Source organism: Entelurus aequoreus, linkage group LG22 (assembly GCF_033978785.1).
Source record: "Entelurus aequoreus isolate RoL-2023_Sb linkage group LG22, RoL_Eaeq_v1.1, whole genome shotgun sequence".
In the NCBI taxonomy this organism is placed as follows: Eukaryota; Metazoa; Chordata; class Actinopteri; order Syngnathiformes; family Syngnathidae; genus Entelurus; species Entelurus aequoreus.
This window is the reverse complement of record NC_084752.1, coordinates 14,160,203-14,283,613: the sequence shown is the minus strand read 5'-3', so window position 1 is coordinate 14,283,613 and position 123,411 is coordinate 14,160,203. Positions and strand designations below refer to the sequence as shown.

At 38.0% G+C, this 123,411-nt stretch overlaps 3 protein-coding genes across 7 annotated transcripts in view; 1 reads left to right on the top strand and 2 right to left on the bottom strand.

Moving 5' to 3' along the window:
- Positions 1-4,652: 4,652 nt before the first annotated feature.
- On the bottom strand, positions 4,653-55,678 carry galnt7 (UDP-N-acetyl-alpha-D-galactosamine: polypeptide N-acetylgalactosaminyltransferase 7). 3 transcript variants are annotated; one of them, XM_062033010.1, is made up of 16 exons: positions 55,397-55,678; positions 45,971-46,079; positions 43,123-43,435; positions 40,325-40,491; positions 38,196-38,326; positions 38,039-38,118; positions 27,554-27,736; positions 27,189-27,371; positions 22,455-22,572; positions 22,266-22,388; positions 17,312-17,427; positions 15,120-15,222; positions 14,951-15,049; positions 13,085-13,213; positions 9,552-9,582; positions 4,653-6,501 (listed from the first exon to the last, which is right to left on the bottom strand). In XM_062033010.1, the coding sequence occupies exons 1-16, from the start codon at positions 55,517-55,519 to the stop codon at positions 6,395-6,397; spliced, it is 2,115 nt and encodes a 704-aa protein (XP_061888994.1). In that variant the 5' UTR covers positions 55,520-55,678; the 3' UTR covers positions 4,653-6,394. The 3 variants fall into 3 exon arrangements, with proteins under 3 accessions (XP_061888994.1, XP_061888993.1, XP_061888992.1); XM_062033009.1 differs by lacking the exon at positions 27,189-27,371; XM_062033008.1 differs by lacking the exon at positions 27,554-27,736 and having other exon boundaries at positions 55,397-55,675.
- A 1,527-nt stretch (positions 55,679-57,205) lies between these two features.
- stx3a (syntaxin 3a) lies at positions 57,206-87,166 on the top strand. Its single transcript, XM_062033012.1, has 10 exons — positions 57,206-57,515; positions 62,553-62,627; positions 62,741-62,840; positions 64,232-64,306; positions 66,609-66,679; positions 68,539-68,647; positions 69,005-69,078; positions 73,645-73,779; positions 84,505-84,615; positions 86,222-87,166. The coding sequence occupies exons 1-10, from the start codon at positions 57,486-57,488 to the stop codon at positions 86,297-86,299; spliced, it is 858 nt and encodes a 285-aa protein (XP_061888996.1). The 5' UTR covers positions 57,206-57,485; the 3' UTR covers positions 86,300-87,166.
- Positions 87,167-101,298: 14,132 nt separating this feature from the next.
- Positions 101,299-123,411, bottom strand: part of gpm6ab (glycoprotein M6Ab) — a 50,949-nt gene continuing 28,836 nt past the window's right edge. For 2 of the 3 annotated variants that reach the window (XM_062032983.1, XM_062032981.1), the window contains 6 exons: positions 119,768-119,960; positions 116,437-116,593; positions 113,336-113,489; positions 110,592-110,671; positions 110,423-110,488; positions 101,299-103,782 (listed from right to left, as the gene is read on the bottom strand). In XM_062032983.1, the coding sequence (XP_061888967.1) occupies positions 103,630-103,782; positions 110,423-110,488; positions 110,592-110,671; positions 113,336-113,489; positions 116,437-116,593; positions 119,768-119,960 (803 nt within the window). In that variant the 3' untranslated portion in view covers positions 101,299-103,629. The remainder of the gene's footprint in view (positions 103,783-110,422; positions 110,489-110,591; positions 110,672-113,335; positions 113,490-116,436; positions 116,594-119,767; positions 119,961-123,411) is intronic. The other variant, XM_062032982.1, reaches the window with a different exon arrangement.

Here is a 123,411-nt window from a genome sequence, read left to right as displayed (position 1 = left end):
CATACCACTAATGCGAGTGTGAATGTTGTCAGTGTGTCTATCTATCTGTGTTGGCCCTGTGATGAGGTGGCGACTTGTCCAGGGTGTACCCCGCCTTCCGCCCGAATGCAGCTGAGATAGGCTCCAGCACCCCCCGCGACCCCAAAAGGGACAAGCGGTAGGAAATGGATGGACATACCACTAACAGCAAGTATAAAAGTGCTGACTCACTTTATCATTCGTCAATGGTCATCAGCTGTGAAAATGTGGCTTTTTAATGCATGAATCAACACGTGTGTTGAGATTTACTGTCCATTTACGTGTCAATTAAAGAGGTCATTTTAGGGTTTTTTTCTTTACATTTAAAACACTTCCTTGTGGTCTACATAACATGTAATGGTGGTTCTTTGGTCAAAATGTTGCATGGATTATGTTTTACAGATCATCTTCAAGCCGCTTTCTGACAGTCGCTTCAGGATGACATTTTAATTTTAATTTGAATGACATTCAGACTTTACTTCAATCAATAACGGAGCAGCATCTTCTCATCCGTGGCTCACTAGTGCAACAACAACGCCGGAAATGTGTCCCGTGAAAAACCGTCCGACCGGAACTCTCTAATAACAAAAGTTCCTTGGGTGAATAATGTAAACTCACTACACCGGTATGTTTTAGCACTTTCATGGCGAGTTTACTGGACAGATATACGTAAGAACTTTACACTACTTTATATTAGAAATGGAGGATGAATGTCCCATAACAAGAAATTAGAGAAAAAGAAGAAGCTTATCGACTACGGCGGACTACATAGGCGGACGCACGCAAATTTTCAGGACTTATGCAGATCCCAAATGAAGATCAGCAGGTACCAAAAGGTAAGAAAAGTTGCTTTTGCATAATATTGCGAAACAAAACGGCAGATAATATGTCTTACCTTATACACACACCATAATAATACTCGTATGTTGAAGCACAGTACAATACATCAAGCGGGGCGGCTTCATAGCTTACCAAAGTCGTACTAAAACATTTTGATAGATTTTTGAGAACCGCGTGTAATGTTCTATATTTTCAATGGAACAGAATGTTGGTATTGTTTACTTGAGTCATATTGCAGTCTACACGTGTATTTTATGTTTGACTGCCATCCACTGGTCACACTTATCATTACACCATGTACCAAATAAAATAGCTTCAAGATCGGTAACCACAACCAAACGTATTCCGTACATTAGGCGCACCGGACTATAAGGCGCACTGCACTGTTGAGAAAAGGAAAAGGATTTTAAGTGCGCCTTATAGTCGCAAAAATACGGTACTGTACTTCACCCACCAATAAGCCATCGGTACTCTGGGTACAGATACAACAATGAGATCGGGCATTATGACCTTAAATTGCAAACTGATTTCATACTTTCTATAAAGAAGTCTATCATTAAAGATAAACAAGCTATCCCACCCGCCTCACGAGACTTGGATCACAGACTCGTTAAAGGCAAGACGAAAATACATTTACTAGAAAGAGAAAATAAGTCAGTCAGGAAAAAGACTAAAAAGAGAAAACCTACAAAGCACAAAGACAACAATCCGAGAGAAACTAGCAGAAGAGAAAGACAATATCAAGGCAACGACCACTGGAGGAACATCAAGAAATGTGTACTGTACATACAAGAAAACACAATTGAACTGACTGTTGTGGAAAAGGTGAAGTGAATAATGAACTCATATTATGTTCAACATATGGTGAATGTTTATATTCAACTTGGAGAAAGCGAACCACCAGGTTCAAGTAAATAATGGTTGAGCCTATAAGAAATTAAGGAGCCTTAGTTGGACATTCGCATGTGGACTGGGTTAACTCTTTCACGAGAAGAGGCTATAAATTCAGACTTCGGAATGCAAAAGTGATAGCTCTACCCTGGAGGAGAGACTCCTTGTCTATCTTTTAAGTTACAACATATAGAGGTTGTTTTCCAGTCATTTACAAATGAACATCTCCTTACATGGTCAGGTTGTACTCTCCTGAATTAACACACCCAGACAGATAAAGAAGGAATATAAGACTTGTGGTCCGGCTCCTCCAAGTTAGGAGTGCCCTATTTTTTTGACTTGACCTCCTCCAGTTACTGCAGTCCTGTATAATGACGCTCGCTTGTAATAAAGCAACTTTTTGTTCAGCAAAGCGTCTCCGACGTCTCTTTTGATCCAGCCGCACTGCCGTGTTGCTCTTCTACCCGGGAGGGGGTGACAAGACCAGAAATACATTTCATGACCATAGTAGTTAAAGTGCACAGGGCAGATGGTGAAGTGCTTACTTGTTGCATACAATATATTAATTGTGCTGAATGAATAAAATACACATCTCCTTTGGCCTAGTAAGTTAAAGTGCTGGTGTTATTGCACATAGTCCTATTACACAAGTAGTTACAATAACAGATGTATTTACGCATTGAAAATTGGACCAAAAAAAGCTAACATTATCGATGTATGAAATATTGCAAAAATTATGAATACATAACTTTTAGAATGGAAATAGAAATCCACAGAAATCTATTGGAACTAATGGCAAGTACAAAACCCAAAACCAGTGAAGTTGGCACGTTGTGTAAATGGTAAATAAAAACAGAATACAATGATTTGCAAATCCTTTTAAACTTATATTCAATTGAATAGACTGCAAAGAAAAGATATTTAATGTTTGAACTGGAAAACTTTGTTATTTTTTGCAATTACTAGCTAATTTGGAATTTGATGCCTGCAACATGTTTTTTCAAAAAAGCTGGCACAAGTGACAAAAAAGACTGAGAAAGTTGAGGAATGCTCATCAAACACTTATTTGGAACATCCCACAGGTGAACAGGCTAATTGGGAACAGGTGGGTGCTATGATTGGGTATAAAAGCAGCTTCCATGAAATGCTCAGTCGTTCACAAACAAGGATGGGCCTAGGGTCACCACTTTGTGAACAAATGCGTGAGCAAATTCTCCAACAGTTTTAGAACAACAATCTATTGCAAGGAATTTAGGGATTTCACCATCTACGGTCCGTAATATCATCAAAAGCTTCAGAGAATCTGGAGAAATCACTGCACGTAAGCGATGATATTACGAGACCTTCGATCCCTCACGCGGTACTGCATCAAAAAGCGACATCAGTGTGTAAAGGATATCACCACATGGGCTCAGGAACACTTCAGAAAACCACGGTCAGTAACTACAGTTCGTCGCTACAAGTTAAAACTCTACTATGCAAAGCGAAAGCCATTCATCAACAACACCCAGAAACGCCGCCGGCTTTGCTGGGACCCGAGCTCATCTAAGATGGACTGATGCAAAGTGGAAAAGTGTTCTGTGGTCTGACGAGTCCACATTTCAATTTGTTTTTGGAAACGTTGTGTTCTCCAGAACAAAGAGGAAAAGAACCATCCGGATTGTTATAGGCGCATGCAAAGTGGGAAAGTGTTCTGTGGTCTGACGAGTCCACATTTCAGCATTAATGGTGCCTTCACAGATGTGTAAGTTACCCATGCCTTGGGCACTAATACACCCCCATACCATCACAATCCGGATGGTTCTTTTACTCTTTGGTCAGGAGGACACAACGTCCACAGTTTCCAAAAACAATTTGAAAAGTGGACTCGTCAGACCACAGAACACTTTTCCACTTAGCATCAGTCCATCTTAGATGAGCTCGGGCCCAGCGAAGCTGGCGGCATTTCTGGGTGTTGTTGATAAATGGCTTTCGCTTTACATAGTAGAGTTTTAACTTGCACTTACAGATGTAGCGATGAACTGTAGTTACTGACAGTGGTTTTCTGAAGTGTTTCTGAGCCCATGTGGTGATATCCTTTACACATGAATGTCGTGTTTTTGATGCAATACCGCCTGAGAGATCCAAGGTCACGGGCATTCAATGTTACGTGCAGTGATTTCTCCAGATTCTCTGAACCTTTTTGATGATATTATGGACCGTAGATGGTGAAATCCCTAAATTCCTTGCAATAGCTCGTTGAGAAATGTTGTTCTTAAACTGTTCGACAATTTGCTCACGCATTTGTTCACAAAGTGGTGACCCTCGCCCCATCCTTGTTTGTGAATGACTGAGCATTTCATGGACGCTGCTTTTATACCCAATCATGGCACCCACCTGTTCCCAATTAGCCTGTTCACCTGTGGGATGTTCCAAATAAGTGTTTGATGAGCATTCCTCAACTTTCCCAGTCTTTTTTGCCACTTGTGCCAGCTTTTTTGAAACATGTTTTTGAAACATCAAATTCCAAATGAGCTAATATTTGCAAAAAATAAAGTTTTCCAGTTCGAACGTTAAATATCTTGTCTTTGCAGTCTATTCAATTGAATATAAGTTGAAAAGGATTTGCAAATCATTGTATTCTGTTTTTATTTACCATTTACACACGTGCTAACTTCACTGGTTTTGGGGTTGGTACAAAACACGTACAATTTGGAAACAACTCAAAAAACACTTGCAATGATGCACACAATTGTAGGGTTTGTGAATGCACCTCGTTGCAGCAAACATGACTGCTGCATAGAAGTGCTGTGTATTATTGTTATTGCCCGCGCTAGCCCACGTGTACACTGTAGCACATAAGGACTATTTTTTTGGAGCAACACTACTAGTTGGACAGGACAGGTTGCAAAAAAACAAACAAACCAGGTACAAGTCTTTAATTTCATTTGCTGTTATAAATTAGATATTTACAATACAATTCAAGGATTTTAAATACAATGCATTTGCAATATTGTTAGAAAGTCATTATCCTACACCCCAAAATAACTAACACTCAAAACACACCCGCACACAAGCAATTGTTGTCCTTTATTGATTTCGGATTTTTCTACTTAGTATCATTTGCCAGCCCCCTTGAAATATGTACCCTTTGTCATTTGCACATACAGTATGCACAACATGGTCAAATACATTAAATCATAATATTGTATCATATATGAATAATATTGTATTAAAATGACTGTTTTTACATTCATTGGTACGATGGAGTGCTGATGTTTGCTAGAAAGTTATTTATCTCAACGTCAATTCTTTAGCATTACACGCGACATTTTGTAAATAACTACTTCGTATTTGATGTCACCATTGTTAACATACAGTAGGACCAGTACAGGAGGACTATCACTGAAAATCGGATGACTATTTTTTGGCATTTGCCACGCAAACAACAAAAAAACTCTGAAAACTATACACCAATCAAGTTGCATCGATTTACTCTTTTGACCCGAACATAAGACGCATTTCCCGCATTACAAAACAGTCTGCATGCATACAGTGTGGAGTAAAAAATATATTCTAACCTTTTGGACCCTATTTGCCCACTGGAGGAGAAAATATAAATTATGTACAATGTTTCTATTATTTTGAGCATATTTAAAGAAGATACTCTGGTACCTCCAAACAGCATTTCAAGTGTACTTTATCAAAACTAGTAATCTTTTAATTCGTAAACTTGTGACGTCATTTCAAAATCACAACGCCACGAAACTAGAATTGAATGTATGTGCCATCTCTCACGTCAGCTACCACTTTAAAGCTGAGAATATCATTATGTATCATATTCAGTGATAACTTGTTGTTCGTAAGATATCCTCCAAAAGTTTTGCACGTATACTATCTCGGTTATCGTATCGCTAAACAGTGTACGCAACAAACCATTTACCCGCTTGTCATTCTGCAGAACTAAGTGCTCAAACAAAGAATCCTACGTGTCGGTGATTCAGTGCAACTCACTGTAAAAACAAGCCACCATGGGCCAAAGAAAGTTGTGAGTGTCAACACTTTGATAGAGAAGGTGAGAACCACCAGTGATTTCAAGAAACAAGTATAAAGGTGGCTCTCGCTTCCTCTCTGGCCATTGCTGGCTTTGCAAGAGTCTTTAATAAATGTAAAATTGAATAATTGAATTGATTTATGCATTTTTGTATCGTTTTCTGTGTGTCAAAATATAATTACTCTTTAAAATGTTGTTCTACTACTAATATTTTTGGATTATTTCTCTTCAGTTTTCATTCGGTTCGGTTTTTAATCGGACCTTCTGGATTCCAAACATTGGGATACCACAGTTTGATCAATATTCCACTTAATCAGTAAGCAAAACCCCGAACTTCCTTTTTCATGTTCAAATATTTCATCAAATTCAAGGCTTATTTTATTCTTATGAACTATTATCGTTTCCTTACACTGTTAGCTTTACGCCTATCCACATGACCTCGTTATTTCTCTCTGCACCCTGACCAGCTTGTAGCCATTTTCGATTAACGCTGCCGGTCCCAAAAGTAAAAAAAATAATCATTCTTGTTCGTTCACGTGAATTTGATGAGTTATACCAGCCAAATATTTCAAGTCGGTTATTGTCAAGTAGGAGGAGAACGCTCACCAGTCTTCATACAGCCACTATGTTGTTCATTTCCCACCTCTGAGTGGTTTTACTGTTGTCACAGACAGATATGAACACCTTGTGAAGGAGGTCTGAGCGGTCCAAACATTTGCCTGCACAAAACAAAAAATACAAAAATTTAGGATGAATTATTAACAATGAAGCAGCACTGCTTTTTCTAAGGAAAAAACAGCACACATATGATGTAAGTTTTGTCATATTATGGTCATTCATAGGGGGTATAAAGCTATGCCATAATTAAAGCTCGGTTTTAAGGTCACGGTTTGGCCTAAAATCTAGATTGCGAATTGTATTGCAGCCTGCAGCGATAACGATGTACAGTCGTGGTCAAAAGTTGACATACACTTGTAAAGAACATAATGTCATGGCTGTCTTGAGTTTCCAATCATTTCTACAACTCTTATTTGTTTGTGATATAGTGATTGGAGCATTGGTTCTTTTATGAATTTATTATGGGTCTACTGAAAATGTGAGCAAATCTGCTGGGTCAAAAGTATACATACAGCAATGTTAATATTTGGTTACATGTCCCTTGGCAAGTTTCACTGCAATAAGGCGCTTTTGGTAGCCATCCACAAGCTTCTGGTTGAATTTTTGACCACTCCTCTTGACAACATTGGTGCAGTTCAGCTAAATTTGTTGGTTTTCTGACATGGACTTGTTTCTTCAGCATTGTCCACACGTTTAATCTCTAAAGCAGGGGTCCCCAAACTACGGCCCGCATCTGGCCCGCCAGCATCCAAAATCAGGCCCGCGGGAAGTCCCAAGTATTAAAAAAAACTTAAAAAAACTTAAAAAAAATTATTTGTTTCTGTCTTTTCTTATCCACTTTGTACCGCTTGCTACTCACGTTGTCTCCTAGCTGCTCAGGCAAATCACATTGTCTAAAAATGCATGTTCTCATCGATAACATGACATCATCGCGCGCGCGGAAAGTGTGCTATATATATATATATATATATATATATATATATATATATATATATATATATATATATATATATATATATATATATATATATATAAAATATATATATATATATATATATATATATATATATATATAAAATATATATATATATATATATATATATATATATATATATATATATATATCTATTAGGGCTGCAACTAACGATTAATTTGAAAATCGATTAATCTGTCGATTATTACTTCGATTAATCGATTAATAATCGGATAAAAGAGAAAAACTAAATGTCTATCCTTTCCAGTATTTTATTGGAAAAAAAACAGCATACTGGCACCATACTTATTTTGATTATTGTTTCTCAGCTGTTTGTACATGTTGCAGTTTATAATGTTTATAAAAAAAATTTAAAAATAAAAAGTTGCCTCTGCGTATGCGCATAGCATAGATCCAACAGATCGATGACTAAATTAATCGCCAACTATTTTTATAATCGATTTTAATCGATTTAATCAATTAGTTGTTGCAGCCCTAAAATCTATCTATCAAATATATATATATATATATATCTCAAATATATATCTCAAATATATATATATATATATATATATATATATATATATATATATATATATATATATATATATATATATATATATATGTATGTATGTATGTATGTATGTATGTATGTATGTATGTATGTATATATATATATATATATATATATATATATATATATATATATATATATATATATATATATATATATATATATATATATATATATATATATATACATACACACAGCTTGGGCCTTAAGAGGTTAAGTCAGGACTTTGGGAAGGCCATTATAAAACCTTAATTCTAGCCTGTATTAGCCATTCCTTTACCACTTTTGACTAATTAGGGGTCATTGTCCCGTTGGAACACCCAACTGTGCCCAAGACCCAACCTCCGGGCTGATGATTTTAGGTTGTCCTAATTTACTCTCTGTAAGGCACCAGTTCCATTGGCAGCAAATCAGGCCCAGAGCATAATACTACCACCACCATGCTTGACGGTAGGTATGGTGTTCCTGGGATTAAAGGCCTCACCTTTTCTCCTCCAAACATATTGCTGGGTATTGTGGCCAAACAGCTCATATTTTGTTTCATCTGACATCACATGGACAAAGATAAGACCTTCTGGGGGAAAGTTCTGTGGTCAGATGAAACAAAAATTGAGCTGTTTGGCCACAATACACAAACAATTGTGTACAAAAAAAAAAAAAAGAGTTGTAGAAATGATTGGAAACTCCAGACAGCCATAACATTATGTTCTTTACAAGTGTAACTTTTGACTACGACTCTATGTAATATTTACATATTATATATACAGTAATATATTATATAATATAAACGATATATAACAAAACCCAATTACCATGTACAATTTTACTGTATATGCAACAGCTGCAGCAAAACATAAAAACAGATAATAGAGAAGGGGAAACATTTGATTTTGTAGATGCATCGCAATTCAGACATGTATGACAATAATATTGATGAGTAAACGTCAATAATCGACTTATTTATTGTGAACCATGTAATGCAGACAGTTCTAAAATTTGTGGATCCCACCAGCTTTTATTTTAGGGCACTTTTGTTTTGCACACATTTCCATCCATTTAATAAATGCAATAGGAATTAGTTTAACTGTTTCTTATTAAAAATGCACTGTTTTAAAAAGTTGCAAATGATAAATGTTTCGTAATTGAGTGGCGCCCAAAGATGACCACCTCTTGCTGATAGGTTGATTTCATGTCTAAATAAGCACTTACAAGCTCACGCCCAAATGCATGAACCCTATAATTTCACGCTTTAGCATTGTTTCAGAGTATCTAACATTGACAATAAAGCCTTCTATTATGAATGTTCTGTACCGAAAAAATGTGATTACAATACATATATACATACACAATACTTCTACAATACATATATACATAATATACATACACAATACTTCTCCAATACATGTAAAAGTACACTAGTACACCCCCTGTAGTCATACATCCAACATGGAAACAGATGAGTCAAACCCACAGCATGCTTCCTCACCTGCAACTACTTTTGCTCTATATTTTGTTAATTTTGTCAGAAAATAAGTCATACATACAGTACAAGGCATCAGTTAGCATTGATCATGTTGCTTGATTAAACCCAGACAATAATTTACCTGTAGGTATGTGCATGAAGCGATGGAGATCCTGCATGGGTGGTAGAAGAAAGAAAAACAAAGAAAGTAGTTCAAGTTAAAAAACATGCTTAAAAGTTTTTACACAAGTCTTAAAGCGGGGAACTGCACTTTTTTTTAAATTTTTTTTTTTTTAATAATCGTTCACAATCATGAGAGATAAGAAGACAATGTTTTTTTTCCCCCCATTCTAACATGTAAAAACTGTTAAATCACTATAAAAATGCACTCAAAAACCGCCAACAATACTTAATTTACGTTCCATAACCTGTATAACAACCAAACTGTAGCAAGATAGTTATAGTAAAAGCAAACACAGAGGAACTATTTTTCTATCGTAGTAACACATCGGCGTGCTTCGGTATTAGCCGTAAAAGCTAACTACGGCAAGAGATAAGCTAGCTTCTACGTCAGCATGAAACGCGTTTAGAGTTTGTAATGCACAACACTATGTGATAAGACACCAATCAGTACTGACTGTAAAACATGATTAATCAAAGAAGACAAGGTTTTTTTCCCCATTTAACATGTAAAAATCGGTTTGTTCTACATAGCAAGCATTTAGCTAATGGGAGCAATCAATTCTACTGCTAAATCACTAAAACCGCCAACAATACTTAATTTACGTTCCATAACCTGTATAATAACCAAACTGTAGCAATATAGTTATAGCAAGAGCAAACACTGAGGAACTATTATTTCTAACGTAGTAACACATCGACGTGCTTCGGTATTAGTTTTAAAAGCTAACTACGGCAAGAGATAAGCTAGCTTCTACGTCAGCACGAAACGTGTTTGAGTTTGTAATGCACAACACAATGTGATAAGACACCAATCTGTACTGACTGTAAAACATGATTAATCAAAGAAGACAAGTTTTTTTCCCCCCATTTAACATGTAAAAATCGTCTTGTTCTAATTTTCTAGCAATGTAGCTAATGGGAGCAACCAATTCTACTGTTAAATCACTAAAAATGCCAACAATACTTAATTTACGTTTCGTAACCTGTATAACAACCAAACTGTAGCAATATAGTCATAGTAAGAGCGAACACAGAGGAACTATTTTTCTAACGTAGTAACAAATCGACGTGCTTCTGTATTAGCCGTAAAAGCTAACTACGGCAATAGATAAGCTCGCTTCTACGTCAGCACAAAACGCTTTTGAGTTTGTAATGCACAACACACTGCAATAAGACATAAATATGTTCGGACTGTAAAACATGATCAATCAAAGAAGACAATGTTTTTTTTTCCCCATTCTAACATGTAAAAATCGGCTTGTTCTAGTTAGCTAGCAATGTAGCTAATGGGAGCAACCAATTATACTTTTAAATCACTATAAAAATGCACTCAAAAACCGCCAACAATACTTGATTTACATTCCATAACCTGTATAACAACCGAACTGTAGCAATATAGTTATAGTAAGAGCGAACACAGAGGAACTATTTTTCTAAAGTAGTAACACATCGGTATTAGCCGTAAAAGCTAACTACGGCAAGAGATAAGCTAGCTTCTACGTCAGCACGAAATGCGTTTGAGTTTTTAATGCACCATATAATGCGATAAGACACCAATCCGTACTGACTGTAAAACATGATCAATCATATTACAATATCTGTTAAGTGTTAGCCCGCATTTCATGTTTTGTTTGTAAACAGCTAGCCAGGGAGCGTATGCTGTCTGTCACGATACACGCAATATTTGTATCATGATCGATACAAAGTGTGACTCAAATTCATAAACTTTTTTTTTTTTTTTTACAAATAATAATTAACTTAGAATTTCATGGCTGCAACACGTACGTGTCGTTACAGGATCATAAACTGGTCATATTCAAAGTCCTCATGTGTCCAGGAAAATATTTCCTGAGTTTATAAACATAATATAAATTTAAAAAAATGAAAGAAGATGTTGTGATCCCAAAACATATCGACGTAATCATAGTAGTATCGACTAGATACGTTCCTGTACTTGCTATCATTACAGTGGATGTCAGGTGTAGATCCACCAATAGCGTTTGTTTACATTGTGACGCCGGTGAGCTACGGTGTGTAGTGAAGCATGTTTAGCTATTCCTCGTCCTGCAGGGATGATACTTGTAAGAAACTTACTTTATTTGTCGCCATGGAGGCGAGGATTAGTGATTTAGAAGTAGCTACAACACTGCAGACTGGGGATGGACTTTAGCCGCTAGCTCGCTAGCCACGTATTAAAGCACCTCTTCCCGAGGGCGTTTCAGAGTTATAACTTCACCTTTATCTTTAGTTTTTAAGCCAAAATGCGTCCGTTCTCCCTTTTCTGTCTACACACTGTGTCTGCTTGTAAGTACTCTGTGATTGTGCGCTGCCGTACATGCTCCTCTGCTCGTAAAACCAGCAATGACATGATGTGACGACGACGGGGTGCGCAGAGGTGGGGGACCGGTACTTTTTAGAGGCGGTGTAGTACTGTATATGATTCATTAGTATTGCGGTATTATACTAATACCGGTATACCGTACAACCCTATATGTATTACACGTATGATATGGAACTAACTATGACGTACTCAATAAACAATAACATCTCAATAAAATCTCATACCAACTTTAGCATGTTAATTATTTTTTTGAGCCAATTTTGCATTTGTCTCAGTCCGGAGGTTCACAACACAGATAGCAGGTTCATCAAAATTACCCTAGAAATGTTCTAGTTTGGTCTTTTTGTTGTATTGTTTGAATGTGCTTTTGGTGCAGGACAAAAGGAGAGGGATTCGCTTGCAAAGCAAACCATTTTTATGTCTCATTTCCTGCTTTTCCCTCATAAGGGGTCGCCACAGTTTATAGCAACAATGGTTGTGGCTGACACATTTTCTGGCTGGGAATTGAACCCGTGACCTCTGCCATGGAAAAAATAACCACCTTCCTGTTGGTAGAAAAAAAGCTCAACATCAAGCGGCCAAAGCATTACAGGCCATTTGGTTGTTGGAGGAGAGGGGGAAGAGTAACACTGCCCCCAATTGGACAAATGATGTGGGGAAACATGTCCTGCAACAGGCCTGGTTCTTCCCTTTGGCTACCCTCAAAGTTGATTGATATTATAACATCTATATTGAGGCTGGTTTGGGACATTTAAGTGTTGAAAAGACAGACAAAAGAGGTTGGTCAATGAGAATAAACCTAAAGGTATAATACAGGGTAGAAATGCACCTAATTGCAGGAAATCTGGTCTTGATTTCCAAAATTGTCTTCCGGGGCTTTCGTGGCAATATAAATGTTCCCCTTTTTTTTGTAGCAAAAAAGAAAGCCAACCATGGCAACATAAGGTACACCCAAAGCATTAAATCCTCCCCTGGACTAAGAGTTTTAATATATAATTGAAGGGTTAGCAACCGAGAAGGCCCTCTCGGAGCTAAATCATATATTGACTTTAGTTGAACTTGTGACTGTCTTCATTTTTTATGGAACAGTGTATAGACTTTTGACGTTAGGTTATATACTGATGCAAATGACTGCGTGTTTGTGTTTTTACCTTGAAGTACTTCCACTCACAGAACTGCTTCTGGTCACAATGTGTGATGATGACAGCCGAGTTGTCACTTCCTTGGGTCAGACACTGGTCATACTGCATCAGTTGGTTGGCCTCGTTGATACGAAACAACTGAAAACACACACAAACGCATTATACACATGTGCATATTATACACCTGGCAACGCAAGTACAACTACCTGACTTGCGCAAGGTCAGATATCATTGAAATTAAATGGTCTTGTTCCCACTGTACAATAACTTTTGGGATTTTTAAGAACATCTCCAATAAGTGGAGTTCCGTTGGTTCTTTAGCAGTCTGCTTGTATTTATATACTGTAGGGCAATAAAACTTAAAAAATATTAATTTAAAATGTTATACATATTATCTTGTTCTAGCACAGGGGGTGCGAAAGTGCCGCCCTAGTGGCTCTCTGGAGCTTTTTCAAAAATGTATGAAAAATTGAAAAAGATGAGGGGAAAAAAATATATTTTTTGTTTTAATATGGTTTCTGTAGGAGGACAAACATGACACAAACCTCCCTAATTGTTATAAAGCACACTGTTTATATTAAACATGCTTCACTGATTCGAGTATTTGGCGAGCACCGTTTTGTCGTACGAATTTTGGCGGTCCTTGAACTCACCGTAGTTTGTTTACATGTATAACTTTCTCCAACTTTCTAGGACGTGTTTTATGCCACTTCTTTTTCTGTCTCATTTTGTCCACCAAACTTTTAACGTTGTGCATGAATGCACAAAGGCCTCCCACACATCAACCCCCCCCCCCCCCCTCCGTGCGTCGGTTGAGGTGGGCGGGGTTTGGTGGTAGCGGGGGTGTATAATGTAGCCCGGAAGAGTTAGGGATGCATGGGATTCTGGGTATTTGTTCTGTTGTGTTTATATTGTGTTACAGTGCGGATGTTTTCCCGAAATGTGTTTGTCATTCTTGTTTGGTGTGGGTTCACAGTGTGGCGCATATTAGTAAGAGTGTTAAAGTTGTTTACTGTATATCGCCACCGTCAGTGTAACCTGTATGGCTGTGGAACAAGTATGCCTTGCTGTCACATACGTGTGCAAGCAGAAGCTGCATACAACATGTACCTGAACTGGCACGTTGATACTGCTGGCTGTAGAGGGCGCTAAATGATCATCTCAGTATCCCCTTATTATAGTTGACGGGTGAAAATCGGAGAATAATTGCCACAGGAGATTACAGGGAGACGCACTGAAATCCGGAAGTCTCCCGGGTAAATCGGGAGGGTCGGCAAGTATGCAGTTGAGCCGCATCAGAGTGGTCAAAGAGCCGCGGGTTGCCGTACCCTAGTCTAGTATATCAAAATAAATATTACAATAACAGAGGTGTAATGCCACCAAGTCAGCTGTGGCTACTCTTCCAGGGTGATTGGATAAAATGTACATGACGCATGTATGTGTTTTTGTGTAGAGATGGACAGTTTTGAAACTACACTTGTCTGGATGGAGATCGTTTTAATCCCAAATATGCGTTTTAGAAATTAACCATGTCATCCTGCTCAGTGTGAAAAATTACAATTGGATAAAAATATAGTCTTGCACTCTATTTTGTATGTCATCAATTATATTTGACTGATTAGCATATATTGACCGACACTGCATTAGTTTTAGTGTGTTTTGCAAACATAAATGTGAAGAATATTCTATATTTTTGTTTGTATGTGGCCCTTGGTCAACAAATTTAGACACGGCTGAATTAAGGGTGGTAAAAGACACTCCTGGTAATTTGTCTCTTGTTGCTTTTAATATGAATGCATCTCAAGAGTGTGAGGTTTTGTCCAATAGCAAATGTTGAAGTTATGGGCTTAGTAAGAAAAACACAATAGTCTTTACCTGATTGCCACCCATTCTGTGACATGGTCCTGTTTCCACATTGCCTCCATTTGTGTGTCCCATACTGTCAATACAGTAGCTCGACTCAAAGCCCCGAATCTTCACACAAACACACGGATTACACATCATGATCACTTAGCAGATTTGTGTGTTATCTACACGTGCATACCTCTCCCCATTCCACATTTTTTGGAGGCATGGGATAGTGTTGTGGGATGTCGTAAGCTATTTCCTCCATGAACCATTTGAAGCTCTTGCATCGATGTTCTTCCCTAAGAATACAAGATGGTCTGTTAAGTGTTGTAATGATGTAGTTGGTAATACATATGTTAATATGTATTCATTAGCAAACTTACTGTGTTAAATAGCATTCTTTATGTACTAGTAGAATGAAAAAACATATTGAAGCTACAAAACCCAAAACCAGTGAAGTTGGCACGTTGTGTAAATGGTAAATAAAAACAGAATAAAATGATTTGCAAATATTTTTCAACTTATATTCAATTGAATAGACTGCAAAGACAAGATACTTAACGTTGGAACTGGAAAACTTTGTTATTTTTTTGAAAATATTAGCTCATTTGGAATTTGATGCCTGCAACATGATTCAAAAAAGCTGGCACAAGTGGAAAAAAAGACAGAGAAAGTTGAAGAATGCTCATCAAACACTTATTTGGAACATCCCACAGGTGAACAGGCTAATTGGGAACAGGTGGGTGCCATGATTGGGTACAAAAGCAGCTTCCATGATATTCACAAACAAGGATGGGGTGAGGGTCACCACTTTGTGAACAAATGCGAGAGCAAATTGTTTAAGAACAACATTTCTCAACCAGCTATCGCAAGGAATTTAGGGATTTCACCATCTACGGTCCGTAATATCAAATGGTTCAGAGAATCTGGATAAATCACTGCACGTAAGCGATGATATTATGGACCTTCGATCCCTCAGGCGGTACTGCATCAAAAACCGACATCAGTGTGTAAAGGATATCACCACATGGGCTCAGGAACACTTCAGAAAACCACTGTCAGTAACTACAGTTGGTTGCTACATCTGTAAGGGCAAGTTAAAACTCTACTATGCAAAGCGAAAGCCATTTATCAACAACACCCAGAAACGCCGCCGGCTTCGCTGGGCCCAAGCTCATCTAAGATGGACTGATGCAAAGTGTAAAAGTGTTCTGTGGTCTGACGAGTCCACATTTCAAATTGTTTTTGGAAACTGTGGACGTCGTGTCCTTTGGAACAAAGAGGAAAAGAACCATTTGGACTTTTATCGGCGCAAAGTTCAAAAGCCAGCATCTGTGATGGTATGGGGGTGTATTAGTGCCCAAGGCATGGGTAACTTACTTATCTGTGAAGGCACCATTAATGCTGAAAGTTACATACAGGTTTTGGATCAACATGTTGCCATCCAAACAATGTTATCATGGACGCCCCTGCTTATTTCAGCAAGACAATGCCAAGCCACGTGTTACAACAGCATGGCTTCATAGTAAAAGAGTGCGGGTACTAGACTGGCCTTCCTGTAGTCCAGACCTGTCTCCCATTGAAAATGTGTGGCGCAATATGAAGTAGTATAGTTTGCGCGCTGCTTCCTGTACAACAGCCTCCTTAGCTTGGTTGACTACCGCTGGTTTTCACTTCCGGGAAGAAGTCACGTGTTGGAATACAAGCGATTGGTAGCTGTTGCTAGCAAAACTGAAACACATCTTCCTCGGAGCAAAGCTGTAGTGTCTCTCCGGCCATCTCTTGTTGGCACAACGTTGAACAAGGTTATAATGCATGAAAAAGTACTTAATAACCGTAAATTCTGGACTGTTAGGCTGCTAATTTTTTCCTACACTTATAAAACGGTGCGGCTAATTTATGGATTTTTCTTCGCAGGCGGCCATAATACAAGTAGTTAAAAAGAATGAAAAACAAAGCAAATACACTGAAAAGGTGTTTTAATGTTTGTGCTATGTCGCCATCTTTTGGACTAGTTCACTCACTGCAGGTGCTGCAGTGTCTGTCCTTTTCCGCAGCAAGTGTGTTCATGCCGATGATCCGTTTTACTGCCGTGTTCCAGGCACCGTTTTGAAACAATTAAGGTACGTAAATAAACATTTACAGAATTTTTCTGTGTAAACAACTCATTTTGTAACGTATACATCTGTGGCTTATAGTTCAATATACCGATGTGCTATGTAGTCCAGAAAATACGGTAGGTTTCTCTTTACTAAAACACATATTAAAGCCTTTATTCTTATGACTGCTAACACGTCATTAAATTGAGACATATGTAGATACAGTAAGTACTCCAAGAAACAATGAAGTATTTTTGTTAAGTTATGTGTGTTATGATAGCTTTAATACCTGAAGCGTTTCAGCTGGCTGATGTCTCCATAGGCTAGGGTTAGTGTTTCAGGGCGGCTGGCGTAGAAGTAGTCCCTGTATTCATCCCACCATACCTCCACCACACGAACATAATTCTGCACACATGCGTACACAATTAATATTTGGTTCAAGCAAATTGATGAAAACAGGAATAATTTAAAGAACAAGACTTGGGATGTTTACTGCAACTCTGTACTATCAAGCAGGGTCATAGCATCCAATTTTGGCCCCCTTATGCACAAGACTCCTAAAAGGGCTGCTAGCTCATCCCAAACCCAATGTCGCCGCCGTCATACACACACATTTGGTTTGTTTACATGCACTAAAAACAAACTATTGCATGAATTTGGCTGAAACCAGCTTTGTAAATCAAATGTAAACCTTAATTACATTTTTGACTTTAAAAGATGGGGTTAACATATCTAGACTAGAAAATATATATGTAACACCCTGAAATAATTTGCTTATAATGCTATTTACGCTAAAATGCTCAGACCCATCAGACACCTGCAACAGGTGTGCAAGTAACATCATTTTATTAACTTAATTTTTCTTAATTGACACACAACACTTGCACATAAAATTAACTAATGTAGCCTCAATTGTGTGTCAACTATCAATTTCAGCTCCATCCATCCATCCATTTTCTACCGCTTGTCCCTTTTGGAGTCGCGGGGGGTGCTGGAGCCTATCTCAGCTGCATTAGGGCGGAAGGCGGTGTACACCCTGGACAAGTCGCCATCTCATCACAGGGCCAACACAGATAGACAGACAACATTCACACACTAGGGCCAATTTAGTGTTGCCAATCAACCTATCCCCAGGTGCATGTCTTTGGAGGTGGGAGGAAGCCGGAGTACCCGGAGGGAAGCCACGCAGTCACGGGGAGAACATGCAAACTCCACACAAAAAGACCCCGAGCTCGGGGATCAAACCCCGGACCTTCGTATTGTGAGGCACACGCACTAACCCCTGTTCCACAATATAGATCAATACAGTCAATTAGCATATCAGGTGGGTGTGCAGTAGAGTGTGTGTGTGTTTTGATGCCACGTAAACGCGGCGACTAAAGACCTGTCAGCAAATGCTATCTTACATTTGAGCAACTTTATGGATTATTAGACTACTTTAATAAAAATAAAAAAACAAGGCAGCTGTAATTTATTTTTTAGGCTTCTGAATGGACAAAATGAAAATTACAATTAGTGAACTTGGACATATATCTTTTTAAAACTCTATTTTTTTCCCCGAAAATACAGTTTTATCTTGGTTTTTGTTAGTAATCCGTTCCAAAAAGTCAGATGAAGACTGACTCCTACAAAAATGGAAGCAATTTTCCCCCACAAGAAATAAAGTAAATCAAATGAATATGTCCCAGTTCCCTAAAATATTAACACAAAACAGATTTTATTGAGCATGATTACAGTTTTACAGAAAACAACCTGAGTCCTAATTGTGTGCCGTACATGTGCAAATGTGTACGGGTATGAGTATGACACAAATAAAGCTCCTTGAAAACAAGAGACATTGAAGTCTTTCCCCATTCAGAAAAGACATGCAACTAAGCTATTCAATTGTGCACATTGAACCTACAAGCTGTGCTCTTTTAGCGTGAATGATCAAGGAATTCGAGACAGAGTAGAACGACACAACACCTGCCAGAAATAATAAATACAAATAATAGATCTTATATGTTATGCACTTTTCATTTAAATACATCTTAATGTGCTACAGTACAAAACCAATATTTAAAAACTAAAACACTGAAACAGATAAAATACTAAGACTAAAACACAACATAGACGCAAAAAAATGGGTTTCCGAAGAGTGTACAGTATTTATTCAAAAAAAATAACTTGGCAAAAATTTTTTTAGTGTGTGTATAAGTACTTTTTGACCACATTCAACACTACCGCGTATGCAATTTTCATATTGTTACATCCCTAGTGTGGACATGGCCTAAATATATATTTTAGAAACACTGACAACTGGAGAACACCTTGGAATTTTAGGTAAAGCAATACACATCCTGAACTTTAAAGCATTGCATGCTCTTTATTGTACTCGATTATTGTCATATTTTAACTACTGTGTGGAATTGATTGATTGATTGATTGATTGAGACTTTTATTAGTAGGTTTCACAGTGAAGTACATATTCCGCACAATTGACCACTAAATGGTAACACCCGAATAAGTTTTTCAACTTGTTTAAGTCGGGGTCCACTTAAATTGATTCATGATACAGATATATACTATCATATATACTATCATCATAATACAGTCATCACACAAGATAATCACAATGAATTATTTACAATCAGGGGTGTGGAGGGGGGGGGTATGGACATCAAGTAGTGGACATAGAGAGAGAGAGAGAGAGAGAGAGAGAGAGAGAGATCAGAAGGCATAAGAAAAAGAAAAAGTATCTGCATTTGATTGTTTACATTTGATTATTAGCAATCCGGGGAGGGTGTTAGTTTAGGGTTGTAGCTGCCTGGAGGTGAACTTTTATTGCGAGAGAGAGATCAGAAGGCATAAGAAAAAGTATCTGCATTTGATCTGGAAGTTTAGGGACATGATAAAAAAGCACCTTACAAAATGTTTGTACATTACATACAACACTAAGAATAAGACACAAACAGTGTATTCTTTATAAAGTCACAAATAAAATAAATGTATGGATCTGGTGAAATTAAAAAAAAAATGTTCAAAGAAAGAGATGGAAAATATAATTTGAGGAGCAAATTTAATTTAAAGCAGCCTTTTGTTGCCACAACTCTTAAATGTATGTGCCTATCAGTTTGTAGGATGACTGTGGATTCGATTGGATGAGGATATCAAACAAAGCAAAACATAATTCAATTTTCAAAAAAAAGTTTTAGATAGGTACAAGGAGCAGAAAAACTAAATGTCTTAATTTATATAAACAACATTTGATGAAATGATGAGTGGGTTTATAATTGTGAGTACTCCTGGATGTGATTATATATGGTATGCATCCTATAATAGTATACCAAATATTATTATGTCATCTGTGCATTGTCTAATATTTTTGATGAAGAAATATTATTATTATTATTATTATTATTATATCTGAGTGATGGGACAGGACATTAAAATATTTTGCTTCTTCCTGCTCCTTTTCGGACGCACACAATGTTTCGTTCTTTTTTAAATTTACTTTTCATATCAGTATTGCTTTTTTAAAATGATAATATTGTACTGGAGATGCAATTTTTTTTATATCATTGTATTTACAAAACCCAAAACCAGCGAAGTTGGCACGTTGTGTAGATCGTAAATAAAAACAGAGTACAATGATTTGCAAATCCTTTTCAATTCCTATTCAATTGAATAGACTGCAAAGACAAGATATTTAATGTTTGAACTCAGAACCCTATTTTTTTTTGCAAATAATCATTAACTTAGAATTTAATGGCAGCAAAACATTGCAAAAAAGTTAGCACAGGGGCATTTTTACCACTGTGTTACATGGCCTTTCCTTTTAACAACACCCAGTAAATGTTTGGAAACTGAAAAGAGCAATTTTTTAAGCTTTTCTGGTGGAATTCTTTCCCATTCTTGCTTGATGTACAGCTTAAGTTGTTCAACAGTCCGGGGTCTCCGTTGTGGCATTTTAGGCTTCATAATGCTCTACACATTTTCAATAGGAGACAGGCCTGGACTACAGGCAGGCCAGTCTAGTACCTGCACTCTTTTACTATGAAGCCACGCTGTTGTAACACGTGGCTTGGCATTGTCTTGCTGAAAAAAGCAGGGGCGTCCATGATAACATTGCTTGGATGGCAACATGTTGCTCCAAAACCTGTATGTACCTTTCAGCATTAATGGTGCCTTCACAGATAAGTAAGTTACCCATGCCTTGGGCACTAATACACCCCCATACCATCACAGATGCTGGCTTTTGAACTTTGCGCCTATAAAAGTCCAAATGGTTCTTTTCGTCTTTGTTCCAAAGGACACGATGTCCACAGTTTCCAAAAACAATTTGAAATGTGGACTCTTCAGACCACAGAACACTTTTCCACTTTGCATCAGTCCATCTTAGATGAGCTCGGACCCAGCGAAGCCGGCGGCGTGTCTGGGTGTTGTTGATAAATGGCTTTCGCTTTGCATAGTAGAGTTTTAACTCGCACTTACAGATGTAGCCACAAACTGTAGTTACTGACAGCGGTTTTCTGAAGTGTTTTTAAGCCCATGTGGTGATATCCTTTACACACTGATGTCGCTTTTTGATGCAGTACCGTCTGAGGGATTGAAGGTCTGTAATATCATTGCTCACGTGCAATGATTTCTCCTGATTCTCTGAACATTTTGATGATGTTACAGACCTTAAATGGTGAAATCGCTAAATTCCTTGCAACAGCTGGTAGAGAAAGGTTGTTCTTAAACTGTTGGACAATATGCTCACGCGTGTGTCACCCCATCCTTGTTTGTGAATGACTGAGCATTTCATGGAAGCTGCTTTTATACCCAATCATGGCACCCACCTGTTCCCAATGAGCCTGTTCACCTGTGGGATGTTCCAAATAAGTGTTTTATGACCATGACTCAACTTTCTCAGTTTTTTTGCCACTTGTGCCAGCTTTTTTGAAACATGTTGCAGGCATCAAATTCCAAATGAGCTAATATTTGCAAAAAATAACAAAGAAAAATAAATATCTTGTCTTTGCAGTCTTTTCAATTGAATATAGGTTGAAAAGGATTCGCAAATCATTGTATTCTGTTTTTATTTACCATTTACACAACGTGCCAACTTCACTGGTTTTGGGGTTTGTATAAACAATAATTATACAATTTTTTGTTTTGTTTGAAATGAATAAATTAATGAAAAAATAACATTCATTCTGGCAGCCACCTTAAGAATGTTGGCCACAATACAAGTCTTCTGAAAGTGTGTGCTCCATTACCTTCAGCGTAGGTGAGGAACCAACATGTGCAGGTGGGGGGTTTCCTTGCCATCCGTGAAGTCTGTATATGTGACCAACACGAGAGCACGGAACAAAGAGCAGTTTGCCACCACACTGCCAAATCTACAATGACAATAATATTTGATGATATGACCTACATAGCAAACTCCTCCAGTCACACCATCTTACCTTAAATGAGATTTCGAAATTTTCTCCTCCCCATATCTGCAATCCAGGATCATACAGGCCAAGCTCAAAGAAGAAGTCTCGCTCAATCGCAAAGAGACCCCCTGCCATTGCGGGAGACCTACGCATGGACAGGCACATTCTCATCAGTATTATTCTTAACCCCAGCCAACATTTTACACTCCTTTGGGAGACACATTCTGTTGGTTTCTTTTCAGATGCACAGAAATAGTTCAACAACAAACAATACATGTACAAATGACTGACAATGTAGTATGAATGGGAAGTGAATGTGGTGGTAGCGTGTTCCCTAATTCCATTACGGTGAAACCAAATTGTGGCAGGCTTTCTCCAGTCCCCACTTATGGATTTAGCCCTTGCGAGTTGTTTTATTTAATACACTCTCAGGGAATTGAACAGATCTTAACTGGACTGTTCAGGTTCGGGCACACAAATATTTTCTAAATGTTAAATACAAAAAATCTTAAAATAAACACTACTTTTTGTGAAATGTCTTACACAAAAGTTGAACGTCTACACTTCACACATCTTGAGTGTTTATTTATGTGTGTTTAAGAGCAAAATCCATAAATGCCTGTCATTAGCCACCATGTCATGTTTTGCAGCAGACACAAAGGGCCTATGGAAAGTTTCCAGAGTTGATTTTTTTCCACATGCTGTAAATTTACACCCTTATTCCAAAATGGAATGCATATTTTTTTTCTTCAAAAGTCTAAACCCAACACCCCATAAAATAACAATATTAGATAATGTTTCCAGATGTATTAAAAAAACTAACAAAAACAAAGACATCGCGTGTACATAAGTATTCACAGCCTGTGTTGATACAACGTTGGCAGCAAGTAAAGCCTTAAGTCTTTATAAATACGATGCCACGAGCTGTGCACACCTATTTGTGGACAGCTTTGACCATTCCTGTCAGCACCGGTCAAGCTGCATCGGGTCAATAATATACAGTCGCGATCAAAAGTTGACATACACTTGTAAAGAACATAATGTCATAGGTGTCTTGAGTTTCCAATAATTTCTACAACTGTTATTTTTTTGTGATAGAGTGATTGGAGCACATACTTGTTGGTCACAAAAAACATTCATGAAGTTTGGTTCTTTTATGAATTTATTATGGGTCTACTGAAAATGTGACCAAATCTTCTGGGTCAAAAGTATACATACAGCAATGTTAATATTTGCTTACATGTCCCTTGGCAAGTTTCACTGCAATAAGGCGCTTTTGGTAGCCATCCACAAGCTTCTGGTTGAATTCTCTTGACAAAATTGGTGCAGTTCAGCTAAATTTGAGTTTTTTTTTAACATGGACTTGTTTCTTCAGCATTGTCCACACGATTAAGTCAGGACTTTGGGAAGAACATTCTAAAACCTTAATTCTAGCCTGATTTTGCCATTCCTTTACCACTTTTGACGTGTGTTTGGGGTCATTGTCCTGTTGGAACACCCAACTGCGTCCAAGACTCAAACTCGGGGCTGATGATTTTAGGTTGTCCTGAAGAATTGGAGGTAATCCTTATTTTGCATTGTCCCATTTACTCTCTGTAAAGCACCAGTTTCATTGGCAGCAAAATAGGCCCATAATACTACCACCACCATGCTTGACGGTAGGCATGGTGTTCCTGGGATTAAAGGCCTCACCTTTTCTCCTCCAAACATATTGCTGGGTACTGTGGCCAAACAGCTACATTTTTGTTTCATCTGACCACAGAACTTTTCTCCAGAAGGTCTTATCTTTGTCCATGTGATGTCAGATGAAACAAAAATTGAGCCGTTTGGCCACAATACCCAGCAATATATTTGGAGGAGAAAAGGTGAGGCCATTAATCCCAGGAACACCATCCCTACCGTCAAGCATGGTGGTGGTAGTATTATGCTCCGACCTTTGAGACACTTGTGATTTAGGGCTATATAAGTAAACATTGATTGAGTAGACCCATAATAAATTCATAAAAGAACCAAACTTCATGAATGTTTTTTGTGACCAACAAGTATGTGCTCCAATCACTCTATCACAAAAGAATAAGAGTTGTAGAAATTATTGGAAACTCAAAATAGCCATGACATTATGTTATTTACAAGTGTATGTAAACTTTTGACCACGACTGTAATTCTACATTGATGCATCTAATTGTTCTTTTATCCTGACTAGTCTCCCACAGCATGAGGCTGCCACCTCCATGCTTCACTGTAGGGATGGTATTGGCCTGGTGACAAGCAGGGCCTGGTTTCCAATTATGACGCCTGTCAATTCACACCGAAGAGTTCAATCTTTGTCCCATCAGACAAGAACATTTTGCTTCTCATGGTCTGTCTTTCAGCGGCCAGGCAGGCTACCATGCGCCACTATAACACACAGGCCTGATTGGTGGATTGTTGCAGAGTCGGTTGTCCTTTCTGAAAGGTTCTCCTCCCTCCACAGAGAAACACTGGAGCTCTGTCACGTTTTCCTAAGGCCTTTCTTCTCTGATTGTTTAGTTTGACAGCCGTTCTGTTCCAAGTGTCCCTTGTGGTTTAAAACTTATTTTATTTAAGGAAGATGGAGACCACTGTGCTCATTGAAACCTTCAAAGCAGCAGACATGTCTCTGAACCCCTCCCCAGATTTGTGCCTAGAGACAATTCCTTTGACTTTGTGTTTGTTATTTTAGCTCAGACATGCATTGTCCACTGTGGAACCTTATATAGACAGGTGCGGGTCTTTCCAAATAATTCCCAATTAACTGAATTTACCACAGGTAAATCTTTTTACTCCAGAAAAGATGTAAAAATATCTCCACGATGATCAGTGGAAACATGATGGACCTGAAACCAGCTTTGAGTGCCATCGCAAAAGTTGTGAATACTTATGTTCATGATTATCTTCAATACATTTGCCAACATTTCTTGTATTTGCAGATTTTTAGGAATAAAATGAATTGAGTCCATTTTTTTAGAACGACTTAACACAACAAAATGTGGAAAAAGTGTATACAAGTGAATACTTTTTTCTAATAAGATTGAGGCTGACAAAACACTTTATAATAGACACTAAAAAGTGTTAAACTTGCACAAGCCAGTGTATATGGCGATGGAGTGAAAAGGAACATGCTAGCTCATACATGCTCCAGGATACATGCTGTGTTTGAGCTCAGGAGAATTGACAAACAATTCTTAACATGCTTGGTTTAACACAACTGATAACATCAACAACAATATTATGTATATATTCGTATATATGTTATGTTATATTTTATATCGCTATATTTAGTCTATTTATACCTGCATTGTCCTTTCCATCCTTACACTTTCCATCATTGTAACTGAGCTACTGTGTTGAACAATTTCCCTTGTGGATCATTAAAGTTTGTCTAAGTCTATAAAGTCTCGCAACATATTTCTAAACTATGTCAAATTTGTCATAGACAATGACGATATTTAATTTTGGAGAGTTTTGAGTAGTAGTAATTGAGTAGTCGAGTGACAAACACATATCAAAACTACAATCAATGTCTTTAACTCCATCCACTTTTTCGACTCTGACCTTAGTTGTATACCGCGTATAAAAAAATATATAACAAAAATAGGTTTTTATCATCTTAAGAATATAGCCAGAGTTCGCCCAATTCTCTCTCAGGGCAAAACAGTCGCTAATGCATGATTTTATTAAAAGTCGTAAAGATTATTGTAACGCCCTGCTTTTCTGGTCTTCCTAAAAAAAGTTATTGCACCTTTGTAATTACTCCAAAATTCAGCGGCACGTGTCCTGACGAAGACCAGAAGGCGGGCTCACATTACACCAGTTTTAAAATCTCTGCATTGGCTCCCTGTGTGTTTCAGGATAGATTTTAAGGTTCTTCTTATGATTTATTAATGTTTTTATGGTATCGGGCCTTCTTATCTTTCAGAATTGCTTTTACCCTACAAACCTTCCTGGGCCCTGAGATCCTCTGGCACTCATATCCTAATTATTCCAAAAGTCAGGACACAAAGTCACGGGATGGCATCTTTCCACCATTATGGCCCCCGTCTATGGAACAGCTTGCTGGAAGACTTCAGGGCAGCGGAGAACGTTCATGTTTTTAAGAGCAGGTTTAAGACCCACCTTTTTGATTTGGCTTTTACCAAATATTAATTTTATTGAAGTAATTCGTATTTTACTTTTTATCTTATTAGTTATGCAATATTTTTTTTAGTTCTATTTATTTATTATAGATTTACTGTGTATTCATTTTATTTGTATTTATTATTATTATTATGTATTTGTTTTTATCTTCATATGTCTTACTTGTATTTTATCCTTTATCTCTACTCATAGTTCTTACTATTTTACATGTTTTATTAGTTTTACTTTCCAACATTCCTCAGAGGGACTGTGGAGGCGCTTTGTGTCAGCGTCCTGGTGGCCATGGTCTGATGACCCCCTAGTGCAGATGGCTCCTGTGATAGTGTTTACTCACATGTCTCTTCTGTACTCAGCCATGCAATCATTCATTTGTTCATATAGTTGCATAAGTGTGTGTGTGTCTGTTTGTGTTTGTTACCTGTGTCCGTGCGTGTGTATGTGATAATGGGGGATCTTTGTCACCAGGGTATTGTTTTTAACTTTGTAAAGCACTTTGCGTTGCATTTCTTTTGTCAGAAAAGGGCTTTATAAATAAAGTTTGATTGAGTAAATGCCTTAATGATATATTAATTTCTAAAATGATTAAGTATTAAAATGATTCAGTACCTATATGGCTCAGTACGAGTTTTTCTTTGGCTTTTTTCTTTGTTGTTCAGAGGAACTCTTTTCCACAGCATGCTCCAATCCCAGGCTCCTCTAGCAAAGCCGTCTTCATCTCCTCCACCCTGAGGTTCAATGGTGTACTTCTCACCATGGATGGAGTCAATCAGTGGGACAGTGCACACCGTTCTTTTGCAGGTGTAGTGAGAGCAGAGGAACAGCCATGCATTCAAGACACACAAAAGGGATGTGGCAGGCATACACAGAGAAATGATCGAAGGTCAAAATAAAGGGAGTGGAAGGATGGAAGATGGAGACAAAAACAGACAAGAATGGATGTTAACATGCTGTCTGCAGTGCAGTGCGTGTACCTATAGGGTTCCGTGGTGTGTTGTCTTTCCGCCCTCTCTCTCTGGCTTAGTGGTATTCTCTTCCAGAGCAGACTCCAGTCCCATGCTCCTCTAGCCAGGCCGTCTTCATCGCCACCGTGTTGGGGCTCCATACTATACTCATTACCATCTATATAGTCTATGAGAGGTACTGTACATACCGTCCTACCAACACAGACACAAGCGCGTCGGAATGTTTCATCCTTGAATAGTACATATTCGAGTTGTGACCTAATTGAATGAATGAGTTAGCACATTCATTTGCATGTCATGTGGAAATAATACAGTTATCCGAATCTTTTTTAATCAGAATAGATAAAATATTGCATGTGGTGTTGCGTACGAAAATACAATAAAATATGGTGCAAATCTATAGGGCTGTCTTTAAATAGTTGACGATTCGGTTCAGAGCGGTATGATTCGACTATTAACCTTGCGGTCTTATATTCACAAAGTCGCAACTAAGATCTTTGTTTTGTTTACTTGAATTAAAGACTATTTCTTTCATAGATACCTTTAATTACCTTGTGCTAGAACACAGCCTTGTGATGTAAATGACACCAAGTGACTAGTCAGTATTAGTGTTGTCCCGATACCAATATTTTGTTACCGGTACCGGCACCAAAAATGTATTTCGGTACTTTTCTAAATAAAGGGGACCACAAAAAAATTCATTATTGGCTTTATTTTAACAACAAAATCTTAGGGTACATTAAACATATGTTTCTTATTGCAAGTTTGTCCTTAAATAAAATAGTGAACATACTAGACAACTTGTCTTGTAGTAGTAAGTAAACAAACAAAGGCTCCTAATTTAGCTGCTGACATATGCAGTAACATACTGCGTCATGTATCATTCTATTATTTTGTCAAAATTATTTAGGACAAGTGGTAGAAAATGAATTTTTAATCTACTTGTTCATTTACTGTTAATATCTTCTTATTTTCTCTTTTAACATGTTCTCTCTACACTTCTGTTAAAATGTAATAATCACTTATTCTTCTGTTGTTTGATACTTTACATTAGTTTTGGATGAGACCACAAATTTGGGAATCGTTCCGATACCAAGTAGTTACAGGATCATACATTGGTCATATTTAAAGTCCTCATGTGTCCAGGGACATATTTCCTGAGTTTATAAACATGATATAAAAAAATTTGGCCCGCCAAACATCACCCAAATAGGCTTGATGAATCTATTTAAACTAGGGTTGATCATATATACAGTATTCCTGCCACCCCGTAGGGGGCAACAGCAAAGCATATGTCTCCCAGTGAAGCAGCGGTGGGGTGAGTAGAAGAAAACTTATTCAATCCTGGAAAAAACTCTAAATAAATTGCAAAAATCTGACTTTTAACAAGGCCTTGACAACAAAGTATGAATGTTCTATCCCGAGCAAGTGCTGGAGTCATTGTTTTCTGGCGGACCTTTTAAGTGACGGACACATTGATCCAGACAAGCAGCAACAATGGTAGAAATCTCAACAAGTCTGCTCAGTGGCCTAGTGGTTAGAATGTCTGCCCTGAGATCGATAGGTCGTGAGTTCAAACCCCGACCGAGTCATACCAAAGACTATAAAAATGGGACTCAGCACCAAGGGTTGGAATTGGGGGTTAAATTACCAAAATGATTCCCAGAGCGCGGCCACCGGTGCTGCTCACTGCTCCCCTCCCCTCCGAAGGGGTGTAACAAGGAGATGGGTCAAATGCAGAGGGTAATTTCACCACACCGAGTGTGTGTACTTTAGTGAAACTAACTTTTAACTTTAACATGTAAGCTTCATCAACCATTTGTAAGTAGATGTAACTTGTGCATAAATATATTTAGTTGGTTTTGTATTACTTATTTGTATTGCTTACTTTGTGATGTCTTTTGTATTCATGGTCATGTTTTTTGTCTGAGATTAACGATCAAACCTCGTTTTAATATATGTAGTGCTAAATTTGACCAGTAGAGGGCGACAACGCCAATAGTGATGAATCACATACCGTGTTTGGTGTGTGGATGTTGTTTAATTTCTGTATGCGTAAACATTTGTAGTTTACTGTGTGAATATATTAACACTAAACCGATTTTATTTATGTAAAATACACAATGTACCGTATTTTCCGCACTATAAGGCGCACCTAAAAACCTCCAATTTTCTCAAAAGCTGACATTGCGCCTTATAATCCGGTGCGTCTTATATATGGACCAATATTGAGCCACAACAGGTCTCGCAACTACGGGATGCATAAAGTAACCCCAGCCTCTACTGTAGCGTCTATTCTATGTGCCTTATAATGCGGTGCGCCTTATATATGAACAAAGTTTTAAAATAGGCCATTCATTGAAGGTGCGCCTTATAATCCGGTGCGCCTTATAGTGCGGAAAATACGGTACATTACTTTTGTTATGCTTTTATTCTATGGTTATATTTTCAGTCTTACAAACCTAAATGAAAGGAAGAAGTGTAAAGAAATAAAACAAAGGAAGGAAAATAATTTAAAAGAAGAAACATCAATCCTCAACAAAAACTGGCGCTTCTTTTTTTTCATACTGTTAACTAGCTGCACACGGCGGAAACAAGTCAAGGGCAGAATATAATGAAGTTATTGACAGTGCAGTGTGGAAGCCAATGTGTTTATTTTGCAATTAAGTAAACACAGTCTCAAAGAAATATAACCTGCAGAGGCACTTTTTGACGAAAACTCCACATTTCGATGTCCAGCCCCTGAGCCGTTGAAACTGTGGCCCTCTTCAAGATCCAGTTGAATAGCCCTGGTCTAAGCCCCTCTTGGCTACTGTTTATTTACCCAAATCTGTGCAGATTTAGGCTTATTTTGAAAGGTTTAGAGGCAAATATAAAAGCGATCATGAACAAATATTTAAAATGGAATGGAGTGGATTTTTACACTTAAGAAAAATATTTTACATTTTTTTTAAACCGTTTATCATTACCAAGAGGCTACTGCTACCTCACTTCACTTGACACTTACGGTATTTAAGAAGAAAAGATTGGAGGCACATCATGTATTAACGTATTTAACATAACGAGTGCGGTGCTGCTGTGTTTGTGACGCTAATAAGAAAAAATATAAGTTTAAGTCCCTGCAACAAATATTAGTCTGTCATCTACAATTCATGTCTGCAGTTATTTTTATGATGTGAAGTTCATATTTTGTCTCATTATTTAGCTATAGATGTCCCTGTTGTTCAGCAATGTTTGCTAGCGATATCAAGATTCAGTATAGCTGTTGAGCCTACGAGAGATTTATTCATCTAATTTATTAATACTGTTCAGGATATTTACTTGATGCTAACAAATATCACCAAAGACACTATTATGTGGTAATCCATGTCGAATAAATCACTTTCCTGCACATAAACTAAGCTTTCAGTTTCCGTTATGAAAATTGACAACAAAAATACGGTGGATTGTACCAACGATCCGAATATTTATTACTAGGACTTAACATGATGTTAGTTTATTTGCACAACCAGGTCTTTGTAGTTATATTTCGGCATAGCAACCACAAAAGAACAAAAAACTAATGTGATCTATTGTCATTTCTTTACGTTTAGTTCTGTTATCAAACACTACTAATATAACTTGAATGCGTCACAGAAAGTTTCTCAAACAAATCAAATGTTCAAACTAACATTTTACAAAGTGATCACTGCAGACACGAGCATGGCTCCGATTGTATTACACAAGATGATGAAAGTGATATTTTTAACTTAGAATTTAATGGCAGCAACACATTGCAAAAAAGTTGGCACAGGGGCATTTTTACCACTGTGTTACATGGCCTTTCCTTTTAACAAGACTTGTTTGGGAACTGAGGAGACCAATTTTTGAAGCTTTTCAGGTGGAATACTTTCCCATTCTTGCTTGATGTACAGCTTAAGTTGTTCAACAGTCTTTGTTGTCGTATTTTAGGCTTCATAATGCACCACACATATTTAGTGGGAGACAGGTCTGGACTACAGGCAGGCCAGTCTAGTACCTGCACTCTTTTACTATGAAGCCACGCTGTTGTAACACGTGCAGAATGTGGCTTGGCATTGTCTTGCTGAAAAAGACGTTGCTTGGATGGCAACATATGTTGCTCCAAAACCTGTATGTACCTTTTTAGCATTAATGGTGCCTTCACAGATGTGTAAGTTACCCATGTCTTGGGCACTAATACACCCCCATACCATCACAAATGCTGGCTTTTGAACTTTGCGCCTATAACAGTCCGGATGGTTCTTTTCCTCTTTGGTCCGGAGGACACGACCGCCACACTTTCCAAAAACAACACAGAACACTTTTCCACTTTGCATCAGTCCATCTTAGATGAGCTCGGGCCCAGCGAAGCCGGCGGCGTTTCTGGGTGTTGTTGATGAATGGCTTTGGCTTTGCATAGTAGAGTTTTAACTTGCACTTACAGATGTAGCAATGAACTGTAGTTACTGACAGTGGTTTTCTGAAGTGTTCCTGAGCCCATGTGGTGATGTCCTTTACGCACTGATGTCGCTTTTTGATGCAGTACCGCCTGAGGGATCCAAGGTCTCGGGCGTTCAATGTTACGTGCAGCGATTTCTCCAGATTCTCTGAACCTTTTGATGATGTTACGGACCGTAGATGGTGAAATCCCTAAATTCCTTGCAACAGCTCGTTGAGAAATGTTGTTCTTACCTGTTCGACAATTTACTGACACATTTGTTCACAAAGTGGTGGGTGACCTTCGCATCATTCACCATTCATTGGAAGCTGCTTGTATACAAAGTCATGGCACCCCCCTGTTCCCAATTAGCCTGTTCACCTGTGGTATGTTTGAAATAAGTGTTTGATGAGCATTCCTCAACTTTCTCAGTCTTTTTTGCCACTTGTGCCTGCTTTTTTGAAACATGTTGCAGGCATCAAACTCCAAATGAGCTAATATTTGCAAAAAAAAAACAAATTTTACCAGTTTGAACGTTAAATATCTTGTCTTTGCAGTCTATTGAATTGAATATAAGTTGAAAAGGATTTGCAAATCATTGTATTCAGTTTTTATTTACCATTTCCACAACGTGCCAACTTCACTGGTTTTGGGTTTTGTATTAGTCTTATTTTGTATATTCCTGAAAACCAGCATCCTTTCAGTGGACATTTGATTTTGGTCTATTTATTTAGTCCAAGTCAAGAGTGCTCTGATGTCTTTAAGGACCTACTGCAAAAAAGGTAGTCAAAGAACATCTATATGACATTGCTCTTGTGTTTTTAAGAACCTGTTGCAAATAATGTCGTCTCTCCCAATTTGAACTGAACTCGCGGGCCGCCAGTTGAATAAGTGCCATAAACACTTTCTGTCCCCTCACCTGCACCATGTGTGTAATCGATAGTATGCCTTTGTGCCAAAACCATAAACCCTATTATCCCTACTGAAACCATTTCATATTTGTGTGCTTAGTTATCAATTCAGCACAGTATGTAGAGACCTGTTTGGATAAAATGTGAGCTGTATTTGTGATCATGAAAATTGTCTCCTGCTGTGTGTTCAATGACTTGATACAGTGGCTACATTAGGAGTCTAAAAAGTTGTCCTGTTTGTTTGTAGTATGGGACTAAATTAGGGGCCTGATCTATTAAGATCCCTAAGAAGTGCTAAATATTACATGCAAACATCACCATTGCACAAACTATTAGCGATCTACTAATACTGCTTGCAAAATTGATAAGTGCCAAAGCGCTCTATTTACATGTAAATGAGAATTGTACGTGTACTACTGGATCTCATCATTGAGACAGTCATTTACTTTCATGGCATCATGGTCCAACCTGTGGATTGTTTGGGTATGTTGTGGAACAGTAAGCACAACTATAATCGGCCCCAACCCTTTTCTTAACAATATAAAAGCGTTCTTCAGAACAATTTAGACAGTGGAACCAACTTTTTGGCACGCCGAAGGTGCGTTCTAGGAGACGCTGTCTAACAATAACTAGCAATAACTGTCCAGGTGGGCTGGAATAATCCAGACGCAAGGAAATGCGTTGTTGCAAGAACTTTTTCAAATATATTAATATATCTCCTATATGAAAAAAAAATGCCATGTAAAAAATACCAGCCGACACCAAAACTGCTGTCTAAGTAAGTCATTCAGCCGTTACAAAATTATAAAACGCATTACAGGATAGAAGATATGTCTATTATTTTCATATCTAAAACTTCAAGCCTCGCATATGGAGGCTTGTCCCTCTCTGTCGTCTGTCATTATGCCTCCTTCTTGCGCAGCCATTTGTGCACAACTGTGCCATTGGCACGTACCTTCCAAACAGCGGCCGCAAACAGTTTCAGGCTTGACACATCAAATTGCCAGCACTAAATTACTACATTTGCTTTTCCTACTCACAGTATTGTGAGCGTTCAACAAAACCCCAAAACCAGTGAAGTTGGCACGTTGTGTAAATGGTAAATAAAAACAAAATACAATGATTTGCAAATCCTTTTTCAACTTATATTCAATTGAATAGACTGCAAAGTTAAGACACTTAACGTTTGAACTAGTAAACTTAGTTATTTTTTGCAAATATTAGCTCATTTGGAATTTGATGCATGCAACAGGTTTCAAAAAAGCTGGCACAAGTGGCAAAAAGAATGAGAAAGTTGAGGAATGCTCATCAAACACTTATTTGGAACATCCCACAGGTGAACAGGCTAATTGAGAACAGGTGGGTGCCATTATTGGGTATAAAAGCAGCTTCCATGAAATGCTCAGTCATTCACAAACAAGGATGGGGCGAGGGTCACCACTTTGTGAGCAAATGCGTCAGCAAATTGTCCAACAGTTTAAAAACAACATTTCTCAACGAGCTATTGCAAGGAATTTAGGGATTTCACCGTCTACGGTCCGTAATATCATCAGAAGGTTCAGAGAAATCACTGCATGTAAGCGATGATATTACAGACCTTCGATCCCTCAGGCCGTACTGCATCAAAAAGCGACATTAGTGTGTAAAGGATATCACCACATGAGCTCAGGAACACTTCAGAAAACCACTGTCAGTAACTACAGTTTGTCGCTACATCTGTAAGTGCAAGTTAAAACTCTACTATACAAAGCGAAAGCCATTCATCAACAACACCCAGGAACGCCGCCGGCTTCGCTGGGCCCGAGCTCATCTAAGATGGACTGATGCAAAGTGGAAAAATGTTCTGTGGTCTGACGAGTCCACATTTCAATTTGTTTTTGGAAACTGTGGACGTCGTGTCCTCCGGAACAAAGAGGAAAAGAACCATCCGGATTGTTATAGCCGCAAATTCGAAAAGCCACTATCTGTGATGGTATGGGGGTGTATTAGTGCCCAAGGCATGGGTAACTTACACATCTGTGAAGGCACCATTAATGCTGAAAGGTACATACAGGTTTTGGAGCAACATATGTTGCCATCCAAGCAACGTTATCATGGACGCCCCTGCTTATTTCAGCAAGATAATGCCGAGCCACGTGTTACAACAGCGTGGCTTCATTGTAAAAGAGTGCGGGTACTAGACTGGCCTGCCTGTAGTCCAGACCTGTCTCCCATTGAAAATGTGTGGCGCATTATGAAGCATAAAATACCACAAAGGAGACCCCGGACTGTTGAACAACTTAAGCTGTACATCAAGCAAGAATGGGAAAGAATTCTCCTCAGTTCCCAAACGTTTACTGAGTGTCGTTAAAACGAAAGGCCATGTAACACAGTGGTAAAAATGCACCTGTGCCAACTTTTTTGCAATGTGTTGCAGCCATTACATTTTAAGTTCTTGATTATTTGCAAACAAAAATTTAGTTTCTCAGTTCAAACATTAAATATCTTGTCTTTCCAGTCTATTCAATTGAATATAAGTTGAAAAGGATATGCAAGTCATTGTATTCTATTTTTATTTACGATTTACACAACGTGCCAACTTCACTGGTTTTGAGTTTTGTAATAATCTGCATTATGCACTTGCTATTTAGCTCATTGAAAAGACGCAATCCACAGCACACAAACCTAGATCAAATTTGCATGTGCTATCAAGTTTAGTAGATCAAAAGTGTTTAATAGTAGGTCACTAATAATGCAACTATTCTGCACCAGTTTCCACACTTAGATGCTGCATTGATTCAGTTCTGGGTTCAGTAGTGTCGTCCGTCCTGCACAAGTACTGGTAATCTGGGACTTCTACTTGCCCCCTCGACCTCTCAACCACAGTTAAATCATTCAGTGTCATCCCGCCTCCAAACCGCTCCATTTTGTGCTGTGAGAAGATCAAACCGTGAATCAACAATACTCTCTCTCTTTCGTGTGCATCATCCATGATATAACATCATATGTTTGGTCAGGCTCTTGCGAAGCAAAGACAATACTGAGGAAGTATTATATGCTATAATCAATGCAGAGCTCACTTGTATGAACTGTGGCATTACAGCCTGCGGCTAAACATGGCTTACTGTAGGGTTGTACGGTATACCAGTACTAGTAAAGTACCGCGATACTAATGAATCATATTTGGTACTATACCGCCTCTAAAAAGTACCCGTTCCCACCATTTTTTTAACGGTCATGACAGCGCGTCATCGTCACATCATGACATTGCTGGTTTTACGAGCAGAGGAGCATGTTCGGCAGCGCACAATCACGGAGTACTTACAAGCAGACACAGTGTGTAGACAGAAAAGGGAGAACGGACGCATTTTGGCCTAAAAACTGACGATAAAGGTGAAGTTATAACACTGAAACGCCCTCAGGAAGAGGTGCTTTAAGACATGGCTAGCTAGTTAGCGGCTAACGTCCAGCCGCAGTCAGCAGTGTTGTAGCTACTTCTAAATCACTAATCCTCGCCTCCATGGCGACAAATAAAGTACGTTTCTTACAAGTATCATCCCTGCAGGACGAGGAATAGCTAAACATGCTTCACTACACACCGTAGCTCACCAGCGTCACAATGTAGACAAACGCTATTGGCGGATCTACACCTAACATCCACTGTAATGATACCAAGTACAGGAGCGTATCTAGTTGATACTACTATGATTACATCGAAATGTTTTGGCATCGCAAAATCTTTTTTTTGTTTTTTATTTATCTATATTATGTTTATAAACTCAGGAAATATGTACCTCGACACATGAGGACTTAAATTATGACCATTGTATGATCCTGTAACTGCTTGGTATCGGATCGATACCTAAATTTGTGGTATCATCCACAACAGAAGAATAAGTGATTATTAAATTTTAACAGAAGTGTAGATAGAACATGTTAAAACAGAAAATAACCAGATATTAACAGTAAATGAACAAGTGGATTAATAACACATTTTTACAGTTTGTTCATCATTATTTTGACAAAATAATAGAATGGAAAATGACACAATATGTTACTGCATATGTCAGCAAATAAATTAGGAGCCTTTGTTTGCTTACTTACGACTAAAAGAAAAGTGGTCTCGTATGTTCACTATTTTATTTAAGGACAAAGTTGCAATAAGAAACATATGTTTAATGTACCGTAAGATTTTTTGTTAAAATAAAGACAATAATGCCATTTTTTTGGGCTCCTTTATTTAGAAAAGTATCGAAAAGTATCAAAATACATTTTGGTACCTGTACCGAAATATTGGTATCGGGACAACCCTAGCTTACTGCGACTCATTCAAATACAGTTTACAGGTTGTGTACTGAGGATGGACATTGAGCAAGCCTTTTAACTAGAGATGTCCGGGAATATTGGACTGCCGATATTATCGGCCGATAAATGCTTTAAAATGTAATATCGGAAATTATCGGTTTCAAAAAGTAAAATGTATTTACAACCCTCTACCCCCCTACCTCAACCCCGGCCACACCCTACCTCAACCCCCCCCCCCCCCCCCACCCCCCAGCAGTCCAATAAATGCTTTAAAATGTAACATCGGAAATGATCGGTATCGGTTTCAAAATTATCGGTATCGGTTTCAAAAAGTAAAATGTATTTACTACCCCCTCCCGCCCCTACCTCAACCCCGCCCCGCCCCCCCCCTACCCCACCCACCTCAACCTCCTCATGCTCTCTCAGGGAGAGCATGTCCCAAATTCCAAGCTGCTGTTTTGAGGCATGTTAAAAAAAATAACGCACTTTGTGACTTCAATAATAAATATGGCAGTGCCATGTTGGCATTTTTGTCCCATAACTTGAGTTGATTTATTTTGAAAAACCTTGTTACATGGTTTAATGCATCCAGCGGGGCATCACAACAAAATTAGGCATAATAATGTGTTAATTCCACGACTGTATATATCGTTATCGGTTGATATCGGAATCGGTAATTAAGAGTTGGACAATATCGGAATATTGGATATCGGCAAAAAAGCCATTATCGGATATCTCTACTTTTAACCCATCAAGACTCATGAAAAACAATTCTTCATTAAAATGGTAACTTTTTAAAGATTATGAAAGATGTGGATCTTTGGCTCATTTTCACATTTGCTGCGTTATGAGCTTTCTTACCTGTCTAATGAAATAGGAGCAACCAGCGGAGGATACCAGTTGATTCCAACCTCACAATGAGCATCCAGGTAGATTAGCACCTGCAGCAATGAAATCAAGCATATTAGAGTCCCACAAAGTACCAGTTGATTTCATTAATGAATACTATGAATAATACCTGTCCCTTAGTGGCCTTTTTGGCGCCGATACTTCGTGCCTGGATAAGACCCTCTCTCTTCTCATTTCTGTACAGCTTGACAAGACCGTTCCACTGCTTGATGTACACCTCCAAACGTTCCTTCAAATCGACTTTACAAAGAGGGAATGTGCGGTAATTGTTATTGGACTGCAGTTAGAAACTCAGGAACAAGATCATAGACCTACACAAAACTGGAATTGACTACAAAACAGTTAACAAGAAGCACTTCCATCTTCCTACTTTCGGAAACAAACGACATGCTAACAGACAACAAAGACAACTATTTTTTGGACAAATGAGGATTCAAAACCTTATTTTTCTGAAGCTGAATATACAGAAGATGAACTACTGCTTATAGAAGCAAGCACAAAGAGGAGGTGAAACATTGGAGCAGACGGAAGCAGAGAGACTCAGGTCAGCGTGACTTGACACTGTAAATGTGGAACTTGGAGCCAAGCTATGCCGACATAAATGAAGTGTCTACCCAAAATAAACCGGAAAAAACTTCCCAAGCCAGCTGGACCAAACAGATGACTGTCCATCGAGTAAATCACTAAGCAACACCTACATACACTGTCGAGCTAGCGGTGTAACAACAAAGCATGACATGTGGGCTAATACCGTAATTTCCGGACTATAAGCCGCACCAGCTAAATTTAGGGGAAAATACAGATTGCTCCATATATAAGCCACACCCGACTATAAGCCGCAGGGTTTTGATGTGTAATTACCGTAGTATATAGGGGTTCCTGCTACCACGGAGGGGATTGTCGGGACAGAGATGACTGTTTGGGAACGCAAAGCGTCCCATTTATTAACAATAAATCTTTCAATCATTCAATCAAACTTTCACATCTTTGACATGGCGAACAGCATTCGTGCAGAGTACAAATAATACAACGGTGCAAAGTAATACAAAGTGCTCGCCTGTACGTTATCAAAATAACCAGCCTACCGGTATATGAAAAGTCAGTCTTTAATCATTGTGTCATCGTCTTCCTCCTGCGTACTAAAACCACCGAAATCCTCTTCGTCGGTGTCGGAGAAGAACAGGCCGTAAATAAGCCGCACCCTTGTATAAGCCGCAGGGACCAGAACGAGGGGAAAAAGTAGCGGCTTATAGTCCGGAAATTACGGTACTTTACATATACTGTAATATGAGTGTTCATGTATTTCAGTCAGTACATATTTGTGCCCTATCGCATTGTGTTGTGCATTACAAACTCAAAAGCTATTCAGCTGCTGACGCAGTAGCTAGCTTACGGTTAATGCCGTAGAATGCCGTCACAAGGCGATAGATAAAGAGTTCCTCAGTGGTCGCTCTTACAATAACAACATCACTGCCGCTTGGTTATTATACAGGTTACAGAACGTAAATTAAGTATTGTTGACGGTTTTTGGGTGCATTTTCAAAGTGATTTAGAGATAGAAAGGATTGATCCCATTAGCTGCATTGCTAGCCACCTACAACGAGCTGATTATTACAAATTAGAATGCAAAAAAACCCTAACTTTAGTCGTCTTGTCTCTCATAAGGATTGTGAAGGATAGGCAAAATTCCTAAAAGAGTGCAGCTCCCCTTTAAATGCCTATATTTTTCACAATTACTAACTATATTGAATAAAAATGTGCTTGTCGGCTCGAGTAGTTAGTCTGGCGTTCAGCGGTCACTCACCGCTGTCTGGTCCACATGTCCACAAAGTTAAAGTTAAAGTACCAATGATTGTCACACACACACTTGGTGTGATGAAATTAGCCTCTGCATTTGACCCATCCCCTTGCTCCACCCCCTGGGAGGTGAGGGGAGCAGTGAGCAGCAGCGGTGGCCGCGCTCGGGGATGGGAGCGTGTGCACAAATACAAAAGCAACTAACAATTTGCAATTATGTTATTATGGTTATGACTATACATTCAATGATAGATAATGTTAGTAGCTAAACTTTGACAAATCGCTATCATTAGCTGAAAACTAACAAAAGGTAATTTTTGTACCGGTATGTGCATGTGTGATACTAAAGGGTAGTCTACATGCTAAAACATACAATAGTGTGCAGCGATCTAAATATTCTCTTGTTAGATGGTACCGGAATTCGAAGGAAAGCCAACCCACCTTTGTTGCTAAAGTCGTCAATCATGACAATCTCAGCCAGGTATATCCTGGGAGTTCTCTTGATGACACTGTGGATGGTTCTCATTAAAGTCGACCATCCTTCATTATGGAAGACAATCACCACACTGGATGTCAGCAGTCGGTCATCATAATGCCAGTACTTGCACCTGTATTCGCAGCAAACAATGACAATTTTATTCTTTACATGCATATGCACCTTTGTTTACAGATCTAATCAGGAATGTATTTTTCTTTGATGAGAGTATATGGTTCGAACTAGGGATGTCCGATAATGGCTTTTTGCCGATATCCGATATTGTCCAACTCTTTAATTACCGATACCGATATCAACCGATACCGATATATACAGTCGTGGAATTAACACATTATTATGCCTAATTTGGACAACCAGGTATGGTGAAAATAAGGTCCTTTTAAAAAAAATAAAAAATAAGATAAACAAATTAAAAACATTTTCTTGAACAAAAAAGAAAGTAAAACAATATAAAAACAGTTACATGGAAACTAGTAATTAATGAAAATGAGTAAAATTAACTGTTAAATGTTAGTACTATTAGTGGACCAGCAGCACGCACAATCATGTGTGCTTACGGACTGTATCCCTTGCAGACTATATTCATCTATATTGATATATAATGTAAGAACCAGAATATTAATAACAGAAAGAAACAACCCTTTTGTGTGAATGAGTGTGAATGGGAGAGGGAGTTTTTTTGGGTTGGTGCACTAATTGTAAGTGTATCTTGTGTTTTTATGTTGATTTAATAAAAAAATAAAAAATAAAAAAATAAAAACGATACCGATAATATAAAAACCGATACCGATAATTTCCGATACTACATTATAAAGCATTTATTGGCCAATAATATCGGACATTTCTAGTTCAAACTAAATCCCATAGGCATATAAATCATAGTGTTTTTCTTTCAACATGCAATGTAAAGTTTTAACCGAGTCAGTCTAGCAATTTTTGTAATACCTGGCTACAACTTTCTAACATGAATTAATACTTGGGCAAGCGTAGGGCATTACATGTGTTCCTTCTGTGACATAATTGTTCAGTTTGAATGTTGGCGGTCGGAAATTTTGCCAGGGAGTTTTTCTTTTTACACCTTTTTATCTTTATAAAAGTGTATTGTGATTTTGATTACAACATTGTTACAACAAGATACAAATATAGACTATACGGACTTTCTCAATTGACTCCAATTATAGCTGCTAGTTTAACAGACTGTAATCCTGGCATATTACAATGCTTTTTCAAATAAAACTGAATAAATCTCATTTTTGCCGGTTGAAAAACAAGAAAATATTGGTGCGGTGTAATCGCACCAATTAACCACTAGATGTTGCTATAGAGCCATTGTGCATAATTGTCAGAGCTTTGATGACCCTAAATTAGGCATTAAACTGCCATTAAATTGCTGAAATGCAATGAAAATTATCTTGGGCAGTTACAGTATATATAACATGCCAAATATATGTACAAAACCAGTGAAGTTGGCACGTTGTGTAATTCGTAAATAAAAACAGAATACAACGATTTGCAAATCCCTTTCAACTTATATTTAACTGAATAGACTGCAAAGACAAGATATTTAATGTTCGAACTGAGAAACGTAATTTTGTTTTGCAAATAATCATTAACTTAGAATTTATTGGCAGCAACACTTTGCAAAAAAGTTGGCACAGGGGCATTTTTACCACTGTGTTACATGGCCTTTCCTTTTAACAACACTCTGTAAACGTTTGGGAACTGAGGGCACCAATTTTTGAAGCTTTTCAGGTGGAATTATTTCCCATTCTTGCTTGATGTACAGCTTAAGTTGTTCAACAGTCCGGGGTCTCCGTATTTTAGGCTTCATAATGCACCACACATTTTCAATGGGGGACAGGTCTGGACTACAGGCAGGCCCGTCTAGTACCCGCACTCTTTTACTATGAAGCCACGCTGTTGTAACACGTGGCTTGGCATTGTCTTGCTGAAATAAGCAGGGGCGTCCGTGATAACGTTGCTTAGATGGCAACATATGTTGCTCCAAAACCTGTATGTACCTTTCAGCATTAATGGTGCCTTCACAGATGTGTAAGTTACCATGCCTTGGGCACTAATACACCCCCATACCATCACAGATGCTGGCTTTTCAACTTTGCACCTATAACAATCCGGATGGTTGTTTTCCTTTTTGGTCCGGAAGACATGACATCCACAGTTTCCAAAAACTATTTGTTTGTGAATGACTGAGCATTTCATGGAAGCTGCTTTTATACCCAATCATGGCACCCACCTGTTCCCAATTAGCCTGTTCATCAGTGGGATGTTCCAAATAAGTGTTTGATGAGCAATCCTCAACTTTTTCAGTCTTTTTTTGCCACGTGTGCCAGCTTTTTTGAAACATGTTGTAGGCATCAAATTCAAACCGAGCTAATGTTTGCAAAAAAACAAAGTTTTCCAGTTTGAACGTTAAGTGTCTTGTCTTTGCAGTCTAATCAATTCAATATACAGTAGGTTGAAAAGGATTTGCAAATATTTGTATTTTGTTTTTAATTACGATTTACACAACGTGCCAACTTCACTGGTTTTGGAGTTTGTAATACATTTCAAACATTGGAAAGTAAAAGAAGCTATTGCTGACTGTCAATGTGAAGTCAATCTACGGAAATTACCGAAGACGAAGAGTGTAATATTCAAAATGGCTGACTGAATTTGTGACATTCCTAAAAGTCCTACATGGTAGAATGATAGTAGTTGCAGTAATACAAAATGGTGTACTCACTCTTTGTGGCGTAGATCTTTGACGGTCCTGTCCAGTGATATCATGTCACTGGCGACCATGTTGAAGCCAAACTCTTTGATGGACGCCTGGATGACTTCTTTGTATTCTGAACCAAGGACAATGGCCTTGGCTTCTTCTCCTGGACCGTCGGGCACCCCTGGAGGTTCAGGTGTTTTGGGTTCAAAGTTACCCAAAACATCTTTTTTGAGGATTGGGGCATTGTAATTGTGCAAGTCTGGCCGGAAAGTTGCATACTGCTGCTGGATCACCTGCTTCTGGTTAGCCTGCTGATTGGGGCTGTGGTTGCCCTCTCCTGGAGATAAAACCAAAATCCAAAAGTTGTCATATATAACATTACAGTAGACCCTCGAATTACGAATCCCTCAATTTGCAAACTTTTCGGTTTACCTTTCGATCGCACTAAATATGCCTCTGTGTGCGGACCATGTCATTCATTTTGTGTGCCGCTGGAAGCCTCTTAGTATGCTGCCCTTTTTAGTGATATCACTTACTGTGCAGTACAGTGCCATTTTGGAGAGGCAGAGTCCCCTACGTAGTCCATTACTCGGTCACCACTTTTATCTGTCATTCACCAAGTTTTTTCTATTTTGCCTGCTTCATATGGGTTCAAAATAGCCAAAAAAACAGCCTGAAAAGAAGGAGGAATTCGCTGTGGACAACGAGGTGAAAATGTATTTACCTTTTTAAAATTATTGTAGCAGAATGTTTGTTAACGTTTTGAGAGCACCAAAGGGACTTTTGTGTGTGTATGCAGGTGGACAGTTCAGCCGGCCGTTGTTGTGTTATTTTGATAATGAATAGATTATTGATCCATTACGCCCTTCTTGTGTATTTTTTTTAATATTTTATATATATATATATATATATATATATATATATATATATATATATATATATATATATATATATATATATATACATACATATACATATATATATACATATATATATATATATATACATATATATATATATATACATATATATATATATATATATACATATATATATATATATATATATATATATATATATTAGGGCTGCAACAACTAATCGATTAAATCGATTAAAATCGATTATAAAAATAGTTGGCGATTAATTTAGTCATCAATTCACTGGATCTATGCTATGCGCAGAGGCAATTTTTTTTTTAAATAAAAAAAAAAATATATATTTTTTTTAATTTAATTTTTTTTAATAAACCTTTATTTATAAACTGCAACATGTACAAACAGCTGAGAAACAATAATCAAAATAAGTATGGTGCCAGTATGTTTTTTTTTTCCAATAAAATACTGGAAAGGATAGAAATGTAATTTGTCTCGTTTATCAATCGATTAATCGAAGTAATAATTGACAGATTAATCGATTATCAAATTAATCGTTAGTTGCAGCACTAATATATATATATATATATATATACATATACATATATATACATATATATATATATATATATATTTATTTATTTATATTATATTATATATAAATATATATATTATAATATATATAAATATATATTATATTTATATTATATATATTTATTATAATATATATATTTATTATATTTATATATATATATATATATATATATATATATATATATATATATATATATATATATATATATATATATATATATATATACATACATACATACATACATACATACACACACAGTACAGGCCAAAAGTTTGAACACACCTTGTCATTCCATGTGTTTTCTTTATTTTCATGACTATTTACATTGTAGATTGTCACTGAAGGCATCACAACTATGAATGAACACATGTGGAGTTATGTACTCCACAAAAAAAAAGGTGAAATAACTAAAAACGTGTATTCTAGTTTCTTCAAAATAGCCACCATTGGCTTTGATTACTTTTTCGCACACTCTTGGCATTCTCTCGATGAGCTTCAAGTGGTAATCACTTGAAATGGTTTTCACTTCACAGGTGTGCTTGAAGCTCATCGAGAGAATACCAAGAGTGTGCAAAGCAGTAATCAGAGCAAAGGGTGGCTAGTTGGGACCCCATCAAGTCATAAAAATGGGGTCCCACTTTTTTTGTAACCATTTTGAAAACAAATGATAAATGTATGCATTATCCTGTTATATCTCACATTCTATATTGTGTTTTTGAAAAAGGTTGTCATAAACGTTACTTAATTCATTAAAAAACAAACATATTTTTATGCATATGTAAATGTATTCAGTTATAAACATTCATTCACTTTCTTCTTTCCTTCATGGATCTAAACTTTACCAGTGCAGGTAGTTTTTTCTATATTTTTATTTAATACGTTGTTGGTGTATTTATTTCAGTATAAAAGTGTAAAAAGTGTTTTGCTTTGTTCATGAAATTATAATAACGGTGTGCCAGGGCATACATATATTATTTATTTAATGCTTAAATCACTAGAGTCTACATCAACTTCAGATATATTCGTCAATTCTAAGTTGGTTTTTTTCTGTTTGTTTGTTTTCTGCCCCTTTTGTCAAAGAAAACTATGTTTTTTATGGCAAACACACAAAATATGCAAAATCTTCCACAAAAAATATTTTTCAAAGTGGAATATTTGATGTGAAGTAATCAGAGCCTTGGATAGGTCAATAATTCATAAAAACATTGATTTTGATTGAATATTATGTTTTGAGCAATGACAGTTTTAAAGAGAAAATACAGCTTTGTTTGATTAGTCAACATTGCAACTTTTTCTAAATTACATTTCACCTGTAAGCGTTTTGCTGTCTGTACAGTTTGTGGGTCACGGAAATATGCTAGGTTCCGGTTGACTCCTCACCTACAGTATATCTCATATATCTTACCATGTTTCTGTCTGACGGAGTCGAGGTCCACTTCCACACCTTCTACATGAGGCCAGGGCAAAACTGGTTTAAATTGATTTTGGGCTCCTTTGTTCAGCGAACCATCATCCTGTATTGGAAGGACATGCATGCAGAATTAGGCAATACATACACTAGGCTCAACAACGATACTCAAACATGGGGATGGGCGATATAGCCTAAAATCTATATCACAATATATATTGCAGCCTCCTGTGATAACGATATATAACACAATATGTCCAGGGTGTACTCCGCCTTCCGCCCGAATGCAGCTGAGCTAGGCTCCAGCACCCCCCGCGACCCCAAAAGGGACAAGCGGTAGAAATAGATGGATGGATGGAATATATTATTTGCAGTGATGGGCATTAACAAGCTACATGTAGCTAAGTTTAACTACATTTTCCAGCAGCTTGGCGGTAGCTTAGCTACTTTTAGACCAATGTAGCTAGGTAGCTTACATCAAATCTGCGAGCTACAAAAAGAGAAAATGGACTGTGAATCCAGGCCAAAACATATGGAGAAAATCCAATGAGCTGGAAGGATGAATGAGAACATCCATACACACAGAGAAAGTCCATGATGATTGGTTGGTGTTCGTATGATGGGTCACAATTGGCTAAGGTTAGGGCGAAACATTACGGACTGGCCAATCAGAGGCAAGATAAGGCGGGTCATCGAAACCAGGAAGCAAAAATCATAACAATCACACACTCATGTCACATGACGAAGAGGGAGTTGGAGACAGAGGGACGCTTCAAGCTGACGACTCCAAAAAAAACCAAAAAACATACCGTATTTTTCGGAGTATAAGTCGCTCCGGAGTATAAGGCGCACCGGCCGAAAATGCATAATAAAGAAGGAAAAAAACATATGTAAGTCGCACTGGAGTATAAGTCGCATTTTTTGGGGAAATCTATATGGTAAAACCCAACACCAAGAATAGACATTTGAAAGACAATTTAAAATAAATAAAGAATAGTGAACAACAGGCTGAATAAGTGTACGTTATATGAGGCATAAATAACCAACTGAGAAGGTGCCTGGTATGTTAACGTAACATATTATGGTAAGAGTCATTCAAATAACTATAACATATAGAACATGCTATACGTTTACCAAACAATCTGTCACTCCTAATCGCTAAATCTTATACGTCTCGTCTCTTACGTGGTGAATGAGCTAAATAATATTATTTGATATTTTACGGTAATGTGTTAATAATTTCACACATATTTATAAACTATGAAAAAAACTGCGACTTATAGTCCGAAAAATACGGTACTTAAAAAAGGGAACAGGGATTCTCCCCACGGATTGGATTTTTATTTTAGTGATGAAGACGACGTGCTGCAGGAAACCCACACTAATGCCTGTCCTTGGCAATATTTAGACAAATGTATGCGTTTACAGAAAACAATGACCAAAACCTTAGTTTTTAGTTGTTTACTCTGTAAATCAAAGTCAGAACTGCTCGAAACATCCAAGAGGGGAACCCAAATTTTGGAACACACATTAAGGTAAGTTGAGTTATTGAAAAGTTTTACTGCACATAACCGTTACCAACTCTTCCCAAACAACACACGTCATTATTATTTTTTGTCAATATACAGATAGATGCTGTTTTTTTTTTTTACTGTAGGTAGAGAATATTAATACCATTACAGGGGTGGGCCAAAGAAAAGGCAAACTAAATAAATACATACAATGGGGTCTGGGGACCCTTAGAGGTAGTTGTAAGGTGTCCCCAGCTAATTGACAGATATTTAATAGTAATGGACCCTTATTGGGTCAATTTGTACACTCTCGGTTACATTAACATCAATATTATACATGTGGGCCCAAAAATGTAAATGCCATTAAATGTAGCTTTGCTGTAGCAAGCTACTTTTGCCGTGTAGCTTGCTACAATTCTCCGGGGATAGCTTCCCCTGTAGCTTAGTTACATTTAATCGAGAGTAACTTGTAGCTTAGCTTACTACATTTACCAGGTAGCTTGCCCATCACTGATTTTTTTGACATTTAAATGATAATAGAACCATTTCAAATCAGGTTACAAAGACCTCTAATTTTATTTCATTTATTTTTTGACATAAAAAAAATACAATCATGCATGCTTACGGACTGTATCCCTGCAGACTGTATTGCTATATATTGATATATAATGTAGGAACCAGAACATTAATAGCAGAAAGAAACAACCCTTTTGTGCGAATGAGTGTAAATGGGGGAGGGTTGTTTTTTTGGGTTGGTGCACTAATTGTAAGTGTATCTTGTGTTTTTTTATGTTGATTTAATTAAAAAAAAAAAAAAAAAAATATATATATATATATATATATATATATGCATATATATATATATATATATATATATATATATATATATATATATATATATATATATATTATTTTTTTTTTTAAATGTTTTGTGCGGCCCGGTACCAATCGATCCACAGACTGGTACCGGGCGGCAGCCCGGTGGTTGGGGACCACTGCCCTAAAGGGACAAGCGGTATAAAACGGACGGACGAATGGAATAATCTATTTTTTAAAAATCAATCATTCCACAGCCCTTGTTATAATGCTTTCCCCATAAATACTGAATCAATCAATCTATGCAGGTTGAAATACAAGAAACATGACCATCCTACACCACTAGATGGAGCCATAAAGAAACCACAATTGGTTTCAAAACAGATCTGTAAGGCGTCCAAAAGGTGCTAAGATTCTTGAGCCTAAAAACTTCTATCTGCATGCACAGGGCCTGTCTGAGACACATGCACTAACCCCTGTACCACCGTGCTTTCCTCTGCGCACATATGGAATACGTTTATATTTCTTTCTCAATGAGTGTGACGTTCCACCCTTCTGGCACTTTAAACGTCTGCTCTCTCCTGGTCAGAGTCAATTTGAGGCAACCTGTGGTGTGTGCCTTCTGAAAAATATTAGTCTTTTGATAAAATGAGCCGATATTAGTGTATTTTATCATTTAATATATATTTCTCACCTTGACTGTGTGGGCTCTAGCTTCCTCCTACCTCCCAAGACATGCCCCTGGGGATATGTTGATTGGAAACACTAAATGGTCCCTAGTGTGTGAATGTGAGTGTGAATGTTGTCTGTGTATCTGTGTTGGCCCTGCGATGAGGTGGCGACTTGTCCAGGGTGTACAGCTGGGATAGGCTCCAGCCCCCCGCGACCCAGAGAGGGACAAGCGGTAGAAAATGTATGAATGGTTTTACACTACAACCTATTAAATGATGACATTACCATTTATTAAGATGTCATGTGAACATGATTTGGATATATGCTCACCAGGTTACGATTAATTGCAACGTTTCATTATATAAACCTATTTTATATGGCAAAAGCTAGCTAATTTACCATAGCTCTATTGTCATGTCATAGCTCACATTCAAAAACCGGAAATGATGCAATAGTGCATACATCAGTAGTGAAAGGAGAAGCCCTTACATATATCCATCCATCCATTTTCTCCCGCTTGTCCCTTCCGGGGTTGCGGGCGGTGCTGGAGCCTATCTCAACGGCATTCGGGCGGTAGGCGGGGTATACCCTGGACAAGTCGCCACCTCATCACATATTATAAGTAGGTAGGTAGGTCTTGTTGCGTCCCAGCAGATCTTCCTCCAAGGAAATTTAAGTTGCTGGTCACTCCCAAGTTCTTTTGATGGCACATGAGCTGAGTAGAAGGACCACCAGAAACAGAATAGGTATTTTGTAATTTATTTCCAAAGCTTTGGAAATAGAATGAGACCAATCCAGCACAGAGCATTCACTAGCACAGCTAAAACCGGTCTAATCTAATTTACAGAAGTGTTGTCCTCTATCCTATGTCTCTCCCCCCCCCCTCATTGTCAGAAAACACTTGTCCATTCTTCTCCTCAGCTGGACAAAGGAACAGTTAAGGAAAAGGAGTTATAGCTACTCCTGCATACCAAAGTTTCAAGGCCGACACACAGTACTTGCAGACCAAAAGAGCACAATTGGAAGAACACTAGCTGTTTTGTAATATGACTATGAAAATAAAGAAGTAACACTTAAATATGGATATATGTAAAAATCTGCTTCCGTCAGTCTTTATTGTCATTGCACAAGTACAACGAAACTTTGTTTTCAGCACAAACCCGTTCAAGATTAGACAAACAAACAGTTATAAATGAACGCTGATGGGTCGCCACAGGGCGCCCCGTAAAAGATGGGAGAAAGGTAAACGCTTGGGGAGGATGAGTAAAAAAAATGCAATCTAGACTGGGCTCCTAAAATGGCCAAGTCTGGATTGGGAAAAAAAAACTCCATAGCAAAGCACATATACATATTACAATGTTCAACTCGAGACTAGCAACAAAGGGGAGGAAGTGCGCTGCCCAGCTGTCCAAATAATTGATTTATAAACAAATCACAGCCCCTGAATCATAATCGAATTCTGAGTTGCCTATAGATTCCAACTAGGGCTGCAACAACTAATCGATTAAATCGATTAAAATCGATTATAAAAATAGTTGCCGATTAATTTAGTCATCGATTCGTTGGATCTATGCTATGCGCAGAGTTTTAAAAACTTTTTTTTTAAATTAAAATGTATTTATTTATTTATTTATTTTTTAATGAATTTATTAATCAATTAACCAACATGCTCAGAGTTTAACAAAAAAAAAATGTAATTAAAAAAAATAAATAATTTTTTTTTTTAAATAAACCTTTATAAACTGCAAAATTTACAAACAGCTGAGAAACAATAATCAAAATAAGTATGGTGCCAGTATGCTGTTTTTTTTCAATAAAATACTGGATAGGATAGAAATGTAGTTTGTCTCTTTTATCCGATTAATCGAAGTAATAATCAACAGATTAATCGATTATCAAATTAATCGTTAGTTGCAGCCCTAATTCCAACCTCTGATGCTGAATAGCAACAAAAAAATCAAACTGGGGAAAAACTGCACCTCAAAATGTTCAATATTTATTGAAGTGAAATTTTTGCAAACAGAGATTGAGAGTTAATTTCATTTGTATTGTTTGTTTGAAGAAAATTTTGAAAATCAAGACTACATTTCCTGCAATTGGGTGCATTTCTACACTACTTTTTGACATTTACATCTATTGCAGGGGTGTCAAACTCATTTTAGCTCAGGGGCCGCATGGAGGAAAATCTGTGCACACGCAGGCCGGACTATTAAAATCATTGCATTAAAACTAAAACATAAAGACAACTTCAGATTGTTTTCTTTGTTTAGTTTAGTTTAGTTTATTAAGGATCCCCATTAGTCTACACCGCAGTGGAGACTATTCTTCCTGGGGTCCAGGCAAAAAACATCACACAATCACAAAACAAAAGATTATAATGGAGTACAACATGAGCAAATAATAAAATGTTGTAAAACAAAAATAGCAACAACAAAGGACAAAACAAAACAAAACAATAACTTCGAGTTTACATAATAATGTTCATACCAAAGATAAAAAGAGCAATATAAAAATATATATATATATATTTTTGCAAAAATAAAACAAAGAACCAATGGCCTAAATTATACACATTAGTGTACCAAAGACAAACAATAAGTGACGAAAAAGTACCATCCATCCATTTTCTACTGCTTGTCCCATAATCAATAAAATAGTCATGCTACTTCAGGTACAGGCAAGGCTTTTTTTTTTATCAGCGATCAAAAGTTGCCAACTTTATCGTCGATGTTCTCTACTAAATCCTTTCAGCAAAAATATGGCAATATCGTGAAATGATCAAGTATGACACATAGAATGGATCTGCTATCCAAAAAAAATCATTTCAGTAGGCCTTTAACATGTACAAGACACAGAAGAACTGAAATTTCATTTTCGGCACAGTCCCACTAAGAGCAGACATACGTTACAGGGAGACAAGACGGGACCGCCAGCGGATCAGCCACTTACGGCGCTCCTTAAAAAAGGTGGGAAAAGGTGATATTGGGAAAGGGGGGAAGAGTAAAAAATATCAGTCTAAGACTGGACCCTCGGGAGGGGGTCCAGACTGAGTCCAAGGGAAAACATCTCACATAGCATAGCACACATAAACATGTTACATATAATCACAACAACTCGCAACAGAGGGGGGGGGGGAGATTTGGGGCCCTGGAGGCCGGCCTGCTGCTATTATAAAGCGCTACTAGCCGTCCATAACCCCGGAATTAAGCAGTGGTGAAGGCGTTGGTTGAGGAAGGGGCGGGTGCGTGCATGTCTGCTCAATTAACTTGGGTGTGATGTTGAAATGTTTTTGTGGACTGGGGCTGATCTCAAAGTTCGACAGCAGGTGTTGTTGAGAAAAAGGGAGGTCAAAATGTATGTACATATTGCATCATTACGTCTCATTTGTCGGTATATTTGAGCTCATTTAATTTCCTTTACTTATGTCCTCTGTGTGTTTAATTTATATTTGCATGTCTCATATGTAATATTGGCTGCATTTCTGTGTTGTTTGACACTTCTTCCACTCCCGTCCTTGCACGCTACACCGCTACAACAAACATGACGGGGAGAAGACGCTGTCGAAGGTGAGCCACGTAAATAAGAAGCGATTGTCAGAAAGCGGCTTGAAGGTGATCTGTAAAACATAATCTATGAAACATTTTGACCAAAGAACCACCATTACATGTTATGTAGACCAGTGGTCCCCAACCTTTTTTGCACCACGGACCTGTTTAATGTAGGCATTCTCTTCAGGGACCGGCTTTCCACTTGTGCCAGATAAATACAGCAAAAAACAACTCACTATATAACGCTGAATTAGTGGGACCCCTGGGCTTGTTTCTTTGCAACGAGATGCAGATGGGAATCAGCCTTTGGCTACAATCTGTCACATGTATATTTGATATGTTCATTAATGTGCATTGTATCATGTCACAAAGTTATAACAAATATAACAACTTCCTATGAGGAGTTTTATAGTACATCTATAAACAAGCTTATTGGTGTGTCTAGTGGGACAGACCAAAGTTAAGTCCGAGAAAATGCAGTCCTTTATAAATTATTTAATACTTCTCTGCGGCCCGGTAGCAAATGCGTCACGGACTGGTACCGGTCCCCGGACCGGTGGTTGGGTACCACAAGGAAGTGTTTTAAATTAAGAAAAAAAAATTAATAATATGGCCCCTTTAATGCGCCCTATAATCCGGTGCGCCTAATATATGAAAACGGATCGAAAATAGACCATTCATCGGCAGTGAGCTTTATAATCCGGTGCGCCCTATGGTCCGGAAAATATGGTAAATACTTTTTTGCCCCACTGTATGTACTGTTAAACACTAATTGTAACAATAGCAGACAGTTGTGTTCTTTTTATTTTATTGTTTGGTTTGCAAAAATGTTGAGTTTCATTTCGAACATGTATACAATTTTAATATAATACATCACATATTACACATTTTAATTCCTCATAACATTTTGTTTAATCCTACCCACTTAACTTTATAGCAACTTCTAATACATGTATTCACTCCTAGTTCTCAATTAATAACATCTTACATATGAGATTAATAATATCTCATTTTCAATAGTTACCGAAATTCTTTTTCATTATACTTTGTAAACACCTTTAGTTGGAACATTTTCTTAAACTGGATTATACTAGTACATTGTTTGATTTATTTCCTTAATCCATTCCATAATTTAATTCCACACACTGATATACTTAAGGCAGGGGTGTCAAACGTACGGCCCAGGTTTTATCCGGCCCGCGGGATGAGTTTGCTAAGTATAAAAATAAGCAAACATTTTTGAATGAAAGAAACTGCTGTTCTAAATGTGTCCACTAGATGCCGCAATAGCAATTCTTTGTATCGTTGTAGATTATGCTACATATGTAAAAAAAAATGAACCTCATGATGTTGTGCACCAGTTGAGGAAAATGATCAAACTACATAAATAAAATCCTGTAATTTGATTTTGATATTTTTTTTTATATCTTGATAGAAACACCAATGATGAACATTATCACATAATTTATTCAGAAAGTATAAATAACGACAAAAGAAGATAGAATACTATTAACCGCAACATGTAAGTGTAAAAAAAACCCAACAACATTATGATTTGTACATTTTCAGAATGTACTTGTTCTAATTTGAAACAAAGAAAACAATCTGAATTTGTCTTTATTTTTAAGTTACCGTGCCGTGATTTTACCAGTCCGGCCCATTTGGCAGTAGATTTTTCTCCATGTGGCACCCGGATCTAAAATAAATGTGACACCCCTGACTTAAAGTGTTAAGTGTTGTTTGTGCATGTACGATGTAACTTTTGAAGAAGTTGTACTTATTATTTTAACAATTCAATGTAATGACTAGGGATGTCCGATAATGGCTTTTTGTCGATATCCGATATGCCGATATTGTCCAACTCTTTAATTACCGATACCAATATCAACCGATACCGATATATACAGTCGTGGAATTAACACATTATTATGCCTAATTTGGACAACAAGGTATGGTGAAGATTAGGTCCTTTTTTAACAATAAAATGAAATAAAATAAGATAAATAAATTAAAAACATTTTCTTGAATAAAAAAGAAAGTAAAACAATATAAAAACAGTTACATAGAAACTAGTAATTAATGAAAATTAGTAAAATTAACTGTTAAAGGTTAGTACTATTAGTGGACCAGCAGCACGCACAATCATGTGTGCTTACGGACTGTATCCCTTGCAGACTGTATTGTTATATATTGATATATAATGTAGGAACCAGAATATTAATAACAGAAAGAAACAACCCTTTTGTGTGAATGAGTGTGAATGAGTGTAAATGGGGGAGGGAGGTTTTTTGGGTTGGTGCACTAATTGTAAGTGTATCTTGTGTTTTTTAAGTTGATTTAATAAAAAAACAAAAAACAAAAACAAAACAAAAAAAACGATACCGATATCACATTTTAAAGCATTTATCGGCCGATATTATTATCGGACATCTAGTAATGACTAAAGTAATCATAACAATATACAAACATATGCATTAAATCCGACAACTATTCACATCACGTGTCGACATTTTATTAATTTTTAACTAGTATTTATGGTTTAAAATGAAAATTTTACTTGGTCGCAGAACCTGACTGACGGCTATGCGCGCTGACAACGTTGGGCTGGTATGACGTCATATGCGGATATGGTTCCTGACCGAACCTTAATTTGTTGTATACATTCTGACATCATATAGAAGCAAAGTAAATATTACTTGTACCAAATTAGCAATTTATATTTAATTATCAAACAGTTTTAACCAGTATTAGTATTAGAGCAATGCCGAAATAAAAGCACAACAATGCCAAATTGAATGATCCTCAAGTGACACATTGTGCAATATTCACAAAGTTTAGGGGTTGTAAAATGACGTAATGTTCATTGACAAACTCACCTGTGTTTTAAGGCGGTCCTCGTTGTTTAGATTGGTAGTCAGAGAAGACCACAGGAGCACCACGACAAAACAGGTCCCAATGACAAGGAAACCACGCAAGATAAATCCCAATTTAAGTCTCATTTTACAAAGTCTTCCTAGTTCCGACACATGCAGGCGGCGAACAAGCCTTTCACGTTTGTTTGATGACCATTGTCACTACCGGAAAACACCATCTCCTCTGCGCATGTGCGTGGATTACGTCACTTCTTCTTCTTCTTCTTCTTCTTCTTCTGCTTTTGTTGTTTAATGGCAGTTGGTAACAGCGTTTAGGTGCGTTACCGCCACCTTTTGGAATGGAGTGTTACATGTTAAACTCAGTATGACTATACAGGTATATTCTTTAAAATAACCTTGTTGCCCTCCAGTAAGTAAGACCTACATTTCTAATTGGCTTAATGGTTTACAATTATCAATCAAATCTTGGAGAATGATTAAGAATACAAAAGCCCTTAAATTGATATCTCGGTTAAAAATATTTAAAGTGACTTAGGTAGCCCTTTTTGTGTCTATTTTTTTATTTTATTTTTTCATATTTTTTATTATTAGATTAGATTAGATTAGTTTATTTCAAAGGGGACAATGCAATTTCATAAAACACATGACTACACATGGTTTTAAAAAAGCCAGAATTCGCCAGAAGGCTAGTTTTCATCTGTAGTCCCCTGGCCATGATGTAAAAAAGGCAGTAAAATTATTATTATTTATTAACATTTAACACTCTAACTGTATTTGGTTTTGTTTATTTCCTTGATGTGATGACTTTTGTGTGTATTATAAATGTATGTTTGTTGAAAAAATAAATAAATAAATAAAAAAAACAAAAAAAACCTTGTTGCCTGAAAAAATCTCAACACTATTTTATTTATGACGGTTATAAACGGAGAGTAAGGTGTGTCTTTTAATGCAATCCAACAAAAAAATGGATTTGAAAACAAAAAAAGATTTGCAAACAGAAATAATCGATATGAAAATGATAAAACAAAGCTTCCTTTCAAAAATAATGGATCTGAAAAAAATACATGAACCAAAACTCTCGTTTTATCTAAATTTTTAAAAAAATCATAAAAACAATAGTTTGATAGTATTTTCTCAAGTTTTTTCTTTAAGTTAAGGTTGAATTATGTCTTTTTTTAGCATAGAGTGGACAATGCTTTAAAAAAATTTTTTTTTTATAATATTAATTTAATCATTTTTGTACCCCGTCTTCTGCCCATATGCAGCTGGTATCGGCTCCAGCACCCCCGCAACCCCATAACAAGCGGTAGAAAATGGATGGATGGATGCATTTGACAGGAAAATCATAATACAGGTACTGAGAAAACAGACACTTTTATTTTTGTGTGTGTGTCCCTCCAAAAAATAAAAACAAATAAATAAATAAACATTTAAAAAAAATACAAAAAAACCCCTAAAATTTAAAAAAACAAACACATAAAATAAGCAGATAGTGGCCCCCCCATCTAAAATGAGTTTGACACCTTTGCTTTAGAATATATAATACAAATGTGAGGGGTGTACTACTGTAGCCTTTGTAAGATAGTAGTACTATCTTCTACTAGTTTTCTGCATATTGGACTGGAGTATTGTATAAAATACAGTAATTGACTGTAGAATGTATAAAGTAGGATCATTCCAATTTCCCAATAGTTTGTAAGCAGAACAATTGAGATTGCAAAGCCTATAGGCTGGATTTGAACAGGGTGGGGGAGAGAGAGGTTTATCATCCTAACTACTGCACTAATCCGTTCTTAAAGGATAGAGGCTTAGGAGACCTCAGGTTAGATTGGCCACAATTGTGTCATTAGAAAGAAGCAACCTAACAAATGTTCATTTGCGTTTGATATCTCATTTAATAACACTTTTTGTGGTCTGGTTGGTTGACCATTTGAACACTTGATAGAGTTGAGACAAGAGAAGAATCTTCATCAGCCTCCTTGCTCCTCAGTTTCTTTTTGTAGGCTCCAGCATTATAATATTTTTCCCCCCCGCTTTACATGTAAATAGCTAGTTTTTTTTTTAATTACTTTGCAGCTACAGATTTGTCAAGATGAAGGACCGACTCGCCCAGCTCAAGGAGGTAGGCAATATGTTGCTTCTATTTTATGGATGACCTGCTTGCTAGAAGCCTCCATGGGCCTTCTGCTGATTTGCATTCAACAACTACTGATGTAGTAATTTACCATTTTCATTTTGAGGTGTCTTGTATGCAAGACAACATGATTGTATGCAAATTAGCCTTGATCAATATGTATGTTTTATAAATTGCTTCTACAATATCTCATTTCAGGGGCCGTGAAAAAGGGTACAACACATTTTGTAAATGTTAAACAGCAGTGTATTATGAATATATCACAATGTATTTGATATCTATTGTTCTGTTTGTTTTTTGTGTAAGTTACCTAAAGAAAAAAAGGGACATCAAATGAATTAAACACGTTTTTAACTAAATCAGTGGTTCTTAACCTTGTTTGAGGTACCGAACCCCACCAGTTTCATATGCGCATTCACCGAACCCTTCTTTAGTGAAAAATAAAATGTTGTTTTTTTTCAAATTCAAGACAAAGTTATATGTTTTTGGTAACACTCATAGTATGGGGAACATATTCTAAGTAACAAAGACTTAATTTAGAGTTTTTTGGACACTAGGGGAACATATTCTAAGTAACAAAGACTTACTTTAGAGTTATTTGGTTAGGGTTAGAGCCAGGGTTAGAGGGTTAGGGTTATAATAAGGCCATGCCAAATAAGGCATTGATAAGTACTTAATAATGACTAGTTAAGAGCCAATATGTTACTAATTTGCATGTTAATAAGCAACTAATTAATGGTGAATATGTTCCCCATACTAAAGTGTTACCATGTTTTTTTTTACTGGTGCACAAAATGAACCGTGCATGAACATCACCTTGTTCAAACAAAACCAACACAGTGCATAAACTCACAACAAATTACACACCTGCAAATCAGTCTGACTTCTGCTGTTGCCGTATCCGTAATATGCCGATAGGGAGAAGTTTTTATTTACACGATGAGTCAGGTGTGTTTTGACCTCCGCCGAAGCCCTGAGCCCGACTCACTGAACCCAGGTTAAGAACCACTGAACTAAATCGACTCACAACTACTATTTAAGGATTCATAAACAATTTGAGTAATAAAGACACCTTAGGAGACACTTAAAAAGACAACAACAGTGGGAAGTGCACATTTCGGTCATGTAATTTCATTACATTATAAAGCCAAATCTTTCAATGCAGCAGTGACATTCGAATATGACTAAACAAATGTATTTTATGTCTCAACATTTAAAGATCGTAAAGGAGGCACCATCAATTTTAGAAATGTGATTTTGAAATAAGTTGTAGTGTTTTTCGAGATTTGACCAGGGGTTTCGCAACCTTTTTATTTTTTATTGAAAGAGCCATTGTGTTTCCTCTTGCTTCTCGGGCACAGGTGTCAAACTCAAGGCCCGGGGTCCAGATCTGACCCAACACTTATATATCCAAAACCCAAAACCAGTGAAGTTGGCACGTTGTGTGAATCGTAAATAAAAACAGAATACAATGATTTGCAAAATCTTTTCAACTTATATTCAATTGAATAGACTGCAAATACAAGATGCTCAATGTTCGAACTGGAACACTTTGTTATTTTTTGCAAATATTAGCTCATTTGGAATTTGATGCCTGCAACATGTTTCAAAAAAGCTGGCACAAGTGGCAAAAAAGACTGAGAAACTTGAGGAAATCCTCATCAAACACTTATTTGGAACACTCCACAGGTGAACGGGCTAATTTGGAACATGATTGGGTATAAAAGCAGATTCCATGAAATGCTCAGTCATTCACAAACAAGGATGGGGCGAGGGTTAACACTTTGTGAACAAATGCGTGAGCAAATTGTCCAACAGTTTAAGAACAACATTTCTCAACCAGCTATTACAAGGAATTTAGGGATTTCACCGTCTACGCTCCGTAATATCATCAAAAGGTTCAGAGAATCTGGAGAAATCACTGCATGTAAGCAGCAAAGCTGAAAACAAACTTTGAATGCCCGTGACCTTCGATCCCTCAAACGGTACTGCTTCAAAAACCGACATCAATGTGTAAAGGATATCACCACACGGGCTCAGGAACACTTGCAACACAGTGGTAAAAATGCCCTTGTGCCAATTTTTTTTGCAACATGTTGCTGCCATTAAATTCTAAGTTAATGATTATTTGCCAAAAAAAAATTAAGTTTCTCAGTTCGAACATTAAGTATCTTGTCTTTTCAGTCTATTCAATTGAATATAGATTGAAAAGGATTTGCAAATCATTGTATTTTGTTTTTATTTACGATTTACACAACGTGCCAACTTCACTGGTTTTGGGTTTTGTATTTATGTGGCCGGCGGATGCCTGGAAATAAGAACATGTAAAAAACATAAAAAACATGTATGTGCTGCATGAAACTGTATTAACTTTAGTATTATCTGATAATGCAACAAATATTATACTATTTTATACTGGATTGCACTTTTCTTTGTAAAAAATATTAATATAAATATGTATTCATCACCTTGACTTAATGATTTTAAAGCAAGTTATTAATCAATTTGTACGTTAAAAAAGACAATAATCAAATGCATTGGCAATTGTGTATTGGCGATTATACATTTATATTAATATACAGTATATTTACGGTTTTAAGCAGCCCTCTGAAGGTGGCCAGAACTGCCTCAATGAAAACAAGTGTGACATCCTAAGGATTTGGTATACCAGCTTTGGTCTGGAGTGTTGCTGGGTTTGAATTGCATAGGAATGTCATGTTTGGAGAAAATCTTTCAATGTTTCCCTGACAAACAAACAAAAATGCAAATAATAAACTGATGTACACCAACAGATAATGTAATAAACAGAAAACCAATAAAAATGCCATGAACATAACTTAGATTGTGTTTATGTCTGCATTTACTCAGTTCCTTAGGCCAGGGGTCAACAATGTGCTTGCGGCTCTTTTGTGCACTGGAGCATTTATAAAAAAGGATTGAAAATGGAAAAAGATGGGGCGGAAATATTTTTTTTGTTTTAGTATGGTTTTTGTTTGAGGGCAAATATGACACAAACCGTCCCAATTGTTAGAAAGCCCACTGTTTAATATGTTTAATATGAGTATTTGGTGAACATCGTTTTGTCCTACTAATGTCGGCGGTTCTTGAACTCACCATAGTGTTGACTGTGAGGCAACAGTTTGTTTACATGTAAAATCTTCCACTACTTCTTTGTCTCATTTTGTCCACCAAAAGTTTCATGCTGTGCGTGAATGCACAAAGGTGAGCTTTGTTGATGTTATTGACTTGTTGGAATGCTAAGATGCTATTTTGCCTAGCTTTATGTACAAACCCCGTTTCCATATGAGTTGGGAAATTGTGTTAGATGTAAATATAAACGGAATACAACAATTTGCAAATCATTTTCAACCCATATTCAGTTGAGTATGCTACAAAGACAACATATTTGATGTTCAAACTGATAAACATTTTTTTTTTTGCAAATAATCATTAACTTTAGAATTTGATGCCAGCAACACGTGACGAAGAAGTGGGGAAAGGTGGCAATAAATACTGATAAAGTTGAGGAATGCTCATCAAACACTTATTTGGAACATCCCACAGGTGAACAGGCAAATTGGGAACAGGTGGGTGCCATGATTGGGTATAAAAGTAAATTCCATGAAATGCTCAGTCATTCACAAACAAGGATGGGGCGAGGGTCACCACTTTGTCAACAAATGCGTAAGCAAATTGTTGAACAGTTTAAGAAAAAACTTTCTCAACCAGCTATTGCAAATAATTTAGGGATTTCACCATCTACGGTCCGTAATATCGTCTAAGGGTTCAGAGAATCTGGAGAAATCACTGCACGTAAGGTGCTAAGCCCGTGACCTTCGATCTCTCAGGCTGTACTGCATCAACAAGCGACATCAGTGTGTAAAGGATATCACCACATGGGCTCAGGAACACTTCAGAAACCCACTGTCAGTAACTACAGTGGGTCGTTACATCTGTAAGTGCAAGTTAAAACTCTCCTATGCAAGGCGAAAACCGTTTATCAACAACACCCAGAAACGCCGTCGGCTTCGCTGGGCCTGAGCTCATCTAAGATGGACTGATACAAAGTGGAAAAGTGTTCTGTGGTCTGACGAGTCCACATTTCAAATTGTTTTTGGAAACTGTGGACGTCGTGTCCTCTGGACCAAAGAGGAAAAGAACCATCCGGATTGTTGTAGCCGCAAAGTTGAAAAGCCAGCATCTGTGATGGTATGGGGGTGTATTAGTGCCAAAGACATGGGTAACTTACACATCTGTGAAAGCCCCATTAATGCTGAAAGGTACATACAGGTTTTGGAGCAACATATGTTGCCATCCAAGCAACGTTACCATGGACGCCCCTGCTTATTTCAGCAAGACAATGCCAAGCCACGTGTTACATCAACGTGGCTTCATAGTAAAAGAGTGCGGGTACTAGACTGGCCTGCCTGTAGTCCAGACCTGTCTCCCATTGAAAATGTGTGGCGCATTATGAAGCCTAAAATACCCCAACGGAGACCCCGGACTGTTGAACAACTTAAGCTGTACATCAAGCAAGAATGGGAAAAAATTCCACCTGAGAAGCATAAAAAATGTGTCTCCTCAGTTCCCAAACGTTTACTGAGTGTTGTTAAAAGGAAAGGCCATGTAACACAGTGGTGAACATGCCCTTTCCCAACAACTTTGGCAGGTGTTGCAGCCATGAAATTCTAAGTTAATTATTATTTGCAAAAAAAAATAAAGTTTATGAGTTTGAACATCAAATATCTTGTCTTTGTAGTGCATTCAACTGAATATGGGTTGAAAAGGATTTGCAAATCATTGTATTCCGTTTATATTTACATCTAACACAATTTCCCAACTCATATGGAAACGGGGTTTGTAAACTGACAATAATATGAACAAACTCATCTGGACATTGAGGGGTGTCTTTGCCAATGTCCAAGATAATACCTGCATATTCCTGATGTGAATCTGTTTCAGTTGGAAATATTTTTCGTTGAAGCGCTAACTTGATTCTTAATGTGTTTGTGTGTTGTTTAACAGACCAGTGATGCTGGGGGCGATGATATTGACATTCCTATGGAAAATGAATCTTTCATGGATGATTTCTTTGCCCAGGTTGGATGTGTTTTGTCTTCACTCAGTGTTATTTTGAAAAATAATTAAAAAAGATTATTATTATTATCATTGTTATTTTATTTATTGACCCACTGCGTTTGTTTGTGTTTTAGATCGAGGACATCCGCTCCAGTATCGATAAGATCGATGAGAGTATAACAGAAATCAAAAAACTCTACTCCACAATCTTGTCCGCCCCCACATCTGACCAGAGTAATTACACACACACACACACACACACACACACACACACACACACACACACACACACACACACACACACACACACACACACACACACACACACACACACACACACACACACACACACACCCTCTCGTATTTGTTACCTTCTTGAGACCTCTGAAAAATGCCGACCTCTTTAGGACCACCTTAAGAAAAACTGAACATTTGTGCAATATTATGATAAAAGTTGGAATTTTACTCAATAACAGTCGCAATTTTACAAGAAAAGCTTAACATTTTATGAAAGAGTCATAATTCTACTCGACAAAAGTCACAATTTTATAAGAAAACTTTAAAATGTTGGCATTATTATAATAACAATCGGAATTTTACTTGGCAAAATGATGACAAAAGTCATCATTTTACTCAAAAAATGTCACAATTTTACAAGAACAACACAAAAATTGGCAATATTGTGATAAAAGTCAGAATTTTATATGCCATATGTCACCATTTTGCATTAAAAAGTAATAATTGTACATAAAAAAAGTAATAATTTTACGAGAAAATATTGCAATATTACAGTAACAGAAAGAATATGAGAAATTATTCCCAATTTTATAAGAAAAAAGTCGACACATTAGTGAATTTATTTTTTAATTGGTTTTTAATCTTCATTATTTACTTCAAGTTATTACAGTATGTCTCCATATACATATTTATTTTATTTTTTTAATGAATTTTGGCCAAATTTGGCCGATTTCTTACACACACTTGTTATTACATATGTTGGCCAGAGGGGGAGCACTTCAAATTTTTTCACACACTTGTTATTTCACATGTTGACCAGAGGGGGAGCACTTTTAAAACCGACACACAGTCAATTCGAAAAAACCCTCCTTTTTGGTACCACCCTAATTTTAATAGATTTATATCCACCATCGTTTGACTTAAAATTGGTTATCTTAAGGGTTAAACGTCTTGCATATTTAACAGTGAGGATAAAAAAGTTCCTATGAACAAATACACACAGATAATGACCAATGTATGAAAACAATTGAGATATTTAATTTGCTCGCTGATTTTAGTTGTTTGATGGAGGACATGAGGCAGACTGATCACACTGTAAGTACTTAGTAGTTAAGCAAAACTACATATTTGATCGCGCCCAAATGGTCTTTTCTTGATAACGTTAAGATATATTGTATTTAAATCTTTTGAAACCATTGTAATGATGTTGTAAGTGATGCATCGCACTTTAATCTCAAATATTATATTCTTTTTTTGTCACAACCTTTTACACAATTATGCATGCACGCACGCACATGCTCAAAGTCACAATTTCAGTTTATGAATTAGATAATTTAGTGAACTGTGTACTTTGCCTATTCTGTTTTATGATATACCAATTTTCACAGAAACTCAGGACGACCTGGAAGCAGTCACCAACACAATTAAGAAGTCAGCCAACAATGCAAGAAACAAACTTAAAAGTGAGTAATTTTATCGTGTACTGTGTCATTTATTTTCTTTCGGCTAAAAATACATATTTGAAAACAAAAAAAAACAAAGAGTGGCTTACACAGGATCATCATTTTGTGGTTAAAAAAAAAATCCATCAAGCATGAGACACATGACACACCACCGTATGACACAATTTGTGCCTAGGTTTTATGGTCACAATTTGGTTAATTGCTTGAAAATAAAGGGAGCACAGTGCTAAACATAAAACTGATTGGCTTTTGTGTAAACACCTTTAATCATTTTCGAAACAAAAGATTAAAACCTGCAGACAGCCAGAAGGTTAATCTCAAATACAGTCGTTCCTTGCCACAATGCGCACAAATATTGTGGCTTCACAACATCTCAGATTTATTTTTAAATATATAAAGGGATAAGCGGTAGAAAATGGATGGATATATATAAATATAGCTGAGGTTTCTGTGGTTTATCCGTTAGACAGTGCTCAATACCGGGGTAGAGCGGAATATTCGTCAGGTCAGGAAAAAAACACGAAGGCTATTTCATCCCTACTCTTCAGGGGAGTTTATTAGGAATAAACTCCCCAGAAGAGCAGGGAAACCTGCGAAACTTGTAAGAATGAAATAGCTGTGTTTTTTTCATGACCTAACGAACATATATAATAAATAAATGATAAATGGGTTATACTTGTATAGCGCTTTTCTACCTTCAAGGTACTCAAAGCACTTTGACAGTATTTCCACATTCACCCATTCACACACACATTCACACACTGATGGCGGGAGCTGCCATGCAAGGCGCTAACCAGCAGCCATCAGGAGCAAGGGTGAAGTGTCTTGCCCAAGGACACAACGGACGTGACTAGGATGGTTGAAGGTGGGGATTGAACCCCAGTAACCAGCAACACTCCGATTGCTGACACGGCCACTCTACCAATTTCGCCATGCCGTCCCTCACACTATATATATATATATATATATATATATATATATATATATATATATATATATATATATATATATATATATATATATATATATATATATATATATATATATATATATATATATATACACTACCGTTCAAAAGTTTGGGGTCACCCAAACAATTTTGTGGAATAGCCTTCATTTCTAAGAACAAGAATAGACTTTTCTGGCCATTTTGAGCGTTTAATTGAACCCACAAATGTGATGCTCCAGAAACTCAATCTGCTCAAAGGTCAGTTTTGTAGCTTCTGTAACGAGCTAAACTGTTTTCAGATGTGTGAAGATGATTGCACAAGGGTTTTCTAATCATCAATTCGCCTTCTGAGCCAATGAGCAAACACATTGTACCATTAGAACACTGGAGTGATAGTTGCTGGAAATGGGCCTCTATACACCTATGTAGATATTGCACCAAAAACCAGACATTTGCAGCTAGAATAGTCATTTACCACATTAGCAATGTATAGAGGGTATTTCTTTAAAGTTAAGACTAGTTTAAAGTTATCTTCATTGAAAAGTACAGTGCTTTTCCTTCAAAAATAAGGACATTTCAATGTGACCTCAAACTTTTGAACGGTAGTGTATATATATATATATATATATATATATATATATATATATATATATATATATATATATATATATATATATATATATATATATATATATATATATATATATATACATATATATATATATATATATATATATATGAAAACTTTATTTAATTTTTAAAGCAAAATTCTACAATTTGTTGCTCCTAAATTAAGCATTTTCAAGCATAACAATGGCCAAAAAATACAAATAAAAAAGTCAATATTGCTATTGTATTGGCCACTTGCTGAGACCAAACCAATCAGATCACGTTGTTCAGTATCGTGGCCACCGATTGGCTCTGCCTCAGACAGCATCACTATATTGGATTAAAAGAGTGTAAAAGGTGAATAAGGAACGGGAAAGGGAAAGCCAGGTGTGCCCAAACAGGGTTTTTATGCGCTGAATTTTCCTTGGAGTTATCACTAACCGTGATTCATGCTACAGGAAGGGTTGGACTGCATTGTACTGATTTTTGAGTAGATGTGTGACAGGAAAAACACTTCTTGTCGCTTACTTTTAATTTGTACTGTGTGGGAAATCAGTACGCCTCAGTACTGTATCAATTAAATATCATATTGCAAATGCATGTACCGTTTCACCCTTTATTTTTTTCCATGTTACTTGTAGAAAAGAAAAACACGACCACATGTCTGTTTGATTGTGTGTGTCTGTCTGTGTGTGTGTGTGTGTGTGTCTGTGTGCGCTCATATATGCACACATTTTCCATCAGGTATTGAACACCAGCTTGAGACAAACACGGATGAGAGAGCCTCAGCTGACCTCAGGATAAAGAAATCACAGGTGAGATACAACAAAAGACTAAAACCTAAACTATTAGTTTTTTTCCATTCCCCTTTAGACATTTAAACTGAAGCCATGTATCATATGAAAAATGTACAAACCCCCAAAACCAGTGAAGTTGGCACGTTGTGTAAATGGTAAAGAAAAACAGAATACAATGAATTGCAAATCCTTTTCAACTTATATTCAATTGAATAGACTGCAAAGACAAGATATTTAATTTTCGAACTTGTAAACGTTGTAATTTTTTTGCAAATATTAGCTCATTTGGAATTTGATGCCTGCAACATGTTTCAAACAAACTGGCACAAGTGGCAAAAAAGACTGAGAAAGTTGAGGAATGCTCATCAAACACTTATTTGGAACATCCCACAGGTGAACAGGCTAATTGGGAACAGGTGGGTGCCATGATTGGGTATAAAAGCAGCTTCCATGAAATGCTCAGTCATTCACAAACAAGGATGGGGTGAGGGTCACCACTTTGTGAACAAATGCGTGAGCAAATTGTCCAACAGTTTAAGAACAACATTTCTCAACGAGCTGTTGCAAGGAATTTAGAGATGTCACCATCTAAGTTCTATAATATCATCAAAAGATTCAGAGAATCTGGAGAAATCACTGCACGTAAACGGCAAAGCCGAAAACCAACATTGAATGCCCTTGACCTTCGATCCCTCAGGCGGTACTGCATCAAAAAGCGACATCAGTGTGTAAAGGATATCACCACATGGGCTCAGGAACACTTCAGAAAACCACTGTCAGTAACTACAGTTGGTCGTTTCATCTGTAAGTGCATTGTTAAAACTCTACTATGTAAAGCCAAAGCCATTTATCAACAACACCCAGAAACTCGGCCGGCTTCGCTGTGTTCTGTGGTCTGACAAGTCCACATTTCAAATTGTTTTTGGAAAGGGTGGACGTCGTGTCCTCCGGACCAAAGAGGAAAAGAACCTTCCGGACGAATATAGGCGCAAAGTTGAAAAGCCAGCATCTGTGATGGTATGGGGGTGTATTAGTGCCCAAGACATGGGTTACTTACACATCTGTGAAGGCTCCATTAATGCTGAAAGGTACATACAGATTTTGGAGCAACATATGTTGCCATCCAAGCAACGTCTTTTTCATGGACGCCCCTGCTTATTCCAGCAAGACAATGCCAAGCCACATTCTGCACGTGTTACAACAGCGTGGCTTTGTAGTAAAAGAGTGCGGGTACTAGACTGGCCTGCCTGTAGTCCAGACCTGTCTCCCATTGAAAATGTGTGGCTCATTATGAAGCCTAAAATACAACAACGAAGACCCCGGACTGTTGAACAACTTAAGCTGTACATCAAGCAAGAATGGGAAAGAATTCCACCTGAAAAGCTTCAAAAATTGGTCTCCTCAGTTCCCAAATGTTTACTGAGTGTTGTTAAAAGGAAAGGCCATGTAACACAGTGGTAAAAATGCCCCTGTGCAAACTTTTTTGCAACGTGTTGCTGCCATTAATTTCTAAGTTAATGATTATTTGCAAAAAATAAAAATAAAAATAAGTTTCTCAGTTTGAACATTAAATATCTTGTCTTTGCAGTCTATTTAATTGAATATAGGATGAAAATGATTTGCAAATCATTGTATTCTGTTTTTATTTACAAATTACACAACATGTCAACTTCACTGGTTTTGGGTTGTGTACATTAAACCTACATAGCAATGATTGACTGTTCATAGCATATTTGGACTTGTTTAACTTTTCGGTGTGCTGCTACACAACGACGATGATTTTTAATGACAACAACCTGCAAATGCTTGTCTGGGGGAAAATCACAACGTGTGATGTTTGTCCCATCAATAGAAATGTCAATGATCTTGTTTCCCAGCAAGCCATCCTGGCCAAGAAATTTGTAGAGGTGATGACAAAATACAACGAGGCACAAGTCGACTTCAGGGACAAGAGTAAAGGACGGATTGCCCGACAGCTGGAAATCAGTGAGTCCTTTTGCTTAAGTACTGTTATTATTATTCAACCCTCATTGTAAAACTGATGAACTTGCAATCGTTTTGAAATGTAATTTACAATTGGTGTTACATAACTCCGAGGGCAACTGTACTGTACATGTTCAATACTTTCATTTAATCTCAGAATTAAATAGTTACTGACATTACATATCAGATAAGTCCATGTCACACTATCATGACAATTAACATGAAGTCAGATGAATGATTAAATGTTCTATTATTGTGTTGTTAGTGAACGAACAAACAAACAAACAAACAAACAAACATTGTAAGTAATCCTCTCTACGTGTTTTTAAGAGATTGTTTTGTATATTTTGTTGATTATAGCTGGCAAAGCGACTACTGATGAGGAACTAGAAGAGATGCTCGAGGGAGGAAACTCCACTGTCTTCTCTGCTGGGGTAGGACTACTAATCTTTATAGGTACACAATTAAAAGAAATAAAAAATTGCCCATTGGGGCAATATCTCCTTCAAGTTCTATCTTCACTGTTCTTTGTATTGCACTCTTCTGGACAGAGATATCAGATGTTGTTCCTGGTATCTTATGGACCTATCCACCCAGCCTGTGGGTTACTACCCCCAGTACCCCGATCACTATTGGCACCGCTGTAGCCCTCAAACGCCACAACTTATCTAGCTCTTTCTCTCAGTTTTTGGTATTTCTCCGGATTTTCACGTTACTTTTTTGGATGTTACAATCGCTCGGTTTTGTTACATCTATCAACATCGCACATATGTTCCCCTACACTATGTCTTGCAAGCATCTAAACACCCTGCTGTGATGTGCTGCACTCGCCAGAAAACCTCACCGGACAGACATCCAGACTAGACCGAGTCACCTTAACAGTCTTCTCTAGATGCTCTTCTACCCGATGACGGCTCTCCTCAATCTTTCTCTTAGGATTAGTCCAGCCACACTATGAAGGAAACTCATTTTGGCCGCTAGTTCCTGTGATATTGCTTTTTGATCACTACCCAGAGGCACTTGTGACAATAGGTCAGGGTAGAAACGTAGATTGACCGGTAAATTGCGAGCTTTTCCTTCCGGCAAAGCTCTCTCTTTACCATGTTGATCCGGTAGTGACTGCATTACAGTAGATGCTGCGCCAATTCACCTGTCAATAAAACTCTTTTGCCTTCCCTTACTCAAAAACAATAACCCAAGATAGTTGAACTCCTCCTAGGGCAAGACCTCACTACCTACCTAAAGGGTGCAAGCCACCCTTTTCTGAGAAGCATGGTCTCAGTTTTATCCCAGAAGCTTCATACTTAGCTTAGAACTGCCCAGTAAACGGCACGCTAAAGAACATATCTTGACATCATGTGCAAATAGCAGAGGCATGACCCCAAGGCTCCTGAAATAGGCAGTGTCAACACCTTTGCTGCACCTACAAATTGGAACTATTCATTCATTGTTCATTTATTTATTTATTTCAGGCAATGACAAAGACGTACAAGTTGACAAAACATAATAATATAAATTAATATAGTGCATTATTGTCCAGTTTTGCCTGAAAGGGAGTGGGAAGAAGATAACTTATTTAATCCCACCCCCAGTTCTCCATTCAGTGATTATTCACATGAGTTTAACATGATGAACAGAACAGATGACAAAGGGTAGCCTTGGCACATCAACAAACAGGCATGATTTATTTCTGGCAAAACAAATCAGACTTGTGCTAGAGGACTGAATAACACAGAGTAGGATACCACTTTTCAAGTCCAGAAAGCACATGTGAACGAGTTGGGCAAACTCCCATGAAACCTCCAGTTCCTTGGCAAGGGTGTAAAGCTGGTCCAGTGTTCCACAACCAAGACAGAAACCACATTGTGGCCATGGTCCAACTACTGGCCATACTCTTTTCTCCAGCACTTGAGAATAGACTTTCCCATGGAGGGAGGAGAGTATGATCCTCTTCCTTTTTGAAAAGGGGCACCAACACTCAGTCTGCCAATCCAGATGTACTATTCATTTCTCCTCGCAATGTTGAAGAGACGGGACAACCAAGACAGTTCCACAACATCTCAATACCAGCCACAATGATGAACATCCATGTCATGTTAGACTATGGTTCCTTTACAAAAGGTGTGTCAATGTAATCGAGAAGGGCCTCCAAGTAGTCTTTCTACCGCACAATTACATCCCTAGTTAAGATCAGTAGGTCTCCATTCCCACTGGTAACAGTATACAAATTGTAAATGGTTTGTATTTACATAGCGCTTTTACTATACCTGCACGATACCAAAAGCGCTTTCCATTATACGTCACATTCACCCATTCACACACACATTCACACACTGATGGCGGAAGCTGCAATGCAAGGCGCTAAACACGACCCAACAGGAGCAAGGTGGTTGAAGTGTCTTGTCCATGGACACAATGGCCGTAAATGTAGGATGGCAGAAGCCGGATTGGAACCAGGAACCCTCGAGTTGCTGGCAAGGTCGCTCTACCATCGGAGCCACGCCGCCCCAAATGGGTGCTGCTTCCCATTTCCCAGATGTTAAATGGTTTGCCAGAACCTCTGGAAGATGTCCAAAATCCCGTTCAACGAGCTCACTAGACTCCTCCCACACCGAGTTTGCACTGGCCACCACAAAAGCTACTCAACGTGTCGCCTGCCTCAACCGTGTGTCCAAAACATGCAGAGGCAGGTTTGATGATACAACTTCAAAGCCATTCGTAGACTTGTGGCCTCAGGGGTCCTGGTGCTAGGTGCACTTATGAACATCTGACATATATTTCAACATAGTATTTTGTTAGGACAGAAAAACAGCATGAAAGTCAGAAGACAAAAATGGGTCAAGCAACAGGATTACAAACTGGTAGACTTGGCGAGTACAACCCGTGTCTTCCTCGTGTCGTAATAAGTGTTATTCGTGCACCTACACAAATTACCATACTTAGATGTAACATTTTGACCAAATTTTGAGCAAATGTGTGTTGCAAAGTTTTGGGTCAAATCTTACTTTTTCTTTCTGCATGAAGTTTTTTCTTTTTCTTTTTCTTTTCATGTTTATTTCGAATATGTAGACAAAACAAAAACAAACACATTTTGCAAAAAACAACAAAAAAGCCATTCAAGAATGAATAACAAAAACGATAATAATAATAATAATAATAGTAATAATAAAAAGCAAAAAGAAACAAGAAATTAAAATAAACATTAATGTAAACATATCCCAAAAGGAGTGAGAAGAAGTAAAAACTTATGTACTCCCACCCCTCTTATTACTTACTGTGTTTAATAATAATAATAATAGTATATAAAAATGTTATGTTATATAAATACATATACATATATAAGTATGTACATATATATATATATCTACAACATACATTTAACAAGTAACTATGAATGTGACACAACAGCGTGTATACATAGTATACATATACATACACATACAAACCTACTGACTCTTAGTGCAGTTCACTATATAAATGATAAATGATAAATGGGTTACACTTGTATAGCTCTTTTCTACCTTCAAGGTACTCAAAGCGCTTTGACAGTATTTCCACATTCACCCATTCACACACACATTCACACACTGATGGAGGGAGCTGCCATGCAAGGCGCTACCAGCACCCATCAGGAGCAAGGGTGAAGTGTCTTGCCCAAGGACACAACGGACGTGACTAGGATGGTAGAAGGAGGGGATTGAACCCCAGTAACCAGTAACCATATCTTGTGAACAATATATCTTTGTACATTCTTTTAAAAACATTGATGCTTGGACTTTGCTTATGTACTTCGCTCAGATTGTTCCACAACTTGACACCTGTGATGGAAATGCGAAAACTTTTCAAGGTGGAATTTCTCATCTGAATTTTAAAATTGAGTTCTCTCCTCAAACTATGCCCCCCATCACGTTCACTAAACATGTTTTGAATGTTCAGTGGTAACAAATGGTTCCTATCCCTGTACATAGTTATTGCTGTTTGATATGAGACGATGTCAGTGAATTTTAATAATTTAGTTTAAATAGTGGATTGGTGTGTTCCAGATAGTCGACCTTGCGAATGATCCTTACTGCTCTTTTTTGTAAAGTTACAAAACAACACCCCAAAGTTAGCATAATGTCTGTAATGATTATGTTGTATATATGTTGGTCGTGCCACTCTCTCAGGACAGAGTGACTGTGTGATGAGTGATGAGTCAAAAAGACGCCAACAAGGAATCGTTGAACAAAAAGCTTTATTTGTTTCAGCGAGCCTCAGACTGGAGCTACAGCTCCAGGAGTAAGACTATAAGCCCAATCACTCTTCTGCTGTCTTCTTGGACAACTGTCCTTATAAATACCGTTTACACGAAGACAGTTACTCTGTCAGTTACTCTGTTGTTCTAGTCTTGGGGCCGGTCAGTCTGGACAACACCCAGTTTGTTGCTTGGCCAGTCAGCCTATTTCCTGTGGTCGGTTTGAGTCGGGTGACCTCCGACTCCTATCCTCTACTCCTACTTGTGAGGGCTTCATACCAGATCTTGCTAATGTCTTTATACTTCCTCCTAAAATCCAAACCTGTAGGATTCCAATTTCCTGGGGGCAATAGCCACCACTCTCTGGAGAGTTTTGTGATGGACATGTGCACTTTTGACCTAAGTAGAATAATCCTCTAAAGAATCCGGTGACCAAATACAAATACATGCCAGCTAACAATCATCCCGGTATAATTCACCACAATGAATAATGTCTCGCTGTGGCAAGAGGACATTTGTAAGTAATGTAAATTCCATTATATCAAAAAACTTTAAGATTTGTTTGTAAAAAAAAAAAGAAAAAAGATCCCATTGGGAAAATCATTCATTTTCTATTGCATGCAGAGAACAAGTCAACATATTTTGACTTTTTTTAGACATATATTTCTCAGGTTATTATTTGAGTCCAACAGTTTTAGTGTAATCTTGCTTACAAAAATATGTCATTGTTATTTGACTTGTAATAACAGTGTGGCCTTTTGCACAGATTATGGATTCCAAAATCAACCAGCAGGCCCTAAATGAGATTGAGGCTCGGCACAAAGACATCATGAGGTTGGAGAGCAGCATCAAAGAACTCCATGACATGTTTGTTGATATCGCCATGTTGGTTGAGAACCAGGTATGTCCTATTTGATTTTATTCATATGTTTGTTTGCAAATATATATATATACTGTATATATACACTACCGTTCAAAAGTTTGGGGTCACATTGAAATGTCCTTATTTTTGAAGTAAAAGCACTGTACTTTTCAATGAAGATAACTTTAAACTAGTCTTAACTTTAAAGAAATACACTCTATACATTGCTAATGTGGTAAATGACTATTCTAGCTGCAAATGTCTGTTTTTTGGTGCAATATCTACATAGGTGTATAGAGGCCCATTTCCAGCAACTATCACTCCAGTGTTCTAATGGTACAATGTGTTTGCTCATTGGCTCAGAAGGCTAATTGATGATTAGAAAACCCTTGTGCAATCATGTTCACACATCTGAAAACAGTTTAGCTCGTTACAGAAGCTACAAAACTGACCTTCCTTTGAGCAGATTGAGTTTCTGGAGCATCACATTTGTAGGGTCAATTAAACGCTCAAAATGGCCAGAAAAAGAGAACTTTCATCTGAAACTTGACAGTCTATTCTTGTTCTTAGAAATGAAGGCTATTCCACAAAATTGTTTGGGTGACCCCAAACGTTTAAACGGTAGTGTATATATATATATATATATATATATATATATATATATATATATATATATATATATATATATATAGAGAGAGAGAGATATATACATGTGTGTATATATACATACATGTAAATGTATACCGTATTTTCCGGACCATAGGGCACATTGGATTATAAAGCACACTGCCTATGAGCGGGTTTAGTCAGGTCTATTTTCATACAAAAGGCGCACTGGATTATAGGACACATTAAAGGAGTCATATTATGATTTTTTTCTGAATGTAAAACACTTCCTTGTGGTCTACATAACATGTAATGGTGGTTCTTTGGTCAAAATGTTGCATAGATTATGTTTTACAGATCATCTTCAAGCCGCTTTTTGACCGTCTCTTCAGGATGCACCGCTTTGTGGGCGGTTTTATTTACGTGGCTCACCTTCGACAGTGTCTTCTCCCCGTCATCTTTGTTGTAGCGGTGTAGCGTGCAAGAGTCGAAAAAGTATCAAAAGTTGGAGCTAACTGTTTTAATGACATTTAGACTTTACTTACGTCAATAACGGAGCATCATCTCCTCATCCGTGGCTCATCCGGAACTCTCTAATAACTAAAGTTCCGTGGGGGGATTATGTAAACCCACTACACCAGCGAGTCTATTGACAGATATAAGTTAGAACTTTACGCTACTTTCCGTTCCCCAGCTTGTTAGTGTTGGGTCTAACGGTTCTGGACCGCTTCCTGGATGGTAGTGGTTGAAAAAGGGGGTTACCAGTGTGTGATTTTCTTGGCCTTCTTTCTCAGTCTGCTGGTGCAAAGTGTGTCCAGGTGAGGGAGCTCCAGCCCAATTATGCGCTGGGCTGCTTTCACCACTCTGTGCAGAGCTGTCCCCGCAGCCACTGTGCAGCTTGCAAACCACACAATGATGCAGTTGGTGAGGATGCTAATAGAGCTCTGATTAAAATCGAGCATCAGCCTCTGTGAAAGCTTGGCCTACTTCATCTTCCTGAGAAAGAACAGTCTCTGTTGAGCTTTCCTGACCAGGTTTGAGGTGTTAGCACACCAAGACATCCTCCTGGAAACACTGACACCAAGGAATTTCAAGCTCTCCACATTGGATGTGGAGAGGAAGGTTGTCTCTGCCCTTTGCTCTTCGAAAGTCCATGATTATTTCCTTGGTTTTGGAGGCATTGAGGATCAGGTTATTATTCTTGCACCAATCGTGCCTGTATGTTGACTCATTGTTGTCTGTGATTAGCAGAGGTGTGGACTCGAGTCACATGACTTGGACTCGAGTCAGACTCGAGTCATGAATTTGATGACTTTACACTCGACTTGACAAAATGTAAAGAGACTTGCAACTCGACTTAGACTTTAACATCAATGACTTGTGACTTCACTTGGACTTGAGCCTTTTGACTTGACATGACTTGCTACTTTCCCCAAAACCCAAAGCTTAAAAAGTTTTTTGGGAGCGCTCCGTATCTTTAATTTTGTACGTGTCTGTCTGTCTATCAGCGTGTGTGCTGCTTGTCAGCTGATTTGCTGTCAGTACAACAGCCAATCAAATTAGTTATACGTTGATTTCATCACACAGCATTCATCCAATCAAATTTCAGGACAACCACCGAACAAGAGTTGTCAAACAATGCGGCAGAGAGAAACAATTATGCCAAAGTTGGTTTCGTTCGGGTATAAAAACTACGACTTGGTCAACAAAAAACGAATTGCAGTATGCTAAACATGCAGTTCGAATATTACAGACGGAGACGCAACAACTTCCAACTTCGTTCGACATTTGAAGTTGCACAAAGAAGGGTAAGTTTTGAATGTAAGATAACGTTTATTGGCTAAGTAACATGACTTTTATTTGCTGTGTAGTTAAATCAGTGAGGCTGTAAACTCACTGCTAACGTTATAACCATAGACATCTTATAAGTAGACGCAGCATCGAGCGCTACTGCCTACTGGCGCAGACGAGACGCGGGGCCGCCATCTTGGAGTGGTGATCCGCTCCACTCAGTGCAATTCATTTGGCAGGAGCAATGAACTGTCAGCGCATTTAATTCATTTTACCTCACTGAATACCACTGATTTTCACGCGGTTTTTTGTCATACGTGTAGCTATGATAACGGACACATGTTTTGGCGAGTTTTATTATTCATAGTTTGCTTAACAGTAATATAATATTCTTATATGCTATAAGTGACCAGACGTCCGAGATCAAAACTGGGAATATAATCCCAGAGAAGGGGGAAAAAACGGTAAGCTATTTTTAAATTGAAGAAACAATATGATTAGGTTATATATACATGCGTATATCCTACATGAACAATGTATGAATACATTAGATATCTATATATTTTAGGGACCTATAGACTGTATCTCTGTTGCTGCAGCAGCAGAGAGTTTATTCTGTCTTGACACTTTGTATTGATATTTTGTATTACATTCTTCCCTTAAATGATCATGTTTACAGTGATTGTTATGTATGTATTTTTTATGTATGTCGCTTTGGATAAAAGCGTCTGCCAAATACTTAAACATATATAAACACCTGAAAGTCTTTATATGAGCTAAAACCACCAATCTGTTTCACTACATTCAGAATAAAACCAAATGCCGTTTTACCCAACAATGTTAGTATTTGAATATTGTTACTTGAAGACTTATTCCTGGTTACAATTATACTGTTAAGAAAGTATTGTCTTATATTTTGCCTAAAATGAGAATGCATCATAATCAGTGGCGGCTGGTGAATTTTGTTTTAGGTGGGGCTGAAAGTTTGTAAACCAAACCCCTGTAGGGGTGTCATCCTCCCCCAGAAGATTTATTTGTGATTTTCACATACAAATATTGAAGATCTTTGCTCCTTCTCAACTCTGTGGTGATATATTATTTTCATAAAATACAACCAATAGTATGTTAATGTTTGTTTTTGCAAATGTGTTTATTCTGTAAAGGAATGAGTTAAATGTTTAAAATTGTTTAAACTATTAAAATGACTGGTTAATAGTGCTATTATGAATTGCAATGTCAGCACTATTTTTTTTCCTGCAATTTCAAATGCACTTGTTTTAATAAATAAATACAGCGTTTTAAAAGCATACACAATCTGTGTAAAAAATATTACTCTGTGGTTAAAAGGACTTGAAAGGACTCGAAACTCAAAATGCAGGACTTGGGACTCGACTTGAGACTTTCCAGTCTTGACTTTGGACTTGACTCGGGACTTGCCTGTCTTGACTCGGGACTTGACTCGAGACTTGAGGGCAAAGACTTGAGACTTACTTGTGACTTGCAAAGCAATGACTTGGTCCCACCTCTGGTGATTAGGCCCACGACTTTGGTGTCGTCATGAAACTTTATTATGTGGTTGGAACTGTGGATGGGTGTGAAGTCAGGGGTAAAAAGTGTAAGGAGGATGGGGCTCAGCACACAGCCCTGTAGTCGGTACACCTGTGTTCAAAGTAAGGACAGAGGAGGTGCAGTGTCCTATTCTCACTTGTTGTGGTCTTCCTGTGAGAATGTCCATAATCCGGGAACACATCGGGGAGCTAAAGCCTAGAATATCCAGTTTGTTAACCAGTTTATGAGGGATGACAGTGTTAAATGCAAAATTTAAGTTAACAAAGAGCATCCGCACGTAGCTGTTGGGTCTATCTAGGTGAGTCAGGGCTGTGTGAAGGGTGGTGTTAATTGCATCCTTTGTGGAACGGTCGCTCTTGAGGAAGTGGTGACTTGTCCGGGGTGTATCCCGCCTTCCGTCCAAGTGCAGCTAGTACAGGGGTTAGTTGCTTGTGCTTCACACTACGAAGGTCCTGGGTTCGATCCTGGGCTCGGGATCTTTCTGTGTGGAGTTTGCATGTTCTCCCCGGGACTCTGGGCACTCCGGCTTCCTCCCACCTCCAAAGACATGCACCTGGGGATAGGTTGATTGGCAACACTAAATTGGCCCTAGTTTGTGAATGTGAGGCTCCAGCCTGACAAAGTTACACACACGGCTGTGAGAAAGGAGGCGATTGTGCTGCAGCTCCATCCTACGTGTGCTTGTCAACATAGACAGTAAGGTAGAGATGGGAATCGAAAACCGGTTCTTTATCATTTTCAAAATAAACTTAAACCATAAACCATAAGCAGATCCTTCCAAGGATGAATGAATCCTTCTATTTTAAGATGATGGCTGACCAAAGCTAGTTTTATTCTGATCCAAAAAAGGACCTTTTGAAAACTTTCAAAACTGAACAACTTGTGCTTATTGGTAGATTGGCCGTCTTGTAACCGGATACTGGTTTGATCCCAATATCACAAACTCATATGGTCCTTGAGCAAGACACTGAATCCGTAACTGCTCCTATTGGGTCGTGGTTAGCGCCTTGCATGGCAGCTCCTGCCATTAGTATTCCACAATTTTGTTGTTCTTAATGTACAATGACAATAAAAGCCTATTGAATTCTTATTAAAAATTGAACAGTTGATAGACCTGACTCCATCCTGTCACACAATATGACAACTGCAAACTAAATCATTATTATCCATTTATGATTTTACCCACTTTGTTTTGGTCAACCTGTGACCATGTTACTTCTTCACAATTATGTGTATTAATAAGTGCTGTCAAACTTTTAATGTTCTTTATCAGATTAATCACACTTTGAAATTTGATTAATTATAATTATACACAGCAATTAGTGAAGTGAAGTGAATTATATTTATATAGCGCTTTTCTCTGGTGACTCAAAGCGCTTTACATAGTGAAACCCAATATCTAAGTTACATTTAAACCAGTGTGGGTGGCACTGGGTTCAGGTGGGTAAAGTGTCTTGCCCAAGGACACAACGGCAGTTACTAGGATGGCAGAAGCGCAAATCGAAACTGGAACCCTCAAGTTGCTGGCACGGCCACTCTACCAACCGAGCTACACCGCCCCAATTACGTGCTTAAATAATTAAAATTTTACTTTAAAAACAACTCTAATAGTTTGACACAAATGCAATTTTATTGTCAAAATGTCATACATTACATTTTTTCAATTGTTTTAGTTGAAGTCACGTCATGTTTTTGCTCAAAACTTGCTGAAAAAACACATTTGTATCACAGCTCAAACCTGCGGCATGTTCCACGGACCTAATGCCACCTCGTCTGTTGAAAGACGTCTGGGATGTCATTGCCCCCCATGTGCAAGAAATAATTAACAGCAGTCTTGCTTCAGGGACTGTCCCAAATTATTTCAAGCAAGCTCTCGTGGAACCTCTGCTAAAGAAGCCCAATTTAGACCCCTCTGTTTTATCAATTGTTACACCCATTTCAAAGCTTCCTTTTATTTCAAAGATTTTAGAGAGAGCTGTGCTTTTACAATTACAGTCTTATCATGATTTGCACGCTATTCTTGATGTTTTTCAGTCCGGTTTTAAAGCCTTTCAGAGCACCGAATCTGCACTTTTAAGGGTTCTTAACGACCTTTAAATATCCACTGGCGATTCTGCCACTTTAATTCTTCTAGATCTAAAAGTTGCATTTGACACAGTCATCAGTCATCAGTCGCTTAGAACAGTGGTTCTCAACCTTTTTTCAGTGATGTACCCCCCGTGAACATTTTTTAAATTCAAGTACCCCCTAATCAGAGCAAAGCATTTTTGGTTGAAAAAAAGAGATAAAGAAGTAAAATATAGCACTATGTCATCAGTTTCTGATTTATTAAATTGTATAACAGTGCAAAATATTGCTCATTTGTTGTGGTCTTTCTTGAACTATTTGGAAAAAAAGATATAAAAATAACTAAAAACGTGTTAAAAAATAAACAAGTGATTCAATTATAAATAAAGATTTCTACACATAGAAGTAATCATCAACTTAAAGTGCCCTCTTTGGGGATTGTAATAGAGATCCATCTGGATTCATGAACTTAATTCGAAACATTTCTTCACAAAAAAAGAAATCTTTAACATCAATATTTATAAAACATGTCCACAAAAAATATAGCTGTCAACACTGAATATTGCATTGTTGCATTTCTTTTCACAGTTCTTTTTGACAGACATTTAAAAAAAATCTCACGTACCCCTTGGCATACCTTCAAGTACCCCCAGGGGTACGTGTACCCCCATTTGAGAACCACTGGCTTAAAACAATGTGTGGGTTTAAAAGGCACATCCTTGAAATGGTTCAGGTCATATCTGACAAACAGAACTTTTACAATCCAAATTGATGATTCGGCTTCGGCCTATGCTCCCTTGTCCTGTGGTGTCCCTCAGGGTTCAATCCAAGCACCAATCCTGTTTTCAGTGTGCATCCTGCCTATTCAACACATTTAAAAAACCCATAATATATCAGATCATCTTTATGCGGATGATACGCAAATCTATGTCCCTTTAAAAAAGAAAAGTGACACAAGTTTAAAATCACTTTTAAATTGTCTTGAGGACATAAAAGCATGGTTGGGGGTAAACTTTCTAAACTTAAATGAGAACAAGACGGAAATTATTTTATTTGACTCAAAAGTAAAACAGAATGCTCCTCTCAGTGACCTGGACTCCCTGATGCCTTATTTAAAACCCACAGTCACAAATCTTGGTTTTAAGTTCGGCAATGATTTTAAAATGGAACATCAGACTAACTCTGTTGTACGATCTAGTTTTTATCATCTAAGACTTTTAGCAAAAATTAAATCAGTTTTATCTTTTAACGACTTTCAGCGGGTTATCCTTGCTTTTATTTCATCACGTTTGGACTACTGCAACTCCCTCTACGTTGGAATGAACCAGGCCTCAATCGCTCGATTGCAGTTAGTCCAAAATGCTGCTGCACGCCTTTTAACTGGCACTAAAAAACATGAACACATTACCTCCATTTTAGCATCCCCTCACTGGCTCCCAGTTCATTTTAAAATTCATTTTAAAATATTGGATTAGCGCCACAATATATGTCAGACCTTTTAAAAATGTACACCCCCACAAGGTCTCTGAGGTCAGCTGATCAGTTTCTTGTCGTCCCAACAACCCGTTTAAAATCCAGAGGTGATCATGCATTTTCTGCTGTGGCTCCAAAACTTTGGAGCAATATCCCTCTTGCTATTTGGACGGCTCCTTCTTTAATGACTTTTAAACCACGTCCTAAAACATATTTTTACTCTTTGGCTTTTAAACTAGCATGAGAGTTGTGTGATTTTAGTCTATTTTATTTTCTCTGACGTAGTGTATGTATTTATTTTCCATCCATTTTCTACCGCTTATTTTTTAATCGTTAAATGTTTTATATTACTGACTCTCCTAGTATGTATATCTCAACTTCTCAGCAGCACATTGTGAAACTACCATTGCTTTTTGAAATGTGCTGTATAAATAAAGTGGATTGGATTGGACTGAAAGTATTTTGAACAACTACAGTTCGAAAAAAGTCTCCTCACTCATGTTAATCGTTGACCTGATCACTGACCATATACAACCCACCCTACCTTACAGACACCATCCACCAGTAATGTAAAGGAGCATGCGCAGTCAAAATAAATTGGGTTACAGATGAATAATGCGATACTTTTTTGTCATTATTCTCATGCGTTAAAACATTACCTTTTTACACTAATATTACCGTTTTTTCCGGACTGTAAGGCGCACTTAAAATCTTTTTTTTTCCCTCAAAACCCGCCTTATAACCCGGTGCGCCTAATGTACGGATTAATTCTTGTTTTGCTTACCGACGTTGAAGCAATTTTATTTGGTACATGGTGTAATGATAAGTGTGACCAGTAGATGGCAGTCAAACATACAAGATATGTGTAGACTGCACTTTGATGGCAATAGGACTCAAGTAAACAAGACCAACATTTTATATGTTCCATTGAAAATATAGAACATTACAGACGGCACTCAAAAATCTATCAAAATATTTTAGTACGACTTTGGTAAGCTATGAAGCCGCACCGCTTGATGTGCTTCAACATACGAGTATTATTATGGTGTGTGTATAAGGTAAGACATTATCTGGCGTTTTGGTTCGCAATGTTATGCAAAAGCAACTTTTCTTACGTTCTGGTACCTGCTGATCTGTATTTGGGATCTGCATGAATCCTGAAAAATTGCGCGTATCCACCTTTGTAGTCAGTGCCGACTACAAAGACGTTGTCGATAAACTTCTTATTTTTCTCTATCTTCTTGTTATGGGACATTCCTCCTCCGCTGTTGCCATTTCTAATATAAAGTAGTGTAAAGTTCTTACTTATATCTGTCAGTAAACTCGCCATGAAAGCACTAAAACATACCGGTGTAGTGAGTTTACATTATTCACCCAAGGAACTTTAGTTATTAGGGAGCTCCGGTCGGACGGTTTTTCACGGGACGCATTTGCGGTGTTGTTGTTTCCGGATGAGGAGATGCTGCTTTGTTATTGATTGAAGTAAAGTCTGAATGTCATTCAAACAGTTAGCTCCATCTTTTGACACTTCTTCCACTCCATGTTGAAAGGAGAAATTGGAAATTGTGATGTATCATGTTGTATGCTTGCATGTTCGAAATAAACTCAAACTCATCAACTCAACTCCCGTCCTTGCACGCTACACCGCTACAACAAAGATGACGGGGAGAAGACGCTGCCGAAGGTGAGCCACGTAAATAAGACTGCTCACAAAACGGCGCATCCGGAAGAGACTGTCAGAAAGCGGCTTGAAGATGATCTGTAAAACATCATCTATGCAACATTTTGACCAATGTTATGTAGACCACAAGGAAGTGTTTTACATTTAGAAAAAAAATATATATATATATAACTCCTTTAATGCGCAGTATAATCCGGTGCGCCCTATGGTCTGAAAATACGGTACCTATAAGTTGAAAATTACGTTGAATTTGGGTATTGCTTTGTGATAGAATACAGTACAGAGTAGCTATGTCTGTAGAAATGTAAAGAATGCTGAGCAGTTGCCCATTGTTGCCGTTTCTTTTTCTTCATTATACACATTAATGCACTACCCAAGCGACACCAGAATAGACAAACATTTTCCATTGTCTCTGTACTTACTGTCCATATGACCTTGTAGCTTTAGGTCTGTCTTTGTACTGGTGAATGTTTCAAACGTTGTCGAAGGCAACGTGTAGGCGTAAGTAAGTGTAGGTAAAGAATATGACAAGAGTGGAGCACTCAAAGTCTTAGCATCCATCTTGATGAGAGATGGACATTTTCAAAATAAAACAGATGTCATATTTTCCTAATTAAGTATGTGTCTAAAAGGAAAACTGACCAATGAAGAAAGGCTTCACAATGACTATTAGGATTGGACAGCAACGGTTAGGGCAGACTTGGGCAAATTAGGCCCGGGGGCCACATGCGGCCCGTTGAGTTTTTCAATCTGGCCCGCCGGACATTCCCAAATAATTTTTTTAGATCTTTAAGATGGAAACTGTAGCTGCCATTATGATGCGCAGTCATGTTTTCTAATGACTGTAAGTCTTCAACTATACAAAGTATTTCAATAGTTGGAATCTGCGCTTATGGATTATATACCAGTTACTATGGTAATCTAATTAGTTACTATGGTCATCTAATTAGTTACTATGGTAATCTACGTCACAGCAGCTCGGACGAGGCACCAAGCAGTGTGGGCGGGAAGCGTTTCCACAGACGCGGAAGGAGATTTTCACAACAAAGTTCTAAAGCTTAGTGATATATAGAATGGAATAGAATAGAATAGAAAGTACTTTATTAATCCCCGGGGGCAATTCAGCAAATATCAGATGTATCAGATTGTAGGTAGGTTTATTTTGTACCCTTCGCGTTCATATTTCAATGTTTGTTGCATTTTTGTTGCGTTTCACTTGATTGTAAAATATGTCGATCAAAAGGGGGGTGTGACATTCATATTTTGTCAATATTCAGTGTTTTATCGGTCATAGAAAAATTTAAAATTCCATTACGTTTTTTAAGGCGGTCTGTCATAACGTTTTTAGCATTCAATCAGACATTATTGTGAGGTTTTGTATTAGTGTTCCTAAAAATAGATATACCGGCCCCCAGACACATTTTTTTCTCTAAATGTGGGCCCCGAGTCAAAATAATTGCCCAGGCCTGGGTTAGGGTGATGAGGACAAAGACATGTTTTATACATTATTATTTTAAGTGATGAACTAATGTGTGTATTCATTGACTCTGGTCATTTCTTGCCCTGGCATCTCTCAGGGTGGCATGATTGACAGAATTGAGAGCAACATGGACCAGTCCGTGGGTTTTGTAGAAAGAGCAGTGGCCGACACCAAAAAAGCTGCCAAGTTCCAGCAAGAAGCACGCAGGGTAAGTCTTTATCATTATATCATTATTGGTATGATATATCAGGCCTCAAATTTTAACTTTTTAAGGGCAAGGCAAGTGTTGCCTTAAAGGAGGGCTCATATTTTAGGGCAAGTTAGATGGGCACCAAGGCAAACATTATTTTCTTTCGAGGCAAGGGCTCCAAAGCATGCATACACACATATATATATACACACACATATACACACACACACATATATATATATATATATATATATATATATATATACACTACCGCTCAAAAGTTTGGGGTCACATTGAAATGTCCTTTTTTTGAAGGAAAAGCACTGTACTTTTCAATGAAGATAACTTTAAACTAGTCTTAACTTTAAAGAAATACACTCTATACATTGCTAATGTGGTAAATGACTATTCTAGCTGCAAATGTCTGGTTTTTGGTGCAATATCTACATAGGTGTATAGAGGCCCATTTCCAGCAACTATCACTCCAGTGTTCTAATGGTACAATGTGTTTGCTCATTGGCTCAGAAGGCTAATTGATGATTAGAAAACCCTTGTGCAATCATGTTCACACATCTGAAAACAGTTTAGCTCGTTACAGAAGCTACAAAACTGACCTTCCTTTGAGCAGATTGAGTTTCTGGAGCATCACATTTGTGGGGTCAATTAAACGCTCAAAATGGCCAGAAAAAGAGAACTTTCATCTGAAACTCAACAGTCCATTCTTGTTCTTAGAAATTAAGGCTATTCCACAAAATTGGTTGGGTGACCCCAAACTTTTGAACGGTAGTGTATATATATATATATATATATATATATATATATATATATATATATATATATATATATATATATATATATATATATATATATATATATATATATATATATATATCTTCATTCATTCATTCATTCGTTTGGTGTAAAAGGTATAATAAAACCGTTCAATGCATGTTATAAAAGCTCCTCTTGGCTGCGACATATGATGTATACACAGTACGATTAAGCGCACAGATGGACTCTTTTAAAAAAAAAAAAGATTCTTAATAAAAAGTGTTGTCTTTTTTTAATATCCAAAAAAAACAACTTTTTTTTTCAGAATAATTTTTTCAAAAGAAAGACAATAAATAAATTCTTATTTTTGAAAATCGATTTTTGAAAATTATGAAAAAAATTTCAGCACCACTACTCAATAGTGTTTCTCACCTTTTTTTATCAAAGTGTTGGCACCCTTGACAGTCTTTGGCCCCATGGTGGATTATTTGGCAGTCGTATTCAAATAACAAAAAGTACAGAGGCGCAGTCCCCAATATGTGGGATTCTTTGTTTGGGGACTCAGTTTCACGTAATGATTTTCGGGCAAATGGACGATAACCAAACAATTATATGGTGTTGAAATTTGAATTGTACAAAAATCGGGGCCTAAGAAATTCAAGGTTATGACTGTCGAACTGCTGTTGTAGAAATTGATTGCTCCTGCTTTGTCTGCAATATCATACTGTAACCATTTCATATTTATGACCAAAATGAAAAGTATACTATCGTATTTCACCATTTCTATCTCATATTAACATTTGTTTTTAATCTCTCTTTTTGTCTCCCTGTCCTTCTTCTGCACGCTGTCAAGAAACAAATGATGATCTTCTGTTGCTGTGTGATACTGTGCCTAATCCTTGGTTCATTCTTGTACAGCTTTATAAAATAGAAACCGTGTTTACATCCTTTGACTGGCGACGTCAAAACAATAAAAGGAAAATCATCTCATCTGTAATCTGATATTTTTACATAAAAGGTCATAATCCAAAGACATGCACCTGGGGATAGGTTGATTGGCAACACTAAATTGGCCCTAGTGTGTGAATGTGAGTGTGAATGTTGTCTGTCTATCTGTGTTGGCCCTGCGATGAGGTGGCGACTTGTCCAGGGTGTACCCCGCCTTCCGCCCGAATGCAGCTGAGATAGGCTCCAGCGACCCCGAACGGGACAAGTGGTAGAAAATGGATGGATGGATGGATGGTCAAAATCCTCTGCTTGGATTTGACGCAGTGTAATAATGTTGCTTTCATTTGAACTTTGACTACAGTATACCCACATATCTGCCACCAATTTAAATGCCCTGAAAATAGTTGAAGAGTTGTTGTGTCACACATGAAAAAAGTCTAATACACATAATTGTAATTTAATTGACATGAATATATGTGGGCAAAATATACTTTGGCTGTTATATTCTGGATTATGTGTATTTTTTGGGTGGTCATTTTGTGTACTTAATTTGGAAATACTTTCTCCCTTTTCTGTTTTTTATTTAGTTACCGTATTTTCCGGACCATAGGGCGCACCGGATTATAAGGCGCACTGCTGATGAGCGGGTCTATTTTCATACAAAAGGCGCACCGGATAATACGGCGCATTAAAGGGGTCTTTTTTCTTTTTTTTTTTCTAAATGTAAAACACTTCCTTGTGGTCTACATAACATGTAATGGTGGTTCTTTGGTCAAAATGTTGCATAGATTATGTTTTACAGATCATCTTCAAGCCGTTTTCTGACAGTCGCTTCCGGATGCGCCGTTTTGTGGGCGGTCTTATTTACGTGGCTCACCTTCAGCAGCGTCTTTTCTCCGTGTGGAAGAAGTGTCAAAAAGATGGAGCTAACTGTTTTAATGACATTCAGACCTTACTTCAATCAATAACGTAGCAGCATCTCCTCATCCGTGGCTCACTAGTGCAACATCAACAACGCCAGATATGTGTCCCGTGAAAAACTGTCCGACCGGAACTCTTTAATAACAAAAGTTCCTTGGGTGAATAATGTAAACTCACTACACCGGTATGTTTTAGCGCTTTCATGGGGAGTTTACTGACAGATATAAGTAAGAACTTTACACTACTTTATATTAGAAATGGCAACAGGGGAGGATGAATGTCACATAAGAAGATAGAGCTTATCGACTACGGTTTCGCCATTAACTACAAAGGCGGACGCGAGCAAATTTTCAGGACTTATGCAGATCCAAAATACAGTTCAGCAGGTACCAGAAAGTAAGAAAAGTTGCTTTTGCATAATATTGCGAAACAAAACGCCAGATAATATGTCTTACCTTATACACACACCATAATAATACTTGTATGTTGAAGCACAGTACAATCCATCAAGTGGTGCGGCTTCCTACCCAAAGTCGTACTAAAACATTTTGATAGATTTTCGAGCGGCATGTGTAATGTTCTATATTTTCAATGGAACATATAAAATGTTGGTGTTGTTTACTTGAGTCATACTGCAGTCTACACGTCCCTCTTATGTGTGACTGCCATCTACTGGTCACACTTATCATTTCACCATGTACCAAATAAAATAGCTTCGAGGTCAGTAAGCACAACCAAAATTATTCCGTACATTAGGCGCACTGTCGAGTTTGAGAAAATGAAAGGATTTTAAGTGCGCCTTATAGTCCGAAAAATACGGTAACCTAGACTCTGGTGAGGAGCGATGTATGTGCTATGCCTTGTTTTGACTCCTCGAGTGTAGAATTTTTTTTTTTCTCACCTTCTTCTTGTGCTGAATAAAAAAAGACAATTTTGCTGGAATGTAATCCACTCTGCATCTTGGGTTCCTACACTTCTTTACAGTCTATCATTATTACGGTAGGTTTGTTTTATCATAGAGAGACAGAATGTTAAAAAACTAACTAAATACAGTATAAGGGTTATACTGTAAATTGATCGAAAAATATGTAATTGTTTCCCTACCAACCAAAAAGCATTATGGCCCTCACTGACCGTTATGTGTCCATGAAACACACAAATTGGTCCTGTCCCTATCAGAAAGTATTCCTAATCTTACCTCCTTATATAGATAAAAGACACTTGTCACAGAAACAAGCACTTCCATTCAAACATCTCAAAGAGAAGACTGTCAAAGGACCTCAGGGACAGGATTGTAGACACTCAAGACTGGAACTGACTGCAAGACCATCAACAAGAAGCTTGTTAAGAAAGCGAGTTAGGGAAGGTTGTTGACCAACACCTGAATGTTTCGGACAAGGTTTGGGGAAAATGTAATGTGGTCACATGACTCCAAAACTGAGCTAATTGTGTCAGTCGCACTATCTACCTTTTGTCCAGCACTTTTGGTGGCCAACTCTACGAGCAGACGTTCAGAAGCCTGTGCTCTGCATCAAGCTCCATCAGGACTTCTCCGCCCCTCTACCTATGATCTCACATCGTAAGCCCCTCACTGGCAACACCACTCGTCAAACGGTTCTCCAAGATGGCTCATTTTGTGGCGTGCTCCAAGCTACTGTCGGCATTTGAGTGCAGCAGGTGTTCAAGCTCCACACAATCTCTACAGAGGTGGTCTCTGACAGCAGTCCTCAGTTTTCATTGGCTTTATGGGAGGCATTCTGCAGGTCCTTGAACGCTTCATCATGTCTGTTATCTGCCAACACCCCCAAAGTGAAGGTCAGAGGGAGCGGAACAACCAGGACCATGAAGCGGCCATCCGCTGCGTCTGCCTTTAGTGTCGCTCGACTTAGTCAACCAACATTCCCACAGTTCCTTCATCAGCTCAGCCACACTCCTTTCCATATGGCTTATGGGTTCCAACCTCCTGCGTTTCAATCCCTGGAGTCAGACACCCCGGTGCCATTGGTAATACCCTATCTACCCCAGGTGCGCCTGGTTTAGATAGGCTCAACAGTCACACTGTGTAGGACATCAGAACGTAATCAATGTCTGGCCAACCGTCATCGCACACCAGGTGGGTCAGATGGTATGGCGGTCCTCCCGTGTCATGCCTCTTGCCACAGAATCTAAGAAGTTGGACCCCAGATTCGTCGGCCCGTACTCCTGGCTGGTGGACGGTCACCCCACTTTCACAGATAAGGCGTTCTTGAAAGTGACAAGGAGGGGTAGCGGGTTTTAGTTTCTGGTTAACTGCGAAGGGTATGGCACCAAGAAGCGCACTTGGGTCGCCAGGTCCATTAATCTCGACCCACGTCTCCTCTTTGACTTTTACCGTAGTTTTCTTGATGAGCCAGGTAGGCCACCAGGGTCCACTATAGGGATATATGATACTATTATGATCGCCTGGGGTCTCGTGAGCTCAGTCTCTCTCCCTGCTGAAGTTGGGCGATCTACTGTTGCCAGGGCAATTGGGTGAACCAACCACTAATCAGCCCTGTGGCTACTGAGGCTGATTTAATGCATGGTTAACTTTTTCCTGGCAGTAACTCTGCAAAAAACCACACAGACTCTTCATCCTGCTTCTCCCTGTTCGAGGCTCCCACTCATGTTACCGGCGTCTCCACCTGCATGTTAAGCGCAGCTGTTTCCTGTTGTGACCAACAGTTTTGTTTTTGCATAGTTCACCGTGTTCTTCCTCAATCATCCTTTTCTTACCCTTATCTGCTCTTAAAGACCGTTGAATTTGTTTTTGCTTCCCCCTCTGCATCCTGGGGTACACACCACACAAATAGTTTGGATGGCACGTGCCTGCCTGTTTGTCAGCATGTCGCCAATTTATTAAACACCATAACTTTCTACATTATGTGTAATAATGTAAGTGTGACATATAATCGGACAATGAAATGCTGAGAAATGTCCTACGAGGAGGCACTTGTCACTGCTGTCTTTCTACAGACAGGCAGAGGTAAGTTCCAGCGTCCATTGGTGCCGATCTACATTTCTGCCAGTGGGTGCTCGGACGGGCGGTAAATCTGACGCTACTTTTCTGAGGCTATGTCTACACTAGGCCGGAAAACCCCTTCAACGAATAACTATTTAGCCTAAGCCCCGTTTCAGCCACACTAAACTATCATTTAAGGTCCCACTCCTCTGACAATTTTTTACACGGGTAAGTGCGCCGTGTATTTCTTGAATCTCTGGCTCTTAGCTTTGTATAGACTCATTGATCGTTTACAAACTGAATTTGGGAGGAAGTGACGCCAGAAAAACCGCGCCTCACACAGGAAGTGATGTCAGAAAGAACGCGCCACAGCCAGCTTCATAATAAAGCTGTTTCGTAACTCGGAGGTAACCACTGGATATATGGAGGCGAGTCATCCAGACATGCCCGTGTTTCTCCTTCCGTCTGTACAGACGCTTGTGGAAATCACACATGAATACCTTAAGAGAAAGTGATTGCAGCTATTTGGGATACAACACTTCTCAGACGGCAAGAGAACTTTCAAATGTCCAGGTCAGCTGTGATTCTACTTACCGAAAAACTTTGTCCATTTGTCGAAGGAGAGACAACGAGAATGTGGGCTCCCGTGGATGTGACAAAACAAAAGGTAGCGTGTGCTTTGTATAACCTGGCCATCGAGGGAAGACTACGGAAAACATTGAATGCTTTTGGACTGGCAAAGCAGACTGTATCAGTTATTGTCCGCCATGTACAGTATGTCGCGGACTCAACGTCTAGGTCCAGAGTATATTAAGTCACCAAAAACGAATGGACAATGAAGGTGAAGGCAAAAGAGTGAGGAGTGTCCTGACCAGATATCTAGTTCCCGACAGTAAAATGTTCTTTGTCACATTGTGTACTTATCACGTGTCCAATTAAGATTTGATTAATTTATGATGTCTCAGGTGTGATTCACTACAATAGGGCCCCACAGCACACTGGATTCCAGTTAATTGAAATACCACAACATTGGATATTGTTCAGATAAGTTAAATTTAAGAACTTGCACATAAAGCAACACTGGAGGTGACTATGACGTGTGCATTTTCCGTCCATAAGTACTAGGTCGCCTTGCGCCGGCTGACGGAGGGGGGTAAGGGGTCTTAAACGACCATTGTGTGTGTGTGGACAATGATAAGGTTAGGTGGGATTTACCCTGGATAACCTTAGTCGGCTTAGTGTAGAAGGGGCCTGAGCATGCGTGGTTTTTGCTTGGTGGTGAGAAAGAATTTGCCATCAATTCCACGTGGGTGCTCGGCATTGTCCGTGGGTGCTCGGGCCCCGAAGCCAATCAGATCACAAGTTGTTGACAGTAGCTTCTTTAGGTAGCCTGATGTTAACGAGACTGTGATTGGATACTCACTTGTCATTCCAAAGGGAGTATCCAATCACAACTTTCAATTTAGCAGGAAGCGGGAAGTGTTGCACCGTAGCCAGACAGGGATAGCAGAGAAGGAGAACAAAACGTTGATTAGGTGGCAGATATATATTTGAAAGGCCATTTTCAAGATGGATATTTAAAGGCCTACTGAAACCCACTACTACCGACCACGTTTATATATCAATGATGAAATCTTAACATTGCAACACATGCCAATACGGCCGGGTTAACTTATAAAGTGCAATTTTAAATTTCCCGCCACAATTCCGGTTGAAAACGTCTAGATATGATGATGTATGCGCGTGACGTAAACGGTTGATATGGAAGTATTGGTACCACATTGAATACAATACAAAAAAGCTCTGTTTTCATTTCAAAATTCCACAGTATTCTGGACATCTGTGTTGGTGAATCTTTTGCAATTTGTTTAATGAACAATGGAGACTGCAAAGAAGAAAGTTGTAGGTGGGATCGGTGTATTAGCGGCGGACTACAGCAACACAGCCAGGAGGACAGAGATGGATAGCAGACGCGCTAGCCGGCGAACTCACCTTAACTTCCTCTGTCTCGCCGACCGCATCTGTGATCGGGTGAAGTCCTTCGTCGCACCGTTGATCGCTGGAACGCAGGTGAGCACGGGTGTTGATGAGCAGATGAGGGCTGGCTGGTGTAGGTGGATAGCTAATGTTTTTAGCATAGCTCTGTGAGGTCCGGTTGCAAAGTTAGCTTCAATGGCGTCGTTAGCAACAGCATTGTTAACCTTCGCCAGGCTGGAAAGCATTAACCGTGTATTTACATGTCCATGGTTTAATAGTATTGTTGATCTTCTGTCTATCCTTCCAGTCAGAGGTTTATTTCTTTTGTTTCTATATGCAGTTAAGCACGATGATATCACGTTAGCTCCGTAGCTAAAGTGCTTCGTCGATGTATTGTCGTGGAGATAAAAGTCACTGTGATTGTCCATTTCGCGTTCTCGACTCTCATTTTCAAGAGGATATAGTATCCGAGGTGGTTTAAAATACAAATCCGTGATCCACAATAGAAAAAGGAGAGAGTGTGGAATCCAATGAGCCAGCTTGTACCTAAGTTACGGTCAGAGCGAAAAAAGATATGTCTTGCACTGTATTCTAGTCCTTCACTCTAATGTTCCTCATCCACGAATCTTTCATCCTCGCTCAAATTAATGGGGTAATCGTCGCTTTCTCGGTCCAAATTGCTCTAGCTGCATTGAAAACAATAGGAAAATGTGAGGAGCCTTTCAACTGACTACGTCACGCTACTTCCGGTAGGGGCAAGGCTTTTTTTTATCAGATACCAAAAGTTACGATCTTTATCGTCATTGTTCTCTACTAAATCCTTTCAGCAAAAAAATGGCAATATCGCGAAATGATCAAGTATGACACATAGAATGGATCTGCTATCCCCGCTTAAATAAAAAAATGTCATTTCAGTAGGCCTTTAAAGAGACACTACATCTTGTGAGACGATGTCGGCCAACCCTGGAAGCTAACTCAGCTGTTCTGGCGATAAAATGGGGAAATGCTCGCCATTTCCACTCGAATAAGCCGACGACGGGGGGTACCACTGGCTTGTACGGCGTTGAATAGGTGCTATGAATTGTTGAAATATTTTATTGTTTCACTTTTAATATGTTTTTTGCAATTTTAATTTTGACAGTAACACATAAGATATGTTTTAATTGCTGATACGTTTTAATTGTTTTTTAAATGCGCCAGAAATTAACCCCTTTGTACACTGTTGATGTGTTTCAATCCACAGTAGTGCATAAATGTGTTTCTGTATAGTATTTCTCCAGCAATGGTCATGATGTTATTTTGAGAGGTAATTATTGAAGTCAGACCTCACTGAAGGCCTAGGTGGGAAACGCACGGCCCGCCACTGGTAATACACAACATGTAAATACTAGCAATTTACACAAATATACAATACTATCATCAAAGAAATACTACTGAGTGTCGAAACTATTTTGATGGTGGAAATAGATGACTGGCAGCCATTTTAAGTCCTCAAAACATCCATCAAAACAGCGCACAAAAAACGTTTTTCAATAAACATCTTACTATCAAATCGAACCACTTTCCACCTTAATATTGAAGTATATAAACAAGTTAAACAGTTAACTTACAGACGTATCTTTTCCAAGGCTTGTAAGAGCTAACACAACCTTGTCTGCTTCTCATTTGTCTCATAAACTGACTTCCTGAAATCGTCAACCTGGAAGTGAACAAATCAAGCGTAGTAATTTCCTGTCGCCACTAGGTGTCAGTAAGAGTCAGAAAAACGTGACCAAATCTGCTGGGTCAAAAGTATACATACAGCAATGTTAATATTTGGTTACATGTCCTTTGGCAAGTTTCACTGCAATAAGGCCCTTTTGGTAGCCATCCACAAGCTTCTGCAAGCTTCTGGTTGAATTTTTGACCACCCCTCTTGACAAAATTGGTGCAGTTCAGCTAAATTTGTGGATTTTTTGACATAGACTTGGTTCTTCAGCATTGTACACATTGTCAGGACTTTGGGAAGGCCTTTCTAAAACCTTAATTCTAGCCTGATTTGGGGTCATTGTCCTGACATCACAGGGACAAATATAAGACCTTCTGGAGGAAAGTTCTGTGGTCAGATGAAACAAAAATTGAGATGTTTGGCCACAAAACCCAGCAATATCTGTGGAGGAGAAAAGATGAGGTCTTTAATCCCAGGAACACCATCTCTACCGTCAAGCATGGTGGTGGTAGTATTATGCTCTGAGCCTGTTTTGCTGCCAATGGAACTGGTGCTTTACAGAGAGTAAATGGGACAATGAAAAAGGAGGATTACCTCCAAATTCTTCAGGACAACCTAAAATCATCAGCCTGGAGGTTGGGTCTTGGACGCAGTTGGGTGTTCCAACGGGACAATGACCCCAAACACACGTCAAAAGTGGTAAAGGAATGGCTAAATCAGGCTACAATCAAGGTTTTAGGATGGCCTTACCAAAGTCCTGACTTAAACGTGTGGTCAATGCTGAAGAAACAAGTCCATGTCAGAAAATCAACAAATTTAGCTGAACTGCACCAATTTTGTCAAGAGGAGTGGTCAAAAATTGAAGCAGAAGCTTGCCAGAAGCTTGTGGATGGCTACCAAAAGCGCCTTATTGCAGTGAAGCTTGCCAAAGGACATGTAACCAAATATTAACATTGCTGTATGTATACTTTTGACCCAGCAGATTTGGTCACATTTTCAGTAGACCCATAATAAATTCATAAAAGAACCAAACTTCATGAATGTTTTTTGTGACCAACAAGTATATGCTACAATCACTCTATCACAATAAAATAAGAGTTGTAGAAATGATTGGAAACTCAAGACAGCCATGACATTATGTTCTTTACAAGTGTATGTAAACTTTTGACCACAACTGTATATAAGCTTGCTGTGTTGCTGGGTTAAAAAAAAAAGCGATTGTTGAGCTAAGTTTGACTGGTCAGATCCAGTCTGACTATATCTGACTAAGATTGATCAGATCTAATCAGAAATGAAATGAAATAAAGACACAAGTCGTGTAGTTTCCTTATTAACAAGTACACAAGTGTAGTATTTCATTTTATTTATATATGCAAGCAAATTTATGTCTTTACAAATAAAAAAAGCCACTGTCTGCCCAAGCTCTTGGCACAGATATGTACAAAATAGGGGAGTGAATCGAACAAAGCTACGAAGCAACCAGAGTGGAGTACAAAAATCTACGATGGAGACAAAAAAAAAACACATCTCCCTACGTCCAAAATGTCCGACCTGATTATGAGTAGATAGGTGAAGGTTGCAGACTCAGCTTGTCTATCTACTGTCCAGCTCATGATGGACAAGAGCTCAATTTATTCAGGCACCGATTTTTCATCCTTGATTCAGAACCGACCTTTTAGAGCCGCACATCAGGAATTCTCTTAAAGGTTTTTTTTTTTTTTTTTTTTTTTTGGAAGGTTTTTGCTTCATGCTGAAATTCCACACAACACAAACCAGGATGGAGGAAGAGTGTGAGTCCAGTTCAGCAGTGGACAGACAAGAAGGACGCGGGATTATCATTTGTGTCGATACACATTGTTTTTTTTGTTTGTTTGTTTTTTTTTAACAAGAAGTTGTGGATAGAACAGGAAAAGTCAAACAAACAAGACGCAAACAGCTCACATCCTCTTCTACAGTTCAATAATCTCATTATTGTTGTTGTTTCTTTACGCCATCTTGTTAACATCACAGCCTAAGTACGGGTGTAACGCTACATTTCTGATTTCATTTTTATGTGCAGAAAGTTCGGTTCAGAGACGTACGGTTTTCCTGAAAACGTGTGGAACGGGAAGTGTTTGTCGCGCCATGAGTTTACTCGTTAACACTTCTGGGCTAGCAGCCGTGTCAATGAGAAGCGTCCTCTGTACAAATTGGCCTGAATTCTCGGTAGAACGCACACGAAAAAAATCGATAAGACGAAAGTAGTGTGCCGCCGTTGTTCAGCAGAGATGAGGAATGAGGCTACAAGCTAAGCTAAGCTAAGCTAAGCTAACCTCGGAAGTTGTACATGGGAAATGTGAACGACGTCACAGTTACTGCTGTTCCTTTTTACGAGGTCGGAACTCAAGATGGCCACATCCACGAAAGCTATTCTATAAACAACTTCTGAACAAATATGCGCTCCTTCTGCAAACTTCAATCACAGTGGATGGAAAAAATTCAAAGATGCCATTGCTAGCAATGTACATGCATATACCAAACGAAAAAAGGTAATTCAAACAACAATAACTTTACTATATATAAATATAAGTCCAACAATACATTGTATGTGGCTGACTAGTGCGATAGAAATGGTGGGAAGTGAAAATGACGGATTTCACAAAAGCTTCTATTATTGATTACACTCAGAGAAGCCATCTTTGAAAGCCATGTTTGGCGAGGACTCTCCGACTTTCCGAGTAAGAAATCCGACTTCAGGGGTCATTCCAGTTGAAACTTCCGACTTGGAACTTGGAATTCCGACTCCCCAGTACAAATGGAACACACCATTAAAACTGCAGTGAGATGGCGGCCTATACGTTACACCCCTACCGACTACTGTTTTTTTTACTTTAGCTTATTTCGATACTCCATCTTCCGCTTATCCGAGGTCGGGTCGTGGGGGCAGCAGCCTAAGCAGGTAAGCCCAGACTTCCCTCTACCCGGCCAGTTCGTCCAGCTCTTCCCGGGGGATCCCGAGGCGTTCCCAGGCCAGCCGGGAGACATAGTCTTCCCAACGTGTCCTGGGTCTTCCCCGGGTCCTCCTACCGGTCGGACGTGCCCTAAACACCTCCTTAGGGAGGCGTTCGTGTGGCATCCTGACCAGATGCCCGAACCACCTCAACTGGTTCCTCTCGATGTGGAGGAGCAGCGGCTTTACTTTGAGCTCCTCCCGGATGACAGAGCTCCTCACCCTATCTCTAAGGGAGAGCCCCGCCACCCGACAGAGGAAACTCATTTCGGCCCGTGATCTTGTCCTTTCGGTCATAACCCAAAGCTCATGACCATAGGTGAAGATGGGAACGTAGATCGACCGGTAAATTGAGAGCTTTGCCTTCCGGCTCAGCTCCTTCTTCACCACAACGGATCGATACAGCGTCCACATTACTGAAGAAGCCGCACCGATCCGCCTGTCGATCTCACGATCCACTCTTCCCTCACTCGTGAACAAGACTCCGATGTACTTGAACTCCTCCACATGAGGCAAGGTCTCCTTCCCAACCCCTTTTCAAACAAAAATTTAGCTTTTTGGCCACACAACCCAGCAACATGTTTGGAGGAGAAAAGGTGAGGCCTTTAAACCCAGGAACACCATTCCTACCGTCAAGCATGGTGGTGTTAGTATTATGCTCTGGGCCTGTTTTGCTGCCAATGGAACTGGTGCTTTACAGAGAGTAAATGGGACAATGAAAAAGGAGGATTACCTCCAAATTCTTCAGGACAACCTAAAATCATCAGCCCGTAGGTTGGGTCTTGGGGGCAGTAGGGTGTTCCAACAGGACAATGACCCCAAACACACGTCAAAAGTGGTAAAGGACTGGCTAAATCAGGCTAGAATGAAGGTTTTAGGACGGCCTTCCCAAAGTCCTGACCTAAACGTGTGGACGGGCGAGAACCATGGACTCGGACTTGGAGGTGCTGATACCACTGTCATCTAATATCCTTTTTTACGAGCTGCAGTTGCGTATTTGTCGCTTTGACCTTGTGCTTCTTTGCTAGGTAAACACGTCGTCCCAAGGACAGGAAGACGACACGATTTAGGAGTTGCAGTGTCAAGGATGTGAGCTGATTGGTGAGTAACGGGCGTCCAGAGCAATACATTACATCACAGCTGCAGATCTGTAAAAAACAACCGATAAATAACACCATGGATCATATACCACGTAAGACTTGCATTGTTTTGCCATGCACTTGTATGCCAAAAATGTAAGGTTAGGAGTACTATTTATTTATATTTTGGTCCAACTGGTACAATATATTGCTCTGGTGGTAGACAACGAAACAGGCTAGCGAGCTTAGCAACACCATTAGCAACAGCGACTGCAATACTGCAAGCTAAAGAATGAAAAAAAAAAAAAAAAAAAGAGCAGAACAGCGCCAGTGGAATGTTTTTTGTTTTTTTCTTGGTTTTTCAATACTGTTTCATCGTTAAAATTATGACCACTTGAATGCATAACCATGCCACAAACAACAACTAGATTCACTGTCTTTTTTTTTTTTTCTTTTTTTTTTTTAAACCTAAGAATAAGATTTTTCTTTCATTTGTATGAACTGATTTTTCATCTTTGTTATTTCTTCAGGTTATATAACCAGTGCTGCAAGACTATACACGGGTCCCGCCGAGGGGGACGTCAATGCACTTACACACCAAGAATAAGAGATAGAGAGCTCACAATGGCCAATAAGTGCACAAAAACAACTCTTTTTTTTTTTTTTTTATCTGAGGTTAAAAACACTGACAAGACATCCATTGTCAGGCAATGAAATGAAAGAATACTGTTACTGTAAAACTAGACCCTTAAAAATACTGACTGAACCTGAACACACCATCAGTCCTCTCTTTGTTTACATGCGTTTACACACACACACACGATAGTACACCTCGTATGTATCCAATGTTGAATCTGGGAAAAAACTTTTTATTTAAGGTTGAATTGGCTCACTTTTATCCATCTTGCACCCAATTTGCATGAACATTTACAATCCATAAGGATTCTGTGTAATTTATCTAGTAAACTTTAGTACTATTTCTTTTGTGTGTGTGTGTAAAGGCAGTTTGGATGTTGATACTGAATCAAATCCTATTAGGAAACATCTTCTCTCTCTCTCTCTCTCGGCTTTTTCACATTTATGTACTGTATAGCTTTATACACAATAAACAGCATAATACTGCTGAGGAAAAAAAACACTTTTTTTGTATTTAAATGACTTCACATTATTTTAAAAATGAAAGGAATAAAAGTTGTTATTAAAATAGTGAAATGTTTGGTGATCAGTAAAAGAGTTATGGCTCAGAGGGATGGCAATGATCGGCTTTGTGTGTGTGTGTGTGTGTGTGTGTGTGTGTGTGTGTGTGTGTGTGTGTGTGTGTGTGTGTGTGTGTGTGTGTGTGTGTGTGTGTGTGTGTGTGAATATTCTTGCTTGTTGTCTCGTCATGAAGTCATTAATCCCGCTAGCCATTTACGCATACCTGTCAAAATTTGCATTAGAAATTAGGGGAAATTTTCCAAAACGAGGGACATTTTTTTTTGCAAAATAAAATAAAATTTGTAGAAAATAAGGTCAAACATGGGAACTTCTGCTATTTTCTGCCTTAATGACTACCGATGCACTTCACCACCCGTGCTGGATTTTTTTTGGAATAAAGTTAACACAGTACATTTACAGGAAACTACTGTATGTATGTAAACAAGTGGGCGCCAAGAACGAGGGGCAAAAAAAACAAACAATAGCTGCGGCTCCCTGCTTGTTTTTCATTGACTGGTGGCATCTTTAATATAAACATACAATTAAACAGGAAAACGACCAAAATCATTTTAACACAGCAAAAAGGAGTAATGTAACGATATCAAGTTGATACCGTTAATACCAATAATAATACTTGTCTGTTTTCTATTGAATTTATTTGCGTATCTATATTGGTTTAGCCTGTTTTGAACATGTCAAATTAAAAATATTGGTATTCCACCATTATTGTTGCTGTCAAATGATTTATTTTAAAAAACACACTTTTGAATGTTGATTGATCGCAATTATTTACTCCTTGTTGTCGATATGCAAGTAGCGTTCTCAATCATCTGTTCATTTCAGGTGATCTTGTAAACTTGTTAAGATTCAATGATAAGAAAATTCATCGCTACAATTTATGCAAATTACCTTGCATATTTTTTTCTTTCAAGTAACTATAGGCTAAATTAGCATTTGTAGTCAAAATAAATTGTGCCACGTTTATACATGATTAATGCAATCATTTTGAGATTAATCAAATACTTTACAGTGTTAACTTTAATCATTAAATTTCCCACCTTTCATAGAACGTATAACTTATGCAAATTACCTTGCATATTATGTTTTCTTTCAAGTAACCATCCGTGGTTAACACAAGATAGCATTTGTGGTCAGAATGCATTGTGCGATCAATCTGCGTTCATACGTGATTAATGCGATCATTTTTTGTGATTAATCACACACATTAGCGCGTTACCTTTCCCAGCCCTGATCATTACATTTGCCACCTTTCATCGAACATGTTAGCGAGGTTCTTGGACACCCCTGCATTAATTAGTTCAAGCATCTCTACTGGCAGATAGAGACTTACGTTCCCTTATCATCATTTTTATATATTATTATTAGTGATGGGTAAATGACGCCTTAGTGAGTATGTGGCACACTCACTGGCTGTATTGACACGGCATTGTTAGTTTTTCGTAACAGCGCCATCTGCTGGATTAAAAAGTCACTACATTTGGCATGCAACTAAAATGAATATTTACTAATATGAAACTCACAACTCTGTTTAATAAGTCAAGTATTACATGGGAAAAGAACATTTACCTATTTTGGCGCTATTATTAAAATTTTTCTTTTTCGTAATTCCATTCAGATTGATGATGGCGACGTAAAGTGGCGTCAAAAGTGCCACTCTTTCTTTAGGTGAATAACACACAACACACACAACAATGTGTTGATGCTTCAGTATAGTTGGACCCATCACTAATTATGATATTAAACAAGCCTTGGGAAACAGTTCTTATTTAGATCTTAATTCATAAGAGGGGAATGCATGTCAATATTCAAACATAAGTCAAACTTGTAGTGAAAACACTACAAAACAGTCGAATAAACAACAATAATAAGTCAGTTCACAGCTATCTCTTCTCACTGTTGTGTTTTCCAGTGAGGAATTGACTACATCTCGTGACAAAAAGGAATATTTTGGTTAAAATCTTAGAATTAAACTTCCGCAATGATTGGTGTTTACGCACAAATAATGTATGCGTGTGTGTGTGTGTGTGTTTGTGTATTTGTGTGTGCAGAATCACATGAAACTGTGAAAGTGATAACGACCCCTACGCCCCCAAACACCCCCCACCCCCCCGAGATACGTGCACTCACCACGTAGCCCCGATGCCAAAAACGACACGATAACAATGCTGGTAAAAACGGTGGCAAAAATTGCAAAAAGTGAGAAAAAAACGACAATTTATGACAATGACATGACGTCGAAAAAGATTTTGTGCTGCTAAGATGTGCTGTTTCTGTGGACCGACCAATAGTTTGTACAAAGATCAGCAGAGAGGGAGAACGGGAAGCCCAATTGCACGCTTGTTTTTGAAATACACTTACTGTAAGTGCTATTGTAGTCTGAGTCCAACAAAGTACAGAATATTCAAACTTGTCAACCGGAGAGTATTTGGTAAGTTCTTCCGTGTCTCATCAATCAACAATTTCAACCTGCCTAATTAAGTGCATTTTGTTGAAAATCAAAATGGCAGTTGTGATACATCCAGGGAAAAAAAGTCATGAAATTGGGCTCCGGAAGAGAGTTGGGAAAAGGGGTTGAGGAGAGTCCAGGAGTTAGCCGAGCTATACCCACTTGGACTTCAAACTTCCCGCGGACATTATTCCTCTGCGATATAGCACTCATCAACATGTGGTGAAACGACATAGCACAGCATAACACCACCGCACGACACTGACCACCCATCCAAATACAGTATGTGTAAGTGTACTGTACTGTACGTGTGCTTGATGCGGGGGTTCAAGTCACCCACCCCCCCATTGAAAAGGTCAACATCGACACTGCGGTCTTCCATGTCTCCGGCTGATTGTTGCTTCAGTGTTGACTTTTTGGGAATAGTCAATATTTGCTTTAATATTGACATTTGTGTTTTTTTAATTACTTTAGAATTAACCCAACACTTTGATGACCAACAACATTATTGGTTCGTAATCCTTCTATACAGTTGTACCTCAACTTAAGATTTCTGTTTCCGGGCTAATTGTTGTGCTTTCATTTGCAAGCAAAACTCGAGTTTTACCCGTAAAATCCGACTGTCTTACTTGCTAGCATTGGCGTATAGCGAGAGATCAACATAACTTTGTTTTTCTAGCCAGGGGAAGGAAGGAAGGGTGTGTGAACTGCAGAATGAGTCTAACACCAGCCAATGACGTTTGAATGATAGCTCAACGGCGGACGTCTATCCATGAAAACAGTGTTGCTGATGGTGTGTTTGACCAAGCTGGAAGGAGATACTGTAGAAGCCGCGGTGCCCTCCAAGGTTTATCATTGTTGTCCCATGGGGTTGAGTTTTTTGTTGCCCTGATGTGGGATCTGAGCCTGGCCCTTTGAGACACTCGTGATTTAGGGCTGTATAAGTAAACATTGATTGATTGATCGATGAAGTCCACTCGCCAAGGTAAATAATGTGCATTATTGTTACATTACTTCATAAAACTACTGGAGTTGTTAGTAGTACATTCTATTGTATTGTTTTTATACAATATTTATTTTCTAAAAGTTTGTTTTTAAACTTGGTGGTTAGAGTGTCCGCCCTGAGATCGGTAGGTCGTGAGTTCAAACCCCGGCCGAGTCATACCGAAGACTATAAAAATGGGACCCGTTACCTCCCTGCTTGGCACTCAGCATCAAGGGTTGGAATTGGCGGTTAAGTCACCAAAAATGATTCCCGAGCGCGGCCACCGCTGCTGCTCACTGCTCCCCTCACCTCCCAGAGGGTGGAACAAGGGGATGGGTCGAATGCAGAGGATAATTTAACCACACCTAGTGTGATTGTGACTATCAGTGGTACTTTAACTTTAACTTGATTTCAGTTCAGTCCGATGGGAGACGTTGATTTCAGATACAAGTGTTTCGAGTTGTAAGTTGAGGTACTACTGCGCTCGTTTCCCAATGTCTTTTTAAAAGTTACATATTAGAAAAAGTAGGTATGATCTTTAAAGGGAAAAAAAACAAAAAACAGAAGTTGGGACAGTTCTTTGGAATCTTTGGCTTCTTTTTGGTATTTCTTTTCATTTTGATTTGGATGGATGGGTCTCTACTTCGAGACTTGCCAGTGTTGCACATCCAGCTACTGTATTCTCTAAAAAAAGGAGTTTTGGCCCCCCTAATACTTCACCGTCCTGATGGACTGAAGGGCACATATCTGTCAAATTTAAGATTAGTACTATTCCCAGTAAAGAAAACAAACAAACAAAAATGGCTGACTGCCACGTTTAGCATGTCAGCACAGACCACTTCAGCAAAAGATCATCTGGGGACAAAGGAGGACTTCAGTGTCTTTCAACCCTTTTCAGTTGACTGATGTGTATATTTCTGCTATTCTTGTATGCATGTTGTGTGTGCTGCAAGTGTGTGTGTCTGTGTGTGTGCGTGTGTGCGTGTCTCGGGTAAACGTGTGTATGGTGTTTATGTGTAGGCATTGAGGCGTTCTTTGGAGCGTGTAGAATGGATGTCGTGCAGCTCCTGCTCCTCCTTCGACTTGATATCTTCATATTTCTGCATCCGACTGGCATCCTTCAGGTAGCCCCAGTTAGCAGCTAACGCCATCAGGAAGTGAACCTAACGGGGGAAAAAAAAAATAATAATTAATTAGCATTTTGTCTTTGTCGTGCAGTTTATTTTCTTCAACAAATCTTAAAGTTTGACCAGTGAATCAGTTCCTAAAGGATTTTGCAAGATTTTTTTTCCTAACGTGTTATTTTGCGACAGCTAGTTAAGAAAGCTGTGGCAAAAGTTGTTTTTGTAAGGACTAGAATAAAAATGTTCTAAAAAAAATAGGAAGATGACTTAATAATGCAATGCTCACTGACTACTCTTATGTACATGCAAGCTTCATTTCTAGCATCTCCCTTGAAAAGATAGGAAATTAAAGGTTGTTAGAGTTACTTGTGTTAGACCGGGGGTCAGCAACTCACGGCTCTTTAGTGCCGCCCTAGTGGCTCCCTGGAGCATTTTTTAAAAAAGGATTGAAAATGGAAATAGATGGGAGGAAAATATTTTGTTTGTTTTAGTATGTTTTTTGTTTGAGGACAAACATGACACAAACCTTCCCAATTGTTAGAAAGCCCACTGTTTAATATGTTTGTGTGTATGCTTCGCTGATGAGAGTATCTGGTGAACACCGTTTTGTCTTACTAATTTCGGCGGTTCTTGAACTCACCATAGTGTGGACTGTGACGCAACAGTTTGTTTACATGTAACAAATTCCGCTCCTTCTTTGTCTCGTTTTGTCCACCAAAAGTTTTATGCTGTGCGTGAATGCACAAAGGTGAGCTTTGTTGATGTTATTGACTTGTCGGAGTGCTAATCAGGCATATTTGGTCAGTGCACGACTGCAAGCTAATCGATGCTAACATGCCATTTAGGCTAGCTGTATGTACATATTGCATCATTATGCCTCGTTTGTAGCAATATTTGAGCTCATTTAATATCCTTTACGAGACTGGCCTGCCTGTAGTCCAGACCTGTCTCCCATTGAAAACGTGTGGCGCAATATGAAGCCTAAAATACCACAACGGAGACCCCGGACTGTTGAACAGCTCAAGCTGTACATCAAGCAAGAATGGGAAAGAATTCCACCTAAAAAGCTTCAAAAATTGGTCTCCTCAGTTCCCAAACGTTTACGGAGTGTTGTTAAAAGGAAAGGCCATGTAACACAGTGGTAAAAATGCCCCTGTGCCAACTTTTTTGCAATGTGTTGCTGCCATTAAATTCTGAGTTCATGATTATTTGCAAAAAAAAATAAATTAAGTTTCTAAGTTCGAACATTAAATATCTTGTCTTTGCAGTCTATTCAATTGAATATAAGTTGAAAAGGATTAGCAAATCATTGTATTCTGTTTTTATTTACGAATTACACAACTTGCCAACTTCACTGGTTAGGGGTTTCGTATCTATCTATATATATACATATATATATATATATCGTTACTTTTAGCTGATAAGAAATCTCACATTTAGATACATTTTTTAAAGGCTTTGCAGTTTTGTGCTTCTGACACCAAAATGTGAGTGGGTGGAGTGTTTTCTTTCCTGGGACGGGTGCCAACCCCCTGTGAATGTAAGCAGCAATAAACAGGTGCAGAAATAGAGGGAGATAACACAGGGCCTTAGACATATTATGAATAAGATGTTGGGAGATATATGCTTCATGTACAGTATATTATGTGCGGTATATAGAGAGTAGCATACAGATGAATGTCTTTTGGAAGGGTTTCATAGCACAGTTTGGATAACAACACAGCCTGGTGACTCACTGCCAATATCCCCTTCTCTCACACTGGCTTCAAAACAAGGCCTGGTTTCGTTTTTTCCTGCAATTGCCAGCAAATATAGTCGAACACATTGCATTTCTTACAGTCAGAATACTGAAAGTAAATATTTTATGATGACAGATAAAGGGGTAATGCCAGACACAAATAGATTGCTGCAAAAAGGAATATGCATTGTATGTAAAAACTCATTTTCAGTTAGAACGAAAAACATTTATATAATTGATAGATAAATGTTTTTAAATCAAGGTAGGATTTTCCGCTTTTGCTAGCTTACTTTTGTATTTCACCTCAAAACGGTTTATCTTGCTTGCCTAATAATACGTATAATTGAAAGACTTACGCACATACAAACCCCAAAACCAGTGAAGTTGGCACGTTGTGTAAATGGTAAATAAAACAGAATACAATGATTTGCAAATCCTTTTCAACCTATATTCAATTGAATAGACTGCAAAGACAAGATACTTAACGTTCGAACTGGAAAACTTTGTTATTTTTTGCAAATATTAGCTCATTCGGAATTTGATGTCTGCAACATGTTTAAAAAAAGCTGGCACAAGTGGCAAAAAAGACTGAGAAAGTTGAAGAATGCTCATCAAACACTTATTTGGAACATCCCACAGGTGAACAGGCTAATTGGGAACAGGTGGGTGCCATGATTGAGTATAAAAGCAGCTTCCATGAAATCTTCAGTCATTCACAAACAAGGATGGGGCGAGGGTCACCACTTTGTGAACAAATGCGTGAGCAAATTGTCGAACAGTCTAGGAACAACATTTCTCAACGAGGAATTTAGGGATTTCACCATCTACGGTCCGTAATATCATCAAAAGATTCAGAGAATCTGTAGAAATCACTGTACGTAACATTGAATGCCCCTGACCTTGGATCTCTGAGGCGGTACTGCATCAAAAAGCGACATCAGTGTGTAAAGGGTATCACCACATGGGCTCAGGAACACTTCAGAAAACCACTGTCAGTAACTACAGTTGGTCGCTACATCTGTAAGTGCAAGTTAAAACTCTACTATGCAAAGCGAAAGCCATTTACCAACAACACCCAGAAACGCCGCCGCCTTCGCTGGGCCCGAGCTCATCTAAGGTGGACTGATGCAAAGTGGAAAAGTGTTCTGTGGTCTGACAAGTCCACATTTCAAATAGTTTTTGGAAACTGTGGACGTTGTGTCCTCCAGACCAAAGAGGAAAAGAACCATCCGAATTGTTCTAGGCGCAAAGTTAAAAATGTAGCATCTGTGATTGTATGGGGGTGTATTAATACCGAAGGCATAAGTCTTTGTTACTTAGAATATGTTCCCCATACTAAAGTGTTACAAGATAAAAAAAAAATAATATCAAAATCAAATTACAGGATGTTATTTATGTAGTTTGCTCATTTTCCTCGACTGGTGCACTAACATCATGTGGTTTATTTATTTTTTTACATATGCAGCATCATCTACAAATATATAAAGAATTGCTATTGCGACATCTAGTGGACACATTTAGAACAACAATTTCTTTCATTCAAAAATTTCGGCTCATTTTTAGACTTAGCAAACTCATCCCGTGGGCCGCATCCGGTCGTTTGACACCCCTGCTGTAGAACAATAAAATATAATACCTAATGAAACAATAATATAATTGTGATTAAAGTGCTATGGCATAATTAATAAATAAAATAAATAAAATCACCATGTGATAGCCTTATTTAAGTGTGTGATTGCAGCAGGTACAAAAGTATTCTTATATCCTTCAGTCCTACAAAGACGAACAATGAACTGCCGACCAGAGTGAAGGAGCTGGAATTCACTGTAAAGGGTGATGGGTGCAGTGGTGAATAATAGAGCTGGCCTTGCACTGCAGCTGTGTGGCTTAGATGTCAGATAGGTTGAGTTGCGGCTCACCTATAAGCTTACTAGCCCACTTTACAATTTGATTTAGTGCAAACTTGTTTCTCAAGGACAAACTACCAAACCATGACACCGGGATCGATTCAATATATGCCCGATAAAAGAGCGACAACATGGTTCTATCTATGTGGGGACGTGACAGTTTCCTCAGGCAATGAAGACGTTTATTTATTTATTATATTTTATTTTATTTATTTATTTTATTTTTTTTGTCATAAAAAAATACAATCATGTGCTTACGGACTGTATCCCTGCAGACTGTATTGATCTATACGGGTTGGTGCACTAATTGTAAGTGTATCTTGTGTTTTTTATGTTGATTTAATAAAAAAATAAAATAAAATAAAAATAAAATAAAACATTTAAAAGAAAATAAAAATTATTTCTTATGCGGCCCGATCCACGGACCGGTACCGGGCTGCGGCCCGGTGGTTGGGGACCACTGCTGTAGATGGATATAACATCAAGTAATATAAAGGGTAAGCAAAGGGATGAGTCAAGCCTGGGGGCCTCCCTTTTAAGACCTGTCCCCCAGCAGTGGGGTGCCATCAAGGGCCAGCAAGGCCTTCTCTGCTGGCCTAACATAACCAGAAATCATGATCATGATTAAAGATCAAATTAATTTTTTATTTACTTTCCCTAAATATCTAAAAGTATTCATATTCTGTTCATGTCATATTATGCTCCTTCCAGTGTTGTTGTTTTTAGGTTAGAGTTTGTATCCAATCAGAATTCAGCTAGCTTATGTTGCCATGCTGTACCAAATCTGCCTGAGGCCTTCAGAATCAACAATGCAGGCGTCTGTGCACTGTAAGTGAACGGACACATACAGTTGATAGACAATTGCGATAGCCAATCAGATCACGAGTTTTCAGTAAGGCCTTCTAGCTGGCCCAAGGTAGAACGTGACATTTACGCGTCCTATGATTGGATACTCATCTGGACCGTTAGCGGATGAATTTGAGAACCCATACAGTTGATAGACAGTTGCGAAAGCCAATCAGATCACAAGTTGTTGACAGTAGCCTCTCTAGGTAGCCTGATGTTAACGAGACTGTGATTGGATACTCACTTGTCATTCCAAAGTGAGTATCCAATCACAAGTTGCAATTTAGCAGGAAGTGTTGACCCACAAAGAAGGAGAACAAACCATTGATTAAGTGGCAGATATATATTTGCAAGGCCATTTTCAAGAAGGATATTTAAAGAGAAACTACATCTTGTGAGACCATGTCGGCGATGAAATGGGGAAATGCCCGCCATTTCCACTCGAATAAACTGACTACTAGAGGCTATACGGCGTCGAATTGTGAGTTCAAATATTTTATTTCTTTACGTTTAATGTTTTTGCAATTTAAATTTTGACACTACCACATAATATATGTTTTAATTGCTGATGCGGGTTTATTGATTTTTAAATGCGCCAGAAAATAACCTGTTTTGTACACTGTTGATGCGTTTCAATGGCCAGTAGTGCGTAAATGTGTTTCTGTGTAGTATTTCTCCAGCAATGGTCATGTGGGGACATACATTATGGTATTTTGAGAGGTAATCATTGAAGTCAGACATCACTGAAGGCCTAGGTGGGAAACGCACGGCCCGCCACTGTGCCCCAGCAACCAAATGGCCTGCAATGCTTTGATTAGTTAATGTGGAGCTTTTCCACTAATGTAAGCAGTGATCTTGTTTTATTTCTTGCAGATATTTCTGTTTGTTACTGTACAGTACCCAAAGCACATTCAAATGCGCAACAAACATGACCACATAAAACTGAATATCATTTATCATAAGTTTTGTTTTACTTGACCGGTTTTCACCATTGAAATACTCATTTAGAGTTTAAACTGACCTAATCTTAAAGCATTTGGGGTCGGCAACCCCAAAATGTTGAAAGAGCCCTATTGGACCAAAAATACAAAAAAAAAGTCGGTATAGAGCCGCAAAAAAATAAAAGCCTTATATAAATGTTATAATGAAGGCAACACATGATGTAAGTGTCTATATTAGCTATATTAGCCTACTATCAAAAGCTGACGCAAATCTTCGTTGACAGAAATGTTGTATTTTAATTTTTATTCTACACATTTTTGCAACATTGGAAATCATTAGTAAAATGGAGGCTTCCCACAGGATGAGATAACGTCTGGAAATTACTGGCTTTTAATGGCCAAATGTGTAGATGTGTGTGTCCAAGTTTAAGGAAACGGCAGGCTGTCTTCTAATGGATTTATTACAATCTTTGCAAGCTGGGTTACGTTGGCTGTGGTCTGGAACAACATGGCACACAAACAACTATGAGAAATGCAGCCAATATTACATACAGATAATGTGTCGTGAGACATGCAAATATAAAGTAAGTAAAGTAAATTAAATATGCTCAAATATACCTACAAACAAGGCACAATGATGCAATATGTACATACAGCTAGCCTAAATAGCATGTTGGGCATCGATTAGTTTGCAGTCATGGATTGACCAAATATGCCTGATTAGCACTCCAACAAATCAATAACATCCACAAAGCTCACCTTTGTGCATTCACGCACAGCATAAAACGTTTGGTGGACAAAATGAGACAAAGAAGGAGTGGCATAAAACACGTCTTTCAGTGGCAGCATCGGAGAAAGTTGGACATGTAAACAAACTACGATGAGTTCAAGGATCGTTGAAATTGGTAGGACAAAACGGTGCTTGCCAAATACTCTCATCAGTGAAGCCTGTATAACATAAACAGTGGGATTTCTAACAATTAGGAAAGTTTGTGTCATGTTTGTCCTCCTACAGAAAATATATTAAAACAAAAAATGTATTTTTTTCTTCATCTTTTTCCATTTTCACACATCTCTGAAAGAGGTCCAGGGAGCCACTGGGGCGGCGCTAAAGAGCTGCATGCGGCTCTAGAGCTGCGGGTTGCTGACCCCCAACTTAAACTGACAACATCTACATGTCTACCCAGTGTGGTCATATGAATAAAAGTGTTTCCACAGAATTGTAAAATGGTGTGTGTGTTCCTCACCATGGCAATCACAGCCGCCCCTGCTCCCGCCAGTGCGCACACAAACAGGTGAAAGGTCAAGTCCAGCTGTAAGAGTCACAGTAAATACTCGGATCACCATCGGATAGTCGACTTATTTATGTCTTACTCGTTTTATCAACCATGTCGGTTCAAACACGGTGGTTCTTACCTCGTTGGATTCACACATCTGCAAGAACTTCCCAGATCCAGTGCAAAGCTTCTTCTCCTCAGATATGGTCACGGCTCCTGCTGAGCAAACATGTTTAAGACTGACTGAAGCCATATTGGTAATTATTATATATTTTTAAACTGTATTCAATATTGTATAATAATTAAATATACAATATTGCATAATTTGTGGAGGGCCAACAGACATAAACTAAATGATACTTTATATTAGGGATGTGCTAATTCAGGGGTGTCAAACTGGTTTTCATTGAGGGCCACATGGCAGTTGTGGCTGCCATCAGAGGGCCGCTTGTAACAGTGAATAATGTATGAATTTGCCTCTGGATTTCATTATTAATTATACAAATTGTTTTAAGCAAACTGTCGATTTTATAGTAAAAACTTTACATTTACAAAATTTTACTGTAAAATTTAGTGTTTTTTTTTACAACATTTTATGGTAAATGGAAAATCAGTACCACAGTTTTTTGGTTGTTGTTTTTTTACAGAAAAAGCTGGCAGCTTAATTGCCAGAATTTTTGTGTTAAATTTACATTGATTTTTACAACATTATATTGTTAATGGAAAAACTGTACAAGTTTTTTTTTTTATTCTGGCAACTTAGCTGCCAGTTTTTCTACCGTAAAAACAAATGTACCGTCTTTCCATTTCCAGTAATACACCGTTAAAAACCACAACCGTGGATTTTACAGTCAAAAATTGGCAGCTCAGTCAACAGAATTTCAACGCAAAAAACAGTAATAGTTTTTTTTCAATTTACAGTAATATACGTAAAATGTGTTGTGATTTTTATCAATTTGATGGGTAGTTTGCTGTAAAGTTAAGTATTTTTATTTAGACAAAAACATATTTGGAAATTATGATAATACGTAATAAGTACGTAATCGTCATTTTCGATTGATGCCTTTTAATACCAATCACAAACCCCTCTGGCTAACACTGTATTTATTTTTAGTCCCCCAGCTGACAACCTTGCAGGTGATTGTGTGTCTCCATACACAGTGTGGAGACGCTTCCCTAGGGTAATAATAATCACCTCCATTACAGCAAATAAACTGCTGTGGAGGGGGGCGTGGCCTGCGGGCCTGCCGCGGAACGGGTTGTGTAAGGACCGGCCTCGAAGACAGCGACAGGTGAGTAGATTGCCCGGTTGGGCCTTGTTATCTAATCACCTGTCGCCTATATTAGCAGCAGCCGGAACGAGACAAGGGGTTGGAGTTGGAGTGGGAGCGAGAGAGACTGAGAAGACACAATGAACTGAAAAGTCCTGGCCATACTTGCGTGTGAAATAAAACAGTGTTATACCCTGAATTCTGGGCTCTCGTGGCAGTGTGTGGTGGTCCGAAGAACCCACTAGAGGGCAAACTCTACAACTGCATTTATTAATATCTTAAGTATCGTTAGCAAGGAAATGAAAGGACGAGGCTGAACATGTTACACAACGAGAACAAGCCTGGTGCAGGCACGCAAATAGCTTATTAATCGTTAAGTACCTAACCTGGACCAAACATTTTAAATAAATATATAGAAACATGTAAATTAGGAAGTCAGGACACCAGTATGTATAACCCAGAAGGGTTAGGGCCGTCAACAAGAACCAGAAGTAGGTCTAAGGCAGACCTGGGCAAATTAAGGCAGCATGCAGCCCGTTAAGCATTTCAATCTGGCCCGCCGGACATTCCCAAATCATTTTTTTAGATCTTTAAGATGGAAACTGTAACTGCCATTATGATGTGCAGTGGTGTTTTCAATCTTGAACTATACAAAGTATTTCAATGGTAGGAATATGCGCTTTTGCATGATATACTAGTTACTATGGTAATCTAATTAGTTACTATGGTAATTTAATTAGTTACTATGGTAATCTAAGTCACAGCAGCTCAGATGAGGCACCAAGGAATGCGGGTGTCAGGGACAGACGTGGACTGAGATTTTTACAACAAAGTTCTAAAACTTAGTGATATATCAGATATATCAGATTGTAGGTGGGGGTTTTTTACCCTTCACTTTTATATTTCACTGTTTGTTGCATTTTTGTTGCGTTTTGCTTGATTGTAAAATATGTTGATTGATTTGTTGTCAATATTCAGTGTTTTATCGTTCATAGTTAATATTGTAAATCCCACATTCTTTATTTTCATGTACATTCTGGGTGTCTCATTCAGTAAAATTCCATTCCATTTTTAAAGCGGTCTGTCGCAACGTTTGGAGCATTCAATCAGACATTATTGTGAGGTTTTGAAATTAGTGTTCCTAAAAATAGATATACCGACCAGACACATTTTCTTCTCAAAATTTGGCCCCCCGAGTCAAAATAATCGCCCAGACCTGGTCTAAGGTACGTGGGAGTTTATACATCTTGTTAAACGTATTTGTTCCCCTATCGTCGAACCAAGAAACATCATTTAATTCACAAAAACTGACACTGATTAGGCAAAATGTGCGGGGAAGTTGCAAGCAATTGACAAAGTTGCAAGGCTGCACATAATTCGCAGGGATTGGTCAAATTTGCGTGAATTGGCGCGATCGGGACTTCGCAAGCTCTTTGAGGGACTGATTATCAAAGATACATCAAATTAAAGTTGTACCTCATTGTTTTCACTGTGGTGAAATAGAACATTGTAATCATAAAAAGTGGTATTTGTGGAGCGGGGGTAGGTTGTATAGATGGATGGACATGACACAAGTTCGTCTAAAACACAAGTAGTCTGTTTTAGTACGTACCAAACTGGCGTAGGTCCACACAGAATTTAGGACCCTCAAGCAAGCTGGTGTTCTTGCACATGGACCAAACGTTGAAGTACATGAAGACCGGCAGGCTGGTGAAGGCCGTCACACCAAGCCAGACCAGGAAGAAGACATAGGCCAGGAACATCAGCTACACACACACACACACACAACATCAACTAACATTACAACCAATATACTATCTATACAGTATTTTACAGCCCTTTATTATCAACATCTGGTTACAGTTTTTAAACCCATTTTATATAGAACTTGTTTGAATCTCTTTCTCTTTTATATTTTTAAATGTCTCTAATGAGATTGTTTTGAATTAAAAATCCATTCCCAGACACCTGAACTAGAACAAGACCCCCACCAATTCGCTCGACTTTGATGGATTAAAAACACGTTTCATTTGCATCTCGCATTGTTGCGAGTGATGGTGCATTTGGTTTTAGCAGGAAAAAAAACACACAGACATAAACAACAACAAAAAGCTATCAAATCGTATTTTGTGAGAAAAACTAACCCTCCAGACTGGACTCTGCGATCAAGACCTTTGATTGTGTGTAATTTGACACTTTGCTTTACTTAAGTTAAAGTCAAAGTACCACTGATTGTCACACACACACTGGGTGTGGTGAAATTACTCTCTGCGTTTGACCCATCCCCTTGTTCCACCCCCTGGGAGGTGAGGGGAGCAGTGAGCAGCAGCGGTGGCCACGCTCGGGAATCATTTTGGTGATTTAACCCCCAATTCCAACCCTTGATGCTGAGGTAATGGGTCCCATTTTTATAGTCTTTGGTATGACTCGGCCGGGAATTGAACTCACGACCTAACGATCTCAGGGCGGACACTCTAACCACAAGGCCACTGACGGATACTGAATTCCTAGTCCACATTATGACACTTGACTAACCTGCTTCTAATCCTTCTAGTCTAGGGGTGTCAAAGTCAAGGCCCGCAGGCCAGATCTGGTCCGCGAATGAATGATCTATGGCCCCCGGGATGATATTTGATTAGTATTAGAACCGGCCCGCAGGCCACAGCCACCTGCTACTGTTTTGCACGCACCAATACTCCATCATTGTTGGCGCTAGGCATTTTCAAAATGGGGTCCCCCAACGAGTCATAAAAATGGGGTGCCACAGTAAATTTTTGGGGTCACACTTTTTTGTAAGCGTTTTGAAAACAAATGATAAATGTATGCATTATCCTGTTATATCTCACATTCTATATTGTGTTTTGGAAAAAGGTTGTCATAAATGTTACTTAATTCATTAAAAAAAAATCATGCAAAATAAAACACATTTTTATGCATATGTAAATGTATTCAGTTATAAACATTCATTCACTTTCTTCTTTCCTTCATGGATCTAAACTTTACAGTTGCCGGTATTTTTTTCTATATTTTTATTATAATATTTTCAAAATGTGTTTGTTCTATTTTTGACCAAAGTAAAACAAAGAAAACAATCTGCAGTTGTCTTTATTTTTTAGTTTTAATGCCATGATTTTAACAGTCCGGCCCGCGTGTGCACAGATTTTCTTCCATGTGGCCCCAGAGCTAAAATTAGTTTGACACGCCTGTTCTAGTCAAATGTTTAGGAACACTTCAAAAAACCACTGTCAGTAACTACAGTTCGTCATTACATCTGTAAGTGCAAGTTAAAACTCTACTATGCAAAGCAAAAGCCATTTATCAACAACACCCAGAAACGGCGCCGGCTTCGCTTGAGTTATTTTTCCAACGCAGGAGTTAAAAAAGGTTACCGCATTTCCACCAAAATTATTATTTTCCATTGAATTGTCTTGTTGTCTTGTCCTGACGTGTCTGTTACTATTTCATGCTATTGTCGGATCGAATAACAGTGATTGATTGGATGAAAGTAAACATTTTTGCAAAAAGTTTGGTGTGTTATAGTTTGTACCAAAATTGTGCGTAACTAACTAGTCCAGGGGTGTGAAACTCATTTTAGATGGGGGGCCACATGGAGAAAAATCTATTCCCAAGTGGGCCGAACTGGTAAAATCACGGCACGATAACTTAAAAATAAAGACAACTTCATATTGTTTTCTTTGTTTAAAAATAGAACAAGCACATTCTGGAAAATGTACAAATAATAATGTTTTTTGTTTTTTTTTACACTTACATGTTGCGGTTAATAGTATTCTATCTTTATCTGTCGTTATTTATACTTTTTGAATAAATTATGTGATAATGTTCATCTGTCAACTCATTGGTGTTAATTTTCAATCTATCAAGATAAAAAAATTATATCAAAATCAAATTACAGGATGTTATTTATGTAGTTTACTTATTTTCCTGGACTGTTTTTTTTTTTTTTTTTTTTACATATGTAGCCAATTTTACAAAGATACAAAGAATTGCTATTGCGACATCTAGTGGACACATTTAGGACAGCAGTTTCTTTCATTCAAAAATGTCAGCTCATTTTTATACTTAGCAAACTCATCCCGCGGGCCGCATAAAACCTGTTCACGGGCCTGATCCAGCGTTTGACACCCCTGAACTAGTCCGTTTGTTCACGTATCATTCTGCGGAATGAATTGTCCAAACAAAAATCCCACGCGTTACTGACTTAGTCTCTGTGCTTTTATTATTTTTTATTAAGTACAACTGCAAAATAATCCACCACGGTGCCATAGAAAGTTGCAAATGGCATCAGTTTCATAAAGAAGGTGAGAAACACTTTTACATTTGTAGCAAAGTATTTAGGTGGCTTTTCACTCTCCTCTTCCTTCTCTACTCTTCGCCTATAAGCGTCTTTAATAAACGGTAAAAGTGATGTTAAATGTCAATGTATCAATTTAATTCATCATTTATGTATTTTAAATTGTTATCTGCATTTAAAACCATAATTATTTGTATATAAAAAGTGTTTTGTGTTCCTATATTTGGCTGTCTGGAACAGATTATCTCACTGCTATTTAAATGAAACCCCATTACCAGATACACTTTTTATCCAGCCTTTTTAATTGATGATAAACATTCTACCCATTGCTTTGGTGCCAATAGTGATGTTCTTGATTGAAAAACACCAGAGCAAAAATGATGAAATAAAAGATTTCTTACAAATGCAGTCAGGCAGCGTCCACAGGCCGTGATCTTGAACTCTCCATACAGATCCCTAATGGCTCCAGTGGTGAAAAAGGCTTCCACCAGCAGGAGCACTCCAAAGACAAAGAATCCAGCTGCCAGGCCGTAGATGATGTACTGCAGGATGTCAATACTACAGAGAAAGCAAACAGCAATTAAGTATCTCTCAACTCTTCATTAATTATCAAATCAGTGTCCATATAGTAACCACTAGGCCACTGACAGCTTGTTGCTGAGATGTTATGACCTATATTGAGTAAAACATGCTTGAAACTAGAATATCAACTGTTGCAAAGCTGTGTCATCAACACTCACAAGTATAAAACTACTTTTTAATAAAGTAATAATTTCTTATTTCAAGCATGAAAAAAAAAGAAATCATGACTTTGACACAATTGTCTCATACTAAAACCGATGACAGTCAAATGGACTTTGCGGTTTTATTTTCAATGAAACAATAGAAAATAGGTAGGGTTCATTGAGGTTAGCTAATTTTACTTGTTTTGGAAAGTCTAGACAAGCCACATTTTCTTGTTCTATTGGCAGATAATTTTGCTTAGTTCAAATAAAGTACCCCAAATTTTATTTTATTTTTTTTCTTGTTTTTGAACACTGACTTTTTGCAGTGTAATCCAAACTAGTTTACAGAGAGGGCCACTCGTAACAGGGACTATATAAATGTACAAGGACTCGCCTCATGATATTACACGAATGCCTATGCATTTGATTATTGTACATATTTTTTACACTAAAAAAATTATATATTTTTCATGGACAAAAATGGCAGTTTTATTTGCCAGAATTTTACATAAAATTAGCCTGTTCACCCGTGGGATGTTCCAAATAAGTGTTTGATGAGCATTCCTCAATTTTCCCAGTCTTTTTTGCCACTTGTGCCAACTTTTTTGAAACATGTTGCAGGCATCAAATTCCAAATGAGCTAATATTTGCAAAACATAACAAAGTTTTCCAGTTCGAACGTTAAATATCTTGTCTTTGCAGTCTATTCAATTGAATATAGGTTGAAAAATATTTGTAAATCATTGTATTTTGTTTTATTTACCATTTACACAAGGTGTCAACTTCACTGGTTTTGTGTTTTGTAATTTGAATAAATATGAATAATTATGAGTGCAACAGTACATAGCAAGCATCAAATATTGTAAAATGTGCTGTTATACTGACGTCCCGCGACCCCAAAAGGGACAAATAGATGAATGGATTATACTGACATAGTAATGGGTTCATTTTGGCAGACTTAATTAAAATGGATTATGATTATTACTGTCATTGTTCCATGCTGAAACATCATCATTACAGTACAATATAATAGAAATGCGGAAAAAATGTGTGTAGAAATTGCGTTTAAATGCTGAAAATCCATGAAAATGTGGAATTATGGGAACAGTGGGGTATTTTGGAATATGGAAAATTGTTATCTTAATGTATTGACATTTAAAATGGTTGGAATCAGTTGAGCAATGAGAAACTTTTTCAAATTTGCTATTCTTTTTTTTTTTTTTTTAAAGGAATCCTGTGGCCTTACAGAAAATGTGGCCTTTTTGAGGGAATGTGTCAATAAATATGTCGCACATACCGAATGACCTAAACATGTTGGCGTGGTTTTAGACTAGTGGTTCTTAACCTGGGTTCGATCGAACCCTAGGGGTTCGGTGAGTCGGGCTCAGGGGTTTGGCGGAGGTCAAGACACATCGTGTAAATAAAAACTTCTCCCTATCGGCGTATTACGGATACGGCAACATCTGACTGATTTGCAGGTGTGTAATTTGTTGTGAGTTTATGCACTGTGTTGGTTTTGTTCTTTGAACAAGGTGATGTTCATGCACGGTTCATTTTATGCACCAGTAAAAAAACATGGTAACACTTTAGTATGGGGAACATATTCACCATAAATTAGCTTATTAACATGCAAATTAGTAACATATTGGCTCTTAACTAGTCATTATTAAGTACTTATTAATGCCTTATTCGGCATGGCCTTATTATAACCCTAACCCTCTAACCCTGACCCTAACCCTCTAACCCAGGGGTGTCCAAACTTTTTCCACTGAGGGCCGCACACGGAAAAATTAAAGCATGTGGGGGCCATTTTGATATTTTTCATTTTCAAACCAGAACAAAATATATGGATTTTTTAATTTATTTTACCTTTAGGGGTCCCGGGGACCATAAAGGGTCTCAGTCATTAAAATGTTAAAAATAAGTCAGATTATTATTTTTTTTAAATTATTTAACGCTTACAGTAAATCTCTATATCAACTTCAAGTTGATATAAAGTAATACAAATTTTTAAAAATGTTTTACGGCTTTTCTGTCAAAAACAACTTCTTTTTTTTCTATAGTAAAACTGAAATATGCAGTATTTAGTAATTAGAGCCCTAAAATATCAATAATGCAGGACACCATTGATTTTAATTATTTCATATTTTTGAGTAATCACAGTGAAAAGATAAATAAAAAATCACTAAATATATTTGGGATCCAAAAGGTGCCCCACTCATAAAGTGATAAATTTTTATTAGGTTTTTCTTTTACTTTCAACACTTAAGTTACGAGATCAACTTCAGATACATCTGTCGATTTTATGCTGCAATTATTTTGTTTTATGCGCTTTTGTCAAAGAAAACTTTGATGTTTTGATATGGCTACTACACAATATATGCAATATTTACCACATAAAACATTTTAAAGTGAAATATTTGAAGTAATTGGAGCCCTGAAAATAATTCATTATAACATGGATTTTTTTGTCTTTTTTTTTTTTTTTTTGAGCAATGGCAAAAAAAGAAAAATAAAGAAAGACAAAATAAAAACAAACAGCCTGCATGGCAGCTTTTGTGTCAACATTGCAACTTTTTCTCTTTAGATTTCACCTCATTCCACTTTTTTTAATGTTCTTTTTTATTTTTACAATAGTATTTCCAGAATGTGTGGCGGGCCGGTAAACAATTAGCTGCGGGCCGCAAATGGCCCCCGGGCCGCACTTTGTACACCCCTGCTCTAACCCAACCAAATAACTCTAAATTAAGTCTTTGTTACTTAGAATATGTTCCCCATACTAAAGTGTTACCAAAAACATATAACTTTGTCTTGAATTTGGAAAAAAAACATTTTATTTTTCACAAAAGAAGGGTTGCGCATATGAAACTAATGGGGTTCGGTACCTCCAACAAGGTTAAGAACCACTGTTTTAGACTTTTAGTTGAGAACTGGAACAGTAGCTGAGTGTCTAAGGAAGGTTTTGTCCAGTGTGTTGCTGACATAACCAGATGTGGCAAACACTCACATGGTGAAGACGTCCAGCGTTTGTCCGGGGGTTCTGATGACCTCAAAGTAGTTCTGCAGAATGGTGACGGTGCCACTCAAGGCCTCGTGGCCACACCCACAGAACAAAGCCACGCCCATGTAGAGGAGGATGGTGGCGATGAGGGAAGCCCAGGGCAGACTGCCCACACATCGATCACAGCACTCCTTACAACCTGAACAGACACAAGGTTGGGACATTGTCATGCAAAATATGTGGGGTAGTAGAACGTGAAAGACACAACAAATTAGTAATGGAACTAACAAATAAACCAAAAAATACAAATGATGATGGGGACTGCAGCTCAATCTGGAAGGACATGCACACACACACACAAAAAAAAAGACTTAAAATGATCCAAAAGTCAAACCCATAGCCCAGAGATGTCAAACTCATTTTAAATCGTGGGCCACTTGGAGAAATGTCAAATGTTAATGTTAAAAGACAAGCTGTTGTATAATTTTGTGAAATCATTGTGATAAAAAAAATTAAGGCAAAGTCATTGACAATTTCTTTCTTTCTTTTAGTTTATTTCGAACATGAACACACTTACAGTATAATACATCACAATTTCATATCATTTCACTTTTCATCATGTCCAAAAAAGAGTAGGAAGAAGCAAAGCTTATTTAATCCTACCCCTTTCCCACTTCAGAGCGTTTACAAATATATAGAATCATCTGTGAATTAGTATACACAACAGTTTTGCAATATGTAATTAATTAATTCAGTCATTATTAACATACTGAGATGAAGAATATCTTACTTTCAATAAGGTTGAAAGTATTTCTCATAATTCTTCTTCTTTGTACTTTGTAAGCACTATTAATTTGAACAACCTCTTCAACTGGATCATATTTAAATAATTTTTTCTACGGATGTCCGATAATGGCTTTTTGCCGATATCCGATATTCCGATATTGTCCAACTCTTTAATTACCGATACCGATATCAACCGATACCAATATCAACCGATATATGCAGTCGTGGAATTGACACATTATTATGCCTAATTTGGACAACCAGGTATGGTGAAGATAAGGTACTTTTTTTTAAAATTAGTAAAATAAGATAAATAAATTAAAAACATTTTCTTGAATAAAAAAGAAAGTACAACAATATAAAAACAGTTACATAGAAACTAGTAATGAATGAAAATGAGTAAAATTAACTGTTAAAGGTTAGTACTATTAGTGGACCAGGTGCACGCACAATCATGTGTGCTTACGGACTGTATCCCTTGCAGACTGTATTGATATATATTGATATATAATGTAGGAACCAGAATATTAATAACAGAAAGAAACAACCCTTTTGTGTGAATGAGTGTAAATGGGGGAGGGAGGTTTTTTGGGTTGGTGCACTAATTGTAAGTGTATCTTGTGTTTTTTATGTTGATTTAATTAAAAAAAACAACAAAAAAACAAACCGATACCGATAATAAAAAAACCAATACCGATAATTTCCGATATTACATTTTAACGCATATATCGGCCGATAATATCGGCAGGCCGATATTATCGGACATCTCTAATTTTTTCCTCTAAGGTTATATTTCTCCTCTTTAGTTGAGAAGAATTGTTGTACGTTCTTGGGTAGCAGGTTATAGTTTGCTCTGTACATCATTTTGGCTGTTTGCAATTTTACCAAATCACCGAACTTTAATAATTTTGACCCAATAAATAAAGGGTTTGTATGTTCTCTATATCCAACATTATTTATTATTCTAACTGATCTTTTTTGTAACACGGTTAACGAATGTAGCGCACATTTGTAGTTATTTCCCCATTTTTCTACACAATAACTCAGATATGGTAACACTAGCGAGCAGTAGAGAATTTGAAGTGATTTTTGGCCCAGGACGTATTTTGCTTTATTCATTATTGAAATGTTTGTTGCCACCTTATGTTGTATGTTTTGTATATGAGATTTCCAGTTCATTTTATCATCTATTATTACTCCCAAAAATCTTGTTTTTTTTACCCTTTCCAAGCAAAAAGTATCGGGATCGGCAGGTAATTAATTTTAATCTACGTATTTAGGTTGATTGGCAACACGGAATTGGCCCTACAGCAGGGGTGTCAAACTCATTTTAGATGGGGGGCCACATGGAGAAAAATCTACTCCCAAGTGGGCCGGACCGGTAAGATCACGGCATGATAACTTAAAAATAAAGACAACTTCACATTGGTTTTTTTGGTTTAAAAATAGAACAAGCACATTCTGAAATTGTACAAATAATAATGTTGTTTTTTTACACTTACATGTTGCGGTTAATAGTATTCTATCTTCATTTGTTGTTACTTATACTTTCTGAATAAATTATGTGATAATGTTCATCTGTCAACTCATTGGTGTTAATTTTCAATCTATCAAGATAAAAAAATTATATCAAAATCAAATTACAGGATGTTATTTATGTAGTTTGCTCATTTTCCTCGACTGATGTGGTTTATTTTGTACATATGTAGCATCATCTACAAAGATAAAAAGAATTGCTATTGTGACATCTAGTGGACACATTTAGAACAGTAGTTTCTTTCATTCAAAAATTTCCGTTCATTTTTATACTTAGCAAACTCATCCCGCGGGCCGGATAAAACCTGTTCGCGGGCCGTACGTTTGACACCCCTGATCAAAGCTACGATTGGCATCTGTTGTTTTTCAGTCACTTACACACAAACATCCCCTTTATGGTGAGGATGTGCTCTCCTGACCCAGCACACACACACACACAGACAGGGGGTAGGAATATAAAACTGATGGTTTGGCTTCTCCAAGGCAGGAGTCTTTAATTTTTTGACCTGACCTCCTCCGGGTACTGCAGACCTGAATAATGACGCTCACTTTTAATAAAGCAATTTTTGGTTCAGTAAAGTGTCTCTGACGTCTCTTTTGATCCTGCCGCACTGCCGTGTCACCCTTCTGTCCGGACGAGGATGACAAGACCGGAAATACACTTCAACTACAAATCATTTCCAAAATTAGAAAACATTAGGGTTGTACGGTATACCGGTGTTAGTATAGTAGTAGTAGTATACTAATTAATCATATTCGGTACTATACCGCCTCTAAAAAGTACCGGTCCACCACCCAGTCCCCCATCGTCGTCACGTCGTGACACTGCTGGTTTAAGAGCAGACGAGCATGTTCGGCAGCGCACAATCACAGAGTACTTACAAGCAGACACAGTGTGTAGACAGAAAAGGGAGAACGGACGCATTTTGGCTTAAAAACTAAAGATAAAGGTGAAGTTATAACACTGAAACACCCCCAGGAAGAGGTGCTTTAAGACATGGCTAGCTAGCTAGCGGCTAAAGTCCATCCGCAGTCTGCAGTGTTTTAGCTACTTCTAAATCCCTAATCCTCGTCTCCATGGCGACAAATAAAGTAAGTTTCTTACAAGTATCATCCCTGCAGGACGAGGAATAGCTAAACATGCTTCACTACACATCGTAGCTCACCGGCGTCACAATGTAAACAAACGCTATTGGTGGATCTACACCTGACATCCACTGTAATGATACCAAGTACAGGGGCGTATCTAGTCGATACTACTATGATTACATCGATATTTTTTGGCATCACAACATCTTATTTTGTATATTATGTTTATAAACTCAGGA

Bases quoted from the DNA above. Each gene is read 5' to 3' on its own strand.
- galnt7 (XM_062033010.1), bottom strand. From the start codon at position 55,519: ATGAGACTTAAATTGGGATTTATCTTGCGTGGTTTCCTTGTCATTGGG. The intron at 27,737-38,038 runs GTAAGAAAGCTC...CTGTGTTGGTAG, and splicing joins GCTCCTATTTCATTAGACAG to GACGGTATGTACAGTACCTC. The intron at 27,372-27,553 runs GTACACGCACTG...CACCTGCAAAAG, and splicing joins CACACCACGGAACCCTATAG to AACGGTGTGCACTGTCCCAC.
- stx3a (XM_062033012.1), top strand. From the start codon at position 57,486: ATGAAGGACCGACTCGCCCAGCTCAAGGAG. The intron at 57,516-62,552 runs GTAGGCAATATG...GTTGTTTAACAG, and splicing joins GACTCGCCCAGCTCAAGGAG to ACCAGTGATGCTGGGGGCGA. The intron at 84,616-86,221 runs GTAAGTCTTTAT...CACGCTGTCAAG, and splicing joins TCCAGCAAGAAGCACGCAGG to AAACAAATGATGATCTTCTG.